We start from the raw sequence: 144,179 nt of genomic DNA on the forward strand, positions 1-144,179 counted from the left end.
TTTAATTTCCATTTGAAAATCAAGGTGTTCACCAGCCAAGTGGTTGAAATGAGGGAAGGAAAGGCAGGAAAAGGCATCAGGATTCCTTTGGAAGTCAAAATTCTGTTACTCCATTTCTAAGCAGGTGAAAACCACTCCAACTCAATACTACAAAGTTTCTTTCCATCTATCTACCTGTTTTTAGGGTTTCATCACCTTTCTCACTCCTTTCTTTGATGTCTTAATTTCTTTCCCTTTCTTACTGTTTCTCTTTCTCTCCCTTTCTTACTGTTTCTCTTTCTCTCCTATAGATTGAAGTAGAAAAAAAAAACAAAACCAAACAACAAGTAGTCAGGTTTGGGAATAAGATGGAGAAAGAAGAGGAATTCTGGACAAAAAGGAGGAAGGGGGTGGTGTGTCGACAATAACATTTATGTGTTTTCATTGTCTTTTCCTTTGCTCCTTACTTATTTATTAGTAATACTCCATTGTTCTCTGTGTAGATTTACAACATAATCTGGAACATTTCCAAAAGACAATCAAAGGTTCATTCCACATTTTAAAGTCTTGGTGTCATCATATTCTAGAATTGCTAATGGGATAAAAATGAATTAAAGAAAGACTAAATGATTTATTTTATTGTGGAGACACACACATTTTTATTTTGATAGTGTTAAGGAAGGATTATTGAGAAAGATTAGTAAAATTAAACACCAGCATAATATTAAGTTTATACTTTTATATATGTGAACTTATTAAGGATCATAGGATTTAGGGCTAGAAGGGACCTTTAAAATAATGTAGGATTTATTATTTAGTTATTATTATTATTTAATAAATTTTATTTAGTCAATAAGTATTTTTTCTCTCCCTTTTCATCTTTTTTTCTTACTAAAAAATAAACCTTTCTAATATTCATATCCAAGTAAGAAGAATGAGTCAATTGCTTCTTTATTAAGAGACAGATAACATTTTTCATTATGATAATGTGAAATAATATATTTTCATTGCATTAGTTTTCTTAAGTCTTTCAATGTTATTTTTAAAATGATATTTTGTAAATATGTTTGTATAAAAATGGTTGTATTCACTTCTTTCTTCATCAGTTTACATATATCTTCCCAGATTCCCCTGAAACTGTCCCTTTTCCCAATTTTATGGCACATTTTTTTAACTCCTATATTATAATTTGATCCACTCTTCAAATTTTATTGGTTCCACCTTAGTTTTCAGTATTTTTTCCATCAAAAAAGAGCTGCTATAAATACTTTTACACATCTGAGTCCTTTTCCTCTTTCTTTGATTTCTTTGGGCTATGTGGATAGTATATATAGCCAGTTGAAAAGGTATGCATGGTTTAATAACCTTCTGGACCTACCTAATCTTTATTTAGAAATAATAAATTGAGCCAAGGATGGGTTCAATGATATGCCCAATGTCACACAGGTTGCAAGTATCAAAACAAGCAGCAGAACAACCTTGCCACTAAATTTAGCACTTTTTCCATTAAGCTGCATTTTTCTATATTTCATGTTGATTGAAAAATACTTAAGCTAGATTAGAAAAACAATCTTTCTACAATTGTATATGGAAAGCAAAATACCCAAATGATCAACAACAACAACAACTACTACTTCTACTACTAAATAATAATATATAGTAAAATAATAGCAATAGTAGCTAGTCTTAATAATAATAATGAACAATAGTACCTACTATATATGTGCGATATACTGTATTAAGCACTTGATAAATATTATTTCATTTGATCCTCACAGCGATCTTGTGAGTTAAATGCTATTATATTATGCCTATTCTATAGTTGAGAAAAGTGAGGTATAATTATATTTCATTAGTTGTCCAAGGTTATCTAGAATATCGCAGGCTGGCTTTGAATTTGTCTTCCAGACACCAGAACCAGCCTTTCATCCATTGCACCATCTTGTGGTGTAGCAATATTGGAAGTCACTATTTTGATGACATACACATTTTACCAAGCTGTTTATATTCTGCTTTAGCACTTTGGAGATTTATCTTTGATGAGATTGGAATTTATAATTCATATCATTGTTAGCTTTATCTTTTGATCTTCCTAAAGTTAGTATAAATATGGTTATTACATCATAGTAAAACCTTTGCTTCTTGAGGGTTTCTAGATTATTCTTCCCACTCCAAGGTCAGAGATCATTAGATTTAGAAAAGTCATGATAGTTTTCTTATACAGGTTGATAAGAGGGATTGGTAAAGCAATGAATGACACACTTCGCTTGATAATTCAGCTCCAGGTTGACCCAGTATATACTGTCATTGTTAAGAATAATAAAAGAATTGATATAAAATTTATGAAAACAGTACTGAGAGTTACCGACTAATTTCCATTGTGTTTAGTAATTAAGGGCAGCTGGGCAGTGCCATGGATAGAGTGTCAGGCCTGAAGTCAGGAAGACATCTTCCTGAGTTCAAATTTCCCTTCAGATACTTATTAGTTTTGTGACCCTGGGAAATTCAATACCCTCCAGAGAATTTCTGCCTATTTACCCTGTTTCCCTCAGTTTCTCTTCCTGGAGAAGGAATTGGCAAACCATTACAGTAACTTTACTACAGTAACTTTGCCAAGAAATCTCGAAATGTGATCAGAAAGTGTTAGACATAGGCAATTTGAGCTCCTAAATTGCATCATTTTATATATGATCTCAAGTAATGATACCTATTAGGTAGTAGAGTACCTGGAACATAGTATAGGACTGTATATGTCACAATAAAAATCTGCAATAAAAAGAAAATGAGCCAAATCCCTGACCATGCTTAGTTAATGAGCAATGGCTAGCAATTTCTTAATAAAGTATATCCAAAACCACCTCAGAGGGTACAAGGACCCTAAAATAAATTTACAGAGAACTTTTATAGACATAAATGAGGATCACAAAGATTTTCATGGATGTTTACACTTTCCGATTGGTTGGCTTATTGGGGGGCACTTTCTATTTTCATTGTAGAAAACTGCCTTATGTAACTATCCTTCTTAAGAACAACTTCCATAGGAAAATGGAACTTTGACAGAGAGCAACACTGAGTGTGAAGGTTTTTCAGGGAAAGGTGCCCTATAATAATTAAGATCCATAAGCTACATCTTTCCTTGTAGTAGAAATGAGGAACTGAGCTTGTCAGCTTGTCAACTGAACTGCAGAAGCTCAACTATACAGTCAGAGGAAACTGGCTGGAGCCAAAGCCCTGTCAGCATACATAGAGTCTCACACATACGTTTTAATCTACTTTGATTTATAAAAACTAAATTATTTTAATTAAAGAATGATTAAAAATAAATGATCAATAATCACTTAATATTTCATAATTTCCCCTGGTTATTCTCACATTATTCCATGGTTCCTGTTATATTTACATTACTTTTGATAGATGAAAACTTGTTGGGACACTAAGAACACTATTAATATTAGGAAACTTTTCTCCAGTAACTATAACCACATGGCATAATTCATTTGATGAGGCCAACATTTATGAACCTACAACTTAAGAAAGGCTCTTCTTTTCAAATCTATTTCTCTGGTTCCAAGAGCATGTAGTAAAGCAATACAAACTCAATAAAATTTAATGCTACTTCCTAGCTCAAGCCTGTTGTCTGATTTTAGTTTTAGCACTGCAAGTACATGAATTTAAGAACACATAATTCCCTTGAAGCTTCAGAGAATTTATTTTCTTTTTTTTTAATGCTCATCTTTTGTCTTATGTCAGTTTTGTGACAGAGGAACAGAAAGGACTAGATAATGGAGATTGAAGGACTTGCCCATGGTCACACAACAATACAGTCTGAGAACTGATTAGAACACAGGTTCTCCTAACTCAAGGTCTGATCTACTGTGCTACATAGCTGCTGTGAAACTTCAGAGAATTTACATTATTATATCAAGAGATCTCTTTTTTCTCTTAAAATTATCTGATGGATAATTCAAATAGTGTTACAGAAAAAAGAGTGGTTACCATAAACTGTTACAAACAAAAGAGTGGTTGCCATAAACTGTGACCATGAAAATATGGTTTCAAGACTTTGAATTGCCAAACTGTAAAGATAATTTTTAGTGTCTTGATTTTATATTAAAATAAAGTGGTTGCCATGGGAAAAATTCCCAAATATGAAATACCCAAGTCAGCTGGGTTTTATGGAGATTTTAATTAATACAAATAAAGGAATTAAGGAAAAGGAGAGAGAATAAGAAAAATATAGTATGAAGGGCCTAGGCAAACATGGCCTAGGCCTGAGCCTTAAGAGAGAGACTAGTCAGTCTTTTATCAACTCACCACAAGATCCTTCCAAGCAAAACTCTAGTGTTCAGAGAGACCCAGCAACTCCCACTAGTCCGAGCTTCAACTCAGCTCCAAAGCTCAACTAATTCCAGAGCCCTCCAGCTCCTTCCTTTTAAAGAAAATTCTCTCCTATGCCACCTCCCCTAAATTTCTACATTTACCAATCACAGTAGACATTTTCCAAAGGACTGACCATTCTTAATTCACACCTGAGTAGAGTAAAACTTTTGAGTAATTCATACCTGAGTAGACTAATCTTGTCCTTTGCAAGTTGCCTGATTAATTTGATCTTCATAGGTACTTAGCACCCCTTTGTATTAGATCTAAAAATAGACCTAGCTTAAGGGTTCTTGCTTCACTTTAAGTATGGGTTGGGGACTTTTCATTGTTCAATCAGGAGTTTACAACTTTATCTTCCCCTAAAGTGTGCCTAAGTGTGGGTGGAGTAATGTTAGAGTTCCCACATTCCTGACCAAAATCCCTTCATTGTTTTAAAATGGGGAATGGACCTAACCAAATGTTCTACGGTAGAGTCTGAGAATTTTTAAGATTCAAAAGTCTGAGAAATTTTAACATTCACAATAGGAAAATAATTTCATCCTCTTCACAATAATCAAAACAATTTTACATGTCTAATCCTTAATGATATTTTGAAAAATGTCATATTTCCTCTAAATGTTCCCTCATGAAGATTTTATTCCTGTATCATAAGACAGAAGAAAATATTTCATATTTACATATTATTAAGGCAGTTCACATATTGCAGTACTAATAACTGAATGCATACCCTAAATATTTAGAATGTTTCATTTTATAAGAAATACTTTGATTTATATACATACTTCCCATTTTCAAGGCCCAATTTATAGAAATTTTTATGAAATGGAGTCATGGGTATAATGATATGGAAAATCCATAAAAAGGGAAAAATTCCCTTAGCTCTGTTTTGATTAGGATAAAGAGATAATTAAGAGCCAATTAAAACTCCACATTATTCATCAGGTTACAAAAACCTGGTTCAAGATTATCTAGATGGGAGAATTTGCTATTGAGGAAAGAAGTAGCTCATTAGAAAATCAAGTCAAAAGGATCCTATATAGAACTTCACAAGGTTGCCCTCTGAACTTTCTCCCAAAGGCAAGTCCCTGGAATGGTGGATTATTAGATTTGTTTATAGAAATACTAGAAATAAAAATAAATAAATAAATGAAAACTCAGAATTGTATCTAAGTAAAGTTCCACAAGTTTCCTCCTTAAACAGCAAAAGTAAAACCCCTTTATCTGTGATTTTGCTTTCCAGTTTCAGTTATCCTTATTTAACAGGAAGTATTGGAGATCCACTCATGAAGTGCTGGAAGTCTGCCTGCAAAGTGTAGGAAATCTGTCTGTGCCAGTAGTCTACCCCAAACAACAGTCTCTTCTGCTTTTACTTTTCTTTCTTTCTTTTTTTTTTGGTGGGGAGGGGATGTGGAAATGAGAGGCCATAGGTACCAAGCTGAAGGGCATGAGCAGGGGCAGAGAGAACATATATGTGGTGTCAGAAGGTGTTCACTTTCATTCATGATTTCAGACATATATGGAATGTCTTGGAAAGTATCCTAGATAGAGGTAGAGGACCTACTGTATTATGTACCCTTGTCAGTAATTATAAACCATATTAGTTTAAATTCATACAGTATTTTTAACAAGGTTTTTATTTATTCAGTTTGGTTGTTGCAGGCAAGATTCATCAAGCACATATATGTTCTAAAGCTTATCTAAATAAATATGTGATAGTTTTTAAGATTTAGAGCTGCAACTCACCCTTTTTCAGCCTTGTAGAAAGGATAAAGATAAGGGAACTACATTTGACAGCTTTAGGTGAGCTTCAGAGGACAACTTGCCAACAGGAGTTTTAAGTTATAGAAAAAATTTTAACCTATTGAGCAAGATGAAGAGAGACTTTATAGTGATGAGACTGAGACATACATATGAAATCAATATAGGAATGTTAAAGGCAACTACCACAGAAAATTGTTAAGAGGCAAGTTGTTTAATGTTGGATAAGTTGGACAAGCAGTACAAATACCACAAATACCACATTCTAGACTTTTCACAAATATATTGAACATTAGTTTACACAAACTGGAGTAGTTAGTTAAAAAAATGAAACTTCACTAAATGTTAATTATTAACAGATGTAACTGAATGATTTTGTAAATGATCTCTGATGACCCGCAGTTATTATTTAAACTTTAACTGCTAAAACTTTGCATCTTGCTTCAGAGAGGTTCTAGTTCCTTAAATTGCAGTACTATAGTTTCACAACATGCTCTCAACAGGGCTGGCTATAACTGGAAACTTATATCAAGTAGGAATTCCTAAATTCCTTCACAGATAAGGATCTCCTAAGATGTGGCTACTTCCTCATCTCAACAGTGAGTTGTTATTATTTTCTAATTTAAATATGCACTATTAAAATTAGCAGTTTTCAAACATATTGTAATATTAAGTACTAGGAAATGTATAATCTAACAACATTCAGATTAAAAAGGGAAGTAACTTGCCTTAATAAGTTTTTTCGGCTTTCAGAATATGAGAAAATTTTACATTAAATATCATGTATTTAAAACATGAAACATTATTAGTCAGATGGCAATACTTCAATGAAATGCATTTTTAAAAAATGTTATAGACAAAATCATTCATTGTTTCCTTTTGTATTTTACTACACATCCAATAACATCTAAAATCTAGGATAGAACTATCCAGTATGAAGTAATTAAAGTCAATTAAAGAAATGATAATATCTCACTTATATAGTACTTATCACACACCAGACTTTTTTTTTCTAGGCCACAAAGATTACCTTTTTAAAAAGTTCAAAAGTTTTCTATCTGTAGTATTTAGAATGTTTAGGTTTTAATTTTGCAGTTATTTTTTTAAAACACTCAATTCATTACTAGACAGTTATAAATAATAAGACTGAATTCTTTCCCTTTAGGTGACTAGATTAGAGAAAATTAAAGCCCATTGGATATTTAATAATTTTTAAACATTCTTGCTATCTTTTAGCAGTTTAATTCATATGATATAAAACTTTTTTAACCAAATGATATTAATTTAGGCTATTTCAGAGTTAGCCATTCACTGTTTTACATTTTGATAGTTTAAGTTCTTCCATGAATTCAAGATATTAGAACTTTACCTAAGCACAATAAGAAATTTAGATCACAACTCTGGCTAGGAATGGAGTCCTTAAACTTCTTATTAAGTTGTAAGAATTCTACATTTTAAAACAAAATGTGCTTAATTATTAAAAATTAAAAAATTATCACATTCATTTAATAACTAAAAAGTAGCATCTCTAACAATAATTCATAATAATTTAAGAAAATTTACATAACAGTATGCATTTAAGAAGATATTCTAATTAAAAGAGATTTTGTGTTTCAAATCATATTTGATATCCACCAAAATTCTGCAATACATGAAAAACAAAAATTCTGAAGAATATCATGCTTTTGTCTGTTTTAAAATGTAATGCTAAACTTCTTAAGTAAAATTTCAACAATGCAGTTGAATAAAACCTAAACTTATCCTTATGAGAGAACCATTCATGTTATCATTTGGAATATTATTTAACCCCAAACCAAGAGTTACATTTATTACAGTATTCGCTACACTAAGCATTTTAGAATTATTTTATACCTTCAAGAGCCTTGGGAGGTGGCTGCTATTATTTATTATCTCCTTTACATATAAAGAAGGCTGATTAAATTATTTGATATACCATAGAATTGAGCTATTTTCATAAAATCTTTTGAAAAAAATTAAGCCAATTTTATAATGCCTAATAGTAATAGTAAGATCTTATCCTTTCCTTTCATATAATTCAATGTTATAAATACATATTATAAAGTTTAATTCCACAAATTGAAAAGTGATGCTAAGATAATTGCTGGGTAAACACCACATTGGCTCTAATGAAAATAATTAAAGAAAATTGCCTTTGACTGACATAAACTAGTATACTTAAACAAATTCTTAGACTTTTAAAAAGATGTTATATCAATTTCACTAGAACTTTGATAATGAAGCAGACTTATCTTTTCTAAGCTATAATTAAATTTTATCAAATGCTCTAAAATTATTTATATTAACTTAATTTCATCTTATAAACTCCCTATTTCTTTTACTACCCAAAACAACGAAGCAAGGAACATTCTGAAATAATTATAAATATATATGTACACATATATGTATATAATATGTGCAGATATATGTACTATGTTGGCATATATTTATTTCCTTTATTCAACAGTCGGTGTGATTAAGTTAAATATTCACACATGTGTAACAGACAGTAGTTTTATATATCTATATTCTCATCCAATAGACATTGTATTTTAGTTTTGCAACAATATCCTGTTAAAAGATGCCATCTCTTTATGGAAAGACCTTGCCACAAGTTGGGTCTTAAGAAAGAAGAACAGTTTGAGCAATTGTATGACCCAGGCAAAAAACATCATCACAAAGGTGAATATATAGGACCAAGAAGTTAGTTGGTTAGTGAAGAGGTTAATTTTCACCTGATTCCATAAACAGGTGGAACAAAGCCTTTGGAAGTGACTATATCCTTGCATGTACCCAGAGAATTTCATGGCATCTTTGTAACATGGAGAAGAGAATAATTTGTTACCATTTAGTAGCTTTCAAAGCATTTGAAAGATTTTCATGTTGAAGAGGGAGGGAAATTGTTGTGTTTGATCCCAGGATTCAGAAAAATGATAGAATTTGAAGAATCAAATTTCCATTTGATATAGGAAGATGAAAAGCTTATTCAGATAGAGCTGTCTGAAAGTGAAATGCTTTCTATGGAAATGTTGTTAATTCTTTATCATCAGTGGTCTTCAAGTGAATGCTAGATAAATGCTTTTCCAAGATTTTACTGTTCAGGTATGAGTCTGACTAGGTAGCTTCTGTAGTTCTTTCCTGTTCTTAAGATATAATGTTCTTTTTCATGCCTTGGAACAATTCTTTTTTTTTTTTTGAAGAATTTTATTTAATTAATTAATTTATAATATTTTTCCATGGTTACATGATTCATGTTCTTTCCCTCCCTCCTCCTCTCAGTTTTACATGTATCATTGATCAAGACCTATTTCCATATTATTGATATTTGCACTAGGGTGATTGTTTAGTGTCTACATCCCCAATCATGTCCCCTTCGAACCATGTGATCAAGTAAATGTTTTTCTTCTGTTCATTATTTCTTTGAGCACAATAGTATTCCACCACCAACATGTACCACAATTTGTTCAGCCATTCCCCAAGTGAAGGGCATCCCCTCATTTTCCATTTTTTTTTTGCCACCACAAAGAGTGTGTCTATGTATAAGTCTTTCTTGTATAAGTCTTTTTTTCCTTTTGATCTCTTTGGGGTATAAACCCAGCAGTGGTATGGCTGGATCAAAGGGCAGACAGTCTTTTAAAGCCCTTTGGGCATAGCCTGGAACAATTCTAATGGGCTACAAACATCTTTTAACAACATTTGAGGAATAATGGGGTGGACTATCCTTGGTAGAATTGAAGTCTTTGTTCCTTTGACCCTCTTTGTTCCATTGCCTCTCTAGTCTAGTTATGGATAAGGCAAAGGGAGTGGGAAGGATTGAACTCCATCAGGGAGGATCAGATAGGCCATGTTTTAGCTCTGTGCTAAATATATAAGATATGTTATCATCTTGCCAAAAACCTCCTCTTTGCTACAACCTGTGTCTCAGCTCCAGAGGTGGAAGGAGTTTTACTACAAACCTATATAACTATGTCTAAGTATATCAAATAAGCTCTCAGTTGTCTTTCTCAGAGAGTCAGCAGCCAATTGACTGAACAGTGAGAGTAGTAAGATGGAATTCTAGACTACATTTCTGGCCCACTTGCTGCAAGCCCTTTGGAGCTTTATCTGATCATTTACTCCCATGCTTGCCTTTCCATTTCATCATAATTCTCACATAAAAGATAGTTTCCAATTTTTGAAAATTCCACTAACAAAGAGCAGAGAAAAGGATGATATTCAAGAGTGTAAATCTCTATTCTATATAGCTTTCTTTTAAAAGAATATATCAAATTAAGGCAAAAGTATGAATATTTTCTTAATTGTCTGTGTCCTTTTCTGAACTTCTTTTTGACCCTTCTGTGTATATTTCATACCTGAATGAGATGCCTTTATTTCTTTTCTTCTTTCCTATGCACTACTAACACTAGCTACCCACTATCTCAGACAACACTCACCTCCTTCTGAAAAAAAAATTCTTTTTTTTATAGTAAAAGAATGGCCAAGTAAATAAATCTACACACTGTCCCATCCATATCTTAAAATGTGTCTCATTCAGTACCTCAGTTCTTTACTAAAAAGTCAATTACTTCTCTGCTAAAAGTTGAGAAGCATGATTTTTCATTAGTTTTCAATAGACATGACTGATCATTGACCTTAGCAGAGTTCTTAAATGTTTCATAGATTTTTTTTTCACATTGTGTTTGCTCTTGTATTAAAAAATATTTTTTCTCACTTAACTCTGAATTGGTTCACCTCAGTCTTCATTGAAATTCAAATTTCTTTTCTGTTGACTTAATAATATTCCATTATCTGCATATACTATAATTTGTTTAGTTATTCCTCAACTGATGAATATTAATCAATTGATACTCATGTTTTCCAACTCTTTGCAAAAATAAGAAAAAAAAATGCTGCTATTAATGATTTTGGTCATGTGTTGCCCAGCAGTTCTTTAAATTTTAAATGTCTTGGAAAAATTAGTGGTAAAAATTCACCTCAATAATAATTACCAGACCTTGAATGAAAATAGTGAAGTGTATTCATACCATGCTATATATAGACTTCTGTGTGGATAGACAAAGCTATGGTTTCTTCCATTATTAACATATGGCTGTGAGAGTTTGGAAAGCCAAGTGCCACAGAATTGATGCTTTCAAGTTATGATGTTGAAGAAGACTTTTGATTATCTCATTGGACATCAAGTAAAACAAATTAGTCAATAATTAAAGAATTCAATTCTGACTATACATGGGAAGAACAAATATTTAGGTTGAAGATGAAACACTTGGGTCACATAAGAAGAGATTTATTGGAAAAAGATATGCTAGGAAAGACTGAAGGCAAAAGAAGGTGATGGCAGAAGATGAGGTGGATAGAGAGTGTCATGGAAGTAAGGAACATGACTTTGACAGATTTTGGGAGATGGTGGAAGGCAAAAGAGTCACAGAGAGTTGGACACAACTGAATAAATGAATGATAATAACAATCTTTGTGGATTATGTATTGGAGACTTAAAGGGAGAAAAGGCATTCAAACCACTTAGGAAGCTAATTCAATAATCCAGCAGATTTATAATGAAGGCCTCAGTTAGAGTGATGGATATCCGAATGAAGAGAAGAGATTGGATGCAAGAGATAATGTGGGGATATAAATGATAAAAATTCGCAAGTGGTTGGATGTAAAGGGTTGTGTAGAGGGAATTTCATCCCCTCCCCCTCCTGGATTGCAGACCAGGTTCATCCCATTTTTCACATGCCAGTGCTGTGTCTATGAATGTAAACAAAAGGGTGTAGGTGGAGCCTACCAGGGGACTACTTCCCTGAGCATGCAGGAGAGAAGGATGGAGGATCCTGCAGGATGAGCTACATATGGTCAGACTTAGAGTAAGAAAAAACTTTAAATTTGTGCTCATCTACCTTTTCTATTTCAAGTGATTATTAATAAACTTTATGGAAAATAAGAACTTGGAGATATTAATTTTAATCTAACAGAGTTAGTAAGAGAGAAAGTCAAGAATGAGGTTAAAGTTGTATATCTCAGTGACTGACAGTATAATGATGCCTTTGGAAGAAATAAAGAAATAAAGGGGCAACTAGGTAGGTCAGTGGATTGAGAGCAAGGCTTAGATACAGGAGTCACTAGGTTCAAATCTGGCCTCAGACATTTTTTAGCTGTGTGTCCCTGGGCAAGTCATTTAACCCCCATTGCCTAGCCTTACCTCTCTTTTGCCTTAGACCCAATACATAGTACTGATTTTAAGGGGGATCATAAGTGTTAAAAAAAAAAGAGAAATGGAGAATTAAAAAAGTTATCTCTTTGAATTGAATGGATAATAATTATACTTTTATTATTATATCATTATACTTAAATTATATTTAAGATTTGCATAAGATATTTAGTTGGGGATGTTCTATAAGAGAATAGAGAGGAGGAAGCATTAATTAAGCACCAACTCTGTGCCAGGAATTGTACTAAGTACTTTGCAAATATTATTTCATTTTATCAAAACAATTACCCCTTAGGGGTTGTTGCTGTTGTTATTATTATTATTATTTGATAGTTGAGAAAGCTGAGGCAGACCAAGGTTAAGTGACTTTCTAAGGATTTCATAGCTAGTTAATATCTAAAGCAATATTTGAGCTTGGTCTTCCTGACTCCAATCTCAGCAGTCTATACATGATGCCATCTAGCTTCCACAATAGGTAGTTGGTAATCCAAGAGTAGAATATCGGCAAAAAGATCACGATTAAAAATAGAAATCCTGAGGTCATTAACATTTTCATGATAGTTCAATATACAGGAATTGGTGAGATCAGTGATAGAGAGTATATAGAGATATGAATAAGTTGACCCAAGACAGAGCACCATGTTACACATATGCATAGTGGGCAAATCAGGAAAATAATATTACAAAAGAGTTTGAAAAGATGCCAGAAATGTAGGAAGAGAATCAGGAAAGATAACAGTGATGGAAATCCAGGGAAAAGATGGCATCTAGGAAATAGAAGTGATTAATAGAGTCAAATGATATAGTAGTAGTCTCTCGGAAGCCAAGAATAACGATTGTCTTTGTGCATTATCATCTATTGATGTACCCTCATGTGGCTATGAAGTCCAAAGTCAAATGATACAGAAGCCAAAAGGCATAAGGACTGAGGCATGATATTTAGTAATAATTGATAACTGAGAAATCAGTTGTAATTAGCAATGAGATCTGAGAAACTAGAAGGAGGTAAAAGAAGGCTTACTGTAAATAACTTTTGATTGAATTTGACTGAGAAAGGGAAATTAGGATACCTTTTATAAAGCAATAGCTTGAGGGGATGGTAGAATGAGGTGATTTTATTTAAGGATTAGAGGCACATTTTTGAGCAATTGGAAAAGAGCCAAAAGACAAATAATAAGGAAAGACAGAAAATTCAGGAAATAGGCAAATTACCAGGAAAATCACAAAGGGGTAAAGTCAAGTAAAGGGGCTGGTATTTCAGGGTCAAGGGGATACCTTTTCCTCTAAACCTAAAGGAAAGCAAGAAAAGGGTAATTTTGCAATGACTTGTCATTGTAGAGTTGGAAAATAGTGAGAACTTTTGACTGATGGACTCCTTTTTAGGGAAATAATTGGTGAAATCTCTTGCTGAGAGAATGAGCAGATGGGATTGTGCAGAGAGAAGAGGTTTGACACAGAAGTTAAGATGTAAGACTCTACGGCTTACAAGACTCATCCACAGGGTCGGCCAGTCCTGTGACATCCTGTTTGGGGTAACGAAAAATGAAGAGTAACAAAAGAAGAGATGGACACTATATGAAAAGAGAGAAATAGTGCCAATTTTATTTGCTTCACACAGAACTTTTATAGGCAAAGACTACTTAGACAAAAAACCTACAGGAATGTACAACTCTACATTCCAGAAACCCTAATCTTGATCAAGGGATAGTCAGGTGTTCGAAGGTCAGCCTACATTCTTCCTTTAATGCAAATACAAACAAAGGGAAGAGGGACAGACGAGGGGATAGGCGCCCACCTAATCACAATTTACCCTTCATAAATGTTATCCCGCAGTCTTCTTGTTTACTGTTCCATCCTTGGTCCCAAGATGGGCGAAGGTCAATCCTCATCTTTGTCTGAAGCAAAGACAAGCAAGTCCACAACTTTATCTTAAGCAAATACAAATAAAGAAAAGAGGAGGTATTCCTCGACTACAATTCCCCCTATTTGTTTTGCAGAAGACTTCTGTGGAGAGCCAAGATTCGGCCAATTTTGCCCAAGCTAGACAAAAGGAGTTGGAACAGACAGGGAAGAAGGACCACTAAGATAACTATGAACAATATGAAGGTTAATATGGTTATACTCATTTGAGCCAAAGGGGATAGCCAACTTTGGCCTGACTTAATCCAATTGTATAACCAATCAGCGATATGTTCCGGGCGAAGGTCCTCAGCTAAAGAGTTATCCATCTCATCAATGATATGGTTCAATTGTTGGATGTCCTCTGAGATGTTACTCTTTAACCAAAGACCTTGTAGATCATTTCTAATTTTTTCGAATGCATCAGACGTGTTAGCTTTAACAGGAAGAAGGCAAAAGGCTGAATAGCGATAATCACACCTTAATTTACCCTTGATAGCTAAAATTTCTACTTGATTGGTAAATAACAATACATCTTTAGATATTTGTTGTAAAGCATAGAAAACCCTTGTATTAATATCCTGCTGCAAGTGTAAAACCTGGGTTACATTCTGTGCTAGCCCATGTAAGTATTCTGCATCATGTTCCAGGGTCTGCACATTAGCTACATTTTTTACTAGAGAAACACTACTGACAGTTGTAGCTGTTATGGTGGCTATAAGAGCCTAAAACTAAATTCCTAAAACTAAGCAAGAAATACATCTTCTTTTCTTAGGGCTGATTAGTTGAGACAATTATTCCATTGCTCTATCTGCCGGTGAGTGATACCACCCCCCTGAGTGTTTACCTTGAATGCCTAATGTAACACTTCTAGTTACTGGATTTTGGACTTTTCCATTATAAGTAACATTAACATAATGAGACATATTTACTTTATCCAATGCTGGGGCTATCTTTCCATAATCAGTCAAAATCTGTGTGAAATTAGCAAAATGTAACCAATTAGCTCTGGGGGCATCACCCACAAAGGTGAGCTGTATCCTATAAAACAATCATGAAATTTATAAGAATCCAATTTCTTTCCAGTACACCTTGTGTTGTTATGCCAATACATCCAAATCATATTTTTCCAATGAATACATGATGCCCTTTTAAATCTACATGACAGCAAGGGCATATTAACAGTGTCTCTTTGTTCATATCCCATCACATATGGACAAATAGGTCTTTCTTGTCCCCAAATACTATCACAAGATTCCCCTAGCCAACCTAGATATTGCAGTTGGCCATAATCTTCATATTTTTCCCTTTTATCTACACGATAAGGTCCTATCCAGAAAGAGTCTGACAGGTCAGGATGACCATAATAATGCACCTGCAGAGATCTGAGGGGCAGGCATGCAGGATAGTCTCCTGCGAGGCACACTGGGGGTGCCTCAACTAGTCCAGTCCAATTGAAAGGCACAAACAAATTGTTGGCCTGATTGTTGTCCTTAGCTTGTCTCTCAAAATGGTAAATGCCAGGAATATCAGTTAGTTTTTGTATATAAGATGACTTCTGGTAAAGTGTGTCCTATGCTGACATACTCTACCCAAGATGGTTGTTCCCCAAAGACCATCTCTGTACTCCAGTAGCTGCACTTAAATTCTGGAATAGAAGCAGAAGAGTCAGTATCTTATGGAGATGTTGTCAAGTCTCCTTTCGAGGCTTCTTGCGCCCTCTCCTAGTCCTTCTCTTTATGGTCAATTTCTCAAACTCAGCAGGGAGGGAGCCATACTCTGTCTTTACTGGGTGGTCCTTGCCAAGTTTGATTATCATCTTTCCACATGCCAAGTTTTTGTTCTGGGGCAGGGAGCACAGGAGTGGTGCCTGAATTTCATTCATAAGAAAATGCAGAGAAAAAATTTTCATCTCTGGATATATTATTGGAAGTAAAGATCAAATTATTTATAGTATATATAGCTATTGCCAATCATTAATGTGGGATGCTGTCTCCCCCTTTTTGTTTTAAAAGAAATGTTTTTTAAGATCTGATACCTGTGAGGTGAATAGCCCAAGTGTGGCAAAAAAGAAAAAATTGTTTGGAAGTATAATCAGGTCCATTATCTGTTTTAAATGTTCTGGGGGGACCAGTCATTTAACACAATTAGGACACTTTTTAACAATACTTTTGGCTTGATCTTTAGTGAGTTGGAACATTTGGCATAAAGCATTACTATTTTGGTGAAATCTATGATGTGATTCCTCAGCTAATTGTATATCAGTTAGATAACATTGAGCAATCAAAGCTTGATCTATGATATCATTTCCTTTAAAAATAGGTCCAGGCAGAGTGGTATGACTGTGTACATGCATGACATACTGGATGTATCCTTTGTCATATGACAGTTTGTAATTTACATTTGTACATTGCTTTGAGTAGATCTGATAACAGCTTTTTCTATACCCTGCAAGAACTGAAAAACATATTTAGAGTCCATTATAAGGTTGAAAGGCTCCTGAAGTAACCAAAAAACTAGTAAAATAGCTGTTAATTCATTTTGTTGGGTAGAAGAATAAGGAGTGGTAAAAATGACAGGTGAACTACCTTCCTTGTATACTCCTGTCTTGTAATTAGCATTTGCATCAACACAAATATTAGGTCCTGATACCGGACAATCTCTTAGAATATGAGGAAAAACAATAGGATGTTGTGACAAAAAAGAAAATAAGCCTTGTGGAGTGTAGGTGTAATAGCAATGGGGTACACTAACAGTAAAGACTAAATATTTCTGTAGTATATCTTTAGCAATGGGTACCTGGACTTCATGAGGATACTCTCCTAAACCTGAGACCACATGTTTTATGCCTTTCCATATTAATTGAGCCATAAGACAGTCATAACTCTGTAAAGCCTTTCCCGTTTTGCTTTTTAGATGTAACCATTCAATGACTCTTTGTTTCTCAGTTAAGGCACCTGTTGGTAACATTAAAGTTGCAAAAATAGTCACTTCCACGGCTAATTGAGGCTGATAATGGTTATCTTCTACTATCTCTAAAGCAAGAGAGGCCTCCGGTGTCAACGTTCCAGGGGAATTCAAGTCAGAGCTCCCTTCCAGTATTTTGAATAAAGGTTGTAATTCAGTTGTAGTAAGAAATGAATATTGCCTGACACAATTGATATCACCTAACAATTTCTGATAATCATTAAAAGCAGTCCTTTCTTAATTGTATTTTTGAAGCATAACAGATGTTGCCTATAACTGAGCCCCTAGATAGAGGACGGGACTTGTTTTGTGAATCTTTTCTTGAGTAATAGCTAAATGGTATTTTTGCAAGGTAATTTCCAATTGACTATAGATAGCACTTGCTTATTTGAGATTCATCTTCAGCCATGATAAGAATATCATCCATATAATGGACGATGTACAGAGCAGGAAGGTGTAGTCTTACAGAATGAAGGGCTGAAGCTACATATTGTTGGCTGAATAATCTTATCATTCTGGACATGGAATGTTTGCACTAAAATTCACAGCTTCAAACAAGCTACTTGGTCAGACCAGGCCTGGCAAAGTTTGTTTGTTTGAGTGTCTTAAAACCTCTGAATCTACAATTAAAATACACTTATCTTAAGTTCTATCACACAGAGGTTGTTAACTCTTTGAGATCCCTATTGCAGTTCATAAGTATTAGTGTGGAACTTCTTTCTCCTTCCTGTGTGCAAGGAAGGGGTTAATAGCTTCTGAGCAATTGATCCTAAGGCTCCTTGGCTCAATTTAGATTTATTACTTAACAGCCTTGTCCCATCCTTCTTTAACAAGTGAGCTTACTATAATATTGAATTTATCAAACCTTTTTCATAATAATTTACTCTCAGTGGATTTTAGTTTAAACTCCACAACTCCCAAATAACTTTGATTAAGTCCTTTAGCAATGTTTCAGTGTTTAACCAAACTGAAGTACAAAGCATTTACATGCACTCCTCAAAACCTGTCTAAAGTAGAATAAAACCTACAATTTAGTTTTCGTTTAGCCTAAAATATTGCTATATTCCTCATTAAATTCCATCAACATTATTACAATTATATCTAATTCATACTAGAATTTAAGAATATCAGTTAGTATCTCTATTCATTATTCTTATTGCAGTGGAACACTTCATAAAACGAATCCAGACACCTCCAAATTAAATTATAAATTTATATAGATAGGTTATAAGATATAAAGTTATTTCCCTTCACATAAAGATTCTTATTTGACAGTCAAACATAGTTTGATCACAAACATAGTTATGTGAGGTCAGAGATCCTTAGGTTTGTCCTCAGAGGCTGGTTACTTTCACAGTTACTTAATCACATCCCTAGTTAGCTATATGTTACCTGGCATTCCAGCCGGACCTCTTTGATATTCCTGAAGTTCCTTTTGTTACCTGACCTTCCTAATTCTTATCCTTCAGCTAATTAGAGTCTTTTTTTTTTTCCAGCCTGCCAAAACTGTTTGACCTCCTGAGGGGGAGGGGGCTGGGTCTGTTTCCTAAAAAAAACTTAGGAAGGGATAAATCTCCCTTATCTACTTCAATTAATTATTTTCTCTTATTGGGACTACTTCATTATTTCTTCTGGCTTCCCCTCTTTACCATTATTGTAAGTAGAGGAAAGGCATTATATGGAATTGTATTCAATCTTCATGACAAGCCCTCTTGATTTCAGGGCTGGTTAAATTTGTCTTGTTAAGGACATACAGTTTGTATATCATATACCCTTAACCTATTTAGGTGGAAAACTGAATTCTCTTCATAATACAAATGCATACATATTCTGTATTCACTCAGCATCACTAATTTCCAGCATTCGGTATCTGAATACATACATGTTCATCTCTAGATTACAAATTCTTTCCTATGCATTTTTCACATTTAAAAACAATTCATATAACCTTGATCAAAAACATCATTTAGAAATTCTCTCTTGCAAAATACCAAATTCTTAATACTAGTATTATAAAATTCCATGAACAGATTAATTACTTAAACTTCTTGTGTGTCATATGATTTCTTGTTACTATTCCTGACAGCACATGCATTAAAATAAATCTGATTTGAAAAAATCCCAAATTTAATTTCTAGAATAAGTTCTTCTCAACAACAGGATGACTTTTACATATATAAAGTAGCCAGTGCAATTTTTTGTCCTTATAGAATAAAATATTCCCTCTCTGTGTCAGTCTGGCTATCAGCCACATTTAGACAATTCTCAAATTCACTGAAACCATTATGTATAGCAATATTTAATAAAACAAACTTCTAACCAGGAGTTTTGTTGTGCTCAATAAAATCTGATTAATATTTCACATTTAACTGACAAATAGTTGCACGAAATTAAATTTAGGTCATATCAAAATCATTAACAATCCTCCCAAATTGCATACATCAAACCATAGGATTAATCTTAAGTGAAAAATAGCCTCTAATTGTGGAGTAAAAATCTCCCTTTTTCTGCTCTGAATTTTTCTCTTTTTCGCTCCTTTGGGGGCCCATCCAAAGGAAGAAAGAGGAAAAAATCATTGAACAGGTATTTGCTTTTGTCCTCTGCTGAGGATTTTTGACAGACAAGTTCAATCTTGAAACTATCCCATTTTATATTCTTTCTTTTTGTGTGTCCAATTTAAGAATACACAGAGATGAGACTTTGACAAAGACAACAAAAAACAGAAACACACAACATTGTGACAAGCATGCTTTGAAAGGAAAAAATCAGTCTTTTAGGATCCATTCTAAAGAAAAAATACAATTTCCCTCTCACCCTTAGAGTATCTTGTATACTCACCACCGAGGGGATCTCCATAGCATTGAAACTGCATGACCAGCACACAGCGTAGGGGGTTCTCCAAAGAGAACCGAAGGAAGGGTTCCAAGAAAAGAAAAGAATGGGGGGAAGGGAGTCCCTAATAGGGGACAGCTTAAACTAAAAAGCGAAAGAGAGAAAAAGTTGGGGAACAGAGGAGGCCCACAAATACTGCACTCTCTCTGTTCAATTCTTCTGCCCATCCGAGCTGCAGTCTCGGGGCAAAAGCTGTTAACTCTTTGTCATCCTTTGACCAGCAAAGGAATCGGGGTTACGAATGAAAGTCCCTGTCCGGGCAGCCATTTGTAAGACTCTATGGCTTACAAGACTCATCCACAGGGTCGGCCAGTCCTGTGACATCCTGTAACGAAAAATGTAACGAAAATGAAGAGTAACAAAAGAAGAGATGGACACTATATGAACAGAGAGAAATAGTGCCAATTTTATTTGCTTCACACAGAACTTTTATAGGCAAAGACTACTTAGACAAAAAACCTACAGGAATGTACAACTCTACATTCCAGAAACCCTAATCTTGATCAAGGGATAGTCAGGTGTTCGAAGGTCAGCCTACATTCTTCCTTTAATGCAAATACAAACAAAGGGAAGAGGGACAGAGGAGGGGATAGGCGCCCACCTAATCGCAATTTACCCTTCATAAATGTTATCCCGCAGTCTTCTTGTTTACTGTTCCATCCTTGGTCCCAAGATGGGCGAAGGTCAATCCTCATCTTTGTCTGAAGCAAAGACAAGCAAGTCCACAACTTTATCTTAAGCAAATACAAATAAAGAAAAGAGGAGGTATTCCTCGACTACATTAAGAAAAGTGAAAATGAGTCAATAAAGGACAAGTAAAAATACTGACAATCAGCAATAAGGATTGTTAGTGGGCAAAGGGCATATTTTTATGACTTTCTTCTATTTTCACACCACGAAACTCGGAAAAAAAAAATGTGAGATTAATTCAAGTTCAGGGTTTGGAAAAAGAGTGAGTAGCAACATGGCAAAGGAGTAAGTTATTTAAGAGCATAAGAAAGTTAAAACCAAAATAGATTAGGAGAGCAGGTAGGTAACTCAGTGGATTGAAAGCCAGGGCTAGAAATAGGAGACCACGTGTTCAAATTTGACCTCACACTTCCTGGACGTGTGACTGGAGGCAAGTTACTTAACCCCCATTGCCTAGCAGTTAACACCCTTCTACCTTGAAACCAATACATAGTTTTGATTCTAAGACAGAAGATAAAGTTTAAACAACAACAACAACTTGAACAAGTTAGTTACAGAATCAAAGGTTTTTTTTAAAGGAGGAAATTTAAAGGGGGAAAACAATGCTGGAGCAGGATGATGGCCTGGGAAGGAGAAAAGACTCTGTAAAGTGACTAAGATTTGCAGTGCTGGTAGGAGGGAGAAATGATTTAAGTTGAATTGGAAAGATAAGAAGGAAGAAAATAGGCTGCTAAAAAAATAAGATCAAGGCTGGTGGCAATACTTTCTTGAATATGGGTATTGCTTTTATACTTTGATCCTGTAATATTACTACTGTGTCTATATCCCAAGGAGAACATAAAATAGGGAAAGGAACTACTTGTTCAAAAATTTTCATAGAAGCTCTTTTTGTGTTGGCAAAGAATTGGAAATTGAGGGGATGTTGATCAATTGGAGAATGGCTGAACAAATTGTGGTATATGATAATGTAGAATCAGGAGAACATTGTACATAGTAATAGCAATATTGTATGATAATCTATTATGAATGACTCAGCTGCTCTCAGCAGTATAATGAACCAGGACAGTTCTGAAGGACTTATGACAAGGTATACTATGGCCCTCAAGAAGAAGAATTGTTGGAATCGGAATGCAGATCAGAGTACACTATCTTTCACTGTTTTATGTATTTGGGGGTTTTGGTTTTATTTGAGTATCCTCTTATAATGATCAATATGGAGGTATGCTTTGCTTGATGGTACATTATGTACCATTGTATGGTATAACCCAGATCAAATTGCTTACCATCTCTGAGAGGGGGACAGGAAGGTAGAGAGGGAGGCAATTTGAATCTTATAAATTTGGAAAGCATGAAAAATTATTATTACATGTAATTGGGAAAATAAAATTTCTTTTTTGAAAATAAGAGTCCTGCTTTGAACATTATAATTAGTTCCCCACCTAAGCCTTTTAATTTTGCGATACTCTTTTCTCGTCCCCCAAATAAATACTGTGCCAAAATATTCAATAATCCATCCCCGCCCAAACAAAGCACTTTGATTTAGATCCATTATCCAAATTTTAGCATACAAACTGTCCACCTTTTTTTCTTATACTCTAGGATGGTACATTTTAGGCCTTTTCTTGCATGTTGATGAATGATAGTTTATATACTTTTGTAACTTATATAAACTTAATATGCCTGTATACATGCATATTTTCAGAAACATATTCACTCTATACATATATTCCATCTAAATCATCAAAATATTTATGTTTATGACATATTTCCTCTCTAAAGCAGCTAGGTAGCACAGTGAATAGAGCGTGGAGTCAGAAAGATTCATTGTTATAAATTCAAATTTAAGCTCAGAAACTTACTAGCTCTGTGACCCTGAGCAGGTCCCTTAACCCAGAGTTTTTTCAGTTTCCTTATTTGTAAAATGAGCTGGAGAAGGAAGTGGTAAATCATGCCAATATCTTTGCCAAGAAAACCAAATGGGGTCATGAAGAGTTGGACATGACTGAAATGCTTGAGCAAGAAAACATTTATGTACCTAAATTTACACATGTCTTATAAAACATGAAGAAAATATTTTTATTTCAATTATTTAAGTTCATCTATGCTTGTTTAATGAAATCTTTAAATTTAAGTATACATGTATAAAATGTTGGTTGTTTCATTATTAAAGAAATTATTGATTTCATAAATCTCAATACATTCTCACCTAACAGATCACAGTTGCTTTGAAACTTAAATAATTTTGATTAGTTGGAGCAAAAGACTTAATCAGCTTATTTGTAGTCTCCTATTCTTGTCAACAGATACATCATCTGTCACTGGTCTCATTTAAAATCCTTTTTTTACTTTGGCAAGACTTGATATTTATGAATAAACTCATAAGGTCTTAAAGAATCTAGAGCCACCTTTCACCCAAAGACAAGGCTAGCAAATAGGACTTTAGTGTAGCACATGCAAACTCTAATTATTCTCAATGTTAAGTTATACAATAATACGAAACACTATTATTTAACAAATTATTATTATATTATATAATATTATTTTATTAGAGTTAGCCAGGTTATGCAGTGGATAGATATTTGGATCAGGAGTAAGGAGAACCTGAGCCTAAATATATGGTAACTTACTAGTTGTGTAATGTTAGGTAAGTCACCTAACCTCTGTTTGTCTCAGTTTCCTCAACTAAAATGGAGAGGATAAGAGCACCTATCTGCCAGGGCTGTAATGAGGATCAAATGAAACACAAATTATAAAGTATTTGCAACAATCAAAGCTAAATATATTTTTGCAAATATTTTCATCCATTTTGCATACATTAGTATGCAAATATAGTTGTATTATGAACTATAGCATTGAAATATAAATGAGCTCATAAAGGATATCTTTGTTAATATATTTAATGGTGGGGGGAGAATCACACCATATGATTTGTTGCATAATGAAAGATAAGCTTAACAGAGATAATCTAATTTATATATCTCCATATATATAGTTTTGCTAAAATAGCTTTTTAAAAAAGTAGAATATTAAAGGTTTTAAAACTATCCTTTGAAAGAGTTGTGGCAAAAAATTTCATAAAAATTGCTGAACAAAGGAAATAAAGGTTTATTTGTGAAATTTCATTTTGCTTGGGCTCATTGTATAAGAGTAACATAAAGCTTATTTAACAGTGTCTTCAGATGTTACATCAATACCATAATAATACCCACACCAAATCCTGAATGTATAATTCTTCTCTGGTTACAGTTTAGAAATGAAGATTATTTTTGACAAAAATGTTATAAAATACAATGAAATTTTTATTTTTAAAGCAGATTACTGTATTACTATATATTATTAGAAAAATTATCAAATCATGTCCAGTCTATTTGGAAATTATCCTAAATTTATATTTCCTTAAACCAGCTGGTTGGTAATTAATTATCAGCTACTTGAGTACAGATACTTTATTCTATCTCTCTCTTTTTATTTTGTATCTCCCCCTAGCACCTAATTAAACACTCAGAAACGGTATTCTTGAGTCACTAGTAAATGAATTTACTGCATCTGACATAAGGCAGTCATATATGTAATCAGAATAAGATCAGTTGGCCACTCTCTCTAGTGTTGGCATTTTAGAAGAACCCTCCTTAAGAAGTAGGTTACCTTACTGAGTCAAATATTTCCACAGGATAGTATTTCCATAGTGTTTTGGAGAAGAATATGCTGCCCTAAAGTCAATAGTAGAGTGGTATGATGGAAAGAGTATTGGTCTCATCATGTGATATGCTCATTTATTTCTCAGCTAGGACATATAATAGTTATATGACTGAGTCAGTCAGATAGTTAATAAATAGTTTTAAATGCTTACTTCATAATAGGCATTATGCAAAGCACTTCTCTGGGCACTATAAAACTCTGAATGTAAAAGCTGAAACAAAAACTCCCAAGATATTGGCAATTAGTCTCATTACTTCCTGGCAAGTAGAAGGAAAGGAAATGGAAAAAGTGTCAGATTTTATATTCTTGAATTCAATATTTATTGCAGTTGGCAATGCAGCAATGAAACTAAAAGATGCTTGCTCCTTGGAAGAAAACTGGCAAATCTGGAAAATACACTAAAAAAGAGACATCACCTTTCAAACTAAGATCTGTATAGTCAAACCTATGATTTTTTTTTTGAGTAGCAATGAATAATTGAGAGTGTTAAAATATAAGGAAAGTTGAGTACTGCAGAACCAATGCTTTTGAATTCTGATGTTGAAGAAGATTTTTGAGAGTCACTTGGATGAAAAGAGATCAAATCAGTTAATACTTAAAGAAATGTATTCAGACTATTCACTGGGAGGTCAAATACTGAAAACTGAAGGCAAAGCTTAAATACTTTAGCCATATGAGAAGATAGAACTCATTAGAAAAAATCATGATGTTGAGAAAGATTGAAGTCAAAAGAAAAAGGGGATGGCAGAGGATGAGATGGATAGCTAGTATTATGAAAACAATGAACATGTACTTGGACTGGCTTTGAGAGAAAAAAAGGATAGAAGAGATTTGTGTGATATGGTTCTTGGGATCAGGAAGAGTTGAACAGAATGGAATGCCTGAACAACAAATAAAATGGAAATAATATTTACTTATTAATATAAGTGGTTGTTAGGAAAGTACTTTGTACAATATTGCAGTCTATAACATATCCTTTAGCAGAGGTATCAAACAGAGTCCTATGGCTGAGTATGGCAGGAATCAGATTAAAATTGTAGGGATTAAATTTATGGACTAAATATAAGAGAATGTGGTCACTGATTTTAAAAATTACTACAGCTCAAGTCAAAATGACTTTTTAGCAGCTTTATTTAAAAAAGGAGGGAAAGAGTGAAAGTAGATAATTGTAAAAGGAGGATAGAGAAGATATCTAACACACTGAATATTTGCTCTAGTGCCTGGCCCCACTCCTGCAGGGCTCGTTAACCCCAGATGGAGGTCCTAGTGATGAATTAAGCAAGTTTCACCTACACAGCATCCTCTGAGAGGGAGACCTCTCTGGTACTAATCTTTCCAGAAGTCAGGAAAGTGGGGTCAGCTTTTTTTTTCCACTCACCCAATCCAAAGTCCAAAGGGAGCAGATCTTACCAGAAGCAGTTCAAGTCACCAGCCCCAGGTCCTTCATGCTGAAGATTCAGGCTGAAGACGGAAGACCTACTAGATAAGAAGTCCATCATCTTTTATAGTCTTTTTTTTACATTGTGTCATGTCCCTTCCTCCACTTTACAGGGACCAATTGCAGCCTTTAAATTTGCTTAAATCTGCCCAGGGCAATCAGTTGCTTCTGGAGGTATATCTCATGTTAGTAAGTGGATTGTGAACCTCCCCTACTTATTGTTAATTCACTTTGGGTCAATTAAATTTAAAAGTAGGGAAGGGGAGAATCAATCCCAACTTCACAAAATGTAATAGAGAAAAAGTCAACAATAAAAATACAATAAAAATGGTGTTAATATGCAGTTTTCTAAGTCAATATACAGTCCTTCAGGGATCCTTGTTTACATTGCAATGTCTTCCATTTTTACTTGAAGTTGACATCACTATTCTAGAGATTCCCCAAGGCAAGTTCCTACTTTAACATATCAATTTGTACTATAACTAATTTTGTTCTCAGAAAGTTGTTTAATAATCAAAAAAGTAGAGTAGCCATAGACCTGTGGGATAACTATTTCATTAGGTAACTTTAGGGTAACCAAAGCCTACAACTCAAGAATTTTTGCTTGTGCTGTTAATTAATGTATTCTAATATCTTCAACTTGATTTTTTTTCTTCTTTATAAAAATGTCAAGTATCTTCTCACAATTGTTAGTAGTTGTAAGCATTATAAACTCATAATATTAGTACTTTGGGAATACTTAGAAATATTTTAACTCATATCTTGTAATTAAAAGAAAATAAACAAAATTAATAACATTTGAAACATGAATGATGTTAACAGAGTTTTCTTTGTATTTGGGGGATGAATTTAAAAAACTTTAAGTTGCTTTTTAAAAATAATTATTCTATTAGCAAATACGGGTGTGAAAAGTCACAAAAGTAGATAGCATTTGTTCTAGGAGAATGGTTTTCAGATTATAAAAAATAATAATAGTGATTGGTTTTGTTTTGTTTTATTTTCCTCCTGAATTCTACATTGGTAATGAAGGCTGATACATCCTCTACATTTAGATTTACAAAGTTCTTTGGATAAACTGCTTAATATGATCTTCATAGTAATACTTTGAGGTAGTTAACAAGCATTGCTATTTCCATTTTTTGGAAGAGGAAACTATAACTGAAAAATGTAAAATGAGCTATCCCTGGCTCCCTGGATTGGCATATAAAATGGGATTCAAACTCACTTCTAGAGTTCCTCCACTCCTACAATTCTTTCTATAATACTACAGTGCCTTTCAAGTGGATGAGGTTATACCTGTTAAAGAAAAAATTGTGCTTCAGTTAAGGGTTAGTTTAGATGACTACAAATATCACCTTTTAACATTTAAATAATTTGATTTTCTTAATAAAAATGGAAACAGGATGTTGAAATTCAAAAGAAATGAAATGCTTAGAAGAGAGCACTTAGCTGGTCTCATTGAGTTTAAGTCCCCAGCTATAGACAGTTATATTTCAGAGAACTCAGAGAACTGTCAAATGTAATCATTGGGCCAATGACAAATGATTTCAAATGATCATCAAAAATGGAGAATTAACAGCACTATAAAAGAGAAATGCTGCCTCCATTTTTAAAAGACAATCTAATAAATGATAAACTGGTGAATTTGAATGCAATTTTTGAGGGAAAAGGTGAATATAATATTAAAGACTTGGTTTATAAGCATGTTGAAGGGAAATGATGATGAAGAAAAATCAGCATAGTTTCTTTAAGAACAGAATATGTTGGTGTAGCTTGGTGGCTTAGTGAATAAAGAGCTGGGCTTGGATTTGGGAGGTCCTGAGTTCAAATTTGACCTTAGACACTTCCTAGCTATGCCTCTGGGTAAATCACTTGAGTCCAAATGACTAGATCTTAGTACTCTTTTGCCTTGATACTATTACTTAGTATAGATTCAAGACAAAAGGTTAAGGACTTAAAAATATTTCTAAAGACTACATCTCACTTGGCCAATCTCATTTACATTTTGGATAAGTAACTTATTTTGTATGTTTGGTAAATGTCACAGACATACCATAAATACATCTCAATTTGGTATTTGATAAAACATTTCTTCATACCTTTGTATATGAGACAGTTCATCAGTTCATCATTTTTTTTCACTGTCTTTGAAGACTTAATCATCAGATTTATATATGAGAAGAACCTCTGAAGATTGGGCAATAATGAGAACCTTTTATATACTATGTATTAAGTGCTTTGCAAATATTATCTCATTTGACCCTAATAAGAACTTTGGGAAAGAGAAGCTATTATTATCCCTCTTTAACAGTTGATGAAACTGAAATGGAGATTAAGTGACTCATCAAATGTCACAAACATTGTAAATACCTGAGACCAGATCTGAAGTCAGGTTTTCTTGAAGGCAAGATTAACATTCTATTTCCTGCATCATCTGTCTCCCTAACACTGGGTAACAGCATCAAGATCCAAAAATATCTCAAGAGTTTAAAAGTACAAACTCTTGCTAACATGACTAGATGTGACAGTGAGAGATGCAAAATCATATAATTGGGCATAATAAATCAATGACAAAGAATGCAAGTTGGAGAACATAATTAGCTCATGTGGAAAATGTCTGAAGATTTTGATGGATTTATATGCTCAAGATGTCAACAGCATGATGAGGTAATCACCAGAAAAGCTATTATGATTTTAGGCTGAATTAAGAGATTTTACAGAAATAGGAACATGATAGTTTTATTGATCTGTTTTTTTTATGGCAATGAGTTCTCTCTCAGGAAGTTACTTTCCCTGTCTATATATTTGCTATTTGCTTATCTGCTTTATATGTTGAAATTTTTGGTGGCTATAGCAGAGAAAGAAAAACCAAGCCTCAGACTTCCATTTTGAAGTTATACTTCAAGGGCATAGATAATAATGCATGTTGAAGGGAGTAAAGTCCTAAAAACGAGACAGATACTATCATGCACTCTCCAAGTTTCAATTTCCTCATCTTTAAACTTAAAAGGTTGGATTTGAAGACCTCTACTATTGTCTCTAAATATATGAGCCTAAGATGGGTGATATGACTCTATCATATTGATCTGTAATCATTCCTAAGGTAAGTTTGATGTATAATGATAAACTCTCTATGTCTAGCTAAAGAAATTACTTGACCTTATCTGCCCAGGTAATCAAACCTAAGATAACAAATCCTCCCCTTTCAACCTTTTCTAGCTCTTGGGTTTCTAAAAGTCACTGAAGAATTTCAACCAATTATAATGATTTCAACATTTCTATCTTTATATCTTTATCACTATATCTGCATTGCTTCAACAATTGTCCTATTTGACACCAATTAATTTCCTCTAATATTCTTTAGAAACCCTTTTTGAAATTTTTATTCCTGCCTCATCACTGATCACATGAACATCGTTACTTCAGCAAATAAATACCTCATTAGAAGTTTGGAGATATCTGGTTGTCTCATCTAAAGTGTTTTCATTCATTCCTTAGAAAGAAGGTCATTGTTCATTCTCTTTAATCTTCTCAATCACTTTCAGGATACCTAAATTCTTATCTTAGCTCAAACAATAACAGTAGTGTAAAGTAGTCAGAAAAGTAAACCAGCCTCTCTGTTTTTCAATTTTACTATATGTAAATTAAAGAAGTTGGACTTGATGGCCAATAACAACTCTTCCAGCTTTAAATGTATGACAAATTAATATATGTTCTTATGTATTTTGGCAAGATTGAGCCAAACTTCTATAATTTGGATAAGACTAGACTTTGCTTGTTTGGGTGTGTCATTTTGGAACTAATAAAATTTTTATGATTAATTGAATGATACACTTCCTGCAAAGAAGGAAAAGGGGTAGGGCATGGAGCATGGTGCATAGTTTTGAACTTGCATTGAGATGCAAATTAGATATATGTATAGTTGCACCTGAATCAGATAGTTGACCTCTGCCTTGCCTTATCACTACATAATGTGGGTGGTTTGGTTCACTGCTAAGATCTGGCAAATATATATACGTATATTCTTTCCAGTCAGAATCAAGACTTGCTCCGTACGGTATTCATTTACAGTTCCTGATCTAGTAAACATTAAACAGGTGAGTTGGGAACTTTTGACTATGTCATATATATATATATATATATATATATATATATATATATATATATATATATATATGCTAGAGAAATTTGGACTGTGTGGTTGTGGTAGGCAGAGTTGACAAAACTATTTTATTTGTAAAAGTTCTATTGGAATGTTTTCCAGACTATTAATACTAATTTAAAATACATAGGGAAGGAAGGAGTCTGATACCAGTAATCCCTCAATAAACATGATTCAACTGCCTTTTATCAGGTTGAGTAGTATCATTTGGAGAAGATTCCCAGCAGATAGTTTCTTGGATATTAATTAATAGTCTATGCTTGGGTATACTCAGTGAGATGAAAATTTGAAGACTGAGCTCTTAGATATTAATGATAAAAAGCAAACCTACATATGTAAATGTGAATATATGTGATGGTGGGCTGGAAAGGAGTCCTTCTTTGCATAGAGATTTGACAACCCATCTTTGGTGCTGAGATACTGAGGGTTCCATATACAGGTGCTCTTTAACATTTAATGACCCTTTACCATCAAATAGCTTTGGAACACCAGTAACCCACAGTACTCAATAATAGCATATTAATACTATAAAGCAGTCTTGGTATTCCAAAGATATTTGATAGAAATTTTGGAGGGGGGTTTCCAAGGGCCTAGAAGTCTTTCCTTCCTTTGGGGCAGGCTCATTTTACTTTGAGGGCTATGAAGATCTAAATCCAGATCAGAAGAGATTTCTCAAAGCACTTTGGGAGCCAAAGATTCAAGAAATGCCATAGATTTATGCATTTGAATCAGGGCATTTGGCAAATGCCTAGAGGAAAAACAAAAAAAAACAGGTTAGTCAACTATTGGCATATTGCTTTATTGTTATGTAGTAACTAAAAATAATTTGGTATGTATAGAAATTGATGAAAAGTTGTTAAAAACCTGAAAGATTCTAACTTTAGCATTAATTAACCTATTAAAAAGTAATTAATTTTTATAGGTGGTTACCCTTTCCTGAGAAGAAAAATAATATATGTAGACAAAAAACTGAAGATACATGATGGAGCACTGGTAAGGAAGACAATTTGTTGAAATCTTTTCTCTCTCAAAATCTTTCCTCCAAAGGACAATTAAATCCTAAAGTTCTGAAATATAATGGATACTTTCTTCTGATGAACTCAGTATTTCCTGAGATGGGAAGCACTAGGTACCTATTCAGTAGACAATAAATAGCTGAGCAGGTCTGTACTTGGGTCACTTCATTCATTGTGCCCACGTACAGGATTTATTATTGGACAATAGAGGAAAGGCTGGCCATTACATCCTTTCATAGATTTTGAAAGTCACACAGTCTTCTCACTGTTTGCCCTCATTTCCTTCATTCTGAAGGAGCTAACACCTCAAAGCAAAAGTGAAAGACATGTTTTCAAAGGCCAAGTGGAGAAGAAAGGAATATTACTCAGGGATATCATGAATCTACTCTGTGTGTGTGTGTGTGTGTGTGTGTGTGTGTGTGTGTGTGAGAGAGAGAGAGAGAGAGAGAGAGAGAGAGAGAGAGAGAGAGAGAGAGAGAGAGAAAGAGAGAGAGAGAGAGAGACAGAGAGAGAGAGAGAGAGAGAGAGAGAGAGAGAGAGAGAGAGAGAGAGAGAGTATGTGCAACTTGAAAATGAGATCAAGTTTTTAGTCTGCATAAATTAGTTTGGAGGTCTTTGTGGACTGGGAATGATTCCATTTCTCAATTTGACTTTTATTTTAGCTCCAGTTCCCTGAGAGAATTCTGTGAGTCACAGCTTGTGTAGACTTTACATTTGTATCAATTGACTTTCATGAAGTAGGAATAAGTTTATTAATACTATGTAGTAAATGAATATATATATATATATATATATATATGTAACCAGAGATTTTGTCCCTGTTCTCTTTCTTAAAGAGTATACAAGGAATATAACTCCTTGATAGACATTCCAACTCCTCTCTTACAAGATGCCAGAGTATGAAATTTTGTTATTGGGGCTGGACAGGAAAAGTCTTAGATTCAACTGATAAGAGTAATATAATTTGAGGTCCATGTTAATATATTTCATTGTCTTCTCTTGTCATTAACCAGACACTTAGGTTAACCAGTTACCTACTTGGTAGAGGGGTTTTAGAGAACTATAGCTATTTCCTCTGACCTAGAATATATCCCCTTCCTCAGTTTATTTGCTCAATGATAAATGAAATTTCTTTAATGGGGATAAAGATTTCTTTTGCCTCATAAGAAATGAAACTTAATATACAAGTGACCTTGAAAGAAAGAACTTAAATTAAACTAAAACCCTTATAAAGCCTCCTTGTGAATTATAGAGTCAAGGAAGGTGAATATTAGCTATCTGAAAGTGAGATCCAGGGAGAAGCTCTGGACACCACAAAGGGGTAGAGCATGGGAAGGGAGAAGATATTAAGGGAAATTCTACAAAAGGTGTTTTGATATTCTACTGTGTAATTTTTCCCATGATTGCCCCTCATTAACATCTCAAGAGTTCTTCTACTAGTTTCTCTGGACACATGTTTATGCTTACCTTGAATGTATGACATGTATTGTTTTCTTTTGTAAATCAAAACTAATGAGAACCTGCTAGGAAACTTAACAGAAAACCTGCCTCAAAAGGCAAGCTTTCAGTCTTGCCCTCTGGAACTAAATGGCTTAAAATGAATTTCTCCTCACTAAGGGGTAGAAATCAGGAGGAGAGAATGCCTAAAATGATTTTGATTTGTTTTGACTCAAAGCAGAATCAGATAAACTTTTGCTTTCATTTTTATCATCAAATATCATTTAGATGAATTCTAATTAATAAAAACATAACCATTTGTTTTGCTTCATAGGAGCTCCCTGATCATTCTATCCCTGGTTGGTGTATTGTTGCAAGTATGTGAATTAACATCTGTACCTGATTCCAGGCCAAATGTGCTATTGATAATGGCTGATGATTTGGGGATTGGTGACCTTGGTTGCTTTGGCAATGTTACACTTAGGTAAGAATTTAATAAGTTTTTATTTTATTTTGTTTTGTTTTATTATTTAAAAGCTATGTTAAAAGACTATGGATACAAATACATGTTAATTGGTACTAGTTTTTTAAAACTTCATTTTGACTCAATTAATATGCCAATACTACACAAAATTATCATGTTAGTGGATTCAGTAAAACATTATGTATACATAAATAATTTCAATGATAGCTATATGGTACAATAGATAAAGCACTGGACATGGCGTTAAGAAGACCATAAGCTCAAATCTGACCTTACTTCCTAATGGCGAGACCCTGGATAAATTACTTCATCTTTGTCAGCTTGTTTTCTCCATTGTAGAAAATCACCTATTTTTTCAGAATGTTTTGTGGATCAAAGTATATATTTGTAAAAGGTTTATTACAGTGCCTAGCACATTGGGGGGATATTTAGCCTAGAAGAGAAAAGGCTTGGAAGAGAGATAAGGGTATTTTGAGGCCTGTAATCTCAATATATTTCAAAAAAAAGAAGTACTTCCTATTAATTAGATGCCTCCAGAAATTGAATAGGTAGGCATGGAAATTAATGAGTTACCCATTATTGGTAATTGAGCATAAGCTTTATAACCATTTATTTGGATAACATAGAAGAGATTAATGTTTGGGTAAAAGTTGGAGTAACCAACTTTTGATAAGCTTTGATAAGCAATTACTCTTTAAAGAGGTGCAAACGTACTTAAACAACTCTGCAGTCATTTAAAAATTTGAAAAAAAAATCAAAATCGAACCTGTAACACTTTGACCCCAACTTTCAGCCTCTAAAGTATCCTTAATGCATTTCACTGGCACGAAGAAAACAATATTGAAAAACTTATGTTGTATGCATGTTCTATGAGTCTAAACTTGAGCAAACTTAATTGTAAAACTTCACTTAGCTTAAAAAACATTTTTTTCTTCTACCTTTTAGGACTCCTAATATTGACCGCCTCTGCAAAGAAGGTGTAAAACTCACTCAGCATATTTCTGCAGAGGCGTTGTGTACCCCCAGCAGATCAGCCTTTCTCACAGGCAGATACCCAGTCCGCACAGGTTTGGAAATCTGTAAAATCTTCTGCCATTAATTGCTTGCATAATGTTGCTTCACTGATAAGGGGTTGGGGGAGGGAGCCTGATTCTTGGAACCAGAACATAATATAATGTAGTAGTATCAAACTCACAGAGAAATGGGAGCTGATAATCTACATAAGAATTCCTGTAGGCCACATATTGACTTAGTTTGGAAATGTGATGTTTATATTTTGTTGATTTTTAAGTCATTTTGTTCACTCTTTCCCATTTAAGTTTTTTTTTTTCCTTCTCGTTTGGACCTCAATCAGAAGTAGTATCAATCAGTGTCTCATCCACCAGGCTTTTGATTCCTCTGAAGTAGTGGAAAAAGCTTTAAAGTCAGAGGATCTCAGTTCAAATCCTAATTTTGACACTTAATTTCTCTGAATGTTTTTTTTTAATCTGTAAAATAAATAAAATAAAATAGATCACTTTAAATGTATCTTCTAATGAGGGACATACAAGTGTTATAGCGAATAGAGCATTAATCCTGGAATAGGGAAAACTGGAGTTCAAATCCAGACTCTGATACTTACTAGCTATATAATTCTCCGTAAATCACTTATCCTCTTTTCCCCTCAGTTTCCTCATCTATAAAATGGAGATTATCATAATCCCTACCTCTCAAGGTTCTTGTTAATATCAAATGATATAATAATTATAAAATTATTGGCACATAGTAAGCATCTATAAATGTTAGCTATTATTAACTTCTGTGCTCACCATTAAAAACTAATAGAAACAAATGTGCTCACTTTACATATCCTAAAGTTTATGTATCTACTTCTCCTGCAATATCTGTCATAGTTAGGACATAGGATTGCAGATATAATACTGGAAGGAATCTGAGAGGTCATCTAGTCCAATATAAAATGAGGATACTGAAGTACAAATTCGTTAGGTAATTTTTTTCCCCAAGCTCATACAAGTATGAAGTGACAGAACTTCAAACCTAATTCACATGAGTTTAAATTCACTCTTTCATTTAGATCACTAAAATTTTGCTTTTTGATTTTATTTATATTTTATTTTTATGTTGCAAATGTTTCAGATTATTCCTTGTTACTGAGAAATCTCTTATACCAAATTAAAAATTTAAGTAATACTAATAATGCTGAGATATCATCTGAAAATGCATTAAATTTTTTTCACACCTGTAGTACAACCACAACTATTTTTTTAAAGCAGACATTGAGAGCATTACGAGATATAAAATACATAAATGACTACATTCAATTAAAAAATTTCTACACAAAAAATCAGTGTAACCAAATTAAAAGGCAAACAACAAACTGGAAAAATTCTTTATAAGAAGGCTGATGAAGACTTCATTTCTCAAATATTTAGATACATATATTCTAAGAATAAAAATCATTATATACAATGCAAATTCTAAATATAATGGAATGGTATGCAATAAAAAATGACAATATGATCACAAAACATACTGGAAGACATATAAAGTGATACACAGTGAAGTGAGCAGAACCCAAAGAACATTGTTCACAATAACAGATATAATGTATAATGATTAATTATGGAGGTCTTAACTAACATCAACAAGGCAAAGATCCAGGACAAATCCAAGAGGTTCATGATAAAAAAAAAATAGGTATCAACCACCATGGAAGGAACAGATGGAATCTGAATGCAGATTGAAACATATCATTTGTTACTCTATTTTCTCCCTGAATTTTTATCTAGTATAACTAAAATGTGATTTCTTTCAAATGACACAGTAATATGTATTTTAAGATAATATATATACAATATATAGATTGACAGGTAATCAATTTTGTGCTCCCATAATTTGTTTCTGATATCATCTTTTATTTCTAAATCATATATCCATTTTGACTTTGTCTTGGCATATGGAATGAGGTGTTGGCCTACACCTAATTTATGCCATACTGTTTCTAGTTTTCCCACTAGTTTTTGTCAGGTAGTGAGATCTTCTTCCAGAATCATGGATCTTTGGGTTTGTCAAACACTAGGTATCTACAGTCATTTACTATTGTGTGTTGAATTCCAAGATTATTGCATTGGTCCTCCACTCTTATTTCCTAGCCAGTGTCAAATTGTTTTGGTGGTTGTCACTTTATCATGCAGTTTATGATCTAGTAAAAATAGGCCACCTTCATTATTTCCCCCCTTTAATTTACTTGATATCATAGGTATTTTATTCTTCTACCCTCTATTATTTTTTAATTCACAAAAAATTGTTTTCTCTCTTTCACACACCCCAACTTGTTAAAAAAAAAGGAAAGGAAGAAAAACAAATTTATTCTAACAAATGTGTAGAGTCATGGAAAACATAGACCTGCAGTTGTCATATGAAAAAGTATATAGAAATCTTATTCTATACCCCACATATATCATGTTTCTAAATACCTCTTATTATTTGTGCTCTTGAATAATGTATGATAATTGAATTAATCATAGTTCTGGATATTCAAAGTTATTTGTTTTATAATGTTATTGTATAAATTATTCTGTTTCTGTTAATTTCATTCTTTAGTAATCTCTAAAGATTCTCAGAACTTTGTTTAATAATAGTGTTGTTATAATATAAATTATTCTTCTGAATATACCCATTTTATTCTGTACCATTTCATGTAAATTTTTACATGAAAGAATCCATTTCCCCATTTCTTATATCACAATAGGGCTCTGTCACAATCATGTTCCACAACTTAGTCATTCCTCAATTGTTGGGCTTCCTCTCAATTTCCAGTTTATTTTGTCACCACAAAATGAACTACTATAAATATTTTTGTAACTAAAAGACCTTTTCTTCTTTGTTTGATTTTTATTTTCCTAGATATGATTGAGTTAAAGTCCATTTCCTATTTTGAAATTTTTTTTGTACAATTCCAAATTATTTTTCCAGAATAGTTATATACATTCACAGATTCACCAATAGTGCATCAATATGCTTGGTTTTCTCATAGCTCCTTCAAAATGTATATATTTTTTTAAAATTTGTCATCTTTGTCTCTTTGATGTGTGTGAGGTAGAATCTCAAAATTGTTTTAATGTTCATCCTCTAATTAGTAATGATTTAGAGCATTTAAAATGAGTACAGATATTTTATAATTATTTTTATTATACACATGAACATTTATTTACGTATAAATAAATGCAGTATATAATACATAGTACACACCTAGACAACTTATCAGTAGGGCAATATACCCTTTAAAAATACATTTGAATCAGTTCCTTATATAGTTTGTAATTGAGTCTTTTATCAAAGAAATTCACTGCAAATACTTTCTCCTATTTTTTGCCTTCTAATTATACTCCTAATTATACTTTATAAGATTTTTTGTGCAAAAACATTTTAATTTTATATTATGTTGTATAGTATATTTTTGTCTGGTCATGAATTTTAATTAACAGATCAGATAAGAAATTTTCTGTTTTTCTATAATTTATGATATAATAATTTGAAACATTTTATGTGATATTAATATTAATAATTGATGATATTTAATTCATATTAATTGAAATGCATATTAATTACTATATTATGTTTTAAATACTATTCATGACTTCTTGTGGACCAGTATGCAAAAGAGGTACATGACAACGATATTTGTAGGAATTAGAAGATTGCCTAGCTTTGACTTTATTGGGACCCTATATTTAAAATTTACAGTCAAATAATGTTTATGAAAGACTTACCATGCAATGTTATTTGGTTGGAGGACATAAGCATTACTACACCAAGGAACTCATAGCCTAGTTTGGGAGATGAGGCCATCTGGTCAGCTGACCACTAATCCTCAACACTTCTCCCTATTGCTAGGCCTGAGCTATTGAGTCTTCAGAATTACCATAGTCTAACATACGGTATGTGAGCAGGGATTATTTGCTCGTATAAATTTGATTGAACAGAATGTGGACATAGAGAGAAGGTAACAGTATCTAGATAGCCCTAAATGTTCTCAAATATGTACTATACTTCCCTTAGGTCAGCAATATTGTTGCCTAAAAGCAATGAAATAGTCCCTAGAATTTGAATAATTGTGATTAGTGCTTTTGTAAGAGTTAAGGAGACCATCCCTTGATGAAAGATGAGTCTATTTTCAAAAAGGTTCTCTAAGCAAAAAATCATTGCCAAAATAGGGCTAGTTTTGACCTCTAACCTAGTAGTTATTGCACTTCAGAGTGTTTTCAGCCTATTCCAAGGGTAGGGTCAAGGTGACAAATGCAAGCCCAGAAAAATTATATTGACTGCCCACCTGAATATATTTTCAAGTCTTCCCCATCTCCTAATAAACAGATTACACCTAATGTATTTGCCAGGAGAATAATAGTATGAGCATAATAAATTTGTGTCATAGTTTGGAAAGATAAGGATGGTAACCATCTTAATATTCTTGTTTTGTTGGTGTTGTTTGGGCTTTTTTTTGGCAAAGATACTGTACTGGTTTGCCATTTAGTTCTCCAGCTCATTGTACATATGAGGAACTGAGGCAAAAAGGTTGCCTAAAGTAAAAAACTAGGAAGTATCTGAGGCCAGATTTGAACCCATGAAGATGAGCCCTTCCTGATGTCAACTCCAGTGTTCTCTCTACTATGCCACCTGGCTGCCCTTAAAGTTCTATTAGATCTATTTTTTATTGACACAAACCTTATACTCAGGCTATTATATCATTTCTCAATCAAATAGTTATTTGGGTGACATTTTGCTTTGCCTTATCTTATTGATTTCAAATAACATTTTGGACAGTTGGAATGCTACACTTATAACTACCTGGTCCTTAGGAAGTAGATTCTAGTTTATTTTACTATGATATGAATGTGATGATATGAGTAAAAGAATGCATTTGAAAATTTTAAGCATAGCATGTCTGTTTGTCCATTTTGAATAAACATGGTAGAGTCAAGAGTTCTGAATGTTTGTAACTTATTTGCTCTTTTGGTTAAAATGAAAAAAAGATTGCTATGTATACTGATAAGAGCAAAAATATATCACATACAATGTGAGAGGGATTATGCTGAGCACTTTATAAATATTTATATATTTCTTATAACTTTGAGAAGTAGCAACTCTAATCCCATTGTAAAATTAAGAAAACTGAGGTAAGTAGAATTAACCTTTTGCCTCGTGTTCCAAACATGGCACTACTTATTTGCCCTAAAAGGGCAATTTATTATAGATTATCAAGGTGTGATATATAAACAGATTTAAAGATCAAATAGAAAATGGTCTTTTTATACATGAATAACCTAAGAGCCTCAAAGTCTAAGAGATTTATTCAAGACCACACAGTCAGTAATAACACAACCAATAATTTTTAATTTTTTTTCAAGGTTTCATGTTGGTACATTTTTCAATAAATATTTTCTGACATTTTTGATCCATGTTCTCTCCCTTCCTTTTAGGCAGTTTATTTTTGTGATATTAAAATAAAAGTTCACTTTAAGTCTATACTTTGTACTGTTTTTTACATAAAACAATTGCACTTTATCGAAGGCATTTTCTGAAGCTTGTGAGATCATGTGGATTTGGATGTTTTGGTTTTTATATGATTGATGATGATTAATTTCCCAATACTGGGCTCCATATTCTTTAGTAGTTTCTTTAGAGCTAGATTTATATCCTTTTCTGAAACTGGATTAGGTAAGATCCTTATCTGGCTTACTAATTGTCTAGATATTTTATATTTTGAAGATACTCTTCTATTTCATTTTTGTCTCAGTTTTTGAAGCATATAACTATGCATGATATTTTCTGCCTTTACTCTTTTATTTCTTCCGAATTTACTATGATTTCATCTTGATCATTTGCTATTTTGTTCATTGAATTTTTGCTCTGTTCTTTTAAAAATTTTTATTATTTAGAATATTTTTCCATGATTATATGAGTCATGGTCTCCCCCCCCACTCCCTTACTTCTCCTCTCCTGGAACGGACAAGAAATTCTACTGGGTTACACATATATCATTGTTCAAAACCTATTTCCATCTTATTCATATTTGCAGTACAGTGATCTTTTAACTTCAAAACCCTAATTTTATTCCTATCAAACTATATGACTGAATATATGATCTTCTGCATTTCTGTTTCCACAGTTCTTTCTCTGGATATATTCTTTCTCATAAATTCCTCTGGATTATCCTGGGTCATTGCATTGCTGCTAGTAGAAAAGTGTATTACATTCAATTGTACCATAATGTATCAGTCTGTGTACAATGCTCTTCTGGTTGTGTTTTCACTCTGCATCAATTCCAGGAAGTCTTCCAGTTGACATGGAATTCCTCCAGTTCATTATCACTTTCAGCACAATAATATTCCACAATTTATTCAGCCATTCCCCAATTAATGGTCACCCTCTCATTATCCAATTTTTTGCCACCACAAAGAGCATGGCTATAAATATCTTTGTACAAATATTTTTCCTTATTATCTCTTTGGGGTACAAACCCAGAAGTGGTATGGCTAGGTCAAAGGGTAGTCATTATTTTAAAGACTTTTGTGCAGTTGCAAATTGCCTTCCAGAATGGTTGGATCAATTTCACAACTCCACCAGTAGTGTATTAGTGTCCCAATTTTGCCACATGCCCTCCAACATTTGTTACTTTCCTTTGTCACCATATTGGCCAGTCTTCTAGGTGTGAGATGGTACCTCAGACTTGTCTTAATTTGCATTTTTATAATCAGGAGGGATTTAGAACACTTCTTCATGTGCTTATTGATAGTTTTGATTTTATCATGTGAAAACTGCCTATTCATGTCCCTTGACCATTTGTCAATTGGGAAATGGCCTGCTTTTTTTGTAAATTTGACTTAGTTCCTTATATATTTGGGAAATTAAACCTTTGTCAGAGAGTTTTGTTATAAAAATGTTCTCCCTGTTTGTTGTTTTCCTTCTAATTTTGGTTGTATTGGTTTTGTTTATATAAAACCTTTTTATTTTGATGTAATCAAAGCCATTCATTTTATATTTTGCAGTGTTCTCTATGTCTTGCTTGGTCTTAAATTCCTTTCCCACATATTTGACAGGTACACTATTCTATGTTCACCTAATTTATTTATGATTTCACTCTTTATATTTAAGTCATTTACCCATTTTGAATTTATTTGGGTATAGGGTGTAAGATAAGGATCTAGACCTGATTTTCCCCATACTGTTTTCCAATTTGCTCTGCCGTTTTTGTCAAATACTGAGCTCTTGTCCCAAAAGCTGGGATCTTTGGGTTTATTGAATACTAGCTAACTGAGGTCATTTAACTCTAGTCTATTCCATTGATCTACCCTTCTGTCTCTTAACCAGTACCATATTGTTTTGATGACTACTGCTTTATAGTACAGTTTAAGATTTGGTAATGCTAGGCCCCCATTCTTCACGTTTTTTTTTTATTTCCCTTGATATTCTTGATCTCTCTTGTTCTTCCAGGTGAACTTTGCTAAAATTTCTACTAATTTTATTTTTAAAAAAAAAGGGTTTTTTTGGTAGTTTGATAGACATGGCACTGAATAAGTAGATTAAGTTGGGTAGGGTTCTTGTTTTTATTATGTTAGTTCTTCCAAACCTTAAGCAATTAATGTTTATCCAGTTATTTAGATCTAGTTTTAATTGTGTGAAAAGAGTTTTGTAGTTTTGTTCATATAATTACTGTGTTTGTCTTGGTAGATAAAATCCTAAATATTTTATATTGTGTAGAATGATTTTAAGTGAAATTTCTCTTTCTAATTCCTGCTGCTGAATTTTGCTAGAGACATATAGAAAGACTGATGATTTTTCTGGGCTTATCTTATACTTTGCAACTTCCCTAAAGTTGCTAATTATTTCAACTAGCTTTTTACTTGATTCTCTAGGATTCTTTAAATATAGCATCCTATCATATGCAAAAAGTGATAGTTCCTCCCAAATATGCTTCAAACTATAAGATTCAAAAAGGATTTGGTGCTAAGTTGGACAATTTTATAGTCAAATACACACACACACACACACACACACACACACACTGCCAACAAAAAGAACAAAACAAAACAAAACAAAATGCTCTGCATTTTAGGTAATACTGGGAATAGGGAAGACAGGACACTAGCCAAAGTTTTCTTCTCTAATTGCTACTACTAGCTTTTCTAGTACAATATGAAATAATAGAGGTAATGATGGACATCCATGCTTCACTCCTGATCTTATTAGAAAGGCTTCTAACTTGTCCCCACTGCAGATAATACTGGCTGATGGTTTAAAATATGTAGTTTATAATTTTGAGGAAGTGCACTTCTATTTCTATGCTTCCAAGTGTTTTCAAAAGGAATGTGTGTTGTATTTTGTCAAAAGCTTTCTCTGCATTTATTGAGATAATCATGTGATTTCTGTTGTTTTGATTATCGATATGATCAATTATGTGGATGGTTTACCTAATATTAAACCACCCTTATATTCTTGCTGTAAATTCCACCTACTCATAGTAGATAATCCTTTTGATAATTTGTTGAAATCTTTTTGATAGTATTTTATTTAAGATGTTTACATCTATATTCATTAAAGAGATTGGTCTGTAGTTTTCTTTCTCTGTTTTTGGTCTGCCTGGTTTTGGAATCAATATCATATTTGTGTTATAAAAAGAATTTGGTAAGACTCCTTCTTTGCTTATTTTGTCAAATAGTTTGTATAATATTGGGATTAGTTATTCTTTAAACGTTTGATAGAATTCACTTGTGAATCTATCTGGCCCAGGGGATTTTTTCTTAGGAAGTTCCTTGATGGTTTGTTCAATTTATTTTTCTGAGATGGGATTATTCAAGTGCTCTATTTCCTCTTTTGTTCATCTAGGCAATTTATATTTTTAGAAATATTCATCCATTTCACCTAGATTGTCATATTTATTGCCATATAATTGGACAAAATGGTTCTTAATAGCTACTTTGATTTCCTCTTCATTAGGGGTGAGATCACTCTTTTCATCTTTGATACTGTTAATTTTATTCTCTTCTGTCTTTTTTTTCATTATATTAACCAGTACTTTAGCTATGTTATTTGTTTTTTCAAAGTGCCAATTCCTAGTCTTATTTATTAGGTTAATAATTCTTTTATTTTCAATTTGATTAATTTCTCTTTTAATTATTAGGATTTCCAATTGAGTTTTCCTCTGGGGATTTTTAATTTGTTATTTTTCCAATTTTTTAAGTTGCAAGCTCAATTCATTGATCTCTTCCGTGTAGATTTTATTGCAATAGGCACTCAGAGATAGAAATTTTCTCCTGAGTACTGCTTTGGCTGTATTCCATAGGTTTTGATATGATGTCTCCTCATTGTCATCCTCTTTAATGAAGTCTATAATTGTTTCTATGATTTCTTTTTTTGACCCAGCACTTTTGAAGAATTAGATTATTTAGTTTCCAGTGAATTTTAAATGTGCCTTTCCATAGATCCCTGTTAAGTATAATTTTTATTGAATTATGATCTCAAAAAATTACATTTATTGTTTCTGCTTTTCTGTATTCTTTTGCAATATTTCTAGTACATGGTAGCCCTAGAACATGGTAGATCTTTGTGTATGTACCATGAACTGCTGAGAAGAAGGCATATTCCTTTTTATTCCTATTCATTTTTCTCCAGATATCTACTACCTCTAATTTTTCTAGCATTTCATTGCTTCCCTTACTTCTTTCTTATTTATTTTTATTTCAATTTGTCTAGTTCTGAAAGGGGAAGATATTACTTTATTATTTAAAGTACCCTTTAATAGAATTTAATTTCCATTCTTATCTCTTTTAATCAGATCAATTTCTACTTTAGCTTTGTCTGGTATTGTGACTACTAGTCCTGTCTTTTTTAGTTTAGATGATGCATAATAAATTTTGCTCCAGCATTTTACCTTGAATCTGTGTGTGTCACTCTGCCTCAAATGTGTTTCTTGTAAACAACATATAGTAGAATTCTGTTTTTTTTAAAACATTATTTTATTTGGTCATTTTCATACATTATTCATTGGAAACAGATCATTTTCTTTTCCTCCCCCCCTCCCCTAGCTGATGCGTGATTCGTCTGGGTATCACATGTGTCCTTGCTCTGAACCCATTTCCTTATTGGTATTTTCATTAGGGTGCTCATTTCGTGTCTCTCCTTGATCATGTCCCCTCAACTTTGTAGTCAAGCAGTTGCTTTTAATCAGTGTTTTTACTCCCTCAGTTTGTCCTCTGCTTGAGGTTAGTTTGTTTTTGTTTTTTTTTCCTCATAGATCCCTGCAGATTGTTCAGGGACATTGTAAATCCATTACTGGAGAAGTCCATTACTTTCTCTTGTACCACAGTGTGTCAGTCTCTGTGTACAATGTTCTCCTGGTTCTGCTCCTCTCACTCTGCATCACTTCCTGGAGGTTGTTCCAGTTCACATGGAATTCCTCCACTTTATTATTCCTTTGAGCACAATAGTATTCCATCACCAACATATACCACAATTTGTTCAGCCATTCTTCAATTGAAGGGCATCCCCTTATTTTCCAATTTTTGGCCACCACAAAGACTGCAGCTATGAATATTCTTGTACAAGTCTTTTTCCTTATTATCTCTTTGGGGTACAAACCCAGCAGTGCTATGGCTGGATCAAAGGGCAGACAGTGCTTTATTGCCCTTTGGGCATACTTCCAAATTGCCCTCCAGAATGGTTGGATCAATTCACAACTCCACCAGCAATGCATCAATGTCCCAATTTTGCCACATCCCCTCCAACATTCATTACTTTCCTTTGGTGTCATGTTAGCCAATCTGCTAGGTGTGAGGTGATACCTCAGAGTTGTTTTGATTTGCATCTCTCTGATTATAAATGAATTCTGTTTTTTAATAGACTCTGCTATGTGATTTCATCCCATTAATATTCAGCTATAATGGAAGGATCTGAGAGGTAAAGATTGAGAGGGGAAACAGAAGGAGAGAGGGAAATGGGGAGAGAGGGAGAGAGGGAGAGAGAAGATTCTTCTTTTCCTCTCTTTTTCTGGAAGAGAGGTAGCCAAGTCTTGCCCCCCTTGTCAGAGGGAATATGTCTCCTCAGAGAATAGTTCTGGGAGATGGAGGACACCCACTGTCACTTCCCTTCAGAAACCTGTGGTCACCCCACTATCAAGGAGAGATGTTGTTCCTTGGGTTAGGCAGTTGGGATCCCTGGGATCCTGAGCTAACTTTCCCCTTTTGGGGAGAGATGTGATTCTCCCCAAATCTTCTGTACCCTTTCTTAGAGGCAGAAACCAACCAGACCTAATTCTAAAGTAGAAAACAATTTATTTGGGTTCATACATGAGGTAGAGGTGTCAGGCAAGGAAAGTGGGGAGTAGGAAAACCTACCACTGATCCCTGCCTGGCAGGCTGTCCCCCCAAGTTCTCAGGGTTCAAGAACCCTCCTCCAACCAGCTGCTGATTGTTCCATATTCATTAGCTAACTAGCTTTTAATTTGGGAGTCTAGGAACAAGTTAGGGAGAGATATGGATGGCTCTGGCCAGTGTGAGTCCAAATCCAAACCCCTTTGAGAATTCCAGTAGCTGTTCTTGAAGAGTTTTAGTGGAGGTGTTTTGGGGTCCCAGAAGGAATAACAGGTCCCATACAGATGGGCTCTTTCTCAGCTTCTAGGAAAACGTCCTTTCCTCTTTCACCTCCCAAGCTGAAAGATTGTTGACAGTTGGAGCTTCTCTCTCTCTCTCTGCCCTTCCTCTGCTGCTCTTCAGCTGATCTCTCCTCTCTTTCTTACATTACACAGCATTATGATTACTAACTGTGTATTACCCTCCATCATATTATCCCCTTTAAATTCTGCCACAATCCCCTTTCTCTGTTCTTCACCAGTATTTTGTTTTTTTGTCAGCCCCCCTCCCCCCCTGACTTTCCACTCCCTCCAATTACCTCCCTTATCCCTCATCTTATTCCCCTTCTCTTTCTCTGTGGGGTAATTTAGAATTCTATACCTCACTGAGTAGGATAAATTAGAATTCTATACCCCACTGATTATACTTGTTTTACCCTCTCTGAGCCTTTCAAGATGAGAGTAAAGTTTAAATATTGCCTGTCATCACCCTTATCCTCTCCTTTCTATAACGGTTTTTAATGCTTAATTATGTAATGTAATTTAAGCCATTCTATCAATACAACCCTCTCTTTTAGCCCTTGAGTGATTTTTTACATGTCATTCGGTTGCATACACATCATATCATATGCATACCAATCCATATCATCATATTTAGATCTATATCATATCATAATCAGCTTACTTCTCTACTCTCTTTCTGAATAAAATCCTTCTATCTTCTCTACTACTAAGGGTAATTCTTGAGTTATAGGAATCCTTTTCCATGTAGACTTAAAAACATTTTGACCTTAATTTTCTCTTTCTTATTTAGCTTTTGGGGCTTCTCTTGTGTCTCGTGTTTGGACTTCAAATTTTTTGTTCAGATCTGACTTATTCCTCAGAAATGCCTTGAAATATTCTATCTTATTGAATGCCCATTTTCCCCTGAATGAATATATTCAGTGTTGCTGGATAGGTGAACCTGTGTTGTAAAGCCAGATCTTTTGCCTTCCCGATTATCATATGCCATGCCTTTTGATCCTTTAATGTAGAAGCTGCTAGGTCTCATGTGATCCTAATTGTAGCTCCATGGTATTTGAATGGTTTATTTCTGGCTGCTTGAAATATTTTCTCCTTGACTTAGTGGTTCTTGAATTTAGCTCTTATATTCCTGGAAGTTGTCATTTGAGGACTTTTTTTCTTGAGGTGATCTGTGAATTCTTTCGATTTCAATTTTATTTTCTTCTTCAAGGATCTCTGGGCAGTTATCTTTGATATTTTCTATATGTGATGTCCAAGTTTTTTTCTTGAGCATGGCTTTCAGGTAGTCCAATAATTCTCAAATTGTCTCTCCTAGATCTATTTTATTGGTCTGTTGTGTGTTCAATAAGATATTTCATATTGTCCTCCATTTTTCCCTTCCTTTAATTCTGCTTTAATGTTTCTTGATTTCTTGTGAAATCATTAGTTTCTAGACGTCCAGTTCTGATTTTTAAGGCCTGATTTTCCTCTACTATTATTGGTTCTTCTTTTTCAATTGACCCATTTCTTCTTGTATTACTTTCATTTCTTCTTGCATCATTTTCCTTTTCCTTGCATCATTTTCATTTCTCTTTTCCCACTTTTCCTCTCCCTCTCTTAATTGGCTTTTGAAGTCCTTTTTGAGTTCTTCCAGAATCTGTGTACAATTTATATTTTTCTTTTGGACTTTGAGTGTGTATCCTTTACTTTCACTATTTCCTTTTGTGTCTGTACCTTGCTCTTTTTCTCCATAAGAAATCTTTGGAATTAGGGGCTTTTCTTTGTAGTTTGCTTATTTTTCCTCTCTAATTCTAGGTAGGCTTGTGGGGGGGAGGGATGATGTGATGGTCTGAGGACTAAGAACTCTGAGAGCCCTCTCCCCGTGCTGATTCAATTGACCCTTGAGATGCTGATAGCTTAAAGACTTACCTCAGGCTTAGGTATAAGCTTTTGATCTCACTCTGATCTAGATCAAGTCAAGGGCTGGGCAAATTCTAGCTTCATACTTAGTCTTAAATTTTGGTTTCACTATATACCTGATCCAATCAGGCATATATTGTCCTGTCTTGGAGCTATGACCTAAGCTTTAGGCAAAAAAGATCAATACTTAGTACTTAGTACTATCATTCACCCCAAAGTGTCAATTAAGTCCTTGTCCCAGTCCCAGACTAGAATTCCCTAGGATGGGGCTCCAGACTTTTCCACAGTTTTGAAATTTCAATGGTTATGGGTTGGCTTGTACCTTTTGTTCAACCAGGGTCTCAAGATCTGGATATTGGTTTGGGTGTAGGTTCCTGGACCTCACACAGCAGGTGTGAGGTGTGTGGGGTGTATGGCTCCCTCTTGGCTTGCTCTTTCCTCCTTGCTACAGTTTCTTGCTGGGTCTGCTCTCCTCTTACTCCAGTACCTCAGATGTTAATTGCCTGCCTTTTGGGTTTTTCTTTTCTTGAAAGTTGTTTTATTCTTTCTCCTTGTTGGTTCTTTCATTCCTGTATTCATTTTGTACAGATATTTTAATCTTGGTTGGCAGAGAGCTGTTACTCTAGTTAATCTGCCATCTTGGCTCTACCCTAGGTGCACTGTTCTTTTCATAAGATTAACTAAATTCATCAATTTTATTAGTTTTTTCAAAGTTTCCTTATTTCTACATTTTTTGTTCTAAATATATCCATTTTCTCTCATTTGGATATCTACTCTTTGGTGCTTATTTTATACTTTTTGGCTTTCTAATTCTTATAACCATACATTCAGTTTATAGATCCTCCTTTCCCCTCTATTTTGTTTAGTGTATATTTTTAGAATATTCTTTTTTCTCTTGAATACTGATTTAGCTATATCTCACAAATTTGGCATGTTCTTTCTTCATGATTTGTTCTTTGACACAGTTATTATTTAGTATTTTAATGTTGCCTCGATGTGAGTATCTTTTGCTTGTGGTCCCCAAATTCAAATTTCTTCTGTACCATGAGCTATAAAGGATAAAGTAATTATTCCTCCATTTTTACATTTGTTTATAATATCTTTGCACCTTAATACAAGGTCAATTGTCCTAGAAGTTCTGTTTCATACTGAGAAATATTCCTATTATTCTCTGTTCCATTTAGATGCTATAAAGCCTCTAATTCTAGTTTATCTTGGAATGCATTCTGTTCTGCATTTTCCTTTTTTTTTTCTCCTAGACTTATCCAAAACTGAAAGAGGAATATCAAAGTCTCCTGTGTAACAGTGAAAATTTAGGGGAGACTGAGGCAGGTAAAAATTAGTTTCTCTCTGCAAGGAGTATTATATTTTATGAGGTTTATTAAAGTTAAGGATTAAAGAAAATACAGGATAAGGAAAAACACATGCCTAGGCCAGAGGCCTAGACAAGATAACCTCACATCATGGAAGAGACGCCTCTGCTCCAAAATGGAAGTTCAAAAAGCCCTCCAAAAGCCTTTGCAATCAGCTTAAATCCCTTCTCGATGTCACCCACCTCAGAATTCCATGAGATTACAAAACATTCTGGGGAAGTGGAGCAAAGGCTTGTGGGGATTGAAGTTCCGAGTTCGAGTCTATTTTTTACATTTCTCCATTTGAGCATTTGAAAAAATTAATTTTTTTCCAAAGGATCATGAAAACATAATTAATTTAAAGATTACAATAATTTGAGGATAAGAGAAAAAAAGAATAAAACCAATAATTGCTAAAATGCATTGACAAAAAAGCCAGTTAGGGGGCAGTCCCCTTTGGCATAAAAGTATACATACAAATAAATGTTCAATCAACCACACCCAAAGTTCAATTTTGTGCAACTTGTGGTCTGGAGGCTTCTTCATGGTGGCTTCTCCAACAGTTCAGTTCTGGATTCAGAGAGCTGGCATCTTTTTTACCTAAAATTCTTCTCAAAAGGAATTTAAACTTTGCAATTTAAATAATGATATTTTTTACATTCCCCCCGTTAAGAGGGTGATTGACAAATACAGAATCACTTAGGGATGAATGGCTGAGGTATGAGGTATATGAATAAATTGACAAGAGAAATGAAAAAGAATATCAGAAAATAACAAAAAACAGAAAGGTTTCTGGATGAAAATATAGACTATCAAAGGCTATGTGTAAAATTCCAAGTCAAAAGAAAAATAAACCTATAACAGGTCCTTCTATCAGGGCCCAATCAAAATGATCTAAGCAATGATGCATTTACCCAGTCAGTAGCCAGGACTACAGAAAGGTACCACACTATGAAAGGCAGAAAAGGGACCAGATTATAGGAGCCAAGGTTTGGGGATACTCGTCTGTGAGTATCTTCAGAGTGAGTGTGGACACAAGGAAAGCCTATGTCTAACAGTGTTAAACACAGTAACATCGAGTCTTCACACTAGGTTCAAGACCTTTGTATTGGCCTAGAAGTGCATCAGTCCATCCTGGATTGGCTTTTCTTTGGTCCTGTGCAATAGCTCTTGTGTGTATATCTTGTCCTGGAATCAGACAGAATTATTAAGCAAAGTCCCACAATTTATTTAAATAATTAGTGGCATTGTTTTTATAGTCACAAGCTTTTTAGGGTATGCATTAGCAAATGTATCTTAAACTTGTAGTACTGAAAAATCAAAAGGTTAAAGAAAATCTTAATACTGGTGACATATGCTTCAAATATAAAAAAAGGAGAGAAAAAATAAAAAAAAACAAATAGTATATTGCACATGCAAGAAAAATGTAATAATAAAAGAGCTTTAAGAAATTAAAAAATATAGCTTATAATCATTGACACTGTGTCAGCTAAGAAAATATAAAATGCAAGGCTTTCTCAACAAAAATGTGATCAATTTCCTCTTAATATCTGGCCATGCTCCACTGTAAGTATGAGGCAAATGAATTGAGAGAGGTAACATTTTTTTCATTTTTTAAAAAATACAGTAGTACAAATATGTAGGTATCAAAATCCCCCAAATTCTCAATGGCCCAATTAATTACAATAGCAAACAAGCACACTTTCACATTTCACATAAGTTGTATGACATTTAAAAGCCTATGAATTGATGGATATTTGAAACAATTTTTACAAACGTAGCAATCTTTCAACCTTGGTATTTAAACATATTTTTAAACAAAGTAAAACTCATCTTGGGTTAAGAACATAATCAAGAAATCTATATATCATTCTGGTAGAAGTAAAATAGTGAGCTGAAGAGTATAAATAAAGGGGTGCTCCTTTTTCTTGGAGGCTTTTAGGGATACAAATGCCCTGAGATTAACTGCTCCAACTTCCATTCACATATTTAGAAATGCGGGAAGGTTGGGGGTTATAAATAAATTTCACTTCAGCTACTATAATGGGCCTTACCTTGTGGTAGGGGCAGGCAAAAATGACCAGAGATTGTTTAAAAAATTACAAAAATCATATTTAAAAGACCCTTAAAATAATTGAGATATTTAGCATATTAAATTTTCCAAGGTTGTTATAGCAATTGTAACCAGTTCTGAAGTCCATCTATCCTCGGCAAAATAGAAAAAAGCTGTTTTTTCGTATATGGGCTTATTCAATAATATTTGTTCAGCACAGTTATAGGGGAAAGACAACAGAATTTTAAAAGTAATCAATTTAAATATGTATATATATATATAATATATATATAATATATAAATAAAATAAATTTAAAAGTAATCAAAACTCAGTACATTAAAATGAACAGTATAACAGAATAATATCGAATCCAGTAATATATGAACTCAAAATCACAAAGTTATATCTTAAAAAAATCAGGAAAAATGCAATAGAGTACAGAGATTTGTATAAACCATTGGAGTCTGAAATGCCTTACAATATAGCCTTTAGTCTCTTCAAAGTTCCTTGGGGTTTGTTTGTTTGTTTGTTTGTTTTTAATTATCCATTTAAATGTCTATTATCAGAAGGCAGAGTGGTAAGGGCTAGGCAATGGGGTCTGAGCGATCTACTCAGGGCCTCACAGCCATGAAGTGTCTCAGGCCAGATTTTAACCCAGGACCGCATGTCTGTGGGCCTGGCTCTCAGTTCCCTGAGCCTCCCATTTGCCTCCCCAAGGTTAGCTGAATCTTCTCCCTGACATGCAGGTGAAGTCAATGAAATTACCAGAACAGTCAAAAGGTATCTTTTTAAATAGCCCATTGCTTTTTAAGTTCCTGCTTGAAAAATCTGTTTCTTCTTCTCTCCCATTCTCTCTCCCCTGCTATGATCCCTCCTCCTGCTCCAGTCCACGTGGAGCCCAGGCCGCCCACGTGGAGCCAATACCCCCTCATTTTGTTACCAGCCAAGGATCTGGGTTTGTTGGGCATGCAGGTCACCAGGTGATTGCAATCTTGGTTGAATCAGGTGGGCCAGGTGAGCAAGAGAAAGGCCACTGGGGTGGGCAGGACCGGGGCCAGAGCAGAGCGCAGACAAGCAGGGCTGAGTGGAGTGGGCAGCCTGGGTGGGCAGTCCAAAGCGGATGGCGGTGGCAGGCAGGGAGGCAGGCAGGGCCAAGAGATCGGCACCAAGTGAGAGGCCAGCAGGAGCCAGAGCCGGGACCAGGTGAGGACGGAGAGAGGTCAGGATCGGGGGCTGCATGCCCGCAGGCAGAAGTGGCTGAGCTGGGTGGGGGAGCTATCTTAACGGCTGGAACGAGCAGCAGCTTTGTGAGGGTAAAAAAAAAAACACCTTGACCAGAGAAACGTGGCTTAAAATCAATCTCTAGGCACTAGCTATTAAAGCTGAACTAAAGATCAGAAAAGAAATCAGAAGATTGAGATATTTCGTTTTCCCGAAGTGGTTACGCCAACTGTAACAGTGAAAATTTAGGGGAGACTGAAGCAGGTAAAAATTAGTTTCTCTCTGCAAGGAGTATTATATTTTATGAGGTTTATTAAAGGTAAGGATTAAAGAAAATACAGGATGAGAAAAAAACACATGCCTAGGCCAGAGGCCTAGACAAGATAGCCTCACATCATGGAAGCTATGACTCTGCTCCAAAATGGAAGCCCAAAAAGCCCTCCAAAAGCCTTTGCAATCAGCTTAAATCCCTTCTCGATCTCGCTCAACTCAGAATTCCATGAGATTACAAAGCATTCTGGGGAAGTGGAGCCTTAAAGGCTTGTGGGGATTGAAGTCCAGAGTTCGAGTCTGTTTTTTACACCTGTCACTATGGAACTAAAGTCTCTATTTTCTTGTAACTAAGATGAATACTTCTTTTATGAATTTGGATTCCAAGATATAGGAGTGCATACTTTTTTAACTGATTCTGCATTGCTGGTTCTAGTTATTTTCAGCATTATACTGTTTCCTGGTTCATCTTTTATTTTGGTGTTGTTAGTTTTTGTTTTGTCTGACAGCTTAATTATATCATATTATTTTAGAATTCACTTAATACATAGTAAATTTCTTTCCATCTTATCAATTTTATTTTGAGTGTTTTTGTTTTTTAGATGGAGTTCTTTTTTTTTATTTTATTTGATCATTTCGAAGCATTATTCATTAAAGACAAAGATAATTTTCTTTTCCTCTCCCCATCCCCCATAGCCGACGCGTAAATCCACTGGGCATTACATCTTTTCTTGATTTGAACCCATTGCTATGTTGATAATATTTGCATTAGAGTGTTCATTTAGAGTCTATCCTCTGTCATGTCCCCTCAACCTCTGTATTCAGGCAGTTGCTTTTTCTCAGTGTTTCCACTCCCATAGTTTATCCTTTGCTTATGAATGGTGTTTTTTTCTCCTGGGTCCCTGCAAGTTGTTCAGGGACATTACACCACCACTAATGGAGAAGTCCATTATGTTCGATTATACCACAGTGTATTAGTCTCTGTGTACAATGTTCTCCTGGTTCTGCTCCTCTCGCTCTGCATCACTTTCTGGAGGTTGTTCCAGTCTCCATGGAACTCCTCCACTTTATTATTCCTTTTAGCACAATAGTATTCCATCACCAACATATACCACAATTTGCTCAGCCATTCCCCAATTGATGGGCATCCCTTCGTTTTCCAGTTTTTGGCCAACACAAAGAGCGCAGCTATGAATATTTTTGTACAAGTCTTTTTGTCCATTATCTCTTTGGGGTACAGACCCAGCAGTGCTATGGCTGGATCAAAGGGTAGATATTCTTTTGTCGCCCTTTGGGCATAGTTCCAAATTGCCCTCCAGAATGGTTGGATCAGTTCACAACTCCACCAGCAATGAATTAATGTCCCTACTTTGCCACATCCCCTCCAGCATTCATTACTTTCCTTTGCTGTTATGTTAGCCAATCTGCTAGGTGTGAGGTGATACCTCAGAGTTGTTTTGATTTGCATCTCTCTGATTATAAGAGATGTAGAGCACTTCTTCATGTGCTTATTAATAGTTTTGATTTCTTTATCTGAGAACTGCCTATCCATTTCCCTTGCCCATTTATCAATTGGAGAATGGCTTGATTTTTTGTACAATTGATTTAGCTCTTTATAAATTTGAGTAATTAAACCTTTGTCAGAGGTTTCTATGAAGATTTTTTCCCAGTTTGTTGTTTCCCTTCTGATTTTAGTTACATTGGTTTTGTTTGTGCAAAAGCTTTTAAATTTGATATAGTCAAAATTATTTATTTTACATTTCGTGATTCTTTCTATGTCTTGCTTGGTTTTATATTTTTTTTTTTTAATATATTTTATTTGATCATTTCCAAGCATTATTCGTTAAAGACATAGATCATTTTCTTTTCCTCCCCCCCACCCCCCATAGCCGACGCGTAAGTCCACTGGGCATTAGATGTTTTCTTGATTTGAACCCATTGCTTTGTTGATAGTATTTGCATTAGAGTGTTCATTTAAAGTCTATCCTCTGTCATGTCCCCTCAACCTCTGTATTCAGGCAGTTGCTTTTTCTCGGTGTTTCCACTCCCATAGTTTATCCTTTGCTTATGAATGGTGTTTTTTTTTTTTTCTCCTGGATCCCTGAAAGTTGTTCAGGGACATTACACCGCCACTAATGGAGAAGTCCATTACGTTCGATTATACCACAGTGTATTAGTCTCTGTGTACAATGTTCTCCTGGTTCTGCTCCTCTCGCTCTGCATCACTTCCTGGAGGTTGTTCCAGTCTCCATGGAACTTCTCCACTTTATTATTCCTTTGAGCACAATAGTATTCCATCACCAACATATACCACAGTTTGTTCAGCCATTCCCCAATTGATGGGCATCCCCTCGTTTTCCAGTTTTGGGCCACCACAAAGAGCGCAGCTATGAATATTTTTGTACAAGTCTTTGTGTCCATTATCTCTTTGGGATACAGACCCAGCAGCGCTATGGCTGGGTCAAAGGGTAGATATTCTTTTGTCGCCCTTTGGGCATAGTTCCAAATTGCCCTCCAGAATGGTTGGATCAGTTCACAACTCCACCAGCAATGAATTAATGTCCCTACTTTGCCACATCCCCTCCAGCATTCATTACTTTCCTCTGCTGTTATGTTAGCCAATCTGCTAGGTGTGAGGTGATACCTCAGAGTTGTTTTGATTTGCATCTCTCTGATTATAAGAGATGTGGAATACTTCTTCATGTGCTTGTTAATAGTTTTGATTTCTTTATCTGAGAACTGCCTATCCATTTCCCTTGCCCATTTATCAATTGGAGAATGGCTTGATTTTTTGTACAATTGATTTAGCTCATTATAAATATGAGTAATTAAACCTTTGTCAGAGGTTTCTATGAAGATTTTTTCCCAATTTGTTGTTTCCCTTCTGATTTTAGTTATATTGGTTTTGTTTGTACAAAAGCTTTTTAGTTTGATGTAGTCAAAATTATTTATTTTACATTTTGTGATTCTTTCTATATCTTGCTTGGTTTTAAAGCCTTTCCCCTCCCAAAGGTCTGACATGTATACTATTCTGTGTTTACCCAATTTACTTATGGTTTCCTTCTTTATGTTTAAGTCACTCACCCATTTTGAATTTATCTTGGTGTAGGGTGTGAGGTGTTGATCTATTCCTAGTCTCTCCCACACTGTCTTCAAATTTTCCCAACAGTTTTTATCGAATAGTGGATTTTTGTCCCAAAAGCTGGGATCTTTGGGTTTATCATATACTGTCTTGCTGAGGTCGCTTTCCCCCAGTCTATTCCACTGATCTTCCTTTCTGTTTCTTAGCCAGTACCAAATTGTTTTGATGACTGCTGCTTTGTAATATAGTTTAAGGTCAGGGACTGCAAGGCCCCCATCATATGTGTTTTTTTTTCATTATTTCCCTGGATATCCTTGATCTTTTCTTCTTCCAAATGAACTTTGTTATGTTTTTTTCTAAATCAGTGAAGAAGTATTTTGGTAGTTCAATAGGTATGGCACTAAATAGATAAATAAGTTTGGGTAAGATGGTCATTTTTATTATATTGGCTCATCCTATCCATGAGCAGTTAATGTTTTTCCAATTGCTCAAGTCTAGTTTTAGTTGTGTGGCGAGTGTTTTGTAGTTGTGTTCATATAGTTCCTGTGTTTGTTTTGGGAGGTAGATTCCTAGGTATTTTATTTTGTCTAAGGTGATTTTGAATGGGATTTCTCTTTCTAGTTCTTGCTACTGAGCTGTGTTGGAGATATATAGAAAAGTTGATGATTTATGTGGGTTTATTTTGTATCCTGCAACTTTGCTAAAGTTGTTGATTATTTCAATTAGCTTTTTGGTTGAATCTCTAGGATTCTTTAAGTAGTCCATCATGTCATCTGCAAAGAGTGATAACTTGGTCTCCTCCTTGCCTATTTTGATGCCTTCAATTTCTTTTTCTTCTCTAATTGCTACTGCTAGTGTTTCTAGTATAATGTCAAATAGTAGAGATGATAATGGGCACCCTTGTTTCACTCCTGATCTTATTGGGAATGCATCTAGTTTATCCCCATTGCAGATGATATTAGCTGATGGTTTTAGATATATACTGTGTATTATTTTTAGGAAAGACCCTTCTATTCCTATGCTTTCTAGTGTTTTTAATAGGAATGGGTGTTGTATTTTATCAAATGCTTTTTCTGTGTCTATTGAGATAATCATGTGGTTCTTGTTGGTTTGCTTGTTGATGTGGTCAGTTATGTGGATGGTTTTCCTAATATTGAACCAACCCTGCATCCCTGGTATAAATCCTACTTGATCATGGTGAATGATCCTTCTGATCACTTGCTGGAGTATTTTTGCTAGTATCCTATTTAAAATTTTTGCATCTATATTCATTAGGGAGATTGGTCTATAGTTTTCTTTCTCTGTTTTTGACCTGCCTGGTTTTGGAATCAGTACCATGTTTGTGTCGTAAAAGGAGTTTGGTAGAACTCCCTCTTTGCTTATAATGTCAAATAGTTTGTATAGTATTGGGATTAACTGTTCTCTGAATGTTTGATAGAATTCACAGGTGAATCCATCAGGCCCTGGGGATTTTTTCTTAGGAAGATCTTTGATGGCTTGTTGGATTTCATTTTCTGATATGGGATTATTTAAGAATTCTATTTCCTCTTCTGTTAGTTTAGGCAGTTTGCATTTTTGTATATATTCATCCATTTCTCCTAAATTGGTGTATTTATTGCCATATAATTGGGCAAAGTAATTTCTAATGATTGCCTTAATTTCCTCTTCATCGGAGGTGCTGTCCCCCTTTTCATCTTTAATGCTGTTAATTAGCTTTTCTTCCTTCCTTTTTAAAATTAGATTGACCAGTACTTTGTCTATTTTGTTTGTTTTTTCAAAGTACCAGCTTCTTGTCTTATTTATTAAATCAATAGTTCTATCACTTTCGATTTTATTAATTTCTTCCTTAATTTTTAGGATTTCTAGTTTGGTTTTCTGCTGGGTGGTTTTAACTTGATGGCTTTCAAGTTTTTTCATTTGCATTTCCAATTGATTGATCTTTTCTCTCCCTAGTTTGTTAATATAAGCATTCAGGGAAATGAATTTACCTCTGATTACCACTTTGGCTGCATCCCAAAAGGTTTGAAAGGATGTCTCGCCATTGTCATTTTCCTCGAAATTATGAATTGTTTCTATGATTTCTTCTTTAACTAAACGATTTTGGAGTATCATATTGTTTAATTTCCAATTGGTTTTAGATTTGGTTTTCCATGTACCATTACTAATCATTATTTTTATTGCCTTGTGATCTGAGAAGGCTGCATTCATTATTTCTGCTTTTCTGCATTTGTGTGCTATGTTTCTGTGACCTAATGTATGGTCAATTTTTGTGAATGTGCCATGTGGTGCTGAGAAGAAGGTGTATTCCTTTTTATTCCTATTTATTTTTCTCCATATGTCTATTAATTCTAATTTTTCTAAGATTTCATTCACTTCTTTTACCTCTTTCTTATTTATTTTTTGATTTGATTTATCTAAATTTGATAATGGTTGGTTTAAGTCTCCCACTAATATGGTTTTACTGTCTATTTCTTCCTTCAATTCTCCCAGTTTCTCCATTAGAAATTTGGGTGCTATATTATTTGGTGCATACATGTTGATTAATGATATTTCCTCATTGTCTAGAGTCCCTTTTAACAAAATATAATTACCTTCCCTATCCCTTTTGATCAGGTCTATTTTTGCATTGGCTTTATCAGATATCATGATTACCACTCCTGACTTCTTTCTATCAGTTGAGGCCCAGAAGGTCTTACTCCATCCTTTAATTCTGACTTTGTGGGTGTCAACCCGCCTCATGTGTGTTTCTTGAAGACAACATATGGTAGGGTTTTTGATTCTAATCCATTCTTCTATTCGTCTACGTTTTATGGGTGAGTTCATCCCATTCACGTTCAAAGTTATGATTGTCATTTGTGGACTCCCTGGCATTTTGATAGCCTTCCCTAATTCTAACCTTTTCTTCTTCGGCTCTACCTTTTAGTCCAGTGATTTACTTTGAATCAGCCCCCCTTGTCCCCTCCCTTGATGTTTTCCTTCTTAGTCCCTCCCTTTTTTTCCCTCCCTCTCCCCCCTCTCTTTCCCTCCCTTTTTGTTTTCCCTCTCCCCCTCCCCCCCTTGGTTTTCCCTTCTCCCTACCCTTGTTGGGTAAGATAGAATTCAAGATCCCAATGGATCTGGATGTTTTTCCCTCTCAGAGTTGATTTTCCTGAGATTAAGGTTTAAGTAAAAAACCTTCTCTTCCTCTCCTTCTTATAGGAGTTTTCTTCCCCTGCCCTTCCAATGTGAATCTTTGTGTGAGAAAGATTATTCTATTTGGTCTTTCTTTACCCCCTATTTATACATTACATTTTCCCCATATGTTAGTATACATAGATTGATACAAATGTAGTCCTTATAGAAGAGAGTTTGAGTAAAAGAAGAAGATAATATTTTTCTCCTTTCCCCTTTCCTTAATATTTACCTTTTCAGGTATTCCTTGCTCTTTGTTTTTCGGTATCAAACTTTCCACAGAGCTCTGGTCTGTTCTTTGCAAAAAGTTGGAAGTCTTCTATTTTGTTGAATGCCCATACTTTCCCTTGGAAGTATATAGTCAGTTTTGCTGGGTAGCTGATTCTTGGTTGAAGGCCCAGCTCTCTTGCCTTTCTGAAGATCATGTTCCATGCCTTACGATCATTCAGAGTAGAACTTGCAAGGTCTTGTGTGACCCTGATTGGCATTCCTTTATATCTAAATTGTCTTTTTCTGGCTTCCTGTAGGATTTTTTCTTTTGTTTGAGAGCTTTGGAATTTGGCAATTACATTCCTGGGAGTTGTCTTTTGGGGGTTTAGTGTAGAAGGTGTTCTGTGAGCTCTGTCAGTGGCTGTATTGCCCCCTTGTTCTAGAATCTCTGGGCAATTTTCTTTGTTTATATCTTGTATCAGGATGTTGAGTTTGGTGTTTATTTCTGGCTTTTCTGGAAGTCCAATTATTCTTAAATTATCTCTTCTCCCTCTATTTTCCAGATCTGTCACCTTGTTGGTGAGATATTTTATGTTCTCTTCTAATTTCTTGGTATTTTGACTTTGCTTTATTAATTCTTGCTCTTTTACATGATCATTGTCTTCCAGTTGCCTGATTCTGGCCTTTTAAACCCGATTTTCCTTTTCAGTTTGGTCACACCTTTTTTGTAGATGCGTGAATTTCTTTTGCATTATTTCCCACTTTTCCTCCAAGAAGGCTTCCATCTTTTTGGTCATTTCTGATTCAAATTCTTCATGGGTTTGTGGAGAGTTTTCATTTCCTTTGGAAGGTTTCAGAGCATTTTCTTGTGTATCGTATTCTATCTCCTCTGTATTTTGTATTTTGGCTCTGTAGAATGTGTCCAAAGTCGCCCCTTTCTTCTTATTTTTCTTGGGATTTTGGGGCTTCTGTGCTTCTGTGGAGTTTGCCATCTCTGAATGGGGAGGATTAGCTTTTCTTATCTCTGTCTGGTGTTCAGAGGCTTTAGTCCTGGGCAGATTGTAGGTTCTATGAGCTTTCCCTGGGTTTAACTGAGTATGCCTTAAGGCAATGACTTTCACTGGAACTGGAATGGAAGGGTCGGACCAGGGGGCCACCCTCTCCCCAGGCTCTCTCTGTTTCCCTGCTGCTATGGTGCCCCCTCGACTGGACTGGGTCGGGTTGCTTTCCGGAAGTTGCCTTCAGAATAGCTGGCCGTGAGGCTGTTTTGTCGGCCCTGAGGGTTGCTGTTGTTTCAGAGGACCCTGCTCTCTGAGGGGGGCGGGACTGCGGCTTCGCGGAGCCTTGGACTCTGCACTCCTACCCCTTAGGTCCAAGTGATCTTGGTTTCTGGCTTTTGAGGGGGGCCGTACCTTTTGATCCAGGTCCCGGTCCAGGAGGAGGATTCCCAGGGTCTATGCTGTTGATTGTTTTGAATTTGGGCGCCTTAGGAGCTTATAGTTTGAGATCAGTTGGGAAGGGTTTTCCGGAGATCTTAACTTTAGCTTTCTCTAAGCCACCATCTTGACTGGAAGTCTAGCAGTTGAAGTTCTTTTAAGCAATAGATTGTATATGTTTCTATAGATGTCTGACTGTGGGATTTTTCTCCACTTTGAGCTAGTTCTGATGATAGTAAGATTCAAGCATAGTCATGCCCATCCCATCTTCTCTTCTGTTATTTGCTTAATATGCTCCTATGCTTTTCTTAATGAAATTTATTCCTTTCTATCTCTCCTTTTGTCTTTTCCCCATGTGTTTCCCTTTCCTATTTCTCTTTTTTTGGGGGGCAAGTAGAAGGATACCAGCCCATCGTATTTAGCTTCCTCCTTCTTTCTATGCTCTGCTCTGATAATATAGTTTTTTAGTATCTTAGGTTTACGTATCTTAGATGTTTTAAGTATTTTACCTTTACCAAGGATCATAGATATCTAGTTATTTCAATTATCACCTACCCAGATATGAATTACACAATTCAACTTTATCTAACCCCTTCAGATTTCATTTTGCCTTTTAATGCTTCTCTCAAGTTTGCTCATCAAATTTTCTATTCAACCCTGGTATTTTGATCAGGAAAGTCCAAGTTTCCTATATTTCATTGACTATATCCTTCCTCTATCTCCAGAGGATTATGCTCAGTTTTGCTAGGTATGTAATTATAGGAGGTATTACTAGGTCCTTTGCCTTTGAAATATTATATTCCATGTCTTTCAGTCCTTTAATGTAAAAGCTGCAAAGTCCTGTGTAATCTTGACTGCACCTCCATAATATTTGAATTGTTTCCTTCTGATTGCTTGTATTATTTTTTTCTTGACTTGGAAATTCTAGAATTTAGCTATGATAATCCTGAGATAGTTTGTTTTGGATCTCTTTGCTTGAGGATATCAGGGTAGTTTCCCTAATGATTTCTTGTAATGTGGTATTCAGGCTCATATTATGATTATGACTTTCAGATTTTTTGATAATTCTTGGATTATCTCTCTTGGATCTATTTTCCAGGTTGGTCATTTTCCCAGTGAGATATTTTAGATTTTCTTCTATTTTTTTCTTTAAAAATCTTTTTGTCTTATTTTTTCTTGATGTTTTATGCTTTCATTAGCTTGTATTTGTCTAATTCTAATTTTCAGGGAGTTATTTTCTTCCTTGAGTTTTTGTATTTCCTTTTCCCATTTTGTCATTCCTACTCTTTAAAGAGTTATCTTCTTTGTGAGTGGATTTGGCCTCCATGTCCATTTGGTCCATTCTATTCCTCAGAGAATTGTTCTCTTCATGTTTCTTTGAGGTATTTCATGATTCACTTTCCTTTTGATGTATTTTAGTTTTTAGGAAGTTGATTTGTTCACTAATTTTTTCCCCCAGCTATTAAGTTTTTCTGTCAATTCTCTTATTATTTTTTAACTTCTTTTCCTGTTCTTCCTGGGTTTTTTGGGGGCCTGACATTCTTTCAGACTTTCCTTTGAGACATCACAGGTTTCTGTTTTGGTGTTATTGTCCTCTTCTGAGTTGATATTTTGTTTTTCTCTGTCACTATAGTAGCTTACTAAGTTCAAGATTTTCTTCTTGTCATTTGCTTATTTTTCTAGTCATTTTTCTCTCCGTTCCCTTATATGTCTGTTGAGTTTGTTTTCTGTTCCTGAAGTAAAGAGTTCAGTGTTCCAAACTTCAAGAGAATTCTTCTCTGGTAATTGGAGTAAGCTCAGCTGTCCTTATTGCTCATGGTATGTCTATGTCAAGGAGATGGCCCTTCTTGCTTGCTCTGGGGAGGTTTGATATTCAACATCCTGTGTTACCAGTTCCCTTATTGTTTCATGGGCTATTCTGGTTCCCATTTTGCTGCTTTCCTGTTCTGCAGAGTGGCCTCAGGTCTGCAACCTCTGAGGTCTGGGTTTCTTCAAGTTTTGCCAGTAATTGAAGATGCTGTGCTGCCTGGGCCAACTCTTTCCTCTTACCCCAATGTGACATATTTCTTCAGCTTTTATTTGTTTTGAGGAAATTTGTTTTCTCTTTGTGCAGGTAGAGGGACTAGGGCCAGAGTGTCCTTTATTCTGCCATCTTAGCTCTCAGTAAACAACTCCCCAATCTGCATTTAAGAGAGAATTCTCTTCTCAAAGGAAATCTGGATCAAAAAAAGACAAAAACAAAACAAAACATCCTTAGATTGAGAAGGAATGCAATTTTCCAATGAAATTGTGACTGAAGGAAAAGTTCCTGAGCTCATCCAAATGAATCATGAAATGTTGATTTTTCTCAGTGATAGTGTGAATCAAAAAAACATGGTTAGATAAAGCACATGCCAAATATGATGATCTCTCAGTGAAGAAAATGAAACAAATAAAAAAACTGTGGCTACATGGATATGGTCTCACATACTGGTGACTGATTTTTTTTTTTACTCTAATTTCAGGGATGGTGTCTAGAGAAGTCTACCGTCGTCATTATGTCTTCAATTCACTTGGTGTAAAAGGAGGTCTCCCTCTGAATGAAACTACATTCGCAGCCACCCTAAAAAAGCAAGGTTATAGCACAGCACTAATAGGTATGTGAAAGTCATTTTTTAATTGCTTTTCTTTACCATTCCTTCTTTACCCCTCTTCCCAAAACGTTATGAGAGGTATGATTCTTCATTATTGGCAGGCTCTACTTTTCAGATAAGACCTTTTGTTTTAAAAGGATTGATTGATATTCATGAATTAAGACACTGAAACTAACCATTCAACTTAGTTAGCAGTTGGGAAATGTATAATCTTGGCATATAGTTAAAAGATTCCTTGTATTCTTTTGGTATTATTAGAAATAATGCTGAATATTAGAAATACAGAAAATACATGCAACTGAGATCTCATCATTGTGGGTATTCTGGGTATTCCTTCCACTTATGCATGTCTAATGCCATCCATATCTTCCCACTCTGGGTAACTAACATTATTTTTGCTACACATCCAGGCAGACAATTGCATTTGCTGATCACCTACATTATGCTTCATTTTGCTAACCACTATGGAAACAAAGGCAAAAACATTCTCTTTTTCCTAAAGGAGTTCACATCACATCTTTACTTTCTCTTATCCATTTGAGAATTTCTTTTATTATCATTCTCTATAACCTATTCATAACTTCCCTTTTGCTATCCTATTAATCTCAATGAAGGCTTAAAAGTCCAAAGCTGTGTGAATTTGGGTAAAGCACTTCAATTTCTCTGGGATCAAGGTTTTTAATTTGTGAAATTAAATAGATAAGCAATATGGTCTCTGAATTCTCTTTCTAATCAATCAATGTATGATTCTGTAAGAAAGTTGCCCAAACATACTATAAGTCACAGAGGTAGAATTTGAATTGAATTCTTCTCTCCTGATTCTCATCAAAAGTTCTGCTCTCATGTTTTATGTAATTTTGGACAATTCTCTTAAGTTCTTTGTTACTTACCTTACTTATTTTTTGTAATTCCCTTCTATCATGAGAAACCCTGGAACAGCGATAGCGATCCTATGGCACAGATGTCAAAGACAGCACACAGAGTGCTCTCTGTGAGCACATGGCCACCATCCCCCATACCCCAGAGGTCATTACTAGAGAGTCAAAGGGACTTGGGTGAAGCTACTCCCCTCCTCCCTCCACCAAACCTGATAACATATTTTCACATCCCTCATCCCTCTCCCCAGAAATTCAATGGGAGGGAACAGGGGGTAAGGTGAAGGGGAGCAGGCTGCTTGGGTCACTCCCCTCCTCCTCTCTACACTCACTGAGGATATTCCTCTCTTCACCTGCCCCTCCACCCAGCAGCCCAATGAGAGTGCTTCCTCCCTTCCCTGTGTGGGGTATGGGGGGCAGGGTTCACCCAGCACTCAGTGGGGGGAAGAGGCATGGCACTTGGTCTGGGGGGGAGATCCTGGCACTCAATCTCTAAAAGGTTTGCCATCACTGCTGTAGAATAATTATCCCCAAGGTCAAGTTATTATGTGGCCCCACTGAAAATTCAATGAAAATAATAGGCTGCAAATTCCTATTACTATACATATTTTTTCTCTAGTCAGTTAGATGACTAGATGACACAATTATTTCACTAGGAAAGCATACTACTATAGTAAGAAATGTCATAATAGAGAAAGTCTCCATATATCTAGGGCACATTATTCCATAAATATAAACATTAGAAGTGGTGATGTGGGGCATACATAGAGATGATAAATAAGGGAACATATCTATCCAGGACATATGTTTTAAGGGAAAACTAACTTTTCTGTTAATGTCATAATACTGCTCTCACTGAACCTACTCTCTGAAGAAATGTGGCATTTTATTCCCCTGATCCTTACTGGTCTTATGATAACTACTGGCAAATAACGTTCCCCTCAGTGTAAGAAATTCCCCGAGGTCCTCTCTGGTTTAGCATGCTAAATAATATGACTCCAAATTTTAAAAATCCTCAACAACTTTGAAATGTTCTGTACTCCTTCATTCTTGCCTCTATCATGCATGTCTGTGACTGGAAAATCCTTGTTGCTTTGATGAATAATTTGGCCAAGACAGGTATAACTCTCATTGTATGCCAACATTTGAAATAGGAATAGTAAAATGGTCTTAATCACAAAGATTTATGGGGCTGTTTATATTAAAATTGCTTTATAAAGAATAAATTTCATGATTAAAATGTCATAAGAATTTTTTACTATGAAAACTATCATATTTAATAAATAAAACTCAGATTGAGTACTCCCAGGATAAGATTAAATATTTTCTTTTGAATTCTGATCTGAGTAAACAACTATACCTTCATGATTAGACATCCTCAAGATTCTCTCTGCTTTTCATGCAAATAAATTTGAGCAAGATCAAATGGTAAGCCCTCCAGATGTTTTTATATGCAGAAGATATCCCACTGATTGAATCAAGCCTCTCAATATTATAGAGGCTCCAGGAAGAGATCTATAATCACTAAGAGGAGTTTGACTTCTTCAACTTAGAAAAAAAAAAGACCAAGTAAATGAAGAATTCCTATTGTATAGATAACAAATATTTGAATCAACACTGTAGAAGTTGTCTAACCATAGGTATATAAGTGACAAATAGTAGCCAATGAGTTAGTCCTAGAGCTGAAAAATGTAGGAAAGGAGACTAAATTGCTTTCATAAAGTTTTAAAGCTCTTTCATTTACTCCATGTTTCACACAAAAAGCAAAGTAACATCTTATTAATACTAACATTTTGCAGGTTCTGTACATGACATTCAAATGTAGAACATGACTGTCCCTAAAGAACTAAAGATAAGAATCAAATGGGATAATTTGAAGGTGCAATGGTGGGTGTGAGTGGGTTTCCATATGTAACCAACAAGGAACTCCAAAGAAGTATAAAAATAAAGGCCATTATTAAGAAAGGTATGAAAAGCTATGGTAAGAAAGTATGAAAGATGAGCAACTACAATGTCAGAGCTAGGAAAGCATAGAATATTAAATTTGTACTTTCACAATGTCTGAAGAAAGTAATAAAAATTTCTAATATGTTGAGGGGGATTCCTAGTTTGAACTTTTGGAACATAGACAAGAATCATACAAGATGGGCAGGTATGGACAGACTGTGATCTGTATAATGGAAGGGCACTCCCAAATGGATGAGTTAACAAATCCAATTGAGTATGTGAATACAATTGCTTCTTAATAAGGCTACTTCCATTTCCAGTTGTGCTTTTCCACAAAGTTAACCTTCATATTCTTTGAAAATATACCTCAATCTACTCATACAAGTCATACATTTGTCCACTTGCATTCAGGGGGTGTGCTGTTTTGATTCTTATTTAAAATTAAAAAATAATTTATTAAGCATCTAACATGTGGTGACACAAATATAAAAATTAAAATACCCCAACCTCCACAGAACTCACATTTTACTGATCCTATGTCATTCACCAAGCATTTTCAAAAATTGTTTATAGGAAGTTGCCATTTGCATAGTTTCATAAGGTTTGCAAAATATATCCTATTCTATTTCTATTCTCTCTTACCTCCACTTTACCAAAAATGTATACATTCTTGTAGTCAAAATAAATCACATCAAACAAACAAACAAATACAAAACCCCACAGCAATAAAGTAGACTCTTGTAGAAAAAATGTTGTAGAGAGGAAACTAACTTTGCACACATATGATTCAATAGACACTTATCAATGTCTATTGTGTGTCTAGGAATGTGATTTTACATGACTTATTTTTCTTATTTTGTTTCTAAGGATGTTTGTTTCAAATCACAAGTGTCTTTAATATAGTATAATATTTTCTTTTTTAATTTTTATTTTCAGGTAAATGGCATCAAGGTTTAAACTGTAAATACCGAAATGATTACTGCCATCATCCTAACCACTATGGCTTTGACTATTTCTATGGCATGCCACACACACTCACTGGCTCTTGTTGGCCAGATCCTTCCCTTCCCACTGAATTAGCCATAGAAAGTAAACTTTGGTTCTGCATGGAGCTAATCATCATTGCTGTGCTTACGCTGACTGTGGGAAAACTAATTAGGTTGTTCTCCATACCCTGGTGGATTATTATCGGCATTATCTTATTTGGCTTCTATATGGCCTTTTCTTGGTTCTCCAGTCTTCAGATATCTATATATTGGGATTGTATTCTCATGAGGCAACAAGAAATAACAGAACAGCCTATGAAGGCAGAAAGAAGTGGCTCAATTATGCTGAAGGAGGCAGTTTCTTTTATTGAAAGGTAACAATTATATTTTCTTTAGGGGAATCTTTCCCTGGTCTGGTACCTCCTTTTTAAAAAAAATTTAGTTTTAGTTTTAGATGCCTTTAGATGCCTACATGCCAAGGAATTTTTTACTTCAATATTGATAAATTTTAAAATTTGCATTCAATGACTCTTGGCTGTGACAGAATAGCTTTGTGGTCCTGGGTATTGTTTTTTTTTCTTGATAAAATTAATTAAAGTCCAAATTATTCCTTGAGTCTAAACCTATGGTCCTCTAATATCCTACAGACATTCATAATTCTGATGATTGGCATTTATATGATGGTTTCCAATTTGCAGAATTTTACATACCTTTCCACAATGTTATGAGAGAAGTGTTATTGACATACTTATTTGATAGATAAGGAAATTGAGAATCAGAATGGTTAAATGACTTACTAAGGCCACATAGCTAATAGGCATTAGAGACTAGGTTTGAACCCAGGTTTCCTTGATGACCAATCCAATGCTATTCCCTATGGCATTCTGTCTCTCAAGCTATTGCAGAAAAGTTCTGAGCAAATACTTTGTGATGAGCTCTACAAGAAATATAAAGAAGTAATGATTCTATATTATTTTTCTTGGGGGGGTGGGATCTGTTAGGGAAGACTTCAAGAAAATGGTATCGTATGATCTAGTTATTAAAGAAGGGCTAAAAATTGGAAGAAACTTTAGGTGATACCATTCTAGAATGAGTAAACCATAGGATATCAGAAATTATATTGAAAATGCTTAGTCTTTCATCTTCTTAATTATTAGGGACAAAAAAAAGCAGCAATTTCTTAGGAGTTTTCTGTCAGAAAATTATTTTGGTTCTCTGGGCAAAGATTAAGAACAGATTAATTCCTTCCAGTGATTGGTCATTATTTACAATATCATTTTACATACAAGATAGAACTTTATGACCCAACTCAAACTTGGCTCAAACTTGGGTGCCGAACAGCCCTCTGGAGAAGGAAAAATAGAAAGGAAAATGAAAGAAGCAGGAAAAATAACACTCTTGAACAGTTAACTGCTATTGAGAAACTGAGTAACAAAATTAAAATCAACAAACCCATGTCCTTCAAAAAAAAAAAGGAAGGGGCAGTCTTGCTTCCATCCCAGCAATCTAGGAAAATTGTTTTTGTATGGGAATTACGAGGAACTAGTCTAACAGGTTCATGCTGGTAAAAATACTCATGACACCCAGTAAAAAACAAATTACTTTCTCCTTAATCCAGTTAGGCTTTTCTCATCCAGATATTTCATAATATAGCTACCATAATGCCAGAAAACTAAACCAAGAAAGCCAACAATCTCATGAAGACTGACTTTTCATTTGTGCCAGGCCCAGGCATGCAACACAGATAAAACTGTGTTTATATACAGTTTCCTATTTTATTTTTCCATTTCTCTTCATATCTTAACTTCACACAATTCTTTCACTGATTTTGGGCACTGGCTCTTTCCTTAGGATAGGAATATATTCCTATATATTCATTATCTTTCTAGTATTTATTGTTGTTGTTTAGATATTTAAATCTTACCCAGCTCTTTGTGACCCCATTTGAGATTTTGTTGTCAAAGATACTGGAGTGTTTTAACATTTCCTTATCCAGATCATTTTATAGATGAGGAAACGGAGGCAAACAGGGTTAAATATTTGTCCAAAGTCAGACACCTATTAAGTATTCGAGGCTGGATTTAAATTTAGGTCTGCCTAACTCCAGGTTCAGCACCCTATCTACTATTTCACCAAGACGCTCTTGTAGGTTTGTGTTGGTTATTACCCAGCTCAAATTTCTTTAAAGTATACAAAGATTTGATTTAAGGACATTCATGTCAGTCAGTAAACTAGTATTTATTAATTGCTTACTATGTGCCAGGAAAGCAATAAGAAAGACAAAAACAAACAAAAAGAAACCCATAGGTTTTATTCTCAAGGCACTTCCAATCTCCTGGAGGAATCTATATGTAAACAATTGTGTAAAGAAAATAAATCCATATCTATATATCTATATACATACATATACATATAGGTTATATTTATCATATATATATTTATATATACACATATATGATAACAGGGGGCCATTACAGAGAGAAAGCTTTAAGATTAATTAAGTTGCTCATTCTACCTCATGTTAGTCCAAAGCTTTATTAAAAATTCTATTTTCTGAGAAAAAAAAATTGAAATGAAAATCTTACCTCTGACACTTTCTAGTTACATCACTAAGGAAAAAGGCACTGAAGGCCTCCTCTGTTTCATCATGTAAAATTTGAATGATGATAACCTTACTCTATAGATGCAGACACACCTAGAAGGAAGGGTGTGTCAGGCTACCTTTTGTAAGCTGCCCATTTCTTCCTTTGAAGGAAGAAGGAAGAATCAGTAGGAATGGTTCCCACACTCAGTCTGTAGGGTGACAATAAAGTCTTGTGGGTATATAGGTATCCCAGGGCTCATTGTGAGTCTCAAATAAGACAATGAATTTAAAGCACTTTGCAAAGTTCAAAGTCTATGTAAATATCTATGTAAATATCAGTTTTGATGATGACAATGATGATTATCAAACAGTGATGGAAAGAATAATCTGTAAGGAGATCTGTGTCTGTGTTTTTCCTATGACTTTTAAGACAGAAGATTTTTTTCTCTAAATTTTCTAGGTTTCTATGGAATAAATGTTGATTAGTAGTGTTTTTCCTAATTTTTATGTAGTATTTTATTGTAACTATATGAGGGATGCCAAGAAAAATCTAATCGAGATGAAGATAGGGGAAAATTTATATTATATTAATTGTATATCAATAATATTTTAATATATGCAATATATTATATCATGATATTAATCTGTGTGTTAACTGTTTTTTAAAAACTCATGCAAAATTCCATTTATTTGTCTTTTTAGAAACAAAGATAGACCTTTCCTCCTATTTTATTCTTTTTTACATGTCCATATACCTCTTCCCACAACAAATGAGTTTTTTGGAAGAAGCAAGCATAGTCTTTATGGAGACAATGTAGAAGAGATGGATTTTTTTGTAGGTGAGTGAAAGAAGCTACTCCAATGATTTCCTTTTACATAACAAGGGGAGGTTTGAGACATAATTGTGGAGCTTCACTTTGGCAATGATCTTTGTAACTTGTTGCCTTGGAAAGGTCTTTCTTCCCTGTTGTTCCTGTGTTCCCAGCATCTTCCTCCTCTTTCTTCCCTTCTTCCTTTTTCACATTAGGTGACAGAAACACTGAATAGATTTCTAAGCATGTGGGAGTGTAGTTTGTAGTTCTAGAGAATACAAAATATCACCAGGAACTTTTCATCCTCATATTGCTGCCTTGATTCTTGGGTTGTATTAGTGTTGGGGAAAAGAACACACATCTAAAGTTCTCTACTATTACTGTCTAGTAGAACTTTCAATCAATATCAGAAAAGATATGATATGCAATGAAAGCTTTAACTCAAAAACATGAAAATGATTGAAAAAATCAACCAATAACAATAATGGAAAGAGGTCTTTATTAGAATATTCTTGCTTCTCATCCCTAGATCTTCTCATATCATTTTACTATCTTAAGTTGCTGTGGGCTTGTTTTTGGAACTGGCCTAGGACTTAGGACCACACTATTGTCTCAGTGTTTCCTTATATCCTCAATTATCAAAATGGATTTTTTCCTGTTTCTCATTTCCTAAATATTAAGAACTCTATTAGCTTTTTAATAATTTGGAAAAATAACTAAGACCACCTATGTTATTTAGGGAAGAATTGGGTTTCATCTATCTACCTCTCTATCAGAGTGCTGAAATAAATGCTTAACAACTGGTTCTTAAACAACATATGCACAATTATCCATTTTTAAACTACTTATGGACTTGTTGGCAAATAGCATTGAAAGAAATGATGTAGTGGATAGAAATTTGAAGTCAGACTCAAGAATCCCTGAGTTCAAGTCCTGCCTCTGACACATATAGACTGTGTGATATTGGGCACATTACTTAATATCTCAGTATCCCAGGCAACAATCTAATACAATAAATTGCAAAGCAGATACCCTGTATATTTGGAGTAGCTAACAGTTCTCTAAACTAACCCAATAATTATCTGTCAAAAACTGTCAAGTAGAATCTATTTTTCAAAAAGAAATAAATACTATAAGCATAATTAAGATCTGGTGCAGTTTTCTTGACTGATGTCACCACACCATATGAAGGACCATTGGTAGCTTCAGGACAATTGTGTTGACACATAAGTGAAGTATTTTAGAAGCACATGGGAGCATTCTGTAACTAAGTCTCATGGGCTAACCTCTTGGAGTAGTTGTATTAGGTTACCAAGTTGTGGGAGTTTAGAAATGTGTCATATCCTCATTATTTATAATGTTATATTTTGCATGTCCTATATAACATAATCTTTATCTCACATCAAATGATGCATTGGGTATCCATACTTGCTTTAGAGTAGTTTCTGTAAATGTGACTTTATAGTTTCAAAATTAATCTAATTTTCTATTGTTTGAGAACTAAAATGCATTTGAAAATTATTTTCTATTGAAGAAATGTTTGTTATTCATGTGGTGATTAGTCAATCAATAAACATTTATTAAGCATCTATTATGTGCCAGGCACTGTGCTAAGTGCTGGGAATACCAGAAGAGGTAAAAGATAATTTCTGCTCTCAAGGAACTTACTATTTAATGGGAATACAAATAAGTATATACAAACAGCTGCATACAAGATAAACAGGAAATAAAAGAGGGAAAGCGTTGGCATACATGATTTTTTATAGTTTTACAAAAAAGAATTTAATATTAGATCAAAATAAAACATTACATGCTAAAATTATGAATATCTCCAATAATACTTGCACTTTTTTCCCCTTAAGGAAAACTTCTTGATGCTCTTGATGCAAAAGATTTGAAAAACAACACAATTGTCTACTTTGCCTCAGACCATGGAGGGCATCTGGAGATCATGAAAGGAAACATCCATTTAGGTGGTTTCAATGGGATATATAGAGGTATGAAGAGTGAAGAGTATTGGGGGATTGTTTTAGGCTTAAGATATTCAATGCTATGTTCTATTTTTTTAAATTAGAAGGCATTAAAGCAAGGTAACCAAAATTAGCTAATGCTGCCATGAAGCATGCTTGTGGAATTCTAAAGAGATTGATTATATGGAAATGTTTCTAACCTGCTCTCACAAGTGTATATAGGACAAACACAGACAAGTATATAAAAGAGAGTTTTTGGTTTAGATGTTTCTTTCATTCTTGTATTTTGGGAAATATTGAAGGTAAGAAGTATAGGAAAAGATAGAGGAGAAGAGGATCAGAGGAAAGAAAAAAAGGTAAGAACAGTGGAAGGAATTGGTATGGACGACTTCTACAGATGCCTCTAATGATTAGGTCCAATCCTTGACCTAGTTTCCAGTGATAATGGAAATATAAGAACTCTAGAAAACAAGCATAGAGTAGAGAATAGAAAATGGATAAGGAAACTTTAACTCCTCAACTCATACACACTGGATAGAGTGTTGTTGCTGTTCTTAGCTTTTAAGGCAAAATCCTTGATGTGTGATGCCAAAGACAGCCCAATCATTCACCCCTCAATCCCTTGTTTCTTTGTAGCTCATTGTTTACTTGTAAAGTGAGATACTCACAGAGAATACTAAGCACTGGGCACATGAAATCAAACAAATCTATGCTTCAGATGATTTATTTAATTATACAATATATTTAAGCTCATACATATTAGTGAACAAAAACTACTTGTGCCATACCTTTTCTTTTTTTAAATTGAATTTTATTGATTAATTAAGAAAAAATTTCCATAGTTACATGATCCTTGTTATTTCCCTCCCTTACTCATACCCCACTCCTGTAGCCAATAAGCAATTCGACTGGGTTTTACATGTGTCACTGATCAAGACCTATTTCCATATTATTGATACTTGCACTATGATGATCGTTTAGAGTCTACATCCCCAATCATATCCCCATCTACCCATGTGACTAAACAGTTGTTTTTCCTCTGTGTTTCTGCTCCCACAGTTCTTTCTCTGTATGTGGATAGCATTCTTTCTCATACATTCATACATTTCTCATACTCATACATTCCTCAGAAGTGTACTGGATCATTGCACTGCTGCAAGTAGAGAAATTCATTACATTCGATTGTGCCACAGTGTATCAGTCTCCGTGTATAATGTTCTCCTGGTTCTGCTCCTTTAGCACTGCATCAATTCCTGGAGACCTTTCCAGTTCCCATGGAATTCCTCCAGTTCGTTATTCCTTTCAGCACAATAGCATTCCATCACCATCATATACCACAATTTGTTCATCCATTCCCCAATTGAAGAGCATCCCCTTATTTTCCAATTCTTTGCCACCACAAAGAATGCAGCTATAAATATTCTTGTACAAGTCTTTTTCCTTATTATCTCTTTGTGGTAAGGCTGAATCAAAGGGCAGGCAGTCTTTTAAAGCCCTTTGTGCATAGTTCCAAATTGCCTTCCAGAATGGTTGGATAAATTCACAACTCCACCAGCAATACATTAATGTCCCTGTTTTGCCACATCCCCTCCAGCATTCATTACTTTCCCTTGTTGTCATGTTAGCCAATCTGCTAGGTATGAGGTGATACCTCAGAGTTGTTTTGATTTGCATTTCTCTAATTGTAAGAGATGTGCCATACCTTTTTGAATGGCATGTTTACTTTGTTTTATTTAACAATAGCTCACATTGCAACAGTGTTTTCAATAACAGTTTTCTCAGAAAATACCTATGAGCATTATTGTTTCTTTTTGATAAATGAAGCAAATGGGGCTCTGAGAAGTTAGATGACTTGTCCAAGAACTCTCAAATAGTTAGTATCAGTCATTCAGTAAGCATAAGGTGCTTAGTATGTGCCAGGAGCTTTGTTAAACAGTAGTGATACAAAGAAAGGCAAAAACACTTTTTCAGGACTCAAGGAGCCTTCATTTTCCTACTTGATAAAATGGTGATAACAACAGCACAATACCTGTCTCCCAGTGATTTGGGGAGAATACAATGAATATTTGCAAAACATTAAATACTATTAGAGTTAATATATAATACTCATAATAACATACCATAATAACAATAAGTATCTTAATAACAACTACAAAAATAATAATACTGAGGCAAGTCTTCTGCAAAGTTGAGTTTTGGACTGAATCTTAAGCCAGAATTCTAACTATGGCTTCAGATTCTTAGTGTAGTATTCTTTTGTTATATTACATTACCTCCCTTAGTTTAAAGCAATACAGCAAAATGATAAAATCTACAAATGGTCCTGAGATCTACTGAATTTGTGCTGTTTACTGTAGCTGATTCAAAAATAATTCTTATTGCTCTAACATCAGAAGTTCAGTCTGATGGACAGGTAAGTGGGTCAGTGGATTGAGAGCCAGGCCAAGATATGGAAGGTCCTGGGTTCAAATCAGAACATTCCCAGTCATATGACCCTGGGCAAGTCACTTAACCCTCATTGCCTGGCCCTTAATGCTCTTCTACCTTGGAAACAATACGTGGTATTCATTTTGAGACAGAAGGTAGAGGTTTAAAAACCATTTTAGCATATATAGTGGTTATGAGACAGCTGTCTTTACCAGGGTTGAAACAAGTTGGTGACCTGTATTTTCACTTGATTACACTTGATTTATTGTGTCGATAATCCAACTCAGTACCCTCAGTGATAAAGACTTTTTTTAAGTTCAATTACAGAAATTGATTTTGCTTCCATTTCTTCTGTTTTTCTTAAACCCTTACTTTCCACTGTAGACTCAGTACTGGGTATTGGTTCTAAGGCAGAAGAGTGGGAAAGGTTAGGCAATGGAAGTTAAGTGAATTGCCCAAGGGCACACAGCTAAGAAGTGTCTGAGGCCATACTTGAACTGAGGACCTCCCATCTCTGGACCTGGCTCTCAATCCACTGAGCCACCCAGCTGCCCTCTCCATTTCTTCTTGTATTGGCCCTATAGCAGTGTCTAGTCATTCTCATTCTGGACTCTTCCTTTTTACAATGTTTTGGACAGAATACTAAAAAGCTTAATTATCCTAAGCATTACTCTGATGATATGAATCCCCAGCTCAAAAACTTTTAATTGACTGCCTATTTAAATCTAAATTCAGTTTTTATCATTCAAGCCTTTCCATATTTTGGAACCAATCTAATTTTATCCCTTTATATCTTGAGCTTCTCCACCCAAACTATGTTTGAGTTACACTGGATAGATTATCTGTTGTCTGAACAAGCCTTGAAGCACTTCCTATCTCTTTCCTTTTGTTTAATAGTTCCCTCTACTCTATTTGTCTGAAATCTTATTCATCTCTCAAAGCCTAACTCAAATGCCACTTCTGTCATCAAATCTTGATTGTTCCCAATAAGATATAATCTATTCTTGGAAACTTAATGAAATGTTACACTTATTTGTGACTTTTATTAAATTCTGCCTTACATCATAGTTATTTGAATAATTGTTTTATCTTTTAAAAAATTACTTTAGTTAAACAAATATTTAAGTCTTCTATGTATAATGAAGATACTATGCCAAGTTCTAAGGATACAAATATTGAAAATAAAATGACATAGTCCTTAACATCAAATAGTTTTCAAAGTAAATGGGAATGTGAGGGAATGAGACATGTATATAATTATAATACATTAGAAAATTAAATTCATGGAAATGTGAGAGTAGCTTTAGAGTTTAAAGAAAGTAGGAATATTTTAAGATCTTTGAAATCAGAGGTTAAGGCTTATTCACCTTTGTACCAATTCTAGATCCAGCACCAAATTCTACACTGCATCAAATTAAATTGAAGGAATTACTGAATCAAAGTTAATTAATAAATATATATAAGCAATAAAAACTTATGAAGTGCCATAAACTATGCTAAGCACTGGGAATACAAAGACAAATGTGAAAAAGTACCTTCCCAAATTATGCATAAAGAGTTGCAAACTGTGAATACCCCATGACCCAACAATTGCACTATAGCACTATTAGTTTTATTTCCTAACATGATCAAGGGAAAAGGAAAAAAAGACCTATATGTTCTAAAATCTTTAAAACATCTCTTTTTGTAGTGGCAAAAAACTGGAAATTGAGGGCATATTTATCAATTGTCTGTCAAGTTGTGGCAAGTGATTATGAAAGAACGATACTGGGTCCAAAGAAGTGACAAGCAGGTTAATTAAAAAAAAAAACAGTGTCAATGCAATGTCCCTGAACAATCTGCAGGGATCTAAAAAATACTATCCACAAGCAGAGGATAAACTGTGGGAGTCAAAACACGGATGAAAAACAACTGCTTGACTACAGGGTTGGAGGGGATATGACTGAGGAGAGACTCTAAATGAACACTCTAATGCAAATTCCAACAACAGGGAAATGGGTTCGAGTCAAGAACACATGTGATAACCAGTGGAATCATGCGTCGGCTATGGGAGAGGGAAAGGTGGGGGGGGGGGAAGAGGGGAGGAAAAGAAAATGATCTTTGTTTCCAGTGAATAATGTTTGGAAATGACCAAATAAAATAATGTTTAAAATTTTTAAAAAAAGTATATTAGTAGAGAACTGTTGGAGAAGAAATTCAGATGAAAACATATGGTATGATTTATCACTTGTTTATTTGAGTATATAATTTGGGGTTTTGGTTTTATAAGTTTATTTACTTACAAAAATAAATAATATGGGAATGTTAAAAAAAAACAGGAAATAACTACATGAAATCAAGAAGCATAAAATAAGGTGAACCTAGAGAACATTATATACAGTGAAAGAAATATTGTGTGAAGAATAACTTGTGTATGTCCACCTTCAGAGAAAGAATTAATATATAGAAACAAGCAAAACAGTTTTACATATATGTATGTATATATCTATATATATATATATCTACATATATATATTCAGATGATGCCTATTTTAGTTCAGGAAAGGAAAGGAGAATGGGAAATACTGGGAAATTTAGTATAATAATCAAATAAATACTTTAAAAATGCTTAAAAAAGAAAAAGGACCTTCTGTCAATCACTTACATTCTAATGGGAGAAACAGTAGGTAAACAACCAAGTATATGTTGACTACTTACTAAATAAATTCAAAATGGTTTTAGAAGGGAGAATACTAGTAAACAAGAAGAATGAAGATGAGGATCAGGAATGGCTTCATGTTGTGCATCTTAAAATTTCTCAGATTCTACCTTGGAACATTTGGTTAATAGGAATATATTGGGAACTCTAACATTACTCCACCCACACTTAGGCATTTTTAGGGGAAGATAAAGTTGTAAAACTCCTTACTGAACAATGAAAAAGTACTTAACTCATACTTATAGTGAAGCAAAAGCCCTTAAGCTAGGTCTATTTTTAGATCTAATACAAAAGGGTGCTAAGTACCTATGAAGGTTAAATTAATCACTAAAAGGGCAAGCTTAGCAAAGAGATAGATGTGAATTACTCAGAAGTTTTAGTCTATCCAGAGGAGGTGATAACAAGATGTGAATTAAGAATGGTCAGTCCTTTGTAAAACGCCAACTGTGATTGGTAGATGTGAAGATTTAGGGGAGGTGACATGGAAGAAAATTCTCTTTAACAGTAGCTGTCTGAACCAGTTCAAGGTAGTTCGATTTAGTTCAGCTTAGGAAGCTGAATTGGAGTCTTTCAGTGGCTGAACTTAGTTGAACTGGAGGGTCTCTCTGAACACTACAGTTTTGCTTGGAAAAGATCTTGTAGTGAGTGATTAAAGACTGATAGTTTTCTCTCTTAAAAGAAAGACCTAGGCCATGGCCTAGGCCCTAGCCTTCCTATTATTTCCTCTTACTCTATCTCTCTCCCTTTCTTTAATTCCTTCATTTGTATTAATTAAAATCTCCATAAAATCCAGCTGACTTGGGTATTTCATATTTGGTAATTTTTCCCATGGCGACCACTTATTTTTGATATAAAATCAAGACACTAAAAAGTATCTTTACAGTTTTGGCAATTCAAAGTCTTGAAACCATGTTTTCGCAGTCACAATGTTTAAAGTGGAATTTGGTTTGAGGATAAAAGGAAACTAGAAACTTCAAGAGATTAAAGTGAGGAGGGAATGTTTTGTTTTGCTTTTTCACATGGTCAATAGCAAGGGTGAAGTCACAAAAATAAGAAATGGAGTTTAGTGTGTACAAAACAACAAAGAGTTCCAATATGGCCCAATTATAGAGTTCAGGGTGAATAGAAAGGAAAGGTAGGAAGAGATTAAGACACATGAAAAGCATCACATGTTAAAATTCAAAGTTTCTATTTGATCCCGGAAGCAATATGGTGTCCCTTGAATTTACTGAAACAGATCTCTACTTTATTAAATTTAATTGGCAGCACTGCAGATTTTGGATTGGATTGGAGAGAATGGCGAGAGGCTTGAGGCAAAAAAAAATAGTCCTGACTTTTAGACTCTTGGAAGCTATGTGATCAAGGCACTTAAACTCTGCTTGCCTTTATCCATTAGAGAAGAAAAAAATGGCAAACCATTCCAGTATTTTTCCCAAGAAAACGCCATAAATAAGAATTGGTGTGCTATGATCCATGACATCTGAGAGTCAAACACAACTGAATGATAGCAGTGCAACAGTGAAAGTGAGAGATGATGAAAGCCAGTTTTTTCCCTTATAGATGCAATATGTGTCTTCTTTTACAGCATGAGCCATATGGAAATGTGAATTGCAGGACACTGTCATAATCTAGATCAGATTATTTACTATCTCAGGGAGGCAGAGAATCTGGATCCCAAAATGTCAGAAAACAATTGTCAAAAATTGTTTCTAGGGGGCAGCTCAGTGGATTGAGAGCCAGGCCTAGAGATGGGAGGTCCTAGGTTTAAATCTGGCCTCAGACCCTTCCCAGCTGTGTGACCCTGGGCAAGTCACTTGACCCCCATTGCCTAGCCCATACTACAATACACAGTATTGACTCCAAGACAGAAGGTAAGGGTTTAAAAAAAAAAGGGTTTCTACATTTGATTGAGAAAGAAAAAAAAAAGAAATGATAAAGACTAGAATTAGGATGGTAGCTGTTTAAGTGGAAAGGATGAAACAGGTGAGACTCCATAGGCAAGAATTAACTACTCATTGGATATATGCAGTAAGAGAGAGTGAGAAGTTAAGATTGAAATTGAGGTTTCAAACTTGTGTGCCGACGAGGTTGGTGATTCCCTTAGTGATTTTAAAGAAGTTCAGAAGGGAGAGAAGTTTTGGAGGAAAAATATTGAATAATGAAATATATATGATTATGTATTTGATGTGTGCCATTTGAAATGCTTCTGGAATATTCAATACTAAATATGAAATAACCAATTGGAGATCTGCCAAAAGATTATGATCAGCTAAATAGAAATGTGATAAGAGTTGAGATGATAATTAAAATGTGATTGTCATAGTGATTGACAGTGATGATAAAGTTAAACTGCTCTAGATTTCAGTAGAATGAGGGATTCGTTTTCTTTTGCCTAATCCTGATTTGCAAATGCATGCTTCAGATCACAAGGATGACTGCCCCCCCCAAGTTAATCTTTTCTTTTTGTATTCAAGCAGTGCTTAATATTTCCTTTTATTAAGCAGGTAATTTGCATATATATATATTTTTTTTTCAAAAACATCTCTCTTAACAGAAAAGTTCAAAGTTTATGCCTTACTGACTCCAGAACTACGTAACCAACAGTTTCATGTCTCCATTTATGAAAAAAAAATTAATTTCCTCACTAAAGCTAAGATCTAGCCATGTTACTTATATACCCTCTTCCCCAAATAAACTCCCTATTACCTCTAAGACCAAATATGAAATCTCCTGGTTTATAAAGACCTTTATGACCTACCCTCTTCCTATCTTTTCAGTTTTCTGAGACTTTACTCACCTCCAAATACTCTATGACTTTACAACACTATTTTTGCTGGGTTTTTTTCACAACACTCTCCATCATCTTACTCCTTGTCTTTTCTGTACCTCTTGCCTACAATTCTCTCATTAAAAGGTTTCCTAAGTTTCCATCAAGACTCAACTGAAATCTCACTGTCTTTTAAGAGATCTTTTCAATTTCTCCTTCACTTCTGGTGCCCTCTCTCTGACATAACTCCCCATCTACTCGATATTTATCTTGTTTGCATGTTTTCCCAATTGGAATGTGAGCTCACTGAAAGTAATTACATATTAAGTGATTAATAAATGCTTTTTGACTCTCTGATTTTTGGATATTTACGTATGTCTAAATATCCAAAAGAAATTACTTGTATGCATTTATATTTGTATACACAAGTTGTCCCCAAAATTTTGGTTTAAGTTTCATAAGCATTCTCGCTGCTAAGAATATCTTAGAAAGATATGCTAATATGTTTTTCTTAACAAATAGGTGGAAAAGGAATGGCAGGATGGGAAGGTGGAATTCGAGTCCCAGGGATTGTTAGATGGCCAGGAATATTGCCAGCTGGAAAAGTTATTGAGGAACCTACAAGTCTGATGGATATTTTCCCAACTCTAACTGCACTAGTAGGAGCAACTTTACCTCAGGATAGGTAAGAAAATAACAATATCTAAAACAAGTGCTTATCAACTTTATTTTCTTATAAGAGGAAAATAAAATGAGGGTCGGTTCTCTTCTCAAAGACTTTTCATGCCAAATATCTAGGTACCTTTCACTTTAAACATGGTTGTATCCTTTGATTATATAGACAAACAAAATATATCTGATCCCACCAAAGCAGGGCAACTTTGTATAAACAGACATTGATAAGTAATAATGTTTTTGAGAATCCTGGTGATGATGAGAAAGTATAGGACAGATAGATATAGAAGTTGAGACTAACTCTTTTTCTTTATGAACAGATAATCATTTTTAGTCTTCAATGTTCAAGATCCAAAGTAAACATGAAGACAGAATTAGGGTGAAATTTATGACTGCCAAAATTGGCGAATCTTATGGTTTACCGAAGGTGGTACTCTATGTCCCAGTAGAAACTTTCTTGTGATACAATTAATTAAAAATAAAACGCTGATTTATCAATATTTTCACATAGCACTGAAATTTAAATAGAATCCAGGACAAAGCAGATGTAGGGATTTTTAAAAATATGTATTTTTATTTATATCAAGGAAGTTGTACTGCTAGCACTTTCCTTAATACAGAGAGAAAATTAAGTTGACTGTTTGCATCCCCCAATACATTATCTCTACTAGGAACTAAGAAATGTTAGTTAATGTAAGAAGAGCAGGATTTTATTTAGAATACTAAAGGTTTCAGAAGAAATAATATAAATTCTGACCTCAAATGTAGCCTTCAAACATTGTAGAATATAAATTGCAATATGGAGTTTATCCATCATGTATACATATATTTATAGAAAAATACCTTCTATCATATTTCTTGCTTTCTCAGGAGATGAGAAAGGGGTGAAGGGAGAAAATCTGAAATTGACCTAGATTAAAAATTTTTTTTTTAATTTAAAAAAATTTTAGAAGAAAAAATACTCTTAAAATATACTTCTGAACTCTAACCATTAGAGGCAAAATCCTATATTTCCCAAAGGTTTTGTGATGTCAGAGATTTTTTTCAAGGATTCTTGGGAAACTTAAATTATTCCTCTGACCACATGTAAAAGATTAGAAATTACATTGGAAAAATAATCTTCATTTCAAATGTACTTTGAAACTTGAAAACATTTCTTAAAAGCCCAAATTGGAACTAATGCTGAAATAAAGAAAATAGTAATATTTCTCTAAAAAAATACTAAAAATTTAAGAAACACTTTAAAGGATAATGTATTGGAGAATGCAAACAAATCCAAATGGGGGGGGGGGAATCCTTCAATAATAAATTAAATGAAACAGAATTCATATCTGTGAAACTTCTCTTTTTTTAGAGATTCAGAAGAAAAAAAATTATTTATTTTATTTAAAAAAATTTTTCCCATGTGAATAAGTTTATTTAGTCAATTTAGAACATTATTCCTTGGTTACAGTAATGACATTATTTCCCTCCCTCCCATCCATCCACTCTTCCTGCAGCCAATGTGCAATTTCATTGGGTATGACTTGTGTCCTTGATCAGAACCCATTTCCATGTTGTTGTTTACACTAGGATATTCATTTAGAGTCTATATCCCCAACCATATGCCTTCAACCCATGTATTCAAGCAGTTGTTTTTCTTCAATGTTTTCACTCCCTCAATGTTTCCTCTGGATGTGGATAGTGGTTTTACTTGTAGGTTCCTCTGAGTTGTTCAGGATCACTGCATTGCCACTAACAGAGAAGTCCATTACATTTGATTGTACCACAGTGTATCAGTCTCTGTGTACAATGTTTTCCTGGTTCTGCTCCTCTCACTGCATCATTTCCAGGAGATTGTTCTAGTCCCCATGGAATTCCTCCACTTTATTATTCCTTTTGATGATTCTCTTGAGTTCTGTGCGTGGACATCAAAATTTCTGTTCAGGTCTGATCTTTTCTTTGCAAATTCTTGGAATTCTTCTATTTTGCCGAATGACCATACTTCCCCCTTGTGACAAGGAAATCACTTTAAAAGACTGATATATATTAATTTAAGGTCGCCAAGGAATTCAGCTATGTAATTCCTAAATGAAACTCAAGTCAGCAGTCAACCTTTTATGGAGTTTAATTACAAACAGAATGAAGAAAGGTATTAGAGATAGAGAGAGAGAGGGAGAGAGAAAGGGGAGAGAAGGGAATAGGGCTTAAATACCCCTTCTGTTTAGGCTGGGCTAAAAGGCCCAAGCCCTTAGATAGCTGGGGCAAAGAAAGGACCTTTGCCCACCAGAATTTCCCGCTGCCACTGGGGTCTCAGTGCTCTAGGTGGGGGGAGGGGTCCTGGGACCTTCCTTCTGCCTTCCTCTTAAACCCGAGTGTTCTCGGATTCTGGCTGGGGGCGGGGGTGTACCTTTTGAATTGAGTCCAGCAGGAGGGTTCCTTGGCTCTGTCTTGTTACGCTTGATTTTCAGTCTCCTGGGAGCATTCAGTTTGTGATCGGTAAGGAAGGGTATTCAGAAGTCTAAACTTCAGCTCCTTCTAGGTCGCCACCTTGACTCCACCCCTCAGAAGAAAAATTTGCAAATGAATAAATTAGGTTTCTCTATATACTTATATTAGGAGTTGAGAGGGGAAAGATAATAAACCAATGATGGAAAACCTTTTAGAGACCAATTGCCCAAACTGTGGCCCTCATGCAAATGTGAGCAGCCCCTTACCTCAGACATGGGAGGAAGGAAGCGCTCCCACTGGGCTGATTGCAGAAGGGCAGATGATGTGAAAAATGTCCTCAGGGACTGTGGGAGGAAAGCAGCCCCCTCCAGGACAAGTTTCCATAGGTTTGCCAAAGTATAAATTCTCAGAGCACTCCTCCTTGTATCTCTCTCTGTCTGTGTACTTTATCACATTCTGGTTTGTGCTACTTTTATTTGTATGAGAAGCATTAACTCCCATGTTAGATTATAAAACTAGGTAAAGGATCATGCTTTATTTGTCTTTGTATTACCCATAGTACTAAAATCATACACTGATACCTCATTTGGCTTAGAAATCACTCATATTTCTTGCATGCAATGTAGGTGAGGTTGTGTCTAGGCCTCTCTCTGGCCTAATCACCAGCTTTCTTATCTTGCATTTTCTTTAATCCTTAACCTTTAATAAACCTCATAAAAATATAATACTCCTTGCAGAGAGAAACTAATTTCTATCTGCCACAGTCTACCCTAATTTTTAATCTTTACAGTTGGCCTAGTCACGACCTCACATTATGAAAAGAGCCACGTCTGCTTGCAAGTGGAAAACAGGGAAGAAAAAAAGAGACCAAAAGGGCCTTTCCAATCAGGTTAAATACCTTCTCGATCTCGGCCCACATGAGAATTCAGTGAGAGTACAAAGAATTTTGGGGAAGTGGAGCAAGGGCTTCTGGGGATTGAAGTCCTGTATTCAAGTCTATTTTTTACATCTCTCTGTGTGATCATTTTTGGAAAAAATTAATTTTTTTTCCCAAAAAGGATCATAAAAACATAATCAACTTAAAGATTATAATAATGTGAGGATAAGAGAAAAAAAAGAACAAAACCAATAATTGCTGGATGCATTGACAGAAAGCCAGTTAGGGGGAAGTCCCCTTTGACATGAAAGTATACATACAAATAAATGTTCAATCAACCAAACCCAGAGTTCATTCTTGTGCAGCTTGTGGTCTGGAGGCTTCTTCATGGTGGCTTCTCCAACAGTTCAGTTTCTGGATTCAGAGAGGTAGCATGTTTCTTTACCTAAAATTCTTCTCAAAAAGAATTTAAACTTTGCAATTTATATAATAATTTTTTTTTTTACAAGACTGACATTCCAGAAGGCTGATGAGTAAGGTTGTAAGTTTCTTTTGGGGGAAGAATTCTAGTATGAATATATATGTTATGAAAGTTTACAGATAGAATTTGCTATTATGTGTTGATGGACTAAGTATTGGCCATTATGAATTCATGAATATTTTTGTCCTACAGGGATTCCTCCTATGACAATCTTCCAAAAATGGACACTAATAAATAACATTTTAAATTATTTCATGTAATACAATTTTTAATAATTGTTGGCCAACCTTTTACATCCATGTTCTCTCCCTCCCTCTCCCTCCTTTCCCCAGCCCAAGAAGGCAGTATGTTATATGATAAAGATTATATATGTATATAGTATCATACAATACATATTTCCATGTTCATCTTGTAAAGTAAGATATATATATATATATACATATATATATATATAAATTACTTATAATAGAGAAAAATTCATTAGGGAAATAAAGTGAAGAATGTTATATTTCAATATTCATTCAGACTTCTTTGGTAGTGGGTTAACCTTTTTCATCATAAATCCCTCAGAGTAGTCCTGAATCTTTGCCTTTGTTGACAATAGTTAAGTGACTCATACTTAACAGTCACACTCTATTGTTGTTTGACTGATTTCTATTGATTAACTTCTACAACTTTCTCCTGATCCTGATCACTTCACTCTGCCTCACTTTCTATGAGTCTTTCAAAACTTTTCTTTGTTGTAGATGTTACCTAGTATTAATCTTTGAAGCTTTTAAGGTCTGAGTTAGTCTTGACTTTTCCAATAGTATTGAGCAAAGAAACTGCTTTCTTTGTAATACTTTAATTTTTCCAAAATTGTGAAACCAGTTCTTGTTTTATTACCTCAGGGTGATTGATGGCCGGGATCTAATGCCTTTATTGAAGGGAGAAGTTGAACACTCAGAGCATGAATTCATGTACCACTACTGTGGTGTATTTTTACATGCTGTACGGTGGCATCCAAGGAACAGTAAGTAAAAAATATTCATGGAGTCTAAAATGTGCTAAAATACAATCAAAATTTTAGTTCTACTCCTTGTTATGTGCCCTTGTATATGTTTCTTATCCTCTTTAGACTAGTTCTTCATTTCTATTTTTCTCTTCAGAAAAAATAGAGGATTAGGTTGATTGATCTCTAAGATCCTTCCCATTCAGAATATCCTGAAATAATACCACTTCCAATCCTATAATAGGATGAATGATGTCTTCTGAAGGTTCTTTACTAAAGCTCATACCTTCTTGAAAGTCACAAAAATTAGTCCAAAATGTAGGGAATAATTTAAAATAACATTTGTTTTGAGGAATGGTTCTAACCAATCCTATTTTGGAGAAAAGGAGAAGAAAAAGGAGTTGTGATTTTATTTCCAAGGTTTCTGGACACAAAGAATGAAATAATAACATGATTTCCTAAAAATTAAGAGATGACAATTTTACCAATTTTTGTAAGGAGATATGTGAAAAGTTGTTGGAAATATAGGCAAAGTCTGGCAGTGTTATACCTGGGTAAATGGGTGAAGTTCATGTAGTTTCTCTAACAGATTTTTTTCCCCTATTTACTTCTAGGTAGCACAGTTTGGAAGGTTCATTATATGACTCCAGTTTTCAATCCTGAAGGAGCAATAGGTTGCTTTGATATATTATATTGTCCATGTACTGGGGAAAATGTCATTCATCATGATCCACCTTTGTTGTTTGAGCTCTCAAGGGATCCTTCTGAATCTAACCCCCTTTCCCCAGCTGATGAACCCCAATATAATTCAGTAATAAGGATAGTCGCAAATGCAGTGGAGCAGCATCAAAAGACCATCAAAATTGTCCCAGAGCAACTTACTTTGTATAATGATAATATAGTAGGACTGAGGCCATGCTGTGGTGTTTTTCCATTTTGTTTTTGTGATAAGGAAACTGAAAATTCAACTATAAAATTGTAACCAAAATATAAGAAGATTTTTTTCCATTAAAAACTGCTTATTTCCCAATTTTAATGACCAATGATTAGACTAGTCTTTAAGTAAAGTTATGGCCTAGTCAATAGCTTTAATATTCAGGAACATGATACCATCTCCAATTTGGGTTCAGAGAACTGCTGGGTTCAAATTTCAGGGTTTCTACTTACTACCTATATGGTCTCAGTCATGGGTCTTAACCTCTCAGAGGCTCAATTTCCATACCTATAAAAATGAACAGATTAATTTTCTTGTTTTCTAAGAGCTGTGATAGCTTGAGCAAAGTAATATGGGAAGAAGAGAAGGATTATAATCAAATAAGCAATAACTCTTGAGTCAGAAAACTTGGATTTATATACTGCCTCTGGTGCTTACTGCTTATGTGATAATGAGAAAGATATGAAATATGCCTGGGTCTGATTTCTCATTTCTAAAATTAGGGGATTGGGATGGTATCTGAGGTTCTCTTTTTTATTTCTCAATCTATGATGATGCTTTTGGAGATTAAATTCTTTCAGATGTATAATGAGGAAGTTGAAAAGATAATTTCTTTGTGGCCCCTTCCATTTAATTCCAATCCATGAAATAAAAATATAAAATGTTTCTTCATTTAACCTCACTATTGAGAACTTCTGCTTATTGTGGCATAATGTTTTATATAGCACTATATGGTTTTAAAAAATGTTATATTTACCACTAGAGGGCACAGTGGCATAGTCTAATGGAGGGAAAATGTTAAAGAATTTAGGATTTTGTTTTTTGTTTTTTTCCAGGAGTTTACTGTTAGATTACTAACCTTGAAAAAAAAAAGTTTGTATAAGTCTCTTTTCTGCCCCCGACTCATTTAATGAAATACCTATATGTACTCTGGATGGAACAGGAGATTAATAAAGAGAAATCTATGTTGTGGTGAAAAGAGTAAGGGATTTTAAATCAGAGGGTGAGTATGAATTCTAGCAGTGTCACTAATTAACAATGTGATACTGGGACTTCCGGTCAAGATGGTGGCTTAGAGAAAGCTAAAGTTCAGATCTCCGGAAACCCTTCCTTACAGATCTCAAACTATATGCTCCCAGGGCACTGAAATTCAAAACGAACAACAGCATAGACCCTGGACCTGGATCAAAAGGTATGGCCCCCCAAAAGCCAGAACCCAAGATCACTCGGACCTAAGGGGTAGGCAGAAGGAAGGTCCCAGGGCCCATCCCCCCCAACCCAGAGTGCTGAGTCCAAGGCAGCAGAGGGAATGTCAGAGCCTGCAAAAAGGCCTCAGGGCTGGCTATTCTGAAGGCCACTTCCTGAAAACAACCTGACTCAGTCACAGGGGCACCCAACACAGACAGCAGGGAAACAGAGAGAGATGGGAAGGAACCTGTAGCCCCCTGGCTGGATCCTTCCATCAGAGACTCACAGAAGGTCCCTGCCTCAGGGTATACTCAGTTCAACCCAGCGGAAGTTAATCCCATCAGGAGCCCTCTGAGCTCCAGGAAGCTGCTGCCCCTCCCCCCTAAGAGTACAGTGTCTTCTGGCCGACAAAGGTATTGAAACACCTTGCAGAGAGTGCCAAGCCAGGCTCAGAGTGTGGAAATAAGGCAAAGGAGAAGCATCGGGAGGGAACTGAGGAGGGCAGTAACACCGAAACACCAGCAATTCTAGGCTTCCCCGGGAAGACAGAACAGCTGGGGAGAATGGACAATTTGCCTAGGGCTAAAGCCTCTGAACACCAGACAGAGATAAAACAAGCTATTCCTCCCTATTCAGATAGAGATGGCAAACAGCACAGAAGCACAAAAGCCTCAAAACTCCAAGAAAAACAAGAAGAAGGGGGCGACTTTGGACACATTTTATGGAGCAAAAATACAAAATACAGAGGAGATAGAAGAGGAAACACAAGCAAATGTCCCAAAACCTTCCAAAGGAAATGGAAACTCTCCACAAACCCATGAAGAATTTGAATTGGAAATGATCAAAAAGATGGAAGCCTTCTGGGAGGAAAAGTGGGAAATAATGCAAAAGAAATTCACGCATCTCCAAAACCAGTTTGACCAAACTGAAAAGGAAAACCAAGCTTTAAAGGTCAGAATTAGGCAACTGGAAGACAACGAGCAAGAATTAATAAAGCAAAGCCAAAAGACCAAGAAATTAGAAGAGAACATAAAATATCTCACTGACAAGGTCATAGACTTGGAAAATAGAGGAAGAAGAGACAATTTAAGAATAATTGGACTACCAGAAAAGTTAGAAATAAACAGCAAACTTGACATCATAATACAAGATATAATCAAAGAAAATTACCCAGAGATCCTAGAACAAGAGGGCAATACAGACACTGAAAGAGTTCACAGAACACCCTTTACACTAAATCCCCAAAAGACAACTCCCAGGAATGTAATTGCCAAATTCCAAAGCTTTCAAGCAAAAGAAAAAATCTTACAAGAAGCCAGAAAAAGACAATTTAGATATAAAGGAATGCCAATCAGGGTCACACAAGACCCTGCAAGTTCCACTCTGAATGATCGTAAGGCATGGAACATGATTTTTAGAAAGGCAAGAGAGCTGGGCCTTCAACCAAGAATCAGCTATCCATCAAAACTGACTATATACTTCCAAGGGAAAGTATGGGCATTCAACAAAATAGAAGATTTCCAACTTTTTGCAAAGAAAAGACCAGAGCTCTGTGGAAAGTTCGATATCAAAAAACAAAGAGCATGGAATACCTGAAAAGGTAAATATGAAGGAAAGGGAAAAGGAGAAAAATGTTATCTTTTTCTTTTACTCAAACTCTCTTCTATTAAGGACTACATTTATATCAATCTATGTATATTAACATGTGGGAGAAATGTAATGTATAAATAGGGGGAAAAGAAAAACCAAATAGAATAATATTTCTCACACAAAGATTCACATGGGAAGGGGAGGGGAAGAAAACTCCTATAAGAAGGAGAGGAAGAGAGTTTTTACTTAAACCTTACTCTCAGGGAAATCAACTCTGAGAGAGAAGAACATCCAGATCCATTGGGATCTTAAATTCTATCTTACCCAACAAGGGTAGGGAGAAGGGAAAACCAAGGGAGGTAGGGTGGAGGGAACACAAAAAAGGGAGGGAAGAAGAAGGGGGAGTGGGAAGGAACAAAAAGGGAGGGGCTAGAAAGGGAAACATATCAAGGGAGGGGACAAGGGAGACTGATTTAAAGTAAATCACTGGATTAAAAGGTAGAGGTGAAGAAGAAAGGTTAGAATTAGGGAAGGATATCAAAATGCCAGGGAGTCCACAAGTGACAATCATAACTTTGAACATGAATGGGATGAACTCACCCATAAAACGTAGATGAATAGCAGAATGGATTAGAATCCAAAACCCTACCATATGTTGTCTTCAAAAAACACACATGAGGTGGGTTGACACCCACAAGGTCAGAATTAAAGGATGGAGTAAGATCTTTTGAACCTCAACTGATAGAAAGAAGTCAGGAGTGGCAATCATGATATCTGATAAAGCCAAAGCAAAAATAGACCTGATCAAAAGGGATAGGGAAGGTAATTATATTTTGTTAAAAGGGACTTTAGATAATGAGGAAATATCACTAATCAACATGTATGCACCAAATAATATAGCACCCAAATTTCTAATGGAGAAACTGGGAGAATTGAAGGAAGAAATAGAAAGTAAAACCATATTAGTGGGAGACTTGAACCAACCACTATCAAATTTAGATAAATCAAATAAAAAATAAATAAGAAAGAGGTAAGAGAATGAAATCTTAGAATTCTTAGAATTAATAGACATATGGAGAAAAATAAATAGGGACAAAGAGGAATACACCTTCTTCTCAGCACCACATGGCACATTCACAAAGACTTACCATACATTAGGTCACAGAAACATGGCATACAAATGCAGAAAAGCAGAAATAATAAATGCAGCCTTTTCAAATCACAAGGCAATAAAAATAATGATCAGTAATGGTACATGGAAAACCAAATAAAAAACTAATTGGAAATTAAACAATATGATACTCCAAAATCACTTAGAGAAGAAATCATAGAAACAATTAATAATTTCATCGAGGAACATGACAATGGTGAGATATCCTTTCAAACCTTTTGGGATGCAGCCAAAGCAGTAATCAGAGGTAAATTCATATCCCTGAGTGCATATATTAACAAACTATGGAGAGTAGAGATCAATGAATTAGAAATGCAAATAAAAAAACCCAAAAGTGACCAAATTAAAAACCCCCATAAGAAAACCAAACTAGAAATCTTAAAAATTAAGGGAGGAATTAATAAAATTGAAAGTGATAGAACTATTGATTTAATAAATAAGACAAGAAGCTGGTACTTTGAAAAAAAAACAAAATAGACAAAGTACTGGTCAATCTAATTTAAAAAGGAAGGAAGAAAAGCAAATTAACAACATCAAAGATAAAAAAGGGGGACATCACCCCCAATGAGGAGGAAATTAAGGCAATCATTAAAAATTACTTTGCCCAATTATATGGCAATAAATACACCAACCTAGCTGACATGGATGAATACATACAAAATTACAAACTGTCTAGACTAACAGAAGAAGAAATAGAATTCTTAAATAATCCCATATCAGAAAATGAAATCCAAAAGGCCATCAAAGAACTTCCTAAGAAAAAATCCCCAGGGCCTGATGGATTCACCAGTGAATTCTATCAAACATTCAGAGAATAGTTAATCCCAATACTATACAAACTATTTGACATAATAAGCAAAGAGGGAATTCTACCAAACTCCATTTATGACACAAACATGGTACTGATTCCAAAACCAGGCAGGTCAAAAACAGAGAAAGAAAACTATAGACCAATCTCCCTAATGAATATAGATGAAAAAATCTTAAATAGGATACTAGCAAAAAGACTCCAGCAAGTGATCAGAATGGTCATCCACCATGATCAAGTAGGATTTATACCAGGGATGCAGGGCTGGTTCAATATTAGGAAAACCATCCACATAATCAACCATATCAACAAGCAAACCAACAAAAATCACATGATTATTTCAATAGACGTAGAAAAGCCTTTGATAAAATACAACCTCCATTCCTATTAAAAACACTAGAAAGCATAGGAATAGGAGGATGATTCCTAAAAATAAACAGTATATATCTAAAACCATCAGCAAATATCATCTGCAATGGGGATAAACTAGATGCATTCTCAATAAGATCAGGAGTGAAACAAGGGTGCCCATTATCACCTCTACTATTTGACATTGTACTAGAAACACTAGCAGTAGCAATCAGAGAAGAAAAAGAAATTGAAGGCATCAAAATAGGCAAGGAGGAGACCAAGTTATCACTCTTTGCAGATGGCATGATGGTCTACTTAAAGAATCCTAGAGATTCAACCAAAAAGCTAATTGAAATAATCAACAACTTTAGCAAAGTTGCAGGATACAAAATAAACCTGCATAAGTCATCAGCATTTCTATATATCTCCAACACAGCTCAGTAATAAAAACTAGAAAGAGAAATCCCATTCAAAATCACCTTAGACAAAATAAAACACCTTGGAATCTATCTCCCGAGACAAACACAGGAACTATATGAACACAACTACAAAACACTTTCCATACAACTAAAACTAGACTTGAGGAATTGTAAAAACATTAACTGATCATGGATAGGATGAGCCAATATAATAAAAATGACCATCCTATCCAAACTTGTCTATCTATTTAGTGTCATACCCATTGAACTCCCAAAAAATTTCTTTACTGATTTAGGAAAAAACCATAACAAAATTCATTTGGAATAATAAAAGATCAAGGATATCCAGAGAAATAATGAAAAAAAAACCACAAATGATGGGGGCCTTGCAGTCCCAGACTTCAAACTATATTACAAAGCAGCACTCATCAAAACAATTTGGTACTGGCTAAGAGACAGAAAGGAGGATCAGTGGAGCAGACTGGGGGCAAGCGATCTCAGCAAGACAGTATACGATAAACCCAAAGATCCCAGCTTTTGGGACAAAAATCCACTATTCGATAAAAACTTCTGATAAAATTGGAAGACAGTGTGGGAGAGATTAGGAATTGATCAACAATTCACACCCTACACCAAGATAAATTCAAAATGGGTGAATGACTTAAACATAAAGAAGGAAACCATAAGTAAATTGGGTAAAAACAGAATAGTGTACATGTCAAACCTTTGGGAGGGGAAAGACTTTAAAACCAAGCAAGACATAGAAAGAATCAGAAAATGTAAAATAAATAATTTCGACTACATCAAATTAAAAAGCTTTTGTACAAACAAAACCAATGTAACTAAAATCAGAAGGGAAACAACAAACTGGGAAAAAAATCTTCATAGAAACCTCTGACAAAGGTTTAATTACTCAAATTTATAAAGAGCTAAATCAATTGTACAAAAAAATCAAGCCATTCTCCAATTGATAAATGGGCAAGGGACATGGATAGGCAGTTTTCAGATAAAGAAATCAAAACTATTAATAAGCACATGAAGAAGTGTTCTAAAGCTCTTATAATCAGAGAGATGCAAATCAAAATAACTCTGAGGTATCACCTCACACCTAGCAGATTGGTTAACATGACAGCAGAGGAAAGTAATGAATGCTGGAGTGGATGTGGCAAAGTAGGGACATTAATTCATTGCTGGTGGAGTTGTGAAGTGATCCAACCATTCTGGAGGGCAATTTGGAACTATGCCCAAAGGGCAATAAAAGAATGTCTACCCTTTGATCCAGCCATAGCACTGCTGGGTTCGTACCCCAAAAAGATAATGGGGAAAAAGACTTGTAGAAGAATATTCATAGCTGCGCTCTTGGTGGTGGCCAAAAATTAGAAAATGAGGGGATGCCCATCAATTGGGCAATAGCTGAACAAATTGTGGTGTATGTTGGTGATGGAATACTGTTGTGCTGAAAGGAATAATAAAGTGGAGGAATTCCATGGAGACTGGAACGACCTCCAGGAAGTGATGCAGAGCGAGAGGAGCAGAACCAGGAGAACATTGTACACAGAGACTAATACACTGTGGTATAATCGAACGTACTGAACTTCTCCATTAGTGAGGGTGTAATGTCCCTGAACAATCTGCAGGGATCCAGGAGAAAAACACCATCCATAAACAGAGGACAAACTATGGGAGTAGAAATACCGAGGAAAAGCAACTGAGCGGTTGAGGGGACAGGTCAGAGGAGTGACTTTGAAGGAACACTCTAATGCAAATACTAACAACATGGCAATGGGCTCGAATCAAGAACTCATGTGACACGCAGCGGAATCATGTGTTGGCTATGGGCGGGAGGAAAAGAAAATGATCTTTGTCTCTAATGAATAATGCTTGGAAATTATCAAATTAAATATTATTTAAATACAAAAAAAAACCAATGTAATACTGAACATGTTTCTTCACCTTTCTAGTTACCAGTTTCTTCATTTGGAAGGGTTGATTTCTATAATTCTTCCTGACTCCAAAACTTATCATCCATAAGTGATTCTCAACCCATCTCTGAGCAATGACATGTAGAACAATGTTGGTTCATCATGAAGAAGACTTTAAATTAACCTCTTGCTTTTTGACTGGTTACAAACTGCCCAGGTCATATTTCCTCCTGTTTTTGAATGCTCTATAGAGAGCATTCTGAGGAACCAGAGTACTCAGCAACAAGGTGTCACAAGGGACAACATTAAAACGCCTAATAGCTTACTTCATCCAATAAACCTCTATATTTTCATTCCAACTCTATTTGGATTAATTTTCCAAAATTATTATACTTCAACACCTTCTAGCATCCCACATACCCCCACACACATTTATGTATGTATAAATTCCCAGTTCTGTAATCTATTAATCTCCTATGCTTTCTTACTCTTTCTCAGTTTACATGTAGTGATAGTCATAATCTTTATCCTTCCATCATTTGTAATTCTTTCCCTGCTCTGTTTATGACCTGTAAAATTCTTCTTTCTTATAATCATTTATCATTACATATTTCCTGTGCCTAATGATCCCTGACCCTATTATTTCTTCCCATCATCACCTTCTATATCTCTCTCTCTTAGGACTTTCTCAGTCCATTATCTCTGCCCTGGCTCTATTCTTTTTTTTTTTTCTAATTGCTATTCCTTTTGAACTACATCAGCTTTCCACTATAATATACTCTCAAACTTCTGCCACTTTGTAATATCACAAATCACATTCAGCTCCCAAGGATGGATTACTTCAGTGATCTCCTTTTGTCCCTATTCATATGCAGTTGAATGAAGGGAATATCAAAAGCATATTGACTGAGTCCACTGCAAAATTTGTAGTACATAATCTCATTTGTATTTTCACTGGAGCAAGATAATACTTCTAGACCTTCCTAATCAATTCTTCATTATACCTACCACAGTATCTTTCCCAAGCTCCTCCTTTCTTTTCAAACCTGCCATCACATCCCTTTCTTTTACTCTCTCTGCGGAGACCTTCACCCCATATTTCATAAAAAATGAAGCATTTTTCTCAGATCTACCCATTCTTCTCTTTTCCCCTATCTTATATACCTCTGCTATTATCCCCTCCATCTTCTCCTTTATTTTAGACTCTAATGAAGAAGTAACATCTTTTTTTACCAATACTCATCCTCTGACATCCAATCTTGATCATTTATCCTTCCATCTTCTCTAGTAGATTTTCTCCCATTTTCATTTCCATTGTGTTTTAATCTTTAATCTCTCTTTATATGATGGTTCTTTCCTAGCTGATTTAAAAAATACCTGATGCATCCAGTGGAATTGCTATTGGCTACAGGAGGGAGTGGGAGGAGGAGAGGGAAAGGACATGAATCATGTAACCATGAAAAATTATTGTAAATTTAATTAAATAATTTTTTTCAAATAAAAATATACCTGATGCCTCCCTCAACCTGTATAAAACTCTCATTCAATCTCATTGTTCCTCAAGCTATTACTCTCTATCTCTCCTTACATTCTAAGCTAAACACTTTGAAGGAAGCCATCAGCACTTAGTGCCTTCATTTCCTCTCCTCTCATTGTCTTCTAACTTCTCTCCAAAATAGTTTCTGATTTCATCATTCAATTAAAACTGGTATTACCAACTCCTTCAGGAGATCTTCCTCCTTTTCCATCTATTAATTTTCATATACTAATTTGTTTCCCCTAAACAGAAGTAAACTTTGTAATGGTCAATTCATACTTGAAAATTATGATCCTAAAATTAGCATTTACTATTATAATAACTTTGGTTTTGTCTTTATGTTGCATGTTCCACTGGGATCCAATTATTAATTATTTAACAGGAAAATAGAAGATATAATTTTTAATGTAATAACAGTAGGGTTGTATCTCAAAAAGACCTTAAAAGATTTTTTGTTTGATCATTTTAGCCAAAATTTGTCAAAGGCAATTACTTAATATGCATGCATTTTTGCTTGGTGGAAGTTTCATGTGGAAAGAAACTTGTAAAGAAGGTAGAGAAGGCACAATCATATATAATCTCCACCATTTGGGATTTATTATAATTCTAAGTCATTAGGCAGAATGAGGACATTGGACTGGATGTTCTCTAAGGTCACTTCCCTCTAAATTTTATGATCCTACGATCATAAGTTCCAAGCTTGGGACATGGGGGGAGGAAACTTTTTCAAAGATGTCATCCTTTGTGATTTTGACCCATTCTAAGTTTAATCACTTGTTAGAAGTATAAAGATGTTACTTGGCATCCAGCACCTTGTCTGTCAACTCAAAATGGGCTACAATATACCAATTCATCCAGAATCCACATCATGAATGTATGCGTGTGTCCAGAGATAATATGAGCCAGCCTGTGATTCAAACTGGTATGGGCATAAATAAGAGTTCATGGAAAGAATGACTCAAATAGTATCCAGAGAAGAGGAGAGAGAAAGACAAAATATTTATCTGCTCATTAAGAAAGGAACCTAGCAGCAGATAGGGAGATTAAGTTGAGAATTCAGATCATCTGTTGAGACTTCAACCACTCTAGGGTTAAAAATAAGTGTGCATTGTGTAAAAGGAGGCTACAGAAACCAAAATGCTGATCCTGAGGAAAAATAAAATATTGCAATCATTCTGGAGTCAATGTCTTTTATTCTATATTGCTTCCAAGACAATTAATGGCTGGAGGAAATTGCTGATTAATTTCCTGTTGAAGGGGTGTTTGATGTTCCTGCCCTTCTCTCTGTCCTGCTCCCATTACCAAATGCAATGAGTTCTGCCAATTGTCCATACTATTTTACTCATATATGAGAGGCCAAGTTATCTTAAAATCTAGCAGCCCCCAGAGCATCCCTATCGTTTTGGGTTGGTCTTGAGAAAAGCTCAGAATATCTGTTTTCATCACAAAACAAAACTTGGCAGATATTGCATTAGTTCTATTGTAGTGGATTTCCTGAAATACCCAGTTCTTGCATCTGATCTGAGCTTTCTGAGCAACATGGGTGACAGAACTTTTCACAGAACTTAAAAAAAAAAATAGTCAAGAATCTTAGGAAACCTAAGAAAAAACCCTATGTTCTCCACCCTAAAATACTTCCTGGATCTTTATTTGGGGATTGGAATTGAAATATTTCTATTCCTAACACCACAAATTCTTGGGCAACCCACAAGATCCAGAATTCATCCCTGTATGATAGAGTCACTGAACAGAGCATACCATGGGATAAGTATAAAGACTGTTTTACTGATAGAAGGCATAGCTAGCCATGTGACAGTCATGTTGTTTCTCATTAGCCTTATCTTGTGGGTAAATCTAATCCTGAATATTCATAGTTGTGTAACACTGAAGTCCCTTTCCTGGACACCATTAAACAAAGGCATTGATTTTTAGTCAAAGGGCCTAAATTGAATCTTAGCTTTGCCATTTTCCATATGACTTTCATTATGTCACAACATCATGAACTTTAGTTTTCTTATTTGATAAATAAGGTGACTGATAGCATTTAAGATCTCTTCTATCTCTGAATTATCCTTTGAAAAGAAACCTCCTCCGGGGCATAAATCTCCAAAACATATCAAAGACACAAAGAAAGGCCCCACTTACACTAAAGCATTCATAACAAAACTTTTTGTGGTAACAAGAGAATACAGAAAAAAAGAACCCAGCAATAACTGGCAACAAATTGAAGGCAGAAAGGGATACAAATATAGAAGTTTTATGATTACTTTGTCACACACACATACTCACACATGCAGAGAAATATATATATATATATATATATATATATACATACAGTATGTTTTATATGTATGTATTGATATAAATGTCATCATTTAAATATACATATTTTATTAATTATAATAAGTAGTATATACAGATATGTAGTATTTAATGTATATGTGTGTATATACTTTTTATAAGTACTATAGTAGAGCCTTATTTGTTATGCTAGCTTTTTTCTTGCTCTTTTTATACTGAAATGTTTAAATAGTTGTATAATTGTTAAAGTTCACAAAAATAAAAGGAATTTTTGAAAATGAGAAATTCAGAAAAAATGTCAATATTTTCATTATTTAAATCCTGAGTGAATTGGACAGAACCAAGAGGAACAGTCTTGGTTATGATAAAATGAACCTTAAAACCAGAGGTGCTAAACTTAAATAGAAAGTGGGGCTTCTAAAGCAAAATAAAACTTTCTGTAGGTCACATCTTGACATAAAAAATTAAGATTATCTATGTTCTATTGTATTTTTATTTATTTTGTCAAATATTTAGCAATTATGTTTTATTCTGGTTTGGGTTGCAACTGGGATGTTATGGACCCCAACAGTGGTTCATGTGCCTTGTATTTGACACTTCTACCTGAAAACAAAACTGAATTCAAGGGGATTGAAATGGAAAATTTTTCAAAGAAATATTAATAAAGTTTTGGGGACAAGTTCTTATAGGAACATACAGAATGCTGTGCACACTGTCAGATATAGTTACTGTTTTGGCTGGTTTTGCTTTTATTGTTTTTATTTTGTTATAAATGTACTTATGACAAGGTATATGAAAATGTTTATGCCCTAAAAACAAAAGGCACCAACAAAATGTTTTTAAAGCACTTTATGTTATTATGTGTTCTGAAGAATATAGTAAAACCTAATACATCAATTAGAGATTCCAATGATTTGTAATTTTTAACATGAGAAAGTTGCATGCAACTAAAGATCTAAGGTTTGACTGTAACTGGTTAAAAACTGGAGATTTTAGAAGAGCAAGCAAGTTTCCCATAGCTTTTGGTTTTCCATAGTTTGTTAGTTCAACTTGAACTAACAAGCAGATTTTCTCCAGTTTAGTCCCTTATGTCTTGACACTATGATAATTTCATCACATCCTGACAGAACTCTATAGTTGTGCCAACTCTATAGTTGTGCAATTAAAACTCCAACAATTTTAAGCTGCATGAAATCCATTTAGATAAAAATGAATAAATGAAAGAAATAAAAGAAATATGCCCCTAGGAAAAGTGCATGGTCAGTAGATGTATCTTCTTTGAGATAGCTTTGACATATCATTAACATTTGATGTTTTATCTTGTACATTAAAAGAATCACAGAAAAGCAAAACCTTTTAGAAAACCACAGTAACTCATTTATGGAGAATTCCTGTTGGAAGATATCTCTCTGCGTTTCCCCAAACCAACTGTGAGGAAGAAACAGTGTTCTTTTTCACTACAATTTTAATTTTCTCCTCATTTGATAAATGATCACTGTGGAAAAGTCAAGAATATGAGTCAATGCAGAAACAATATAGAAATTAATTGTGAGTTTGTCTTGTGCTCTTCAACTTAAGTTTGGGTATTATCTTTTATATTCAAATTATAATTTTAGAGTTTTATATACATAGGACTTTCTCTGTTAAACCTGTCAGTTAAGATTATTCAGAACATATATCAGTATGAAACACTAATTTGAAGGGTTATGTCTCTTTCTGGAATTAGAAGTAATCTTAGTTTCCTTAGGAAACTCTGAGCTCTACTCTTGGCTTTCCTCATATTTATGCTAAATAATTTCAGACAAATGTGGGGAATGATAGAAATTGGCAAAAATTTATACTATATGGACTTTGTCAGGACTTCATTTAAGCCACCTATAGTAAAGACTTTTTTTACTTTTTCCATAGTTCATGGGAACAACACATGTCCCTGTTGTTCTTCTGTTATTTTGGTCATGTTCAATTCTTTGTGACTTCATTTGGCTTTTTCTTGGCAAAGATACTAGAGTAGTTTACCATTTCCTTCTCTTATTTTACAAATGAGGAAATGGAGGCAAACACAGGTAAGTGACTTGCCCAGGGTCACAGAGCAAGTAAATGTCTGAGGCCAGATTTGAGTTCAGAGAGATAAGATTTCCTTATTCCAGGTCTAATATTCTATCCACTGTTCAACCTAGCTGTCTAAAATTCCTTATAGTCTATTTTTATAGCAAAGTTATTTCTTTCATTGCAAATAACCCCCTTTAAATTTATTTTTATATATGTATCTTTTGGAAGATCATCAAATAACAGAATTTTAGAATTGGAAAGGCCCTCAATAGTCATCATGTTTCATTTTCCGCAGTTCCTACCAGCTACATAGTTTTTGGGCTACTCTGGAACTTTTCAACATGACTTCCTTCCCTAGGAATATCATCATTGGGAAATTTAATTATGCTGCATGATAAAATCTTTCAGGTTTTTCATCTCAGAAGTCCCTGCTGGCCTTCTGATTGGACCTTGTGACTCAGGGACATGGACTCCAGGACCTATATTTAAAGAGTTTGGTCAACAGTTTTCCTCCCCATTTCCTTCCAGTTACACTGCTTTTTAGACATTTCTGCAACTCTCCACAATGCCTTGTCCTTTCTCCCTTAACTCCCACTTTTCAGGGTCCTTTTGTGGATTGTTTCCCTCCATTATAGCATGAGAACTTTGAAAACAGGGACTGGTTTTGCTTTAGGTCCCTAGTATTTAAAGTGCAGGTTGCCATAATAGACACTTAATACATGGTTACTTACTTACTTACTTAATTAATTAATCATGGCCATCTAACCTATAGCTGAAAAAGAATCCTGCCACAACATATTTCTAAAGTAAGCATTCATCTTTGACTTGATGACCTCCAATGAGAAAGAACCTAATAGCTCTTAAGGGAGCCATTCCAGTTTTGTAAAGTTCTCATTAATAAGGTTTTTCTTTCTCCTTCTTTTTCTCATATCAAATCCACAGCTGCCTTTTTGCCTCTTCCAATTATTGGTTCATTCCTCTGGGGGGCAAATAGAAAAAAAAAACTTAATCCCTTTTCCATATGAAAGTTTTTCAGACACTTGAATGTAACTATTATGGCCCCTGAATTCTCTCTTTTTCCAGGCTATACATTCAAGCCCTTTTGCCATCATGGTTTCTATCCCCTGGAAATTTTACAGTTTATTAATGTCCCTTTTATTAAGGCTCCTACTTCTCCAAGTCTCAATGACTAGTAGTAGTAGTAGTAGTAGTCTCTCGGTAACCAGGATGACGATTGTCTTTGTGCATTATCATCTATGGTGTATAGATGAGTGTGCACAAAGACACTTGTGCGTGAAGGAGATTTAAGTGGAAGAGTCCATGCACAGAGACAGTCCCACTCTCTTGGCGTTGGAAGCCTGGGTCCAGTGGCACGAAATATCATTACACCTGGAGACTTCCTCAGCTGCATTGGATGGCTGTGTTGTCCTTTGTGCTCCAACACGCCCTAAGCACTCCACAGTGCTTTGCTGCATCACCCTCTCAGCTGGTTCAGAAGGTTCAATTCTTATTGGTTTCTTCCATCTGTTCAGTCGAAGCAGTCTTCACATGCTGGGTGAGCAAAGCCCTGGTTCACCAGGGGTCGATGACAACCTGATGGCTACCCTCACAAGGTTTAGCTGGCCTGTGGAAGCCGTTGCCCAGGGTGTGGCCACTGCCGCATGCTAGCAGCTACTAGGAGCCACAAGTGAGAGCTGGGTGTCAGGTGAGGGTCAGAGGTTGGAGAGCTGCCCTAGGAGGGCATGACAAGCCCTCCATACCAGAGATACTACCCCTACCTGAGCACCCCATACACCCACAGTGTTGACCTTCATAAGGTTTCTCTTCAGTGTGGATTCTCTGATGTGCAGCAAACTCTGAGTTCCAACTGAAAGGTTTCCCACCCTTATCACTCACAGAAACCATCAATACACATTTACTTTTGTTATGTCTATTAAGGTCTAAACTCCAGTCACAGGCCAATCCCTCCAGATTTACTTGGTACATGGACATTTCAGGATGTTTCTCAGGAAACAGAACATTTCCTTCTTCATCAGGAAAGCATTTGTTATATTCACTATCCCGACAGCAGTCATTTTCTGAGGTCAATTTCATATACTGATTTAGGACTGAATATTGGCTGAATTTCTCTGAAGTTTTACCAAATTCACAGTACTTTTTGGATTTTTATTTAAGTTGATAGTAGAGTCACAGTTTTCTCTCAAAATGAAGTCATGGGGACCCTCATTCATGCATCTTTGAGGGCAAGATACTTCCACAAAAAAGCTCAAATTCTTAGATATTTCCTTCACTTCAAAATTAGCCTCTGCTTCTGGGCAGGAGTTTCTTGGGCCTTTTGTCCTGACTACTGATTGGGTAAATGCATAATTGCTTAAATCATTTAAATTGGGCCCTGATTCAAGGACCTATTATAGAGTTGTTTTTCCTTTACTTAGATTTTTTAGACATAAGACATTTACATTTTGTATTTCATCCTCAAGTTATATTTCTCTTTTATTTGGATTTTTCATATATTTAATTTTCTTTTGCATATTGATTCATATACCTCATAACTCAGCCATGAATCCCTGAGTGATCCCTGTGTTTGTTATTATTCACCTCAGGGGGAACAAGTTATTGTTGTGAACTTTGATTTAAACTTAAGCAATTTTAGGATAAGAAACTTGCTACCTCCCAGAATCCAGAATGCAACATGAAAAGAGATGCCTCTAGAGTCCACATGCTGCACCAGAAGATCCATTTTGGGATGTGAATTGAACTATGGGGGGTTGAAATACCTTTGTTTTGAATGTATCCTCACATATGAAAGGGAACTGCCCCCAAATTGGCTTTTTGTCTACCTAGCAATCATTGTTTTTGTTCTCTTTTCCCTTTATCCACAAATTATAGCAATTTTTAAAAGTTGATCATGTTTCCATGATCCTTTTGGGGAAACTGGTTTCCCAATAGGATCAAACAGGAATTATGCATAAATGGAGACTTTGAGCCTTTCGACTTCATCCCCTAGAAGTCCCTTAGTATATCCCAAAATTCCCTTTTCCTGCATTCTCACATTTTGTGCGATTGTATTTAAGTGACTGTAACTCCTCCCTCATCTCTCTCTTAGACTTGGGACCTACAACTGGACAGAAGTCAGGCAGTTCTTTTGTTTTAGTTATTATTAATAAAACTTTATAAAATTTAATATTTCATTATTGATTATTAATTTTAAAACACACATAAAGAAGATCTTTCAATGAAGAGGCTCAGGTAATTAACGGACAATTGCTTGTAAGAATTTGGTATGTAATATTACATATTCATATTGCAATGCATTCAGCAGCATGGACTTTGGAGAAGAAGAGATTTCATCAGAGAAGATGAGAAGAAGGATCTGAAGTTGTGATAGGTATATAAAGTACTATATAAATCATCATCATCATCTAAACTGAGACAAACTAGATGACTGGTGAGGAACTGTGTGTGGTTTCAGAGCAGTGATATCTTGGGGGTACTCCTATTAATGTATCATATTATAACCAATTTTTGTTTGTTTTATTTTTATTTTATTTTATTTTGGTAACCCAACATTCAGTTCTTGAAAATTCTATTGCACTAAATGCAATGACAACTAGAAATGAACAAAAATACTCCAAATGTTGTCTGATTGGACCAGAATATAGTGAGACATTCACTACATTATTTTTGGAAGCTATGCTTCTATTAATACAAAGTCAAGATCACATGAGCTTTATTGGCTACATCAAGTGAGAACTTCCTTGAAATTTATGTAAAACCCTGAAGTCTCTTTTTTTCAGACACGTTTCTGATCAAGTATCCACTCTTATACTACTGATTTTGTGAACTCAAGTATGAACTTTATATTCTAATAGGAACAAATTAATAAAAGTGAACTGACCAGTATGTGGAGTGAGGATGGGAGATGAAGGTACTTTGGGATGGGGAATAGACCAGAAAGTACAGAGAGGGAGAATTAAGAATGAATCTTTGACATGAACAGAGACATTTTTGCCTCACAAAACCTCTTTAATATGGAGTTTTCTGGAGTAACTAGCTAATTAGAGGGAGAGGTCACAGGAAGGAGAATATTTCTGATGTAATAAGGAATCCAAAGTTAGAGTGAGCTTCTGGGGTAAAGAGGTTTCTCTGACATGGCACAGAAAATCATGTAAAAATGAGTCAGAAGTGTATCCTGGGGAGGGATAAAAATGTTGCTGGCACAGACCTCCTCTTCACAATGGTGGATCTGTAGCCATTGACTAGAAACAGTAACAGACACACTACTAGAAATCTTCAGTTTCTTGTCTAAGACTTCAGAATCCTTAAATTTTTTTCTATATTAATTTTCATTGAATTTATGTATTTTCACAATAGGCCTCATATATATCTCCTCTCTGATTACACAGTTAGTATTCTAGAACAGGTCTTCATTATCTCGTGCAGATCTGACCTTATCACTTCTCCTTTGTCCTCTATTCAACAATTCCAGTGTCCCACACATTACTTCCAGGATCAAATAGAAACTTCTTTGTTTGGCCTTTATAGCCCATCATATAAACTAGTCCATTCCTACTTTTCCTATATTCTCACACTTTCCTCTCCTTCACATACCTTATACTCCAGATACTTTTGCATATTTGCTGTTCCACCCACACAACATTTCATATCCTTACTATGTCTTTGAACATGTTCTCCCCTTTCTCTTTACCTATCCTGCTTAGTTTCTCTGATTTCCTTCTTTTGTCATCAAATTACACCTTTGTAAGAGGTTTTTCCCTGGTCTCTTATCCTTCCTTGTCTTTCTTTTGAAACTACTGCACATCAACTCCCAATACAAATTTTACATATATATTTCATTAAACATCTTCTACCTGAAATTGTGCCCTTCTTGAGGGCAGAGACTGTGTTTTTGTCTTCCTTTGTATCTCTCTGTCTTGAACTTACCTGCCAAGCATTCCATCTCTTCTGTAGAAAGTGTGAATATGATGGACTGGCCATATTGTTCAAATGCCAAATGCATATTTGCCTAAAAGACTATTTTAAGGAGAACTCACACTAGGCTGGTACTCACACAGAAGTCAGAAGAAGCGCTAAAAGGACACTCTCAAGGTTTCTCTGAAGAAGTTTGGTACCAGTTGTCTGAGATGGGAGACAATGGCACAGGACCACCCTACATGGTGTGCTTGCATTAGAGAATGAGCATGCTTGATGAGCAAAGCATAACTGCAGCAGTTTACAAGAAACATGAGATGCACAAACTTAGAAACATCACAGTGTTCATATAGGCCATTCTGTGTTCACATGTGGTTAAGCCCAGTCTGAGATCATATTGATTTGATCAGCCCCAGTAGGACACACCCCTCAAAAGATCTTTCTTCTGACCCCAACATAGTGATGCCATTTTGGTCCTCTTCAAGTAAGGACACCATCTACCAAATCCCCCAGTAGGAGCACAATGTCTGGTGCACAGGAGTTACTTAATGAATGGTTGTAGTCTGACATATATTAATAGACAAAGAAACAGGGTCATAGAGCTTGATAATAGAGTACTACTAGATTAGAATAATTCAGGCTCAGAGAGGAAATATATAAGCCTGTTTACCTCAGTTTTCTTATCTCTAAAATGAGCTGGAGAAGGAACAGGGAAACTACTTCAGTGTTTTTGCCAAGATGTAGTCAGGAAAAATCAGATGTCACTGAAAACTATTGAACAACAATAACAGGTTTGAGTAATAGACTAATGGTATTAGAATCAGTTATAGTACACATTTGCCAAATTGCAAAATTTTCTTTTGATTGAACTATTTAGGTAGTCTAATGTACTTATTACAAAATGGAAATTAGATTGTCACATGTAAATGCAGTTGGAAATCTTTAGAATTTTAGAATTAAAATTTAGAATTAAAAATTTTAGAATTAATGTGTAGAAGGAGGTACTGCCATGGTTTGTATTTAGGTCAATTCCATTATATAATATGTTTGACCTCTACTTCATAATATGGTGACCTCAGTCAGTTACAAAAAAAGTGATCATTGAGGCTCATGGGTAGCCACCCTGAAAATCAGATATTCCACCACATATATTCCTGATGTTGCAAAAGAGAAGTTACTCAAATACAATAACAAGGTGAGAATTTGGGGAATAAGAAAGCAAAAGAGGAATATTGTTTTGCTTTTCATTTTAGGAATGTACAGTCCATAAGTAACTTTTGAAGAAATGTCTTTAAAGTTTAAAGGCAAAAGAACTTCTTTATATATGTTTCCATTGATGGACAGAATTGAATTACCCTTGAAGATCTTGCCATTTTTGGTCAAGAACTTTGAGGCAACTTGATTCTCTGCAGTTTTCGAAGAATAAAGGAAAAAAAAATATTGGTCTGTATTTCTTGGAATCTCTCTTCCTAAGAGCTTAAGCCTACTAAGAAAGGAAATATTCCTATCTATTAGGTAGAGTAGATTAAAATTTATTGAGGCTTTATTTTATTTATGTGGGGATCACAGTTAATTTAATATTTTTGATGAAGTGATCTACTTTTCTCCCTTCTCAAATTATACAAGTTTCTTTTTTTGTATTACAAAAAAATGAACATATGCTGAGATTTCAAATGAAAAATAATCTAGCAAAATAATTTTGCCTATGCTTATGTGTCAATGAGAAAATAACAGAAGTGAAAATATTAGAAAAAAATGAAGAAAGAATAGCTTTTGGTCTCCATTCAGAATAAACATTGTTCATTAAGAGATCATGGAAAGTAAACAGCATATTTCTATAAGGGAAAGAAGTCTTATACTTGGTGTCATCTAATTGGTCTTGACAATCATCTAATAACATGAGTAGCCAAAGTGCAGACATGTAAGAGGGGAAGAGGAAGGTTTTATTTTTTCTTTCCTCCAAAATTTCAACTTTCATATTCTTCTTTTGTACTTTTCTTCTTTCTTTCTTTTAGACCTCATGTCTTCTTAGCATCATTTCCTTCACTGCTACCTTTCTAGCAACAGAATAAATATACTTATTTACATTTTTAACAAATGAGGAAATAGAATACTTAAATAATCCCATTTCAGAAAAGGAAATTAAACAAGCTCTCAATCAAGTCCCCAGGAAAAAATTGCCAAGGACCAGATGAATTCACAAGTGAATTCTATAAAACATTTAAAGAAAAAAAACTAACCCCAATATTATACAAACTATTTGACAAAATAAGCAAAGAAGGAGTATTATGAAATTCTTTTTATGAAACAGATATGGTACTAATACCCAAGCCAGGAAGACTAAAAACAGAGAAAGAAAATTATAGATCAATCTCCTTAATGAGCATAGATACAAAATTCTTCAATAAAATACTAGCAAAAAGACTACAGCAATATATTATAAGGATGCACTATGATCAGGGAGGATTTATGCCAAGAATGCAAGCCTGATTTAATATTGGGAAAACCATTTGCATAATTGACCATATCAATAATGAAGCTAACAGAAATCACATAGTTATCTTAATAGATGCAGAAAAAGCTTTTGACAAAATGGAACACCCATTCCTATTGAAAATTTCACATTAGACCATTCTGGAGGGTAATTTGGAACTATGCTCAAAGGGCGATGAAAGACTGTCTGCCCTTTGATGCAGCCATAGCACTGCTAGGTTTGTACCCCAAAGAGATAATAAGGAAAAAGACTTGTACAAGAATATTCATAGCTGCACCCTTTGTGGTGGCCAAAAATTGGAAAATGAGGGGATGCCCTTCAATTGGGGAATGGCTGAACAAATTGTGGTATATTTTGGTGATGGAAAACTATTGTGCTCAAAGGAATAATAAAATGGAGGAATTCCATGGAGACTGAAACAACTTCCAGGAAGTGATGCAGAGCGAGAGGAGCAGAACCAGAACATTGTACACAGAGACTGAAACACGGTGGTACAATCAAACATAATGGACTTCTCTATTAGTGTCAATCCAATGTCCCTGAACAATCTGCAGGGATCTAGGAGAAAACATACTATTCACAAGCAGAGGACAAACTGTGGGAGTAAAAACACTGAGGAAAAGCAACTGCTTGACTACAGGGGTTGAGGGGATATGACTGAGGTGAGACTCTAAATGAACACTGTAATGCAAATACCAACAACATGGAAATGGGTTCGAATCAAGGACACGTGATACCCAGTGGAATCGTGCTTCGGCTATGGGAGAGGTGGGGGGGAGGGCGGAAAAGAAAATTATCTTTGTTCCCAATGAATAATGTTTGGAAATGACCAAATAAAATTATGTTAAAAAAAGAAAATTTCGCATTAGAAAGCATAAGAATAAAAGGTCCTTGTCTCAAAATAATAAGTAGTTTATTCATTTAAAACTATCAACAAGCATGTGATGGGGATAAGCTAGAAGCCTTCCCAATAAGATCAGGAATGAAGCAAGGATGTCCATTATCATTTTTATTTATTGTATATTGTATTATGTATATTGTTCTAGAAATGCTATTGGTAGCAGTTAGAGAAAAAGAAACAGTCTGGTACTGGCAAAGAAATAGAAGGGTGGATCAGTGGAATAGATTAGGGGTAAAGGACCTCAGCAATCTAGAGTTTGATAAAGCAAAGAGCCCAGGTTTTGGGAAAAGAACTCACTATTTGACAAAAACTGCTGGGAAAATTAGAAAATGGTATAGCAAAAATTAAGTTTAGGCCAATATTCCAATAATGATAAATGATGAAAAGAATGATTTCAGAAAGAACTGGAAAGACCTACATGAACTAATACAGAGTAAAATTAGCGGAACCAGGAGAATATTATACACAGTAGATGATATATTGAGGGATGATCAAATAAGAAAAGCAAAGAAAAAGGAAAATATCATTCAGAAATTTTTCTTTCAAAGTCACTGGTGATGCCTTAATCACCATATCCCAAGAGCTTTTATCTGTATTAATCCTTCTTGACTCCTCTATAGAATTTAATATCAATGTTCTCATTTTAGTAAATATTCCCTATATAACTCTGGAGACACTTCCTTTTCCTGATTCTACTCTTACCTTTCCACTCTCCTTCATTAACTCAGATCTTATTTCCTTCCTCTAACTGTGATTATTTCTTGTTCATCTCTTTCTATATACTCTCCAATGGAAATATCAATCTTTCCCTCTTGTCAAATAACTTTTAATCATATAGTCAATTATGACCTCTTTTTCAGTGTCATATTCTTATATTAAACTGACTTTAGGATATCTCTACCTAGATATCTTTTTGCACTTCAAACATGTCTCAAAATTATAATATTATTTTTTATGCCAATCTATTCTTTCTTTTATTTTTTCTAGTGCCACTTCTATTAAGCACAACTCTTGTCTTCAAAATTTTGGTGTTATATTTATCTTTCCTCTACCTCATCTTTATTCATACTTAATACATCTCTGAAAAACTACTTACATTAGTCTCTTCCTTTGTATTCCCATTCCAACTTCCCAACTACAGATCTTCATTAATAGCCATCTGGATTATTGAAATGATTTATACTTAGGTCTTCAAACCCATGTTTAGGTCTTTCTACCTCTACCCTTTCTTAAATCATTTTTTTTTATTCTGTTACAAAGTTCATCTTCCTTAGGCATAAATCTGGTTATAATACATTGCTCAAATGTTTGTAGTGTGTCTCTGTTGCCAAATTAAAACGGTTAAAATCTTTTTGCTTAGAAACCAATGACCTGCCATAAGATATGGAAAAACACGATGATCACAAAAAACATTGAAAGACTTATATGAAGCGATGCAAAGTGAAGTGAACTGAATCAGAAAAACATTTTACACAGAATTGAAGCATAAAGATCAACTGTGAATGACTTAACTATTATCAGCAATGCAAAGATTCAGCACACATTCAAGGGACACTTTATGAAAAAGGCTATCCACCATTATAGAAGGAACTGATGGAGTCCAAATGCAGAGTGAAGCATGCCATTCTTCACTTTATTTCTTCCTTGATTTTTCCTCTGGTGGAAGCGATAGGTGTCTTCTTTCACAACATGATAAACATGAAAATAAATATGTATTGTATGATAACATATGCACAACCTATATTATATTACCTGCTGTCTTGGGGGGGGGAGTGGGAGGGTGGAATAGAACATGTATCAAGAAATGTCAGAAACTTATAGTTGGAAAACTATATTGATATGTAATGTAGAAGAATTTAATTAAAAAAAGAAGTCAATCCCCTTCACAAACTCATGCCACTTTTATTATTCTAGCATTAGCTCAGCCTAGCTTAGTCAAAGATTTACTTCTGTTAGATTACTTTCTTTCTCCCCTAACATATGCTATGAATTTCCACTTCTGTAGCTTTGTTTGCTCTTTCCCTTATGTTTGGATTTTCTAACTTTTGTTTATTTGTTGGATTTCTAACCATCCTTTAAAGACAAAAATCATATGGTATTTCCTTTCTATAACCTTCCATCATACTCTTGAATTATAACAAATATTACTCTAAAACCTGTCAGCATTTTATTTTCATCTCTATAATACATTTCTCATTTATTATGTACTATACCTATCTTTTTATTGTTGTTCAGTCATTTTTCAGTTGTATCTGACTCTTCATGACCCCATTTGATGTTTTCTTGGTAAAGATACTAGAGTAGTTTGCCATTTTTCCCCCAACTTTCTTATGAATGAGGAAACTGAGGTAACCTAATAAAATTAATTGACCTGGCCAGGGTAGCACAATTATTTAGTGTCTGAGACCAGATTTGAACTTAGGAGGCACATCTTCCTGACTCCATTCCCAAAACTCTATTCATTGTGCCACCTAGTACACTTTTTAAAAAATCTCTATTATGCATTTCTAATGTACTCATATAATATAGTTATCTGTGCATGTCTCTTATTTTACTAATAGACTATAAACTCTATGAAACTAAAGGATATATCTTATATAAACCATGTACTTCTCTGAGACCTAGAAGATTACTTTGTACATGCTAGATGTTTAATAAATACTTCTTTCCATGGTGAAAATAAGGTGAAAAACAGGATGTCATTCCTCTGACAGTTCCTTCTGTATCTGTGAATAGCATTTTTCATTCTAAGTCCTTTGAAGTTGTCTTGTATCCCTAATAGATAATAGTTTTGTTCCTCACTACTGATAATGATACAATATTTCTGTTACTGTATAGAATGCTTTCCTAGTTCTGCTCAGTTCACTTTGTATCAGTTAATGAGTCTTTCCAAGTTTTTCTGAAATCATTCTATTTTTTTCATTTGTACAATGTTTTTTGTTTCTGAACAAAATAATATTGCTTTCTGTTAATATAAGATTTTTCTCTACAAGTCAGGCAGATATCAAGACTTATTGCATGCACACTGTATGCAGAGTCTGGTGAAACATTTACAAGGTAGATAAGCCAACTATACCTACTCTCAAGGAACTTGAGACATACAAAGAAAAATGAAACAAAACAGGAAATACACATAAACACATGTATCAAAAATGACAAGAACAAAATGTTTATGTAATCAATCATAATTTTTATTTATTGTTTATGTTATTTAAATTTATTATAAATTAACTTATTATTACATGTATTGGGTTATATAGAACAAGAATAATATATGTAACAGAATGTTTTATATTATAAATTACTATAAATTTATTATAAAAAAATACTTCTTTCCAGAATGGAATTGAGTAGTATCTTTTTAAAAATAGTGTGTATGACAGGATCTATCTGCCCATATTTTGGAAAAAATTGATTAACTCTTATGTAGAAGTAGTCATGAATGAATCTTTCCCAGACGTGGCAAGAGAGATGTTAATGAAATTAATGTTGCAACTGAAGTCAAATTCCAATTAACATAGATATATAGCACATTTCATTTTAGTATGGGCAAATGCTAAATTAATTATTGCTTTCAGTTAATGCATATTCCAGACCTTGTGACATTATGGTTGAAATCTAGATCCCTTTGTTGTTTTTGCAGAGTTACATGGAAAAGTTTATTAAGTCCACATGAAATCCTGGCTTAGCTAGCTATAGATGCCAAATGGCCCAAATCACTTCCTGGAAGGGGAGAGATGAAAAATCTTCACTAAGCCATCATCTACAACACATTTGTGATAAAAATATAATGGCCATTTGGTTATTTCATTTTATTAGATCGATGTAGTACTATTGTGGGAAATAATGAGTTTAGGAAACATTTTCTGAAATTAAAAGAAATAAAAACAAAATTTTCTTTTTTAGATGACTGGACATGAATGTTAAGGACTGATTTCTTTTCTTCAGAGTCTAAGAGATGACAAATCTCAGTATTCCAAATATAAACTCCAAAAAATCCTTGAGAATTCAATAAATAAACTGTCCTGGAACCAGAATATTATTAAAGAATTATCATGTCCAATTATTTTAACATTAACATTGACTTGTAAAAAATTCCAAAGGTATAGCAATAATATATGTGTGTAATTTTTACTATAAATATCAGGAGGCAAAGCATTCTAGGTATGAGGGACACCTGGTACCAAAGCACATAGAAATTATATAGAATGTGTACTACAACAACAAGGAGGTCAATATGAATTGAACATGACATGCATGGTAGGGTAATATGTGAGATGAGAAATATTAGAAAAGTACAGATTATAAGGAACTTTAAATATGAAAAGCAGTTCATATTCAATCCAAAATAATAGGGAGTTTGCTGAAGAGGGGGGTGATATGATGAGATACAGTCTTGAAAATCACTTTGGCAACTATGTGAAGAATTAGAATAGGGAGAGACCTGAGAAAGGGAGAAGACCAATTGGAAGTCATTGGAATAATGAAGGCAAAAGGTGATGAGAGTCTGGATTAGGATAATACTTGTAGGAAAATATCTGAAAGATATTAGGGAAATATAAATAATAAGATAGGACAACTGACTGGATGAGGAGAATGAATGAAAAAGAGAAGTTGAAGATGATATTGAGATTGTAAATCATAGGAGAATAGTGCCTTTGAGAGTAAAAGAGAAGTTCAAAATTGGGGTAGCTGGAGTGCATATGTGTATGGGTGGGGCTGAGTGGGTAGGGTAATGATTTCTCTTTTGGAAATGTTGATTTAGAGGTGGATCAGTTCAAAATGACTAATAGGAAACTCTTGATGTGTGACTAGAACATAGGAGATGGATCAATATTGCACATAAAGATCATGTAGTCATTTGTCTAGAGATGATATTTGAACCTATGGTAGCTGATAAGATGATCAAAAAAGAAATTATAGAAAGAAAAGAGAAAAGGGGCTAGTGCAGCCTTAATGTATTAGCACAGTTAGTGTGAATGATCTGAATGATCTAGCAATTTTATCAAAGGAGTCTGAGGAGCATTCTGATAGGTAAGAGGAGAACCAAGAGAAATCAATGTCATAAAAATTCAGAATGGAGCATATGCAGAAGGAGACTAGTGTTCATTGAAGAAGAGGGCTATAAAGGAATGGGGTATGGAAAAGGTCATCACTTTTGTCAATTAAGAGATAATTAGTAACTATTGAGAGAATGGATTCAGTCAAATTATTAAATTGAAACTGAAAAGATTTTAGAAGCAAATGAGTGGAAAAGTGGAGGCAAAGAATAAAGAATAAAGAAAAAAGAGAGCTTTTTTGGAGTGAGAGAGATGTGAGGTGATAGCTAGTGCATAATAGAAGGATATAGTGTATGGTTTTTGAAAATGGGGAAGAAATATACATACATTAAAGCAGCAGATAGGGGAGGATAAAGATTTCTAAAAGAGGTATAGACTGTAGAGAGGACAATTTGCAATTTGGATTGAAGGGTATGAATAATATAGTCATTTCCCCCCACAAAATATCAAATTGTTTCCTAGAACTTTGGGACCAATCCACAGTTCTGCCATTACTGTAGTAGTATATCTTTCTTTCCAAGGCTCCTCCATCTTTAGCAACTTCTATTTTTAAAAATCTTTTATCATACTATTATGAAGAATGTGTGTGTTTTTCAGTAATCTCTCTGGTTTTCTGAGCAGTCAATCATGTAATAAGTTGTGTCTGCTGTAGAGAGCCTTTTTATCTCTGTATTATTGTCCCAAAGAATGATATGTTTCAATCTGCATTTTTTTATCAGTGTGTCTCTTCTTATGCAGTTATGCCATAAATTGCATACTCACCCATTCCATGAGATATGTAAGATGTGCATGCATATATGTGATGTTAACATTTATGACACATTCTTACATATCCTTATGATAAAAAGTTCCAAAATTTTAAAGTCCTTTCATGTCCTTTTATGTTGATTGTATAATTCAGGCTTCCTCTCTGGTCCTTCTTCTGGTTAGCATGCCAATCGTCTTTTTCCGGTCTTAATTGAAGATGTGTTCTTCCATTCCGGAACAAACTCAGGAACAAACACGAACATGCATGTGTGTAAGGTTTTAAATGTGCATGTTGTAATATTTATTTTAAAAGGAAATGGGGGATTGAAAAAATGAGAGATAAAGGGACATTTGTATGGGCTATGGAGGAATTAAGGGGAGAGAGGGTATATTGCTTGGTGATGCAAAAGAGGGAGATGCCCCCTGCTGAAAGGAAGCAGCAGGGGTCCGATAAGGACTGTTTGTCCTGGAATGATTGAACTGAAGTTCAGCTCCCTCTATGACCAGAAAAGATAGTCCACTTATCTGACTGCGAATTCAAATAACATAAAGTTTGATAACCAGTTGGGATTGGAGTTCTTTCCTCAGCTTCAGAGTTGAGGCCAGGCCAGAAGCTGGCGGAGGGTTCCCCCACTCCCGTCTACTCTATATCAGTCCTCGCTTTGTCCAATTCAGAATCTTAGCAGTAGACAGAAAGCAAACAAGAACAGATCTGACCTTCAGAAGCCTGTGTCTTCCAGCTGAACCAAGAAGAACATGCCACTCCAGACTGGGCTGAACAAGCTCTTCTCTCCCCCAACACCAGGAAGCCAGTCCCAACCCAGCAGGAAGGAAGTGCTAGTCACAAGACCCTACTGCCACTCCCGGCAGGAAGGAAGTGCTAGTCACAAGACCCAACTGCCACTCCCAGTTGCCCCTTTGTCCACTGTAAGTCTTGTTTCCTTTCCACAATGTATGTAAGAGTTAAATTTACATGTGCATGGAAGTAAGATGAGATCTTCATGAATGTCAGAATTCATCAATCTTCATGTGTAAGCATTATATGTGTCTATTTTCATGCATGGGAGTAAGATTTGCATATGTATATCTTCATGGGTCTGTAGAAGAATTTCTCAGAGTAATGTTAAGAATATGATTTCAAGTTTGCTAATTCTTATTGTTTCATTTTTCACCAGGAGATTTATTGTATAGCTTTAGTTCTGTATCTTGGAGATAGAATTTAGACATTTATGTGTTCATTTGAAATAACATTGTTTCTGTCTGTTCAGTTCAGTGTGGTTTGCAGAGACTATATATAAAAATATATAGAGACTTTTTTATAATGGCTCCTAATCTTTCAAATGCATATTTCTTTTGTTTTACTGGTTTTTCTTTCTGGAACTGTACTATTTGCATCAGGGGTGTTTTCCTGTTGTTACCTTAACATGTGCAATGATCTCTTGTCTGTACTCTGGTGTCAACTACTCTTATGTGGTTTCCTTTGTTTTCAGTAGGGACTGTAATTGCTTATTGATTATTTTCCTAGGGCTACTCAATATTATGGGTGTGATGCAATTTTACATGTGAAGCATGGATCACTTTGATCAACCTTTATAGATGTTGGGGTTGTCATTAAGACTGTAGTTGGTCTGTTTCATCTTGGTTCTGTAGGAGATTCTCTATTAAAGTTCTTGGCATATACCTTATCACCCAGCTTTATCTTATGCAATGAAAAATCTAGTGATTTTCTTTGCACAAGCAAACCCAGTTTTCTTAGTTCTTCAATTCTACATTGTATCTGTTTTAAGTATTCATGTAGAACACATTCCCCTCTTAACATAAAGAAGCAAGGTGGCTTTACTGTCCTACCATGACAAAGTGGCTGACCATATATCAGCATTTTAAATGGTGATATATGCAAGTCAGTCCTAGGCCTGGTTCTTATGTTGAACAAAGCAAGAGGCAAAACATCTGTCCATTTTAAGTGTGTTTCTGAACAGAGTTTACCTATTTGTGTTTTCAATTCTTTGTTCATATGTCTGACTTGCCCAGAACTCTGGTAGTTGTATTTAATCCCCAAGTGATTGTAGATTTCTTGTAGAACCTGGGAAGTGAAGTGGGACACCTTGTCCGAATCTATGGAATTGGGAATGCCATGTCTAGGTATAATCTCCTTCAATAGAAATCTCACTACTGTCGCAGTGTCATTTTTCTTAGATGGACATGCTTCAACCCATCTAGTCAGTCTATCCACAATCATAACTGTATCCCTTGTCTTTAGACATGTTGATATAATCAATTTGAATACACTGGGAAGGAATATAGCTGAGTGGCCTGCCTCCCAATGCTATGCTCTTAAAATGTCCTTGATTATATCTTCTGCATGTTTCACATGCCTGACAATTTCTAATGGCATTTGTTGTAATTCCTGGTGCTGTCCAATACCCCTGTATGATATCCGGAATCCCTTGTACTCCGTAATGGCCCTTTGCATGAATTACGGTGCATAAATGTTGATATAGCTTTTTAGGGAGAATAGGTTTACCCCCTTGAGCAATCCAGACACCTTTGATTAGTTTAGAGCTTAGCTGTTCTTTCCATTACTGTATTTCCTCTCTATCATAGGCTTCAGTGAGATTATACCTTTTGATTAGAGAGAAATTCAGCGTCCGGTGGGGACTGAACAGTGTATTTTGATGTTATGTCTGCTCTGTCATTCCCTAGGGATATTTTGTCCTTTCCATGAATATTTGCCTTACAATGGATTATGGCCACCTCTTTAGAAAAGTCTACAGCACTCATAATACGATCTATCTGGTTGCCATATGCAATTGATTTCCCAGCTGAAGTTTCATACCCTCTGTTTTTCCATATGTATGATGACCAATGTACAGTGGAGAAAACGTATTGTGAATCCAGAAAAATATTAGCTCTTTTCCCTCTAGCTATTCTAAGGCTCCATGGCTTGGCAATGATGTATGCCAAAGCATTCTGTCATTGTCAACTACTGCTGCCCCTTTGAATTTTCTCCCATTGCAAACATAGGAGGACCCATCTGTGTATAACTCTATTTCTGTATCAATAAGAAGTATATCTTTAAGGCGTCCATTTGGCCTATGCATGAGTTCCACTATTTGATCACAGTCATGCAATGTTTCTCCACCCATTGGCAAATCATTGCCTAACATACTGGGATATTCTTGCATCTGTGAATGAATGCATATTCTGGGACCATAACAGTTTTTCAATTTGGTGTGCAGAATACACATGCAATTTACATGCCAGTACTATATTATATGACTTCTTGACCATCAGAGCTGTAACTACTACGCTCCTAAGGCAAGGTGCCATTCCTTGGGCAACCATGTCAAGGATAGAACTGTAAAATGCAATAGCCCTCAGATTCAACCCAAAATACTGTGCTAGCATTCCAGAAGTGATGCCTTTTGCTTCATGAATATGCAAGTGGAATTCATTCTTATAATAAGGAATTCCCAAAGCTGGAGCTGATAGAATAGCTCCTTTCAACTGTGACAAAGCGTGTAAATATTCTTTATTCAATTGTAATGGTTCTTTAATATCTTTCTTTGAATATGAGAATATGCCACTATGTACTGTCTCAAGAAACCATAACCCCTAGAAAAGCTTTAAGTTCTTTCTTAGTTCCAGGGATGCCTAGCTTTTGTATGTCTGCTATCCTCTTATTAGAGATTTTCCTGGTGCCCCACTCCAGGACAAATCCTAAATACCACTGTTGGAAGGACCCATTGAATCTTCTTTTTAGAAACTTTATGTCCCCTCTTATAAAGTTCTATCAATAATTTCTTTGAATCTTCCAAACATGTTTTTGGGTCAGGAGATGCTAGCAGCAAATCATCTATGTAGTGTATTAATCTGCTACATTTGAAAGTTATGGAGGCTAGATCTTTTTGCTACAGTTGACAAAATATTGAAGCAGACTCACAACACCCTTGAACTAATCTAGTATAGCACAGCTGAGTTTTTCCCCACTGGAAAGCAAAAATATTTTGAAAATCAGGGTGCAACAGTATGGTAAAGTAAGCATTGCTCAAGTCTAACACTGTGTACCACCTAGTTTCTGCAGGAATTTGAATAATGATATCATTTGGAGATGGTGTGACAGTGTGTCTTTTCCTTATAAAATTATTCACAGCCCTCAAATCCATCATAAGTCTCCAGGCAGGAGTGCCATCTTCATTTAACTTATTCTTTTTAATAGCTAAAATTGGGTTATTGTATTCAGATACCGTAGGTCTCAATATGCCTTGCTCAAGCAAACTATTTATGATAGGTGTTATCCCTTCCTTTGCTTCTCTACTCAATTTGTATTTCAGTATCTTAGGTGGTATTCCTTCCCTGACCTCAATCCTGACAGAAGTAATCGACTTGATCTGACCCACATCATTTTGATGTTTTGAAAACACCCCTTGTGGTATATTTGTTGGTATGTCATACATAGAAGTTACAACTTGAATCTTTTCAGGTTCTTCTTCTAGCTGTTCTAAGTATAACAATGGGTAGTGCTTCAGTGAATTCTTGGGTAAATGCAAATAAATTTTCCCAGATTTTTCACATTGTAATGTTGCTTGAATCTTACACAAAAAAATTGCATCCTAAAAGGTTGTGTAGGCGTGATGGAATTAACAAGAAGGTATGATCTATGGTGAGAGGACCCAATTTAAACATAGTGCTTTTGAGCTCAGGGACCTGTTGAATTTGTCCCATTGCTCCAGCTACATAAACCATACCCCCTATGTTGGTATCCCCTAGACATGTCATTAGGACAGGTTTTAAGCACCACTATCTAAGAGAGCATTGTAGTTTTTCTTTCCCACCTTAATCCATACATATGGTTCTGGCCTGTGTGTAGCTACAGTATTTATTGCCACCAAATCACTGTTCATTCCTTTGCTACCCTCAGCCAGTTGTATGTTTTGATCAGTTAATTCTTTTATATTTAATTCATTCCCTATGAAGTCTCCATTTGAGATTATATTCTCTACCACATTGGAACATGAATCTAAATCATAGCTGTTGCTTTGTCCAGATTCCCCTCTGCTACTTAGAATGTTGGCTTCAACTGAATCCTTAGGTGTTACTAAGACTTCCATTCCCTCCCCATATTCAAATTTAACTGTTTTATTACATCCATTATTTTGAATAGGATTATTGTTTTCAAAAGTAATTTCAGCTCCATTTTCAGTTAATTTTGTCTTATCTACTTCACTCATTATTGGATGGAAGGCTTCAGTTACTGGATTCAAATTAGATGTCTTTTCTAAGGGTAACTTTGCCATGTAGCTATTGGACGATTTAACTGAGTTTGGTGGGATGTCATGATACAAATCTGTGAATGGTTTCAAAATTTCTAGCAACAGTAACTTTTAGGGAATTGAAATTGTGTCTCTGTATCTGTCACAAACTCCTTGAGTTCTTGTGACTCTTTCTTTCCCTTTTGCACAATTCAATCCTATTGCCCACTCTCCATTGGAAAAACTTCTCTAAGAAAGATTTGATTTCCTTTACACTCTTTTCCTGTGTGGTTACTGTGCAGCTCTTTTCAAAGTCTCTTATATCATTTGCTATTTTAGAAATTTTCTTAATTTCTGCATCAATTTCTTTAATCTCTCTCTGCCTTTCTCTTACTTTATTGCATATACCATCATTCACAGATTCACTTTCTTGCACTGAATTTTCACTATTTCCCAACTTTTTTCTTCCATTTTCAATTGCAGTCTCATTCTCACTCTTTCTTCTACCTCCAAGTGTCACACTAAATACATTAAAGGCCTTGCTTCATAACTCTTTCCTAATGTAATATTTATTGGGAGAGATGGGGAGGATATGAAGAACAGGGGATAAGGAAGGTTGTAGCAGGGAATGGAGGAGTTTAAGGGAGAGAGGAATATTGCTCGGTGAGGCAAAGGAGAGAGATGTCCCCTGCCAAGAGGAAGCAGCAGGGGTCCGATAAGGACTGTTTGTCGTTGAATGACTGAACTGATGTTCATCTCCCTCTATGCCCCAGAAAAGATAGTCCACTTATCTGACTGCGAATTCAAATAAGATAAAGTTTAATAACCAGTTTGGATTGGAGAGGTATCAGGAAAGAGGGGCAAGAGATGTCCCTAAATAAGGTTGGAGTTTATTCTCAGCTTCAGAACTGAGGCCAGGCCTCACAGATTGGTGGAGGGTTTCTCCAATTCCCATCTACTCTATATTTGTCCTAGCTTTGTCAAATTCAGAATCTTAGCAGAAGACAGCAAGCAATCAAGGAAAGTTCTAACTTTCAGAGCTGGTTGGGCCTGAATATTCGGGCTGAACCAAGTAGAGGCACTCCACTCCAGACTGGGCAGAACGAGTTCCTCCCTCCTCCAACACCAGCAAGGAAGTAACACTAGCAGGAAGGAAGTGCTAGTCACAAGACCCAACTGCCACTCCCAGTTGCCCTTTCCCCCACCAACTGTCAGTCTTGACAATTTCTTCTTTCTTGATATTCCCACTGTTGCTTGTTCTAACATAGTGGCATAAAGTTCAGAACTTATTTTTAGTTTCCTTTCCACAATCATCCCCTTTTTTGGTTGTGACCTTCCCAAGGTCACTTATTTTTATTATAGTTACCAATTTACTAAATCTACTCTAAGGAATTCTATGCAGGAAAGTTTGGGTAAGAGTACATTTAGGTTTTTACAATAAATTCAGTACAATAAATGTTTGAACAAAACTATTACAAGAAATTTGAATCCTAGTGCTGATACTACTCTCTCTTTCTAAGTTAACTAAAACAAATAGTTTTCCTATTTTATATATATTATTATTATTTGCAGACTATCTTATCTGTATATATTTCCATTAAACACATTTTCAGCATCAGCTTCAAAATAAACCATTAAAAGTTTACTATCTGCAAATGCAATTTAAGTCTATTCCTATGTATAACTAATTTTCTATGTTATGTTAAACTAACTTAATCCTAATCTATTCCCTACTTATTATAACTATTATCTAAGTCTCTAGTCTAATTTATAACCTAATCTTATGTACAACATATATACATGCTATGCTAAATATTTACAGACTCTATCACTATGTTACTAACCTAATTATAGTATATACATTATTTATAGAGATTTTTTTACATATAATACAATAATATACATTGTTCCACATTCTGATGTCAGTAAAAGAGAAATATCTATTGATCTTTCTATTTGCATAAGACCTTATGGAACTAACTATATATTATTTACATTTTGCATAAATACAATTTCAGACACTTGTTTATTTAAACAAGGTTTCCCAATATTTCAGTTTGTAATTTTGTGTTTTGTGTCTAATAGTGTTATTTTGAATTAATACTTATCAAGTTTCTTCAAATTTCCACTTCTCATGTTGACTGATGGATCGCTTCTTTCTTCCAAGATATGTAGTGATGCATGCTATTTCCCTAATATGTGAAATTACTTTTGTTTTATTATTTCAACATCCAATCTTACATATAAGTCTCATTTTACATCTGTCCTCTTCTTATATAAACAAGTTTACAAAGTTCAAAGTCTTAGTTGTCCATTTCAGCTTTTTTCTTTGTTTCCTCTCTCTAGTAGTTATTAAACAAATTTACAAAGTTCAAAGTCTTAGCTGTCAATTCCAGTTTTTCCTCTTTGTTTCCTCTCTCTAACAGCTTTTATTGATGTTTTTCCTCTGGGGCTAGTTTAAAATCTTTTCCTCTGGGATGCTTTTCCCCTCGGATGCTTTTCCTCTGGGCTGGAAAATTGTCTCGAGCATTATGTGTCACTCTTATTTCTTTGTGGTGTACTTTTTGGTGTTAATTAGTTTTTGTTTTCATTTCTCAACACTATCTTTTGTCTAATTATCTTCTATGTCTGTTACAGTGATGTTGACTTTTTCTGATTTTACATGGGAACAATGGAACCATGAGTCTTTCCTTGCAATTTTTATAGCTGTTGGGGTAGTAAGCAATACTTCATGTGTTCCAGTCCATTTTATGTCTGTAGCCAACTTTCTATTGAAAATTTTTAAGTATACTATGTCTCCTAGTTTGATGTTGTGCAAATTGTAATCCAGGGATACTGTTTGTTGTATCAAGCCCATTTCATGCTGTGAGATTTAAAATGGTTGAGGTCTTAAACTGTAGTGGTTAAAATAGTGGAAGATATAAATTGTGATAGATATAAGAGAGGGTGAGTAAGTTTGACCACAGAAATATGTTTCACTACAGTGTCTTGGGTTTAAAATCAAATATAAAGTGGTCGCCAGGGAAATATTCCCAATTATTCAAATACCCAAGTCAATTGGGTTTTATAGAGATTTTAATTAACAATATAATGAGTAATCAAAGAAAGAGAGAGTAAGAAAGGAATAAGTATGAAGGGCCTCAAGCCAATATGGCCTATACCTGAGTCTTAAAAGAGAAATCAGTCAGTTTTTTATAACTCACCATAAGATCTGTCTAAGTAAGGATTTCTAATAACACCAGGCCAGCAGCATCTCAGCTACTTTCACCAGCTCCCTCCTCCATCTGAATGTTTCAGAATCAGTCTCCTCAGAATGAGTCTCTCCAATCTGAATGTTTCAGAATGACTTCCCAGCTCTTCCCTGAGCTCTTATTTTTAAGGGCAAAATCTTCTCTGTCACCTCCCCTAAGTCCTTACATCTACCAATCATTGTAGATGTTTCTAAAGGACCACCCATTTTGAATTCACAGCTGAGTAGTTTTAATCTCTTTAGTAAGTCAGGAAAAAAATGCTGCTGTGTCGACAAATTTCATTAGAAAAAACCTCTGAATAAGTTATCACCCTTTTAGGTTTAAGTAGTTTACAAGTTGCCCCACCTTTATAGGTACTTAGTATCCCATTGTATCAATTCTAAAACAATCATGACTCAAAGAACTTCCTGTCCCTTCCATAAGCATGGATCAAAGTACTTTTCATTGTTCTCAAGGAGCTCTCTGTCCTAAAGCAGTCCTAAGTAGGGTGGAGTAGGGATATTCCCAAGGCAAGGAGCCCCCACACTCAAGTAGAGTTCTCACCATCTGCTAGGGAATTTTTTTAAGTAGAAGATTCCCCAATGGGGGAAACCCCTAACATTCATAAGTCTGAGAAATTTTGAGGTTTACAATGCAATTCTGCTATTCTTGTCTGTAAAGCTTATATATATTTTGTTAATTGACAGTCTCCACCTATCATTGCAATATAGGTTGGTTTACAAGTCCTTCCTTGCCAAATTCATTAACCATATCTGAGTACTTAGCTTTGGCGCCAGTTTTTATAGCCTGTTGTATCTCATGCAAGTCCAGAGCTTCCTTTGAGGATTTTAACAAGCAATGTGAACAAGTGAACTTTTTGTACCTTGTTTGTGAATTTTGTGTGTTCTTGTTGTTATTGACTTCATGTTTCTTCTTTAAAAAACCATTTTTAATCAAGTGACCTTCTTGTAGCAAATGAAACATTCCCTAGTTTCTCTCTGCACTGGTTTTTGTCTGTAACTAGGTTTCTTGTAACTAGATGTCGTGTAAGTCTTAACCGTGTTTAGTCTCTTGATTTCTTCTATCTACTTTTGTTTAAGATTCTTCTCTGTCATTTCTAACTTGTCTTTCAGGTCTTGAATTTGTTTGTTTTGTTCTGATTGGTTATCAAACAAGTAACTTGCTGTGTCATGCATTTCTATCAGGCCAACTGATTCATACTTAGAGAAATAGTGCTTGAAATTTTTTTTTAAATTAGGTGTGCATCCCCTTAAAAATTGCCTATGGACATGGCTTGAAGATTCTTCATTCTTTGTTTCTAGACCTAATATTGATTCTGCCAATTCTGATAAATGGTCAATATATGTGGCAGGATGTTCCCCTTTGTTCTATACAATCTTATCAAACCTAGCCCATGCATTAGGTTTTGAGTAGCTTTGTCTTATGGCCTGAAGAATATCTTCCTTGCATTTCCTTAGGTAGGACATCCTAGTAGGATTAGCAAAATCCATATCTACCCTTTGCTTCACAGTGGACCAGCTAGGCAGGCTACTATCAGATCTTATCTTCTCCAGGAATTGCCTTTGTTCATGTGGGCTAAACAATTCTGACAGGAGAAACTCAACATCCTCAAAATCAGGATCAAAAATCCTAAAAGCACATTTCAGTTCCTTTTGATATTTGAAAAGATTTTCTACTAATTTTGGGAAATGTCTTTTTATGGATTCAAGCTCCTGTGAGGTGAATTGCCCGTGAACCTTAGACTATAGGACACCAGTTGTTAGTGATAGCTTAGTGATTTCCTTTAATGGACAGACTTTCTTAGGTTCACAGTCAGGTTTGTTGTCATTTTCACCTTCATTTCCCTTATCAGTGACTTTAGTTGTCTTTTCTTCAGATACAGTCTGCCTGTCAATTGTCCTTGCCAATAACCTGATATAGCCCTTTTTCTTTAATCAATTCCTCAAACACAGTCTTAATCATGCTTTCCAGGTTGTTATCAATAGCCAGTATCTTTTTTGCCTTCAGGGGAATCACAAATGTAAAGATCTTCTTTACTTGGGTAAGCCTGCCAGAATACCAGTTCATTTTGAAAAGGTATCTGCAATATAGAAATGGTCATGTTGCCTATGTAATCAACTGATTCAATGATCATGTGGGTCATTCTACTGTACAGTATGTTGTATGCCCAGAAACAAGTAATTACAGCAATCACCACAACTCCACAAATAACTTGTTTAAACATCCTCACTCTTTTCTACTCTGCCTTTCAAATGATTGTGAGGTTCAGTCAATCTTAGAGGTGCCAGTTGTAATAAAAAGGATACTCTAGGAGATACTTCTAGTTGTAATAAAGGAGATACTGGAGTTTCCTATAGTAATAAAGGGGATACTTGGAGATAGAGATACTTCAGAGATAGAGAGATACTACCAGAGGATCTCTATGGATCAGTACTCTAGATAGCCTGTGGATTTATATTAGAAGGCTTATTGATCAAAATGTTTCCTACCCTCCACCCTTCACCTCCCAGTTTTCCACCCACTCCCTCCTGCCTCCCTTCTGCTCCCCCCTGTGAGTTTCCCATCTTCTAGACAACTTAAGATGAACTATGAGGTTTAGAGAAGATACTCGTCTTTCTCTTTTCTTAAGTAAGGAGGTTTATTAGGGAAGTCAGGACAGGAAGGAGGATAACAAGGTAAGAGGGATGGGATATTCCCTAATCTATACAAAGAGTTAGGAGGATATTGGTAAAATGGCAGTTCAGTCACAATAGTGACACAAAACTCTGTCAGGGAGATGGGAGGACAAATGTTTAATCTTCTTTCTTCTTCCTTCAATCTCAAGTTACAGAGACACCAATATCTTCTTCACCACACTCAGTCACCAGCCAAAAGTTAATTCACAAATTTCTCCCTCAACTCCAAAGCCACACCCATCTCTCAGCCTAGAACAGAAACTAACAGGGGTCCTGTTCAGAGCTTCTTCCCATTCAGTCTGGCTTGGCTCTCCAACTCTATTTCCTGGGAACATTATATTTGGAATGTTCTCTTTTGATTGACAGCTGAGGTCCTTTACTTTGCATTGCATGCTTGTCTTGTCTTGTAAATTCTCTCCTTTACAATATATTTCAAACATTGCACTGATAGAGAATTAAAAATAAATGCAATATTATATAATCAGTGACTCTACTTTTCTTCTACTAACAAGTGACATATTCATCTATCTTATAGAGATATTCACACAGATAATAAATACTAACTTGAGAATAATGGAACATTAATAACTGGGAGAATAAGTCTAATGGTTGTAAATTTATTTTTTCAATGATTCATTTATCTCATGCCTATATTGAACTGAAAGAATAAATGGTATACAGCTTTATCTCAATGACATCAGATATGGAACATTTGCACTGCATTCCTTTCTCAAGGCAAATAAAATTATTAGTCCACTTACATATAGTTTATTGACCTGGCAACTGGAAAGATGATAACTTTGGAAAGTCAGGAAATCTGGGTTCTCATTCTAGATTTCTGTTCCTATTTAATCTGTGGAATTTGAGCAAGATATATAAGTACTTTGGATAGGAGACTGCATTTATATACACTGATAATAATGTTCTTAGCTTGGTAGGCTAAAAATAGTTCACTGCAATTCAATAAATATTTCAAAGCATTATATAAATAAAATAAAACAAAATTTGTGTTCTGTGTGGAGGTTTTACTCTTGAATATATCTATATTTATGTGTGGATGTAAAGAGAAAGGAACACAGATACAAAATCTATATCTACATATAACTATACAAAAAGATGAAATAATATTTAGAAAATATGTCTGAAAATTCCCTGAAGTTCTTTTTTTGGTGTGTTGGGAGTGGACACACAATAGAAGTCCAAGGCTATGCTAGGCTTGGTAATCAAACTTTTGACACAAACTTGGCCTGTCGAGGGAAGTGATAGGTGGAGGGAAGGGGAAACATCTGTGTGGGAGTTGAATGTCTCTATACACAACTTCTCTATATTCTTTAGTTCTAACTGTTGCTAAAACATTGGTTTCTATCATTTAAGAAAAGTGTCCAGAGGAGACAATAACTATATAAAAATAGCTGACCTGGGAAGAATTTTTCAATTATAAACTCTTACAAATAGCTCAGTTCCAGGAGAAAACATGATAGTGTATGAAATAATTTTTTCTCCTTTTGGGGAACATCCAGTTCTATATGAAAGACAAAATGAGGCAGGCAAATAAATCTAAGGGAAACAAAGCTTCCTTGCAAGATATTACTGATTCCTAGTTCTCATACACATGAAATAGCAGTCAATAGTATATTGCTCTGACATATGGAACACATGAATAGTATTTATTTAATACTACACATACCCATGATTCTTTTAGTAGACCCACAATCCTACTATACCTATAGCTACTGTACTACCTGTATACTAGATACACCTATATCACCTGTACCAACTACATCTATAGCATTATATTATATCTTAGCTTACTAGGACATCATTCTCATGAGTAACAACAGCAATAAAGCTGCATCATCTTGTGACTAAATCACTCACCATAAGCTTGTTGATTCTTAGCTTGATTGGTTCTTTGCCAACAGATAAAAGTCCTTATATGTCACCATGACCTTTGAGAACTCAAGTTCTGTTCCATGCCAAGATGAATTATCAGATGAAGACTTATCTTTTGTACTACATTAATATTATTTGTTAGGTAATTAATGTGTCAAAATTTGCAAACAATAGAAAAGGTAGTCAGGAATAGTTGGATGTAGGTGGCTTATGACCAAGCAAGATCAAATTCCAAAACTTTAGAATTAACCTTTCTAATTTCAGTATTATAATTTATATATATATATATATATATATATATATATAATATTTTTCCTGAGCACTTTATCTTGGGGGATATAAGGGACAAGATTGGGGGGAAAGGATGATTTATGAAACTAAGTTATCCTTAAAACCAATGAAACTGTTAATAGGATGACTTAGGAGTCTGTTCTCCCAAACTTGGAACAAATGTAATCAGAACTATGTTAATTATATTGTAGTAAGAATAAATAACAGAGGAAGGACATCTTGCGAATAAAAATTGTTATGAACTTGGGGTCCACAATTGATCTCCATGAGCACAGAATCTTGGAAATTTAATTAGATAAAAACAGTTCCTGTAAAAGATTTAGCATTTATATCAGAGTGGGAATTTATTAAGAATATATAGTATTTCTTGATGGACAAAATACTTGTTCTCTCCTAGGCTTATGCAGAGCAAGAGAGAGAACAATTTTGTTTTATATTTCCTGGTTAAGATAAATTTATATTTCTTTGTTGAGATCTGGAAGTTAAATTTTAGGAAAGACATATAGAAAATAGCACATGAGCTAAGAGTGCAATTGGGTGGTAAGAAGATTGGCAGATACAGTATATGGAAATTACTTGAAAGGACTGGGCTATTTAGCCTAGAGAAGAAAATATTTAGAATTAACAAAAGTATTCATCAATTTGAGATGTATCACATAGAAGAGAGATTAGCCTTCTTCCACTTGTTCCCAGAGGGCCAAACTAGAAGTGAGGGGTGGCAATTAGATCCCTAAGTAGATTTAGGTCAGAATTATAAGCTTTGTTTATGAGAAATTATAAAACCCAACTGGATTGTCTAAGGGTACTTATACCATTTCTATTTTAATGACTCAAAACTTATACTTAAAATAAAAGTTCATCTTTTTAAATGCCAATATTATTTTAATATTGTCATATGCCTAAAAGCATGTAATACTATAAACATAGAATTAAACTTCTATATCCTTTGCTATAGGGTATAGGGTAATTCAGAAATATATGGTAGTGGATCAGGTAGGTTGCTCAATGGATAGAGAAGCCAGTTCTGGAGAAACTGGGTTCTAATCTGACCTCAGACACTTTCTAGCTATGTGATTTAGGGCAAGTCACTTAATCCTGCTTGCCTAGTTCCTGTCCTTTTGCCTTAGAATTGTTACTAAGATAGAAAGTAAGAGTAAAAAAAAAAGCAAACAGGAAAGTAGGTGCTATTATTGTTCCCATCTTACTGATGAAGAAAGTGAAGTAAATAGAAGTTAAACTTTCCCAGAGCCACAAAGCTAATCAGTATCTGAGGCTGGATTTGAACATGGGTCTTTTTGACTCTAGTTCCATTGAGCCACTTGGTTACCTAATTGCCTCAAAGATCTCTAAAGAGGCAAAATAAGAAAGAAAGAAACATTGTTAGCATAGCAATGAAAGCACAGAATTCAAAGAAAAGATCTAACCTCAGTACTAGTATTAACTATGTGACCTCTCTGGGCCTTAGTTTACACATCTGTAAAACATTAAATTGCCTGAAAGAGCATTTAAAAATGTGCTATCTCTGAGCTGGTGGGGGATAAGGGAAGGAAACAAATAATTAAGAAAATGGGAAAAGGAAGAAAGAAAAAGAATCTGCAGAAGCTCTCATTCTTCCTACAATTTTCCAACAACACTTGAAATTTATATCACTCAAATTACAACTCCAGCTGCTTTTCAAACTAAAAGATACAGTCAGAAGAGAGAATGCATGGGGAAAGGAATATGTGATTTGTGAACCTCTCCTCTCTTTTCATTTATAATCAAGAGCAAAGCAACTGAACAGAATACAGTCAGGGTTCTGGGCAGAAAGTCATACAGGAGGGCCATAAAGGAAAAGAAGAGAGGCCTGAGAATTAGAAAGGGTAGATATGCATCTTGATTTAATTACTCTATTTGGTTTATGAGGCAGAGACATACTGTATTGTTTACCCACTGTTTATACTCAGCTTCAATAGGGCTTTGATGATGGGATGGGAAATAAAAAACTCCATCAAACCACAGGCATGTGGTGCTTGTTCTTGTGTGTCTTTTCTCCTCACACTGCTGCTTTCCATTCACTGAAACCCATAAGAAAATACTTAAGTGATGTCAATGTTGTATGAAATTAAATTAAAGGGCAGATGCAAAAGAAAAAGAAAAATAAGAAGATGGAATGTTGGGGAAAGTGAGAAAAATATTAGTGGGATAAGAGAAAGAATCAAATGAGTTAAGCTCTTTATTACACTTATGTTATTTCCTGTGTGTTATATTACCATCATTCTACTCCAAATTGCCTTCTTTTCTTTTCTTTTCTCAACTTTCCCAGCTTGTGGTTTGTGAGTGGTTATCTTCTTTCCTTATGTTTTGGAAAGCAGACCCAGGTAATTTGAATGTCCCTATCCCCTTGTCCTTAGTGAAAATCTCAGCTACTGGAATGACAATTAGGGGAAAAAAATTGAAAGCTTTGTGAAATGCCTAGATAGCCAGAGAATTCTTATTTGGACAGGAGATCCACTGACTTTTTATCTGAAAGATAATAGGTTTTGGAATCACTCCATTTTAACCTGGGGCTTAAGAAGGAGATTAATGTTGATACACAAGGATGAACTGGGTCTCAAGTTGCTGAATGAACAGCTTTAAGTTCCAAAAATGGCAGAAACTTTCAAAAGAGGCTCATGCTCAATAGTGGTGATCCTGAATCAGTTTAGGTCTCAATGATATGGGGATACAGGTTTTCCCTAGATACCCCAAACCTAGATTGTAGGCCAGATCAGAGTGTACATAAAAGACTCATTTTTTCTTGCATTCCTGCAGTGCAAGGAAAGATGACTTTGAGCTATGAAGATCCCTCATTAGGCACCTACCAGCTTGCTCCTGATAAACATCTACTTTCTATTCCAGATATTTGATTATTCCCTAAACTAAGCAGTTCACGCTCTTTTGACTTTGAGATGCAGGACACAACAACATGACCCATTTCGGGTTATGGAGATCCAGTAACATGCCATCATCATCCTATATCTAGTCACACAGGCTTTTTTGCTGAAAGTATATAAAAAGCCCAAAACACATCTCTAGGAGGTAGCATTCCATTTGCTGTCTCCCTCAGCCATTCAATTTGACTTAACCATTTGACTTACATTCAAATTAATAAAAATCTCTTATTTTTAAGCTAGCTATTGGAGTCTGTCATTCTTGACAAGGGCACCCTGTTCAGATCTAGTGTTTTACCTTAAGGCTCTCCCACATCACCACCACACTCGAATTAAAGGAAACTGAATACAAGAGCTACATGATGCTATGTGTAGTTGTGGAAGAAAAGATAAAATTGTCATCATAGGACAGTTTATGTATGAAAATACCTAGTTCTAGAAATTTTTTGGAGTGAGGCAAGAGTGTGACCTTCAAACCAGATAGTCACCAAATAGGTTTTAGAAACAAGGCCAGAAGGCTTCCATCTTTTCAGATTTCCCTTTCCCCTATCAATGATAATCACCTTGGTGTAACTGATAATATATAGAGATGGGTTGTTCCCTGCTTTTGGAAGAAAGGAAGGAATGTGAAAAAAAAATTAAGCTACCAAATCTGAATTTTTAGTCTGTTTTTACAGCTATTACCTTTCATATATTATATATAGTGGAGTGAGAGTTGGAGTACAAATTTACAGTTATGAACATGTGGGCTTTTTCCCATAAAAAGTATGTTGAAGTCAGCTCTATCCACTGTCACTGATAACAGTAGATAAGATACACTCTTTTAAAATAATATTCACAAATGTGGTGTAGATCATAAGAAATTCCTCCAGTCTTAAATTAAATGAATGATTAAAATTTTTTGACAAATAATTATTGCTTGTCCTGTTTCTGAACATGGGGACTCTATAGCCTTCTTCAACACATTTAATATTTATTAACTTGTTCATTCACTGGTTCATTTATTCATTCGAGATACATTTATTAAGGACCAATAAGAGACAATATACTATTGTGTTGTGATATTTTATTTGCTGACTACCAAAAACAACTTCCTTATGTTCAACAAATATGTCTTCTACTCTAGATAATTTTTAGGCCCTTGCTGAATTTGCTGATACTAGAGAACCTACTAAATTTACAGGTGAAGGAGTTTTTAGTAACTTTTCAGATATGAAGGCAAGAATACTGTTGTTAATATATTGCCTGCAGAAAATTATTAAATGTTAAGTCTGAAACCTGAGAATATTCATTTAATTGAAACAAATCTTTATTGAGGTTCTTCTCCACATAAGAAGATACCTTCTGAGATACTACTAGTCAATGCCCTTGGTTTAGAGATTATCATTAATACATGAGAAATTTGCTAACAACATATGATATGAGCCAAATTCATGGTACATAGAATAAGTCTCATTGGAGTTCATTCAGTAACTTTCTTATTTAGACCTCACAATATTTCAAAACTTCATAAGATTAAGTTTTAGAAGAATTGCTCAGTTGATTCATCAAAAAAGTATAATGAGTAAAACAAAGGTGCCAATGTGATTCAATTAAATAATGACTGGTTTTAGAGCTTGGTGAATTTGGACTCTGCAACTTTGCTTGTGTTACCTTGGGCTATTCATCAATTTTGTTGCACCTTCATTTCTTCATCAGTAAAATGATGGGGCTGTACTAACTTCTAGCTCTAAATCTGGGATTTCATAATTTCTAAATACTGCTCTTCTAGGTCATGATTAACTGATTTTACAAATGGGACATTGGGTTCCTAGAAAGTAGAGGATTTGCCAAAGACAAAACTAGTTACTTGAGGGAGGGAAAGCTATATTCTGTGATACAGCGAGGATAGTGTTGAATTTAGAGTCAGAGGAGCTCAGTTCCAGTTCTACATCTGCCAAATACTATGTTGTCTTCATCAAGTCATTTAACTTTCTCAGTCAACATTTCCTCAAATTAATGGTGGAATGGAAAAGAAGGTCCTTTACATCTCTAAATCTATGGGTCTGATTTGTAACTTTTCTGCCACATTTGCCATAATTTATCTGGAGAAAAAAAAAAAACAGTATAAATAGGCTTATAAAAGATATGTGCCGGACTTCCAGTCAAGATGGCGGAGAAAGCTAAAGTTCAGATCTCCGGAAAACCCTTCCCGACCGATCTCAAACTATAAGTTCCTAAGGCTCCAAAATTCAAAACGATCAACAGCATAGACCCTGGGAATCCTCCTCCTGGACCTGGACCTGGATCAAAAGGTACGGCCCCCCTCAAAAGCCAAAACCCAAGATCACTCGGACCTAAGGGGTAGGAGAGCAGAGTCCAAGGCTCCTGGAAGCCGCGGCCCCGCCCCCCTCAGAGAGCAGGGTCCTCTGAAACAACAGCAACCCTCAGGGCCTACAAAACAGCCTCACGGCCAGCTATTCTGAAGGCAACTTCCGGAAAGCAACCCGACCTAGTCCAGTCAAGGGGGCACCTTAGCAGCAGGGAAACAGAGAGAGCCTGGGGAGAGGGTGGCCCCCTGGTCTGACCCTTCCATTCCAGTTCCAGTGAAAGTCATTGCCTTAAGGCATACTCAGTTTAACCCAGGGAAAGCTCATAGAACCGACAATCTGCCCAGGACTAAAGCCTCTGAACACCAGAGATAAGAAAAGCTAATCCTCCCCATTCAGAGATGGTAAACTCCACAGAAGCACAGAAGCCCCCAAATCCCAAGAAAAATAAGAAGAAAGGGGTGACTTTGGACACATTCTATGGAGCCAAAATACAAAATACAGAGGATATAGAAGACGATACATAAGAAAATGCTCCAAAACCTTTCAAAGGAAATGGAAACTCTCCACAAACCCATGAAGAATTTGAATTGGAAATGATCAAAAAGATGGAAGCCTTCTGGGAGGAAAAGTGGGAAATAATGCAAAAGAAATTCACGCATCTACAAAAAAGGTGTGACCAAACTGAAAAGGAAAACCAGGCTTAAAAGGCCAGAATCAGGCAACTGGAAGACAACGATCGTGTAAAAGAGCAAGAATTAATAAAGCAAAGCCAAAATACCAAGAAATTAGAAGAGAACATAAAATATCTCACCAACAAGGTGACAGATCTGGAAAATAGAGGGAGAAGAGATAATTTAAGAATAATTGGACTTCCAGAAAAGCCAGAAATAAACACCAAACTCGACATCCTGATACAAGATATAAACAAAGAAAATTGCCCAGAGATTGTAGAACAAGGGGGTAAAACAGCCACTGACAGAGCTCACAGAACACTTTCTACACTAAACCCCCAAAAGACAACTTCCAGGAATGTAATTGCCAAATTCCAAAGCTCTCAAACAAAAGAAAAAATCCTATCGGAAGCCAGAAAAAGACGATGTAGATATAAAGGAATGCCAATCAGGGTCACACAAGACCTTGCAAGTTCTACTCTGAATGATCGTAAGGCATGGAACATGATCTCCAGAAAGGCAAGAGACCTGGGTCTTCAACCAAGAATCAGCTACCCAGCAAAACTGACTATATACTTCCAAGGGAAAGTATGGGCATTCAACAAAATAGAAGACTTCCAACTTTTTGCAAAGAAAAGACCAGAGCTCTGTGGAAAGTTCGATATCGAAAAACAAAGAGCAAGGAATACCTAAAAAGGTAAATATTAAGGAAAGGGGAAAGGAGAAAAATGTTATCTTCTTTTTTACTCAAACTCTCTTCTATAAGGACTACATTTATATCAATCTCTGTATACTAACATGTGGGGAAAATGTAATGCATAAATAGGGGGTAAAGAAAGACCAAGTAGAATAATCTTTCTCACACAAAGACTGACATGGGAAGGGGAGGGGAAGAAAACTCCTATAAGAAGGAGAGGAAGAGAGGGTTTTTTACTTAAACCTTAATCTCAGGGAAATCAACTCTGAGAGGGAAAAACATCCAGATCCATTGGGATCTTGAATTCTATCTTCCCCAACAAGGGTAGGGAGAAGGGAAAACCAAGGGGGGGAGGGGGAGAGGGAAAACAAAAAGGGAGGGAAAGAGAGGGGGGTGGGGGAGGGAACAAAAAGGGAGGGACTAAAAAGGGAAACATCAAGGGAGGGGACAAGGGGGACTGATTCAAAGTAAATCACTGGACTAAAAGGTAGAGCCAAAGAAGAAAAGGTTAGAATTAGGGAAGGCTATCAAAATGCCAGGGAGTCCACAAATGACAATCATAACTTTGAACGTGAATGGGATGAACTCACCCATAAAACGTAGATGAATAGCAGAATGGATTAGAATCCAAAACCCTACCATATGTTGTCTTCAAGAAACACACATGAGGCAGGTTGACACCCACAAGGTCAGAATTAAAGGATGGAGTAAGACCTTCTGGGCCTCAACTGACAGAAAGAAGGCAGGAGTGGTAATCATGATATCTGATAAAGCCAAAGCAAAAATAGACCTGATCAAAAGGGATAGGGAAGGTAATTATATTTTGTTAAAAGGGACTTTAGACAATGAGGAAATATCATTAATCAACATGTATGCACCAAATAATATAGCACCCAAATTTCTAATGGAGAAACTAGGAGAATTGAAGGAAGAAATATTAGTGGGAGACTTAAACCAACCATTATCAAATTTAGATAAATCAAATCAAAAAATAAATAAGAAAGAGGTAAAAGAAGTGAATGAAATCTTAGAAAAATTAGAATTAATAGACATATGGAGAAAAATAAATAGGAATAAAAAGGAATACACCTTCTTCTCAGCACCACATGGCACATTCACAAAAATTGACCATACATTAGGTCACAGAAACATAGCACACAAATGCAGAAAAGCGGAAATAATGAATGCAGCCTTCTCAGATCACAAGGCAATAAAAATAATGATTAGTAATGGTACATGGAAAACCAAATCTAAAACCAATTGGAAATTAAACAATATGATACTCCAAAACCTTTTAGTTACAGAAGAAATCATAGAAACAATTAATAATTTCATCGAGGAAAATGACAATGGCGAGACATCCTTTCAAACCTTCTGGGATGCAGCCAAAGCGGTAATCAGAGGTAAATTCATATCCCTGAATGCTTATATTAACAAACAAGGGAGAGCAGAGATCAATCAATTGGGAATGCAAATGAAAAAACTCGAAAGCAATCAAATTAAAACCCCCTAGAAGAAAACCAAACTAGAAATCCTAAAAATTAAGGGAGAAATTAATAAAATCGAAAGTGATAGAACTATTGATTTAATAAATAAGACAAGAAGCTGGTACTTTGAAAAAACAAACAAAATAGACAAAGTACTGGTCAATCTAATTTAAAAAAGGAAGGAAGAAAAGCAAATTAACAGCATCAAAGATGAAAAGGGGGACAGCACCTCCGATGAAGAGGAAATTAAGGCAATCATTAGAAATTACTTTGCCCAATTATATGGCAATAAATACACCAATTTAGGGGATATGGATGAATATATACAAAAATACAAACTGCCTAGACTAATAGAAGAGGAAATAGAATTCTTAAATAATCCCATATCAGAAAATGAAATCCAAAAGGCCATCAAAGAACTTCCTAAGAAAAAATCCCCAGGGCCTGATGGATTCACCAGTGAATTCTATCAAACATTCAGAGAACAGTCAATCCCAATACTATACAAACTATTTGACATAATAAGCAAAGAGGGAGTTCTACCAAACTCCTTTTACGACACAAACACGGTACTGATTCCAAAACCAGGCAGGTCAAAAACAGAGAAAGAAAACTATAGACCAATCTCCCTAATGAATATAGATGCAAAAATCTTAAATAGGATACTAGCAAAAAGACTCCAGCAAGTGATCAGAAGGATCATTCACCATGATCAAGTAGGATTTATACCAGGGATGCAGGGCTGGTTCAATATTAAGAAAACCATCCACATAATTGACCACATCAACAAGCAAACCAGCAAGAACCACATGATTATCTCAATAGACGCAGAAAAAGCCTTTGATAAAATACAACACCCATTCCTATTAAAAACACTAGAAAGCATAGGAATAGAAGGGTCATTCCTAAAAATAATAAATAGTATATATCTAAAACCATCAGCTAATACCATCTGCAATGGGGATAAACTAGATGCATTCCCAATAAGATCAGGAGTGAAACAAGGATGCCCATTATCATCTCTACTATTTGACATTGTACTAGAAACACTAGCAGTAGCAATTAGAGAAGAAAAAGAAATTGAAGGCATCAAAGTAGGCAAGGAGGAGACCAAGTTATCGCTCTTTCCAGATGACATGATGGTCTACTTAAAGAATCCTAGAGATTCAACCAAAAAGCTAATTGAAATAATCAACAACTTTAGCAAAGTTGCAGGATACAAAATAAACCCACATAAATCATCAGCTTTTCTATATATCTCCAACACAGCTGAGCATCAAGAACTAGAAAGAGAAATCCCATTCAAAATCACCTTAGACAAAATAAAATACCTAGGAATCTACCTCCCGAGACAAACACAGGAACTGTATGAACACAACTACAAAACACTCTCCACACAACTAAAACTAGACTTGAGCAATTGTAAAAACATTAACTGCTCATGGTTAGGACGAGTCAATATAATAAAAATGACCATCCTACCCAAACTTATTTATCTATTTAGTGCCATACGCATTGAACTACCAAAATACTTCTTCACTGATTTAGAAAAAAACATAACAAAGTTCATTTGGAAGAACAAAAGATCAAGGATATCCAGGGAAATAATGAAAAAAAAAACACATATGATGGGGACCTTGTAGTCCCTGACCTTAAACTATATTACAAAGCAGCAGTCATCAAAACAATTTGGTACTGGCTAAGAAACAGAAAGGAAGATCAGTGGAATAGACTGGGGGAAAGCGACCTCAGCAAGACAGTATATGATAAACCCAAAGATCCTAGCTTTTGGGACAAAAATCCACTATTCAATAAAAACTGTTGGGAAAATTGGAAGACAGTGTGGGAGAGACTAGGAATAGATCAACACCTCACACCCTACACCAAGATAAATTCAAAATGGGTGAGTTACTTAAACATAAAGAAGGAAACCATAAGTAAATTGGGTAAACACAGAATAGTATACATGTATACATGTATATGTATATGTATACATCAGACCTTTGGGAGGGGAAAGACTTTAAAACCAAGCAAGACATAGAAAGAATCACAAAATGTAAAATAAATAATTTTGACTACATTAAATTAAAAAGCTTTTGCACAAACAAAACCAATATAACTAAAATCAGAAGGGAAACAACAAACTGGGAAAAAATCTTCATAGAAACCTCTGACAAAGGTTTAATTACTCAAATTTATAAAGAGCTAAATCAACTGTACAAAAAATCAAGCCATTCTCCAATTGATAAATGGGCAAGGGACATGGATAGGCAGTTCTCAGATAAAGAAATCAAAACTATTAACAAGCACATGAAGAAGTGTTCTAAATCTCATAATCAGAGAGATGCAAATCAAAACAACTCTGAGGTATCACCTCACACCTAGCAGATTGGCTAACATAACAGCAAAGGAAAGTCATGAATGCTGGAGGGGATGTGGCAAAGTAGGGACATTAGTTCATTGCTGGTGGAGTTGTGAAGTGATCCAACCATTCTGGAGGGCAATTTGGAACTATGCCCAAAGGGTGACAAAAGAATATCTACCCTTTGATCCAGCCATAGCACTGCTGGGTCTGTACCCCAAAGAGATAATGGACAAAAAGACTTGTACAAAAATATTCATATCTATGCTCTTTGTGGTGGCCAAAAACTGGAAAACTAGGGGATGCCCATCAATAGGGGAATGGCTGAGCATATTATGGTATATGTTGGTGATGGAATACTATTGTGCTAAAAGGAATAATAAAGTGGAGGAGTTCCCTGGAGCCTGGAACAACCTCCAGGAAGTGATGCAGAGCGAGAGGAGCAGAACCAGGAGAACATTGTACACAGAGACTAATACACTGTGGTATAATCGAACCTAATGGACTTCTCCATTAGTGACGGTGTAATGTCCCTGAACAATTTGCAGGGATCTAGGAGAAAAAAACACTATTCATAAGCAAAGAATAAACTATGGGAGTAGAAACACCGAGGAAAAGCAACTGCTTGAATACAGTGGTTGAGGGGACATGACAGAGGAGAGACTCTAAATGAACACTCTAATGCAAATATTATCAACATAGCAATGGGTTCAAATCAAGAAAACATGTAATGCCCAGTGGATTTACGTGTCGGCTATGGGGGGTGGGGGGGAGGAAAAGAAAATGATCTATGTCTTTAATGAATAATGCTTGGAAATGATCAAATAAAATATATTTTAAAAAAAGATATGTGCCATTTATCCCAATGTTCAGCCATAATCTTCACTTGTACTTTTCTATGCAAACATCCCGATGGGTATAATATCCTTCAGCACTACTCAGATTGGAGTACTCAGAGGGAAAAAAATTGTGACTTGCCAGTGCTTTCTAATATTCCTACAAGAATCTTCAATTTTCCTTCTTCCAAATCTGAAAATTCATAAATTGGAATAACCAAACCATCTGATTTTGTTCATTTCTGTACCATGCTTATTGAACATCACTGTAGCAGGGTAGCTTAGTTAACATCACTGTAGCAGTCAAGGTGAAGGTTGTCCTTTCTGTTGTTGTTGAATACCTAACCCTTCTGCACCTAATATTCAATAATCCTATCAATTGCCAAGAATATATTCAATTACCTACAGCAACTATATACAACCTTTTAAAAATATTTTTTCTCAGATCTCCCAATTTCACTTTGTGTGTCTCACACACACACACACACACACACACACACACACACACACACACACACAAAAGAGTTCATATATTTTGTTTGGAAGTTCAAGACCATCTGATAGAAGTTCAATCAACTTCCTCTCTTCATATTTCAAACTATTTTAGTATATTACTTCTCTACTTTTTTCTGAAAGAACAAGATAAAATATTCTTTGCTAAGGACAATCTATCAGTCTGCTCTTTTGAGACTTGGTGCATCAGTATTTTCCTATGACACCTTCATATGTTCCCTTTCTACCACTTCCTTTTTATCTTTCTATAGACAGGCTTAAATTCTCCTAGAATAAAGAATCCTCTTGCCCCAGTATTTTCTTATTGTAACATTTTTCTTTTCATCCTTTTTTATTCTTGAGGTTCTACAAAGAAAATCAAGTTTTGGTTTTGGAAATACTCAGGATACATGATTTTTATTTGAGAAGAGATAGGGTTAATCATCATGATAAATACATTTTCTGAAGTTGAATCAACCAGACATTTATTTAACATCTGTGTGCTAGTGGATATATAGAAAAAATAAAACATTCTTTATTCCATTAATTTACAAACTAGTTGAGAGATATTACTTCTGTATATATATATATATATATATATATATATATATATATATATTAGATATATATGTAGAGGTATGTTTGTATACATCCATATCTGTCATATATGTGTGTATGAATGTATAATAAATACAAAGTAATTTTGCCAGGGTTAGGAGAGGAACAATAAAGATTTTTCTGTAGAAGGTGGTAGTTGAACTGAGTCTCAAAGAAATTAAGATTTTTGAGGGATTAGAGGTGATAAGGAAGTGAATTCCAGGCATAGGAAATATATAGTGAAAAGGCACAAAGATGGAAGATGGAGTGAAGACCTTTATAAACAGGGTGCTAAAATGATATGTTGTTATCACTAATGAAATTAAATTTTGGGTTATTTTCCCCCTATTTCCTCCTACCTCTCCCATTCTTTGTTTTATAGATCTTTTTACTTATGACTTCTTCCTCTTCAAGTTCATTTTCAATAGCTCCTCATACTGTGGAAGTCACCATGGATAATATGAGTAGAATGTAGGCACTGGGCAACCTCTATTAAGATGCAAAATTCCCCAAACCAAATAGAGACTTGGTATTGAACTATATGTCTGTTGTCTGAGCACTGACCTCGACACATATGCTGAAGATCATTATTTGGTTGACCAAAAGGTGATTAATTTTAAGAAAATAGCAACTCTCAGAGAATATTTCAGAGATTCCAATTCCTTTCAGTGGAAAATGTACTCACATCAAGAAAATGCTAAAAAACTTTTTTCTGAAGAAGTAAATTTTATAGAAAGGGAAAATATTCTTATTTGATACAATCACATTCTTTGAAAGTATTGGCACAGAGACTATTTCAGTAGAATGTCTAACTAATGAGTTACAGTCCTGACAAAGAGGTCAGCAAAAAGTAATATTAGTTTCATACTTTTTCTCAATGCCTGTTACCAATCTTTCCAAAACCAATATTCTTTCTTAATAGAACTTAATTTGTATGTTTTGAAATTTTAGTATGTTTTTTCTTAACTAAGAAATCGCTGGAACACATTAAGAATAATATTTTGCTACTTGGCCTGTCTATATAAAAACAAAACAACATCTCGGTATAAGTGGCACACTGAAAAATATAGACTGTTTGGCATCACTTAGATAAAATAACCCATTGACTGATTTGATCACTTCCATTAATTTATAATATTGGTATAATGTAAGCTTCAGCATTGATCTATATAATATATTCTGAGCATAGATTATTCCTTGAAAGGTTTTGTGAAATTAAAAGATATGTTTTGTTATTGACAAGGTAGTTATTTGGGAAATAATCAGATTCACATTGGATCAGGTTAAATTGCCTTTTCTAAAATAACTCAAAGAGAAATCCAAAGTTCATAGGCAAATCAATAAACTATTTAATATATATGATGAACTTATGAATTCACAAATATTTTCTTAACCCAGGGAATAAGCAAATCTCTTATTTTGATGAAAATATATAAAAATATGATTTAATAATGTTTTATTTTATTAATTGTTGTTATTATAATATTATATTGATGATTCTAGATGATCCCTTACCTGGAGACAGTAGAATAATGAGTCATGATTCAATCCATTAATCAATAAGCATTTTTTAATGCTTTTACTATGTGCCCAGCACTCTGTTAGGTACTGAAAATACATGTACAAAAACAAACCTATACTGACTTGCTATGAGTTTACTTCAAATAAAGGAAACAATAATCGATATATAAAACATAAATAAAGTTAATAAATAAACATAAGTAATGATTTATACACATATATATGTAAATGTATATGTCTTACATCTATGTTTATATGCACATGTGTGTATAACTATTAAATTGAGATGGGAGCCATCAACCAATTACTTGTGGAACTCATAGTACAAAAGATATCTATTCTTTATGGATGGTTGGAGAAATTCAGGTGTTTTTGAAGCAAGAAGCAGACACTTAGGAAATGATCCCAAAGAGGGAGTATATTTTGAAATTATGAGATAATGATATTATTTTTCATTCTTGGAAGGAATTAAAATAATGCTGCAAATAGGCACCTGAGAAAAATTGTGTATTTCATTAAGGCATGAGAGAGTACATTCTGATCATAGGAATGGAGTTTGGGTGAGGTGGCTATAGCAGTTTGTAATAATCACTGATTCTTCCTTTACCATTAGGAGAAGTTTCTGCTCTATGAATATTTATATTTCAAATTCTAATCATAGGTTCATAGATGTAGAGCTAGAGGAACTTTTAAGGGTATAAAGTCAAAAACTATCATATTGCATATGAAGAAACTGAGGCAGAGGGGATAAGTGCCTTGCAGAAGGGTCATATATCTGAGTTTATAATATCTGATTGGTGATTTGGACCTATATCTTCCTAATTCCAGTGCTCTAAATTATGCCATGCTGCCTCACCAACTGAGAAACAGAGCTGAATAAAATTGTAAGAATTTAAAACTAGTTTGCATTTCTTTTTCGTGGTACCCTAAGATCAGTCTTGGGGTTTTTAAAAGAGTGATTCATATTGAATTTGAAAATCCATTTTCTAGGGAATTGGGTTTTGGTTCAGCCCCTACCTTTTGTTTGAATTAAGAGCAAGGTCTGGAGTTTATCTGTATAAGGGGGACACTGTGCACTAGGGAGGATACCAAGATACCTCTTGGCTCTCTGGCCCCCAGAAGACACTTGCCTTTTCTTCCATGTGACTCCTCATGGCCAGAAGACCAGTCTCTGTCTGACCTGGCCTGACTGAGGTCAAGGCTGGTCAAACAGAAAGACCCATAAAAGTGACACCACAGCGAGTATAAATTTTGGATCAAGAAAGCTCTTGCTATCTTGTCTAGACGAAGAACCACAGGGAGCAGAGGAATGTCTATAGAGAGACCTGGCATCAAGCTCAGGGAAGAGTTGCCTAGATAAGGAGGCTTGAGAAGGGAAATAGCCAGTCATACATATTGTGGCTGGTGCTTTTTTCTTCCTCTGACCCACTCTTTTAATTTATTTAATAAATAATTATAAATTTAGATACAATCTCTAGAGAACTTTAATCTTAACAAAATAAATCTCTAAGAAATACCCTTAACAATTAGTTAGGTTTTAGAAAAAAAAATAGATGTATCAGAAAGAAATGGATCAATCTTGAATAATGGACACAGAATCATAAGGTTCTAAGCTCTTTGATTTGGAATCATTGTTGGACCTATCTAAATTAATCTCTTCATCTTATACATGAAGTTCAAAGAAAATAATTGATTTGCTCCCCCCCCCCCAAGGTATCTGGAACTTAAATACAAATTCTAGAGTCCTAAATTGTGCTCATTCTGTTCTCTATGTTTTGTATACTTTCCCTACCTCTAACCTACTCTGTGAAGAAGCATTGACAGGCTCTGGAAATACACAGAAAAAATATCAAAACACAATCCAAATGCTCCTTATCCTGAAAGTGCCTACATTATGTAGTAGAGCTTCCTTGCCCACAATTTTGCTTTCCAAGGTTTCAATCAGTTCAAACCAAAGTTCTGGAGGTCTTTGGAAGTCTACCTGCAGCAGTAGTCTGCCCCCTGCTTCAGTCACTTCTATTTCCACTTTCAGTTTTTAAAAGTTTGTTGCTGTTGTTGTTCTGTGAATGAGGGTTGGGAGGTCATAGAGCTGTGATGATGAACCTATGGCACTTGTGCCAAAGATGGCATGCAGAGACCTCTCTGTGGCCACGTGTGCTGTCACCTGCCAGAATTAGTTACTAGAAAGTCAGAGGGACTTGGGCAGAACTGCTCCACTCCTCCTCTCCACTGTGCATCCCTGTCCCTCTGCCCAGATACCCAATGGAAGTACTTACTCCCTTATCCTAATTGGAGTGCCTGGGCTACTCCCTCCCTTTCAATTATCCATATCTGGGATAAGTCTGGTGGGATTGGGATATGGGTGGGCAATCAGCCTGCGGGGGGGGGGGGGCAGGGCACAGCACATAGTGTCTAAAAGGTTCTAAAAGGTTCACCGTCAGTGCCATGGAGCATCCTAGACAAGGAGCAGAAGAAGCAAGAGAGAGAACACACAATCACACATATACACACATATGGCAAACAGTCTTGTACTAGTTTGTAGTTAATAACAAATATACTTCATTTGTGAAAATACATTAAATTATTAAAATTAAAATTAAAATATCACATGTTCAAAAACATTTGTATGTATGTAAAAAATATGCTATATTTATGCCCTCTATTTACATATATACTCTGGACATATTCTGGACATAAGTGAATACTTGCTTATATATGTATATATATATATATAAATAAGTATTCACTTATGTCTATTATTTTAGTCATCAATGGTAGGTATTGGAATGTATCTTCTATGGGTATAGAGAGCCTGTTGCATAGACAATCTATGAAAGTTAATGTAGGACTACTCTTTGATTTTATTGGAATATTGGGGAGGTTAGAGGAAAACTTGTGGCAATATAAGGGGTTAGCTTTACAAACACCAGACCACAGTTAGTCATAGGCTTGTATAATTATTTGCTGCTATAGCCATGCTGCCTAACATCTCACTTCACTTACCT

The 144,179-nt window shown here is 35.0% G+C and overlaps 1 protein-coding gene across 4 annotated transcripts; it reads left to right on the forward strand.

The window, feature by feature from the left end:
• The first annotated feature begins 6,551 nt into the window (after positions 1-6,551).
• On the forward strand, positions 6,552-87,137 carry LOC100009995 (arylsulfatase F). 4 transcript variants are annotated; one of them, XM_016424805.2, is made up of 13 exons: positions 6,552-6,716; positions 28,936-29,028; positions 29,958-30,022; positions 31,010-31,080; positions 32,875-33,024; positions 33,970-34,091; positions 62,873-63,004; positions 66,760-67,183; positions 70,096-70,232; positions 72,068-72,202; positions 80,590-80,752; positions 85,421-85,542; positions 86,136-87,137. In XM_016424805.2, exons 4-13 carry the CDS (start codon positions 31,067-31,069, stop codon positions 86,501-86,503), a joined length of 1,767 nt encoding a protein of 588 aa, XP_016280291.2. In that variant the 5' UTR covers positions 6,552-6,716; positions 28,936-29,028; positions 29,958-30,022; positions 31,010-31,066; the 3' UTR covers positions 86,504-87,137. The 4 variants fall into 4 exon arrangements, with proteins under 4 accessions (XP_016280291.2, XP_007501042.2, XP_016280292.2 ...); XM_007500980.3 differs by lacking the exon at positions 29,958-30,022; XM_016424806.2 differs by lacking the exon at positions 28,936-29,028.
• Positions 87,138-144,179: the final 57,042 nt, after the last annotated feature.

The sequence above is a fragment of the Monodelphis domestica genome, chromosome 8, assembly GCF_027887165.1.
Source record: "Monodelphis domestica isolate mMonDom1 chromosome 8, mMonDom1.pri, whole genome shotgun sequence".
NCBI classification, from domain to species: domain Eukaryota; kingdom Metazoa; phylum Chordata; class Mammalia; order Didelphimorphia; family Didelphidae; genus Monodelphis; species Monodelphis domestica.

Coding starts and splice junctions, on each gene's coding strand:
- LOC100009995 (XM_016424805.2), top strand. Junction 67,184..70,095: donor GCAGTTTCTTTTATTGAAAG/GTAACAATTATA, acceptor TTGTCTTTTTAG/AAACAAAGATAGACCTTTCC. Junction 80,753..85,420: donor GCAACTTTACCTCAGGATAG/GTAAGAAAATAA, acceptor TTATTACCTCAG/GGTGATTGATGGCCGGGATC.